The following is a 118,192-nucleotide window of genomic DNA, read 5'->3' as shown; positions in this document are numbered from 1 at the left end:
CTCAGGGTTGTGTAAAAATTGTTCTCTGTTATCTCTGATTGGTTTATAAAGGAACTGGTCAGCCTATAGCTTGGTGAGAGAGGACAGGAGGAGGAACTTTCATTCCCAGTGGAGGGCTGTAAGGTAGAGACTTGAAGAAGAAGGTAAGAGAGACAGAGGTCACCCGCCATGAGGACAAAGATGGAGCAGAAACAGCCAAGGTAAGACTAAGATGGCAAGTAACATGGGGCACGTGGCTGAGAAGTAGCCAGGCTAGTATAGATGGGTTAGAATAGAAACAATATCTGCCCAGCTGTAGTGCTTTCAAGCTTATTAATAAATCTAACAGCTCTCTGTGTCATTATTTGGAAGCTAAAATGGGTAATAAAAAACACTACTTTTACACACACTGAAAACCTACCATTGTGATAAGTGGACAATTGATAGCAGGAAGACACTCACACCTGTATGTTTTTCAAAGCCTGTTCTCAAGCTATCAAGATATAAAGACCCATTGGGGAAGTGAAGAGTTCAGTTTACAGAACAGCTTACAGAACACACTGTTTTTCCAAAGGATCTGAGTTTGAATGTCAGTTATGAATGTCAGGCAGCCCACCATTACATATAACACGAGCTTCAGAACATCTGGCACCTTCTGGCCTCCATAGGTACTGCAGTCACACACCCCTATCCACACAGAGATAAACACATACACACTTAAAAATAAATAAATAAATAAATAAATAAATAAATAAATAAATAAATAAATAAAAGTAAAAAACCTTGTGCTAAGGAGGCCCCTCGCACACGGACAGGGCCTTAGCATGACTTTGGCTACCTGAGAATAGTGACTTGCTTGGCGTGGAGGATCCCAGCCTACCTTCATTCAGCAGATCCAGACACCCCATAATAAGCTGAGTTGCACACACACCTGGCCAACACTCCCCCAAGGAGACAGTTGAGGGCAAAGAACACTATCCAGAGAAGATGAAGAACTGGAAGATCTGTAGTAGCATTGCTGAATTAGGAGGACCATGGCTGTGAAACTTTGAAAAGGAAGTCATAGGATCACAAAGGAGGAAGGGACACAAGGAAACTGAAGCTCTGTGGATCAATTCAAGTATGCATTCAATTGACAGAAACCTCAGAGAAAGAAAAAGGAACAAAGAGGCAGGACACAATTGAAGACATTTCTCTAGACTAAAGAGTTATGTATTTTTCTTTTTTTATTTGTTTTTTTGAGACAGGGTTTTTCTGTGTAGCTGTGGCTGTCCTGGACTCACTTCGTAGACCAGGCTGGCCTCAAACTCACAGAGATCCACCTGCTTCTGCTTGTGTCTGCCTCCCAGGGTGCTGGGATTACAGGCATGCGTTTTACTTATATTCTTGGTTAAAAGCCTAGCCTTTAATGGCTGTGTGATCTCTCCAGCCCTATGTATGTATTTCTAATAGACTAAATACATATATCTACAAATGGAATGCACCTTCAAGTACCGAACAGCCAGTGGAGAAGGTTCAAGCTGAGGGACTCTATGTAAGGATAGATTCTAAAGGTTCCTTGCAGTGAAGGGCACCCTGTTGCCTCCACCAGCCGCTGGACACGGAGGTGCACACCAATGATCCTAGCACATGGGGTGGAGGCAGGAAGATCATGAGTTTGGAGGCCAGCCTGCACTTTAAAGTCCTTATCTAAAACTAAATATTTTTAATTTTTTTCTTAAAGATACCAGGTAGCCACCAACAAGGAGACTTTCTCTGAGAGAAGAGAACTCAAGAAAGAGAGGGTGCCACCTTGACTTCCTCCCAGTGATGGACCTGGAACTGAGAACCAAATGAACCCTTCCTTGCTTCCTTCCTCCTTCCTTTCTTCCTTCCTCCCTGTAGCTTTCATCAGGGTTATTTTGCCACAGCAGCATGAAAGGAACCTAGGACAAGCCTGAAAGAACAAGAGCTACAGCTTAGGAGAGAGGCTGGGTAACTAGCTGTGTGCTCAGCCTTCGCAGTCCCAAGACCAGCCCAGGCAGTCCAGTTGCAATCTGAGCAAAGCTGTCTGTCCTGCTTCCCACCTGCGACCTAAAGCAGAAAGATGTGGACAGAAACAGTGTAGAGGTGCTACGCAAGGACTCCACCTAGCTGATGCGTTCTCATTCACAGTGTCCAGAACTAGAGTTTACAAAGAAAACCCTCTCGCCCGGTCCAGGAAACAGATCCATGAGAAATAAACCCATAGGAGAGGGCGTAGACTTAACTAGACAGACTGGAAAGTAGCCATGATTAATATGTCCAGGAAATGGATTTGGAGACAGAACTTTTGCACAGAGAAGTGGAACGTATTTCAGCATTCAATTGAAAATTCAAAACAGAAATTAACTAAATTTGAATTCACTAGATGATCTCAAAAACAGATTTGATCCAGTGAAAGAGATGATTAGTGAACTGGAAGATAGGACAGAAGGAAATCTTCAGACAGGAAGTGTGTGGAGCATACAGTGAGACAGGCCTGTGACGTGGACCCATGGCACAGTTCTAACTTTGATAAGTCCCTGGGTGAGAGAAAACAATGTGCAAGAAGTAATATTTGGAAGGCATAATAAAAGAGGATTTTCAAAACTGACACAGAGAAAGCACAGGTTGCAGAGAGAGTATCCATCCAATAGGAAATCCCCCAAATCCGCAGCTCTTTTCAGAAGAGTAAAGCCAAAGATAGTTCAGTTGTCATTTGCTTAGATGTCTGCTGTTCACAAAGCAAGGCTGTTCCCAGAGAAGACGAAGGAGTCCCATCTGAGTTTTCAACACAAGTGATGGAGAGTAACATCTCAGAGTGCTGAGAGGAACTGCCAAGGAGAAGCTTCTACCAATGAAAGGGTTGCATGCAGCAGCAGATGGAGCTGCTTCAGGAAACTGCAAGAAATAAGCATATGCTAAAGGAAATTTGGTGACAGGTTTTCTTCAGCAAAGGAAACCTAGACGTACAGGAAGGAACAAGAATCACAGAGGGTACTTTTGAAGGAAAGTGACAACGACAGACAAGAGTGGACATGTCAGCAGAAGTCCTAAACAAAAGTAGAATTCCATTCAGATTAATATCTACCGGGAAAAGGGACAACCCAGGTTCTGTGGTGTGGAAAGTGGTGAAAGGTAGGTCAGGTAAGTTCCCAGTCATTTGATCCTTGAAACCCATGATGGGAGGAGAGAACTGTCTCCTAAAAGTTGTCTTCTGATGACCATGGCATGTGCACGCCCATGCACACACGCCTGTGTGGGAGCACTCGCAAGCCAACATGCCATTAACAGTTTACTGCCAGAAGCACAAATGGAACTCATGACTGAGAAAATCAGGCAGGACCTGTGTGGTGTTGGCCAGGCTGCATACCGCAACAAAATCTGCAGTCATCTCTTTCCTAGAAGGACAAGTTTTGTGGTGTATTTTCTGACATAAAAAAAAAAAAAATAGCAAGCAACAAAGCCAGTAAAACTTGTTATTTAATGCTTAACATCTGGTGGACACTGTAAAAAAAAAAATGCAATCACTGGGATTGACACCCAGATAATCACATGCAGCAGGCAGAAGAGTAGGGAGTGGGAGAGGTATAGAGAGAGAGCCAAGCCATGGTCCTTGCCTGGCTCAAAATGTAAACATGTATCTAGGTATTAGACAGGTGCTAACAGAATGGTGGGAGTTTAAAAACATAAAAATGTTCAAGTTGTGAATGTGCTTTGCTGTGTTGATATTCCACTTCAATGAACAAAAGTTGGGCAAAGGGAAAAAGAAATAGGATTAGTTCAAGAAACGTGGAAATAACTTCCAAACAACGAGGGATACAGTGGCACAGGCAAACTCAAGCCATGTAACCAGTTTGGAGATGTAAGGGAGTTCTGGAAGTCACAGCATAAGGCGTTTCCTCAGTGCTGACACGAACGTCAGGTCCCCCGCCTTCACTTGTGTTCATGGTGTGAAAGTAGTTACCATCGTGCTGCTTACACACAGGGCCAAGATGATGCAAACACTTGGTGGTCGAGCCCAGACTGTGCAAATTGGGACAGTGCTACTGTCCTTCAAAGAGGAAGAGCTAATGATTTGCAGAGCCAGGGCTGTCAAACCCATCACAGAGCTGGATCAGCAGGGTGGTCAGCCAGCTGGAACCCAGGCAGAGGACAGTGAACCAAAAAACCAGACACATGAAAAGAGGGGTTTTCCATGAAAGCGGGCTAGAAGACTTGAGATAAAGTATTGGCAGATCACTGCTGAAGGGCAGATGTGGACTGGTGTCCACGCGGAGCCCTGGGCCACGTGGTATGGCAACTGAGGTTGCTGTGCAGACACCATCAGTATGTTGCCCTCAGTGGAAGAACAGGGCAGAGCCATGCCAGGGAAGACCATGGCTTGTCGGGATGCCCTTGGAGGCTGGAAGGGTACAGCCCCAATCCACCATGGCTCTCTGGACAAAGGAAGCTCCAACCAGACCTACACTTCAACTATAATGTAGGATAACCCCAGCACCCAAAGCCATGAGCACAGCATAATATCATGTCTGCAGACACACGACTCTTAAAACTTGAGAGCAAATTCAGCAGCTTCATGGCATGCCCACATCCCATTCCGCCTGTCTCCACCCACACCGGGGAGGGCCATTTGCTCTGCTCAGTGCTCTCAACCCAAAGAGGTCTCATCTAGAAAGAGGACTTACCAGATATGTGATGTTCTCTGAGGAAGCTAGGTGTGTGCTGAAGATCCTCCTGATGGTGGGTGGAATGCTGCAGATCCAGAGCCCAAACCATCCTGACCTTAACTTCAGTGCTCTCTGAGTCTGACCCAATACCTTTGTGACAATTACAGAAAACTTACAGAAGTGTTGACTTACCATACTTCTGGCTTCTACCTAAGGCTAAGAATGTCACTGAGAGTATCTGAGAGACTGGGGCTATTCACACAACCACTTGCAAGGTGGAACACGTCCCCCAGGGCAAACTCAATCCAGGTTCCTGGGACATGACCACCCACATCTGGCTCAGAGTAAACTATCCCTTACCCTGCTCGGAGCAAATACCATTTTGCACTGACACGGCTATCTCTTAGCTTGTTGAGGTGCTGTGTAAATATCAACCATGCCAAGCCCCACCTTGCCGCAGGCCGCTCAAGTCACCATCCCTGGGTCAGACATGGGGGTCAGGTTGTAACTTTCTGAGGGGAGTTCAAAGGAAGCAGATGCTGACGCCAGGCATCAGAGGTAGGTCTTCGGGTTGGAGGGTCTCTCAAGGTCACAGCGTGTGGAGTGGGGGGTGGGGGTGCTTATGGGAGGGAAGCAGAGCAGGAAGAAAAGCAAAGAAAGGCTGAAAAAGCCTGGGCTAGCATGTTCAGGGACCCAATGGCTTCTCCTAAGAAAGCCAGGACAGAGCGGGTGGGTCAGACCGGCATGGCTAGTCACTCTGGCTGTGGGCCCTACCCAGGGTGCACTGCTGACCAGCACTGACCAGCCGCCCGTTGTTGAGTCTCTTCCTCTGGCCCCACGGCTCCCCTAGCTCTCCACTTTGATCAAGTACCCCCTGGCTGTGGATGGCACCAGTGTCTGTGGAACCTTTCCCACAACACTGAGGTGGAGCAGGAGACAATGGCAGCCCTGGACGGAGCCTGTCTGAGCCCCAGCTGGGAGCCTACCCTGCCTCCCTTTGCTTGAGCTCCAAAGGCAGGACTAGAACTCAATGCCCAGGCCGCCTGTCCTACAAAGTGGAGGGCTGGATACAGGTGAGGTCTGACCCAGCCAGCTGATAGCACCCATGGCTGCTTTGGGTGAGGCATGGCATTTCATGTTGGGGAGAAAGGGTTGATATACCCACCTCCACCCAAGCATGCCCCCTGACTATAGCCACAGGAAATTGCTTTGTAAACCTTTCCTCAACCCAACTGCACTGTGCTATTTTTCTGCATGAGTGAGTATGAAAGCCCAAGTTGAAGATATCCTTGGATTTCAAGCATTTCCCAGGTAGCTCCCCTGGAACACTGAAAGGTTCAACTCATCCAGTATCTTGCCCCCAGAACTTCCTTCCCTGGGTCTTCCCACACTCACCCAGAATTTCCTAGGCAGTTATCACTTTTGGTGATAATTGCTAACATCCTTTGCCAAGAGTGACTAACCTACGAAGGAAGGCCTGTGGTCCCAGGACAAGGCTGGGTGAGTGGGCTCCCACCTGCTCAGTGGTCTGTCCTCACTTCCTTGGTCTACAGTCTAGGCAGGTGCTGTTTGCAGGAATGACACTTTGGATGTGCCCGTCCCAGGACTTGTGCTTGCTGGAAACAGGCCAGTCCAGGCACATGCCTCAAGAGAGCAGACTTTTATTACAGACAGCCATGAGCAAACAGGCTGCTGACAGCCTCCTTTTTGCTTCGCATTTCAGGAGAATCCCTATGTTCTGGTTCTTGCTTTTGCAGGCCAGTCCCTTACTCTAGTGTTAGCCTGAAAGCAAGGTAGTCAATTTCCATCCCCAGGCCCCTATGTCTCCTTTTCCTCTACTACAATGGACAAGATCAAGCAGCCAGGGTGAACTCCGGGACTGAGGGCTCTGGGAGCCAACAGCTGCCACAGGCAGACTGGCTTGACACCCACACCCCTTATCTACCCTATATGCCCACCAGTCTCTCCAGGGCTTCAGATTCTTCAGACTCCAGGGCTCATGGAGCCAGATGCCAGTGTCAGTTGGCAGCCATGCAGAGCCACTCCCTCGGGCTTCTTTGTGCCAAGACAAAAACAGCATTGAGGATGGTGAGGTGGGATTGAACCCTTCTACACTGAGAGGCAGGGAGCACTCACTAGGACTCACTAGGCCCAGGATGGGCCTAGTCGGTCCCTGTAGGACATGGTACCCAGCTCACAGGGTGAGCACAGGTGCTCAACTCACCTGGGTGGCTCACACCCCCAGTCCACCCTTGGGACAAAACACAGAGAAAGAAATCAAAGCCATATTCAGCGTTTTATTGGAAAGTGGTTAAAAAGTAAGGCACTGGGTGTGATGGTCTCAGGCTTCGTTCTGTGGCTGTTCATGCTGCCCAGAGGAGGTGCCGACCAGTCCGGCGAGCACCTGCTGCATTTCTACACTGGAGAATTAAACATTCTGCATTGGGCAGTGGTCATTCTAACATCAGCTCAGCAACCTAACAGGTATGATTTATATGTGCTACATATTAATACAAAGTTCATCAAGGCCTGTGAGGAAGGCTCCCTTCTAACAGACAATAGAAAGATAACTTTCAATGGCTACTGTAATACTTAATGTATGACGACACTTTAAATTATATCAAATGTCTAACAAGTCAGAAACATGGTAAGACTAGAGATTGTGGTGAGGGTCATTCCCTTAGGTTTTAGAGATGGGAAGAGAGAAATGTTAATCCCTGGACAGGCTGACAAGAGCTGAAAAGGTCACCGAATGCTAGGTGAGGTCTCAGGCAGGGAGCCGGCTAAGCCTACCTCAGCTGCTGGTGGCTGTTCTCCTAGGGGCCGTATCTTTCCTCCTCCTTACCTTGCTATCAGACCAGTGATCTGCTTAACTAGTGACACATCTGGATTTCAGAGAAATGTACACTGTGGAGGGAATCGTGGGGACCCGAGTGTTCCCTGACAAGCTTCTAAGGGCCCATGCTGATGTGTCAGACACTGTGAGCTGAGACATGGCTGGAAGCAGGGTGGGAAGTGAGGTGGGTGTGCATGTCTGCTCAGGCAGTTTTCCTGGTAGAAGTATGGGGTGGGGTCCTCCTAGCTTTCTACACACTCAGCTTCTACAACGGGATGGCTGGTGGACGAGCTCATCTTCCATGATACATACAGAATCAACTGGGAAGCTGCCTGACAGATGGAAGACAAATGTCCAAGACCTGCCCAAAAGCCCTTCTGTAGACAGGTGGTTCCAGGCATCACCACAGGGGAGAGGCCAAAGGCAGACAGTTCAGCCCTCACAAGAGGATCAAACTGACTTCATAACTCAGATTTCTCGTGGGGGAAAAGGCAACTGGAAAATCCCAAGGCCTGGACTTTTCTTGAAAGGTTTTGGTAAGACAGTTTCCTGAGGAAATAAAGACTTCAGGTGACTTTATATGGTCTTGTGCTGCTGGATACAGCTGGGTTAAAAAGCAAATCCATACCAGACTGTGGGAACAGAGCCTTCCAAAAGGTCACCAAAACTAAAGCAATGGCATGTCACAGAGATGGGCTTGTGGACAAAGCACAGCCTTGAGGAATCAACGATGGTGGGTCAACTGTTGCCATGACAAGTAAACTGTTGCAATGTGAGATTTATAGCAAGGTCACTCAGCAGCCAATCAGCACCTCGGGCTGCCAGCTTTGCAATCGGCTTGAAGAGTGTGGGACCAAGCACATTTCCTCCCCTAAAAAAGGACATCTACAAGATTAACGTCTCGGGTGATTACGCACAAAGATAGAGGGAACAAGAGCAGGATTGTCCTCTCAAGGCCACTCTGGCGCCCGTGCTAAGGCTGGAGGGATCACCAGGTCCAGGGTGGCTGTGGTAGTGAGGTCTCTGCAGGCTGTGCTGAAGAGTGTACTCCCAGGAAACTTTGGAACTGCAAGATCTGCAGCAAGTGTGTGCCACCTGCTTTAGAACTTCTCATACGGGTTTTGTTCTTTAAACAGACCTGAGGGAGAAAGGAAAAAAAATTGGCTTACAAATTCACCACTCAACTGGAAACAAACTCACAAAAGCAATGTATAACCTTGAGTGTTCTGGCTTACACCCATAATCCTAGCACCAGGGAAGCTGAGGCAGTGGGACTGTTGTGAGTTTGAGCCCAGCCTCGGTTACAGAGCAAGAAACTATCTCAAAGAAAACAAAACAGTGGCTCTCTGTGAGTTAGAGCCTTGTCTACCAGTGGAGTTCTAGGCCAACCAGAGTTAGAGTAGGACCTCGTCACAAAACAACAAAAAACAAAAACAAACAAACAAAACCCTCCAAACCAAACAAAGAAAGACAAACCAAAACTAAACTACCTACCTCTACCCCTGCATAACACAACACACCTCAGCAAAGATTTAACCATAGTTTGAAGCAGCCTCCCTTCTTGACCTTCGCTGAAGCTGAGCTACAGGTGACTTTTTTTCAAATGTATGAATATCTTCTTTTTATTTATTATGTATACAGTGCTCTGCCTGTAAGTACACCTGCATGCCAGAAGAGGGCATTAGATCGCAATATAGATGGTTATAAGCGACCGCGTGGTTGCTGGGAATTGAGCTCAGGAATTCTGGAAGAACAGCCAATGTTTTTAACCTCTGAGCCATTTCTTCAGCTACAGGTGACTTTAAAACTGGAATAAAATCCCCCAGGAACAAAAATCCCAACAGTTTCTGAAAAACAAGCCACAGCAGAGATCACAAGAAGTCAGGAAAGTTCTCCAAGTGTTTCTTTCCACAAGAATAACACGGAAAAACCAAGCACGTCACTTCACCTTAAACCTAAGAGCTGTGGCTGTGCCTGGAGAATCAAGACTACAAAAAGAACACACACCATCAAGCTGACAATAGTAGGCCTGGAACACCCGTAGATCTGCGGCACCCACCCATTCTTCTCTTTATTTCTACCCTCCTTCATTTGCATCTCTTTCCTTATCTCACACTCCTCTCACTGTCCCAACTGCCACATTCTGGCTTGCTGAGATTGTCTGGGGCCTGTGTAGTGATCTACTACCAGGATTCTGTTAGGGCAGAGATACCAGCATCTCTATGCTCCACCCACTCCAGAACCCATGGGCATATAAAGATGAAACAAAGATAAACAGCAGGACAGAAATCAACAGAAAGGAGACAGGGGCTAGCCAGGGCCAGCGCAGCAGCTGACGTATGAAGTCCAAATCCAAGGCTAGGTCACAGCATGAAGAGCCTGCATCAGGAGCATGGGGAGGAAGACTCCACCAGCTCCAGCTTCCTCAGCTCCCAGTGCATGGTGTGACCAGATGAGAAGAGATCAAGCCCAGTCCTGACACCAGCAGCCATGGGATCGCTACAGCCCCTGGAGGGGAACCAAAGACTTGCATATTTAATATCTGAACAGCTCAAACCTAGAGGAGCTGGCTATGCTAGGGCAACTGGACTTTGCCATAGCATCCCCCCAGATAACAGACATAGATAAAAAGTCATCTTTTATTCAATGAAGCAAATGTTCAGATGTGAGCTCTGTGATAAATGCCCTAAGTTAATCAAGAGATTCATTCACTCATGAATTTTTTTCTATTTGTTTGTTTGTTTGTTTGTTTTGAGACAGGTCTCATGACACAGCTTTGGCTAGCCTGGAATTTACTATGTGGAGCAGGCTGGCCTCACTCTTAGAGATCTACTTGCTTCTGCTTCCAGGGAAGCTGGAAAGTGTGTGCCACCATGCCTGACTTCGATTCATAAGATTCTTAAACTGATGGTAGTATCAGAAGATGGGACCAAGCTGGAGGACACAGGCCCTTAAAGGGTCCACCTTCTTCCAGCTGCTGTCGCCCCAAAACTTGTTCATGACTGACATAAGGTAAGCAGCTTTCCTTCACCATCTTCTGCCTCATCACAGGCGCACAGCAGCAGACTAAACAGGAAACTGGGACACTGAGACAAAACAAATCCTTCCTCTCTAAAGAGGTTTGACTTAGGCATTTTGTCTCAGCAATGAAAAGCTAACACACACAGTGGTATAATCAAGTTCCTAGTGGGTAAGATCCTGACGCATCAACAAACATGCTATCTCCTTATATTAAAAATGACCTCAAAATTGTATTTCTTAGGAGTTGGTGAGATGGGGTTCAGTAGGTAAAATCCTTGCCACCAAGCCTTAAGACCCCAGGACCCACATAACAGAAAAGAACTGGCTCCTAGAAGTCATCCCAACTTCTATATGTGCGTGTGCGCGCGCGCACACACACACACACACACACACACTCTTAAATAAATGAAATAATTTCAATGCTCATTTTTGGAAAAGATTTTAGAATTTTCCTCATCAGATTTCTCCTGTTAAAATAGTGATTTAAGGGCTAGAGAGATGGCTCAGGAGTTAAAAGCACTAGCTCTTCTTCTAAAAGGTCTTGAGTTCAATCCCCAGCAACCACATGGTGGCTCACAAACATCTATAATGAGATCTGGTGCCCTTTTCTGATGTGCAGGCAAAACAGTGTATACATAATAAATAAATCTTAAAAAAGGGGGGGGGGGCTGGAGAGATGGCTCAGAGGTTAAGAGCAATGACTGCTCTTCCAGAGGTCCTGAGTTCAATTTCCAGCAACGACATGGTGGCTCACAACCATCTATAATGATATCTGGTGCTCTCTTGCAGATAGAACATTGTATGCATAATAAATAAATCTTTAAAAAAGAGAGAGAGAGAGAGAGAGAGTTCTTTAAGGCCAAAAAAAGTGGGTTCACAACTGGAGCCTTCCAGTAGCCCCATGGCCCTATATCTAGGTGGGTCAGGGGTCAGCTTCAGTAGCAGCCATAAAGTACAGGCAGAAAGCTTTAGTGCCATTTCTGAGCTTTAAAATCAGCTCAGAACCAGTTGAGAGCATCAGACAGAAAGCAGGAGCAGAAGAGAGTCGTGTGTAACCTCACAGACAGGATTCTCCGCTGTGCTGGGTTTCTCACTTGCTCCAACTGAACAAAACCGGCTTACACTTGGCACCCATGATCAGGCTTGTTCCTTCAGTCACTTCCCAGTTTCTCCAAACAAGATAATGCGGCCAGAAAGTAGTGAGGGAGGGAGGGCATGCCTTAGTCTCAGCTAATTCTCTGATAAAGAAAGATGGTCTGACCCCACTAGAAGACAGGAAGAAGAGACACACAAGGGAAGGGCTGCAGAGACAGCCAAGAAACTCACAGACACAGGCACATGCTACTTAAAGGCAAATAGACAAGCAGCTATGAACAAACCTCCTGAAGTGTTATTCTTCATAAGTACCAAGGAAAAGTGTGGCTGAGACTGAAGGTACCTTCCTCTCTTGAGGCACTCAGTGTAGTCAGTCTCTGGGGGTGCCCTGGTTAACTACACAGCTGCTGTCTTCAGTGAAGGACAATTCTCTGGAAAAGCAGCAGCTGCTCAGATCCCAACCAGTCAAGAGAAACACAGCTCATTCTTACCATATTTTTTCCTGATTTCATCATGTCTTGACTTCATCTCTGCTCTCCTAAAAAAAAACAAAACAAAATAGAAATACCAGGTCACATCTAATTATGACCGAGAAGCAAAGTCATCTCAAACTCCCAGCCCTTCCACTTCCTTGAGCAGAGGCTGTGGGCTCCTTCAGCACTTTCCTTGAGCTTCTCCCAAAAGTAGGGATGACTGTGGCTACCAGGCCACACCTACCACTTGACCAGCAGGGTGACTGCACAGCCAGCTTGCTGGGGCTGCTCTGATCGCCATTCTATTCTTTTCCAATTCTGACTGGACATTGTGGTAACAACCTGGTATCCCAGTACTCAAGAGACAGGCAGAAAGATACAGAGTTTAAAGACAGGCTGGACTATGGAATGAGATCCCCACTCAAAGAAGACACAACAACAAAATGAATTCAACTGTCTAATACCATGATTGTTTAAAAAGTTCTCATAAAGAAAATGCAGATGGGTCAAAGCTTTGCATCAGGTGACCAGAAAAAGGTAAAGTTAACATCTACTTAGTGGTACCTGCTTCAGAGCTGCAAGAATGATAAACATCTGCCTTCAAGGCTGCACGAGGCCCCGGCACACATTAGGAGAATTCCCTGCTCTGGGAGCTAGTAGGCACAAGCCAGTGTCTACAAGAGTAGTCTGGTTCCTTCATCATTAGGGGCTAGAGCTGGGGGCTGGGGCTGGCACAGCAGTACTCAAGGCCAGGCCATGACCAGTGCAAGAGCACTGAGCACAGGCTCTGCGAGCCTCCTCTACCAGTGGAAGAGGTAGGTCAAGCAGCCTGAGGTTTGACACAGCCAGTGATCCCTATGAGACTCCTGCCAGCTTCTCTTTTCACCACAGCCCAGAAAATGTTGGACAACGAACACTCACTACATTTTTAGAAATGGAGAAATCATGTGAATAATCCTTGTTTCCCATGGTCTCCCTGTTGTAATTTCAGAGGAAAGCTCCCAAGTAAGGAACCCAGCCTCACCTCTCTTCCTGCCGCACTCTCCTCTCCTCCTGCTCTCTGATGGCCCGCTCATCGCTCTTGTCTGGCTTCCGGCTCTTCTTCTGGCGGCAGCAGCAGCAGCAGCACACAGTGATGCCCAGGAGCACAGTGCCCCCAAGCACAGACATGGTGATGATCAAGGCCTCAAAGTTCACTGCAAGTCCAGGCAAAAAGTTGAAACCTCAGCAGGTATGGCCTGCCTCTATCCGCAAGGGTACCACCTTTTGTCACAAGAGCAGTCCTAAACATAGGGCCTGGACATATGGCTCCTTTCAGCCAATGTCTACAATTTAAGATCTAGATTAACCACATCAAACTAATGAGATGAGACAGACTTTTTCACCATTTAAGACCAAAAGAAGGAAAGACGTCAACTGTGTCTGTTCCCAAGACCTGACTCCTTAGTGCTGACTATGGATAGATAAGTGCCCTAACCACCACCACATGCACATCCGAGCTTTACAGATGTCCTGGTATCTGTAAACCAGTGTCACTCAAAGATGTGATGTGCTAGTAGCGCCAAACTTAGCAACTGATACAAACTGAAAATAAATTTTAAGCTTCTTCTAAGTTTCTCTTAAAGGTCTTTAAATTAAAACCAGCTGGGTGGTGGTGGTACACGCCTTTAATCCCAGCACTCCAGGAGGCAGAAGCAGGCAGAGCTCAAACAAGCCCCAGGACAGCCATGGCTACACAGAGAAACTTTGTTTCCAAAAACAAAAACAAAAACAAAGGGGCCCATCCTGTTAGTGCATGCCTTTAATTGTAGCACTCAAGGCAGAGGCAGGCATATCACTAAATTCTAGGCCTGGTCTACAGAGGGTGTTCCGGGCCAGCCAGGACTACACAGAAAAACCTCCTCTCAAAAACCCCAAAACTAAAAATAAACTCACTCAAGGCTTTTCTACTACTCTGCTCAAACCAGAGCCAGTTCAAGAGCCCTGTACTGCTTTTGCCAATAGTCACCCAGCTCAACTCCTCACATGCAAACTCCCCAGCTGCGGGGCTGCTGGCCCAGGGAGGCACCTGAACAGCTGGACAATAGGAGGAGGGAGGCTGAAGGCTAACTTCGGGGCTCCCTCAGCCAGCCTCAGCACAGTGGTCCATGCTCATCTATTAACTGCTTTCTGCTGGTAAGCATGATAAAACCAGAAACAGGCCATACAACTGCTCTGGTGCCTTGGAGCTCCAAGCCCTGTGCTCTGTCTACAGTGCCTAGCTCAAAAGTGTAGAGATGCAAAAAGTAGCAACTTGTGTGGTTAGAAAATTGGAAGGCACCAGTAGGTGGTAGTTTTTGACTACAGAACTCTGTAGCACTAGACCTAAAAATGAGAACAGTAAGGCAGCTGGATCTAACTAAAATCAATCTACTCCCACAGCTTCTCTGACAAGCAGCTCAAGACAGAGCCTGTCATGATGGGAAAGCAGTCTGTGGGCTCCTCCATTAGCCATACTGGGAAACTTGTGAACGTCTACCCACAAGGTGGCCTGACAGGAACGACTGATACCTTGCTCAGCGCAAAAGGTCAACGTGAAAAGACTTCATTTTTCTTCAAATGAACATAACACTTTGAGTCATTACAATTAAAACCCTGGGGTTACAGTTTTCCTAGAGGAGGAAAAAAAATGACTCTAAAGTTTTTCTAAGAACTGACTGTCCATGGTGGAGACCTACAATCAGCATAAACCACCCAGACCTATGGTGAAACCAGGAAGCCCAACCTCAAGTGTCCTACTCTGCTCATGGGAGTATGAACCCTGGCCAACACCCCCCCCCACACACACACACACACAAGGCCAGGCTCAACCGACTGCATTCACAGGCAGTGGGTGTCAGTTCCTCAAAACCCTCAGGAGTTCCCAGCTCACTGGGAAACAGATGCAGACCTGCTGTCCTGCTAGAACAAGGCTGCCTCCCACAGGCGCCAGCCTACTCTGCTGGCAGCGTGGAGTGACTGCACAGGCTGATAACAAGCTACCCACAACTTCGTCTGTGCTGTGCTGGGAGTGCAGCTTAGCCGTCCCGTAATCTGGGTGGGGCCTGCATTGCACAGGACAATTATCAAGAGCACCCACCATCTGACACAGCTCAACACCTTCAGTCATCAGTCAGACCAACAGCTCACCATTCTCCACACACCGCCCAATGAGTCAAAGGTGAAACAAGTGACCGCCCTCTATGTCATTGCTTGGGGGTGGGGTACAAACAGGTGAGGTGACACTGCTATATGCAGGGCAGAACAGTCCACAGAGGTGGAAAAAGCGGCACAAAGCAGGTCTTTGTGAAGGCCACCTCAGGACCTGGGGGGAGGGCACTTCCAGAAGCTCTAGAATTGTCTTCCTTGTTCCTCCGAGTGGTGATAACCCAGACCATAAGGGAATCTAGAATTCAAACATTGATGGGAGATGCCTGAGAGGCAATCAGTGCTCCAAGCCAACACTCCCAGTCCAGGAAGAAGCACTACAGGACAGGACAGTGGTGGGCAGTGCTGAGACCTGACGCTTTTCTGTGCCAAGGCTAGAGGAGGCCTGTGCAGCCCCAACCCTAACACCACCAAAGGAAAGCAGCTCACTACAGGATAATGAGTTCCAGGCAGCAATACACAGCACAAAGGTACTTAACAGGCAAAGGGAATCCACAGGGCTAAAGTCTTTCATGGGAGAAAAATGGCTACCACAGACACAAACACACAGACAGGCACCTGGGCTGACAGGGTCCTTAGTTGGGAATCACTGGCCCATGGGAATCCACACAGGCTCCCCAGGCAGCACAGCATTCACAGGAACATTTATGCTCCCACGATGTGGTTTGTGTGGTGCTGTGGCTACTGCTGCACTAGGAGCCCCTTTTCCCCCCTCCAGGTCCCTGGCTGCTTGCCAAACAACAGACACTCACAGGACTGCTTGCTTCCTTCCCTTGGGAGTCACAGTCCAGCAGCATTCCTAGTAACTTCCTAGTGACTTATGCTGATTGAGCACAAGCCCCAGGATTATCAGAAGCCACTGATTTTGCAAGAAGTAAATAGGAACAACTTACCCCAGCATACGCCCCAGCGAGCAGAACTCAATTTACAAAGAGAAGCAGGGGGCAAGATTTTTCTCACTGGGTAGTCCAAGCAAGCCTTGTTCTCGTTGCACCATAGACACTGAAAGAGACCAGCGTCAGCAGACCCTTCAACAGACCACAGCAAGATCACCTTCCCGTCTCTAATGCTCCCTGTACCACCATCTCTCAAGGATGGAGGGATCTAAGGCATTCATCTCCCAAATACCCCTACTCATCCTTGTTGCTCTTTGGTCAATGTCCAACACAGTGACTGTTCACTGTCCATCCTACAGAGCCATGGTCCTGAAAGCTGTCCTGCTCCCGGGGCCTTTGCAGCCCACTTATTTTCTCTAGAGCCCTCTTCCTCAAGCTTGAATATGGTTTCCTCACATCCTCAAGGAGGCTTGCCCTGCCACCAACCACCCTTCTTCCCAGGCCCCCATTCCCTGACCAACAACACTGCCTGCTTCCTCCCACAGCATGCCTCCCTACACTATCCAGTGCATTTTCCACACTGTGCAGGAAGTCAGATAACTGTGGCCTTCACTGAGACAAGGGACTGGGGAATCTGAGCATCCAGGAGATACTCTTTTGTTGAATAGTTGGTGGGGCACAGAGGGGGGCCACTACTTTAGGAGGTCCTGTGCCTCAATCTTTACACTGCACCAAGTGTCCAGTTTGAAGGATGATGCAGCCGTTGATCAGAGTAGGAGAAAACCTCTTGTCTGAGTCCCTCAAGTGTTGGGGTGGGAATGGAGCAGTGAAGAGACTGTCACACCAATACATCAGAACTCAGAGCAGAGCACCCACCACATAGCAGCCAGCATACAGCACAGCTGACCTAGGTATGTATCCTTGGGTAGACTACACACATCAAAGGGCAAAACATTTCTGCTTTCCAGAGCACTACCAGAGCCAAGACGACATCTTTCTGTCACCACACATCGGCAGAGTAAGCATGTCACTAGATCTTCAACAAGATTATAAACCAGGTTTGGGTCTCAGTTTGGAATATCATCTACTACAAGGATATTAAAACATGTGCTGGACTACTGTACAATGTCCACTGTGGTTCCTGGCGCTACATGGAAAAGAGCAGCAGAGTCCTGAAGATCCTGCTGCCAAGAACAACTTCCATCCCAGTAGTTCCGTCCTGTGTTATTTTGGTTACTCTTCCACTTTAAAGTCTAATCTTCCATTTTTATATAACCAGGAGCTCCAATGAGAACACAGCACTCTCAAAGGCTATTGTTCTGTTCTTTTTTAACTAAAATAAGAGGCCCCTAAACAATAACTCAGCAGCAGCAAGAAATGCCATAGCCTCTTTCTAACCCACTGGTCCTTAGGAGGCCTACAGGGGTTCATCTCTTCCCAGCACCTTGTCTCTAGGCACCCTTGCCTTCACCTTGCCTTCCTGTTAGCAGTGTCAGGCCTCAGGCTCTACCCGACTAGACTAACCCATTGTGATCTGGGCAGATCCCTCTCTGGACTTTGCCCTCAGAAGAAAAACTAGAACCTAGAAAGAGTCAAGAAAACCCTAATACATGGGGTAGCAGGCTCAGCACTACCAATGCCAGTACTGAGGCAGGGCCAGCTGCTAATTTTCAGTCAGCAGATCCTGCTGCCCACTGGAGCCTCAGGAAGTAACAAGACGTGTCTCAGACCTGCACTGTCACTTTAAAAATCTACAGCTGCCTTTTCAGATGCTCCCATGTCCTCTGGTAGAAGCCAAGAGGAAACACTGCCCTGACCTGTGCTGTAGTTGGCCCGTCAGCCCTAGGATGCCACAAAGCCTCCTGGGAGTCTCCAGGGGAAATTCCTCTGAAGACTGTTTCTGGTCATCTGCTGCTCCACTTCTGTTCCTCCCTGGGAGTTCCCAGTGCAAGATGTACGGCAAGCACTGGGCTAAACAAGCCCAAGCAGAACTCCCCAGCCTCCAGGACCATCACAGAAGCCTCCCAGACTGGCCAGAGAGCAGGCCATGGCATCTAAGGACCCCAGCTGCGGAGCTATTTCCCCACTGCTGGTCTGTTTCTCCCAGAAGGGCAGATGAATGTCTGTCCCATCAAAACCCAAGATGACCTGTCAGAAGGTACCCTCATGAGTCCTTCCACTTCACAGAGGGGACTCTGCTCCAGAACAGTAGCTACCTTCTGACTCCAGGGCACACATGAAATTAAAGGAACAAAAAGTAAACATGGTGGCTGAGTCTGCCCAGTCGACCACGTGGCCTGGAGCGCTCCCACAGGCCTGTAGCTGCCTTGCCCCTGGTTCTTTTCCCCAGTCCTCTGTGGGAGTTGAGAGCAGTCCCCACGAGCCCTGGCAGCTTCAGGAAGTACGGGCACTGGGGCACAACCATGGTCGTCTCCGGTTCAGACAGTCGTTTCTCTCGACAAGGGTCCTGCTGGAGAAGCCGACCTGTAGCACTGCACCCGTGAAGAAGAGTGCGGTCTTGAGTGTGCATTCAAGGCCCCTAGTTGTCTGTTAAGTACTTGTCTTTGCGTAAGTGGTTAGTTATGTCAGCCTCCAGCATGTCTTGAAGGCTGGATGACCCTCTAGAGAAGTCAAAGGCAAGCAGTCCTAGTCTTCTAATGCCAACACACCTGCCATGTCCCCAGGCACTCCAGGATGGGTGTATCCCCACACTGCCTAACTAGGTCACGAATACTGACTGTGTTAGATGGAGCCTGAACCTTTCAGGGGAAGGCTTCAGGTACCTGAGAGAAGCTGGGATAATATTTAACAACCACCTAACAATTCCCCAATGACAGAACCTTTCAGACACACACGCCTCCTCGGACTTGAGGGCATGGGTCTGAGCGCACTACTTACCGAGACATTCCTGAGGCACTCTTCACAGGATCTGTTTGTGTACTTGGCACAACCTGCCAGGAGAGACAAAGGTATCACCGAAGCGGCACAGAAGACAAGGGTGCTGTGAACCTTGGCAGGGAATGATCCACAACTCTGCTGGTGCTGGCCTGCAACTTATTCCTGCTGCAAGCAAGGCACCAGGAGAGCTACTCCTGCAAGGAATCTCCTGGGAAGAAAGACTCCAAACACAACACAGCCATGTTTTACAGCTCTCTTTATAAGTGAATCATGAAACTGGGCAACCACTAACCTGCTGAGACCTACTACTACTGGCATGCTCTGGTGAGCCGGAGGCCATGGCTATCTGGTGACATGCCTAAGGCAAAGCCAAGCTTGCAGACTTACCTTCAGAGCTCAAGCTTCCCCAGAGAGGGCTATGCTCCCCAGACCCAAGAAGCCAGGTGGTGTCAGCCTGCTCCAGTCATGCAGAGCACCTGGGACACTGCCAGCACCCACAGCAATATTTTTAGGAGAGGTTCAAAGTCTATGCAGCTATCAGCCTCGGAACTCAAGCAAATCAAATGTATAGAAGTAGCATATAAATCAAGACTTTCTCATGCTATCCAATTAGCCACTACTTTTCCCCACCATGTCTTAAAACAAGCACACTTTGATTTGCCTGGCGCACACCTGTGACCCCAGCACTCTGGGAGGCAGAAGTAGGCCGGATCGTTGTGAGTTTGAGGCCAGCCTAGTCTACAAAGCCAGTTTAGGATAGCCAAGGCTACACAGTGAAACCCTGTCTCAAAAAAGCCAAAACAACAACAAACAAACAAACAAAAAACAAGCACACTTTGAAAAGAGCACTGCACTCAAGTCATTGGTTGCCAGGGAAATGCAAACTAAAAACATCAAGAAGATGCATGCATAAGAAAGGCTAAACTTAAAAGAGACAACCAGGGATACACAGTAACAATTTGGAGTTGGCTCAGCCATTTTTAGAAATGGCCTCTCCTATGGCTAGCAAGCTCACTAGAAGTATCTTATTCAAGACATCAGAACACATACCAAGAGAAAGCCCTGTGCAGGCATGCTCCCCGCATCTCTATCCACAATGACCCAACTGGAAACGGCCCAGATGTTCACTTCCAGAAGGATGGACAGATAAACCGGAACATCTACACAGTGGAGCAACTTCAATCCACAAAGAGAAGGGAAATGAATGATACTGACCAACGCCACGCAGGCCGAAAGAAGCACTGTCTCAAAGACCATGTTTCAAGCCCAACAGTTCTACACAGTGTAAACTCATCCACCTAGGGCGAGAACAGGCGCTTCTGGGGCCACACGGGAGGGAAGACAGTTGGCTCACGGGTTGCTGGATAGAGTCTGGCATCTAGAGTAGCTGGGAGAAAAATCTAAAAAAAAAAAAAAAAAAGTGGTTTGGAGCATACCTTTGTAAGCCCAGCACTTGAAGGTTGAGGTCTGGAGATACAGAGTTCCAGGTCAGCCTGAGTTACACAGAGATCCTGACTCAAAAAAGAAAAAAAATAAAAAAATAAAAAGGACAGCAGAAAACCAAGACGACATTGGGCTCTGGTGGTCTGCCACCAATCCAGAGGAACCCAGGCTGCTCCTGGACAACAGCACAGGCCTATCAGCAAAACACAGCGATAAAAACTCAGTGGTGGGGACATAAACATACACCTCCTAATAGGTGGCTCCTATTCTGCTCCTTGCCTCCCCCTTGGGGCAACCTGAGACAGTGGGTGCATACTGTTCTGTTTATTTACAAGGTCGAGAAAAAGCAAGACCAGGAGGGGCATGATGGCAAATGCCTTTAATCCCAGCACTCAGGAGGGAGAGGCAGGTGGATTTCTGTGAGTTCGAGGCCTGCCTAGTTTACACAGTGAGTTCCAGGGCAGCCACAGCTACATAGTGAGGCTATGTCTTGGAGTGAAAGAAAGAAAGAGAGAGGAAGAGAGGGAGGGAGGGAAGGAGGAAAGGATGTTAAGATGAAGGAAGGAAGGAAGACAGGCAGGCAACACCAGACTGGGAATCTCTACAAACAGGCTTTCTGAAGACAAAGATGGACTTGAGGGGCTTAGAAATGTAAAAGCTGGGGCTAGAGAGATGGTTCAGAGGTTAAGAGCACTGGCTGCTCTTCCAAAGTCCTGAGTTCAATTCCCAGCAACCACATGGTAGCTCATGACCATCTATAATGAGATCTGGTGCCTTCTTCTGGCCTGAAGGCATACATGCAGGCAGAATGCCGATAAATAAATAAATCTTAAAAAAATAATGTAAAAGTTGAAGCAACTTAAAATGGCCCAAGGCTTCAGAGGCTGAGAACAGAGAATGACCCCACTGGGGAACTTGGTGAATCTGTGTAGAGTATATGGTAAATCAAGTGTCTGTGAATGTAAAAAGTTCCATGTTTTTTTGGGGGTGGGGTGGGTTTTGGAGGTAGAGTTTCTGTGTGTTGCCTTGGCTGTCCTGGACCCACTTTGCAGACCAGGATGGCCTTGAACTCAGATCCATCCACCTACCTCTGCCTCAAGTCCTGAGATTACAAGCATGTACCACTTCAACCAGCTCTGAGTTCCACTTTAACACCCCACCTTTGGCAACTATGTTCTAGAGGAGCAGAGACTATCCTCATATTAGGAGAAATTATACCTGAAGAATTCAAGGGTACAAACCACCACAATAACTTACTCCCATGATTTGGTCAAATTAGTAACAAGCTCTAAGATTATAATTTCTCAATTTGCAATAAAAAATTTTAAATTAGCAGATGGCTTATGGTAAGCTAAGAAAGACCCTAGCAAGCACAGGGAGGGCAGGAAGTGGTAGAGCAAGCATGCAGTCACTCAGGATAGCTGTACATCCATGAGCTCACCATTCCGCCCCTCAGCTCTCCTACACCCTGCACTGGGATCTCAGAATGGTGACAGCTGAGGGTGTACCGAACACACCCACTCTCCAAAGTCATCCACAAGAAAGGATGGTCTTGCTTGCTATCAGCAGACACAGCGGCCCCGGTAATCATGAGGTCCGGATATGTTGCGGGATATTTTGTAAACTGCGCTTTTGAGAAGTGAAAGAACTGAGTTCCAAGAAACACATCCTGAGCTCTGACCACCCTGGGCCTGTCCATTACTCGGCAGTCTGAATTCCCAAGCGCCAGCCCTCCTCCTCCGCAGGCCAACTTTAGGGTGGATCTTGTGTACCAAAAAACATGAATGGCAGGCATCTAGCTGAAGTAACTCCCAGACTCACGTGGCAAGGAAGGAAATACTGACAATTTGCTGCCCCACAGCTCACATTTCTGGAAGGCCACACACAGTATCTCCTAGCCAATCACGGGACACAGGCAACCGCACGCTGGTGATAAGAACAATGTCTCTGCAGTTCCTCGGTGCTGACTGTGAAAGGCCTGACTTTGAGGCATTATGACTTAAGAGTTCAGTTTAGATGCTATTTACTCATTTTTAAAGCACTTTCAAACTCATTCCCTTTAATAATTAAACGGGAAGACGATAAATAGTGACTCATTTCTGAGTGGGTCCCTGCCGTTTCAGGTGAGTCAACTACGGCACTCAGGACAAAAGGACACACCTACATGCGGGAAGGGGATGATTTTGGAAACTAAGGAAACAAACATTTATCATAAACCAATGATACAGAAGGCCTCATTCTGCCATCTTCTGTGCCCCAAACTTGGAAGGGCTCAGTACCCATTCTGGGGACAGAACTCAGGGAGAACCTCTACTGTCCTGTCAGGGGAGGAGAGCACACCTGCTTAGACAAAGTAGTTCTGGCCACCTCCCTGAGGAAGATGAGGAGGAGCAAGGCACCCCAAAAGGCATGTATGGAGTATCGTCCAGTACAGTTCTCCTCAGGGAGATAGGGAGGGGAACTGCAGGTCCCTCTGCAGACTAAGTTGCTCAGTAAGGACTCACGCCTGGTGACCTGCACCAGCCACCCCATAGGCATTCCTCTGGAGGGCGACAGCTGCGGTCTTTTAGGGGCTCTTTTCGCCAAGGTGAAGATCTGAAATAGTGACTCCACGCACCACTATGGAGGAACAAAGTGCCCTCCACTTCATGAATCTCGCTCTAAGGAGCTATATAATCCATGACAGATTCGGCGAAGCACACAAAAATATTAAAAAGATAAGAGTTTTGCCAGACACAGTGGTGCACACCTTTATTCCCAGCACTTGGGAGGCACTGGAAGGCAGACACCTGCGAGTTCAAAGCCAGCCTGATCCATATAGTGAAACCGTGTCTCGAACAACAAACAAAAAAGTGAGTTTGGGAATACTGTAATGTATTCTTTAAATTTATGTGGGATCCTTGCACACACGAATGTTTTTAAGCATAAATCATCCTTCTATAGAATATCTCACATCCTGCACATGTCCTGTGGCAAAGATATGGATGCTGGTGCCCTCCTCACTAGAGCAGTCTAGCAATGCAGCAGACAGCGACACCCCTGAGCCACTGGGAAAGGGGTCCTGTGTCTCCACAGGCTCTCCAGCATTCTGCCCGCTGTAAAATCCTCTCTGGGGAATCTAGCCCCAAGTCTCCCGGGTCGCGAGGGTCAGACACTTTAGCCACAGTAGCAGCAGCGCAGCAGTCGGAGACCTTAGGCACACCTGGGAGCCGATAAGAAACTTAAACACCGAGCTGCGTCAGCACGGAAAAGGTCACAAAGAGAAAACACACAGTGCCAGGCTAGAGCGTAAAGACACCTTGAGAGAACCTGAGAAAAATACTCTCCCTCTAGCTGGGTCCCATCAACCCGTGCTGCAATGGTCAGGAAGCGGACCAGGCCGATTCTCTCAGCTTCAGACCTGCACATAACCTGCCAGCTCCACCGATTCCCCCCGCAAAAAACAAACAATGCTAGCGTCAAGCACTTTGTAAGAGTTCCGATCCTCAAAGTGGCGGGCCCCGGCACCTGCTACAAGCAGGAGTGGACCCCGAACCAGCCAGATACCAAGCAGGTGCCAAGGCATCGGGTTCCGACTGGGCCTACTTTTCGTGCCTTAGGGCTCGACGTAACTCCCAGTAAATGCCTGCCGCGCCCGCAGCTCCAAGGGAGGGCATGGGCGCAGAGGACGCAGGGCCCGCGGGCCGGGCTCCGCCCTGGATCCGACCCAGCCGGCCCTCCTCCCCGGTTCCCCGGCCTTACCTATCCCCGGAGGTTCCTGCGCGGAGGCCATAGGCAGAAGCAGCAGCAGCAGCGCCGCGCCGAGGAGCATCACCCATCGCGGCGTCAGCCCGAAGGCAGCAGACGCCATGGTGCGTCGGAGGCGTCGGCGGCCAGCACCTCAGACTGACTACTCAGACGCTGAGCTGGGCTGTTTCCACAACTAGCGCTGAGGGAACCCGGGGGGCGGGGCCTGCTAGTGCGCAGCCGCAGGCTCCGGCTCGCCCCGCCCCTTCGCCTTATGCCCGCCTCCGGGCCGCGGCAGAGGCTTAGTGGGCCTGCGCACTGTTGGAACTGCCGCGAGGTAGGTATAACGGGAGCGTCAGACCAGTGCGCCTGCGCAGTAGACTTCTAGGCAGGGCCGTGCACTGTGCTGCGCTTTGCCAGCTAGAGCGGGTGCGCAGGAGTGGAGATGCTGGACTCTTTCACGGGTTCTGTCTGAGGTTCGGCTGCTCTGCCCAACACAGGTCCAATGGTAAGTCCGCCGAGGGCCTCTGAGGATGACCCCAAAGCGGCCTGGACTGGGAAGGTGGCTTCAATTGCAGCCAAGATCCCTTTGATTAGGGCCGCTAGCAGCAGCGATGGTGGGTTGCACCTGCTCTGTAGCCACTTAGCCGAGGCAACCGGGCAGTTGCCTTTGCCAGTCCTGTGGATTCTCTCCCAGAGCTTCTTGGGTGTCCATAGGGCAGGTTTTGAGGGTTCGTTTACCTGTGTAAGTTATAATAGCATCCAGGCTGTCGCGAACTTGTTACTGAAAGGAGGTTAAAGGATGTAGCTTAGATGGTGGAATGGCTTGCCTAGCAACCGCCGCACAAGGCCTCCCTCCCCCCACACCTCCAGTTCCATCCTGAGAACCTCACAAACCAGTCCTGATGGCGCACACCTGTCACCCCAGCACTTGGGAGGTGGAGTCGAGAACCTCAAAAGTTCAAAGTCTTCCTCAGCCAATGAGAGTGGGCTCCCTAAGAGTGGGTTGTTGGAGGCAGGACTACATTTTCTTTTTTTTTTTTTCTTATTTATTTTTTATATTAATCACAGGTTATTTACTTTGTATCCCAGGCGTAGCCCCCTCCCTCATTCCTTCCCAATCCCACCCACCCTCCCTCACCTTCTCCCTGCCCCTTTCCAAGTCCACTAATGGGGGAGGTCCTCCTCCACCTCCATCTGACCCTAGCTTATCAAGTCTCTTCAGGACTGGCTGCAGTGTCCTCTTCTGTGGCCTAGCAAGGCTGCTCCTCCCTCGTGGGAGGGAGTGGAAGAGCTCGCCGTTGAGTTTACGTCAGAAATAGTCCCTGTTCCCCTTATTAGAGAATCCATTTGGACACTGAGCTACCACGGGCTATATCCGAGCAGGGGTTCTAGGTTATATCCATACATGGTCCTTGGTTGGAGAAATAAAACAGTCTCATGAGAGACCCCTGTGCCCTGATATATTTGGGACTACATTTTCTTAATTAGTGATTGATGGAGGAGAGCCCGTTTCTTATGGAGGTACCACTCCTGGGCCGGTGCCCCTTGGGTTCTGTAATAAAGCAGGCTAATTAGTAAGCCAAGACAAAGCCAGTAAGCAACCCTCCTCCATGACCCTTCCTTAGCTTCTGCTTCCAGGTTCCTGCATGAGTTCCTGCTTTCGATGATGAACTGTTCTATGGAACTGTGAGTGAAATAAACCCTTTCCTCCCCAAGTTGCTACTGTTGCTGTGTTTCATCACAGCCATAGAACAGTTAACTAAGAAAAGGTTTATTAAGAGACAACAGGAGAGAAGTTCCTGAGAGTAGGAGGGGCTCCCAAGAAATAAAAAGCAACAGCACTTGTAAGACAGATGTCCGTCCCCTTCCCCCCCCCCATTCCCTAAGAAGCAGCCATTATCTCCAGCTTGCCCCCTCAAGCAATCAGGGCTTCTTAGAAATCACCTTGAAGGACCAGAACTGAGACAGTGAGCAACAAGACCACAGTGTGGCCAGGATTGTTTCATTACGAAACTCTCTTGCCCTGATCCATTCCCCCCACCCCAGTAAATCAAAGCTAATGTCAGTGCCCTGAAGATGGACATGGGGGTCATGAGTCATGAGCCTCTTTATGCTTGGCACCTTTCTTTTGCCAGCTTTGGTCCCATCAACTGGAGTAATGGGATGAACACGCTCATCTACTGAGCCATCTCTGCAGCCCTGTACAGCATGCCTTACAGCCATAGTCTGAAGTTCTTAAAAACGAAGTAGGCTGCTTGCCCATATTGTGACAGGGCAGTTCCAGGAGGAGTTGGTGACTGGAGCTTCTCCCAGGTCCTCCTGGCTCGATGTGGATGATGTAATGAGAATGTATGTGTTTGTATGCTCCATTTTCTTTTTCTTTTTTTTTTTTTTAATAATTTATTTAATTTTATGTACACTGGTGTGAGGGTGTCAGACACTTGGAACTGGAGTTACAGACAGTTGTGAGCTGTCATGTGGGTGCTGGGAATTGAACCCGGGACCTTTGGAAGAGCAGACAGTGCTCTTAACCACTGAGCCATTTCTCCAGCCCTGTATGCTCCATTTTCAAGGCGGTGTGGCATGTCACCTGCACTGAGATTGTTTAGGCCAGGAGTTAGACATGGGGTAAGACAAGTTTTTGTCAGTCTGACACAAGCTAGAGTCATCTAGGAGGAGGGATGTCAAGTAAGGAGTTACCTCCATCAGTCTGGTCTGTAGACATATCCGTAGCCCATTTTATGGAGGGATGATCGATGTGGGAGGGCCACTCTGGGGCAGGTGGCCTTGGGTTATATAAGAAAGCAAGCATGAGCCAGCGATGCTGAGCAAGCCTGCAAACTGTGTTCTCTGAGATTCTGCCTCAGTTCCCGCCTTGAGCTCCTCCCCTGGCTTCTCTAAATTGTGATGTAGAAGTATCAGCCAAGTAGTTTTTTGTTGTTGTTCCCCCCACTTCCCTAGTTGGTTTGGTCAGTGTTTTATCATAGCAACAGAGAAGCTAACTGAGACATCAGGGCAGCTGCAGCAGTCTTTAAATACCCCGTTATAGTTAAGCACTGTTCTTTCTGCTGTATCAGAAACTCGGGTTCTAGTTGGGGTCATGTTAGTCATCTGCCCTGTGAAGGTGGGTCCTCAAGAGATCCAGCTTGGTTGCAGTGGCACTGTAGTTTTGACCACCTTTCCCCACTTTGTGGATCATGGGGGGAATACTCTAAAAGGATGATCTGATCTGTCTTGAGGAAAAAAAAAAAAAAAAGCATCATCTACCTGAAGAATATGCCACCCCTCGTGAATATACATAAACCTCATGCAAAACAACAAACCCAAGTTCCTTTGCTGCTGTCATTTCTCAGGTTAGCCGGCTCCTGCCATCTTTGAAGTATAGTATGCGTCGATTTTGCTAAATAAATCTCACTTTCTATGGTCCCCATCTGCATCTATGGATGAATTCTTTCTTCATTGGACCACGGACCTGCCAGACCCCTGGGTAGGTAATAACTTTATCAGACCCAAGAGGTACGGATTGCCCATGATCATAAGTCTGGAAGGGCTCACAGGGGACCGGTGTGAACTAAAATTTCTCCAAAGGAAATATACCTATGCATACGATTCTTCAAGGCCACTTGATTGATAAGAACTCATAATCTTGGAGAATTGGCTGCAGTTCCAGAGCCGAATTATCTTGGCCGATCCTTTGGTTTCCCTAATGGCCAATCATTGCCCACCTCTGACCTAATGTCTTTTTTACTGTCGGGTACAACCTCAGGAATGCATTCTTAGCAGACTACTACCATCCGCCAAACCCAAATCTCAGAATGCCCTCAGATAATATCTGAGACCTATAGCAGAGACGTGCCTGCTTCCTTGCAACCTCCTCTAATACACTTGAAAAATGCCTTGATCTATGACTGTTTCGTTCTGTAACTGTAAGCACTTTCCTGAACTGTTGGCACAATCTGAGCATGTTATTCAGAACAACCTGAATCCATGTTCCTAAACTATGCTCATTTATATTGGGCTCAACAGTAAACCGTTTCGTTTCCTTTGAGGTCTGTATTTTGAGTCATCAGGAAACCATGAGGAAGGAGTTCAAGTCCCAGCTCCTCCTGGCCCCACCACTGCGACCTCTACCATAGTTTCAAAGCCCCAGTGAACTTCCGTGGCCACAGCAAACAAACACCAGAACAGGATCAGGCGCCGAGGCACAGATTAGAGCCCAGGATCATTGTCTGCAACCTGAACTAACTCAGTGCCTGGTACAACATTCACAGGAAGTCTAGGCTTGACACCCATGCACAAGGACAAGGTCATTGGTGTGTTGGTATGTTAGGGGACATTTTAACAAGCAGGTCTCACTGCCCTCTAATGCAGCAGAAAGCTCCTTCTGTGTGTAGCTGCTGAGTAGGGAGTAAATGTTTTACATATTCCCAGGCAAGCAGCCCTCATGGAATTGTCTATTATACAAACAAAGTCTTGAAAACCCACTTGTAGGAACAGTAGTCATGAGCCTGGTGTAGAATGCTTAGAGCAAGGATGCTCTTGTCCTAGCATCAAAGCACACAGTGCTAAATCAGCATTTTGTTTTAATTTGAATCGTGTGTGTGTGTGTGTGACATCACAGTACATATGGAAGTCAGAGGACAACTTTCAGAAGTTGGTTTTCTCCTTCCACTGTGAGATCAAATGCAAGTCATCAGGCTTGCTTGGCAAGTGCTTCTATGCACTGAGCCATTCCACTGGCCCCACAGTAATAATTTAATGAGGGTGGGGGACACTGATGCACATTAGCCTATATTCAAGAAATGTAAAAAACAAACAAAACAAAAAACAAACAAACAAACAAAAAAAAAAAACACAGAAAAGCCCTAATGTGACGCTTTTAGAAAGAAATGCTGCTGGTAGCAGCATTATAAAGTACAACTGAGTCTTGGGAAGATTTAGCAATGCAAAAGCTGGAGAGATGGTTCCCTGCCCCCACATGGCAGTGCCGGTGACATTGTCCTAAACCACAGGACTCTGGCTAGGTAAACAAGAAGGATCTCCTTATCAGGTAAACAAACCTACAGGTTTCTGTTTACTAGAATAGCAGAAACCACCCTTAATCTTCCAGCAACCTCCAAAGTTCCCCCAAAGGTCAGCTCCCTCTAGCAACTTCCTGAAGATCCAGGTTCAATTCCCAATATCCACATGGCTTCCCTAACTCCAGTTCCAGATCTAATGTCTTCTTCTGGCTTCCACAAGCAGATGCATAGCACACATACATACAGGCACACATACATACCCACACACAGTATGTGAAGGTGAGGGGCGGGTGTGGGGAGGAGTGTGGAGCACTTGGTTTAGAGACAGTTTCCCAACGTAGCTCTGGCTGCCCTGAACTCACTCTGAAGATCAGGCTGGCCTCAAGCTCAGAGATCTGCCTCCTGAGTGCTGGGATTAAAGGTATGTACCACCATAATGTATTTAACTAAAATACATTAAAAAAAATAAAAAAGCTTAGCCTAAGGGCTGGGGAGATGGCTGAATGGGGGAGAATGTTTGCTATGCAAGCATGAAGGCCTATGTTCAAATCCCCCAACCCATGCACACCAAGCCAACTGTGCAAAGTGGTAGTAGCACTTTGGGGGTCAGACACACCAAACACACACACAAAGTACAGTCCACATCCCTGCTTCAGCCACATGACAGTGAAGAAGAAGGAGGAGGGAGAGCTTCTGATACAACCACACATCTGACTTTGACAGGTACCTCTTCAGTCATCCATAAGCTTCCACCCCAGGAATGATTGACATCGCATGTGGTCCGGAGACCACAAGCAGCAAGGATGGTGGAGAGAAACAGTGATACCTCGAGTCAAAGGGTGTTTGCTTTTCCGTGGAGATGGTTAAAGAATTCAACAGACACAGAATGGCATCGGCCTGCTTTGCATCCAAGAGCCACAGAAAAGCTGCTTACAGCCCAGACCAGCCACGGGATGATATGATGCCACGGCCCAGCAGCCATAGGAATTCTAGGGCCACAGGTCAGAATTTCTGACACCTGAATCACCTGCTGGGGATTTTCAGTTTTATTTGGTAGTGTCTGTGTGACTGGTCTTTCTTCAATGCAAGGACATTCCTTAGTTAGCCACAGAACTCCACATATGGAAACATCCTCCCAGGTCATAGTACATTTTGTCTGCAGGTGCTTCATCAGGGCATGCTTCTGAATGGAGCTTGGGGGGGGGGGGACTTTGAACTTCTGGAGGGGAGCTGCCAAGGAAGGGGCTGTGCCTGGGGACAAAGCCCAATTTTCTATGGTTGGATTAAGCCAGAAGAACCTGTTTCTCTGGAATGTGGGATGGCCTTGATGGGCGGCTGTGAGAAGTTGTTTGCCCCACTGGTTTGGGACTGGTTTTTTTATTGTCCTTGTTTTTTGTTTGTTTTGTTTTGTTTTTTAATCTGGGGCCTTTCCGGCTCAGGAATTTAGAAAACTAGTTCCTCATCCCTGATGAGCAGCCAGCCAGTCTCTCCCAATCCTCCCTGAGAGCCTGTCAGCGACTCCTTCGCCTATGTATTTTTACTTTATCATTTATACTTTATGTGTGTGCTTTGTGAATGTATACAAAGAATGTGGAGGTGATGGCAGGGGTCAGAAGAGGGAGACAGGTTCCTTCCCCCAAGTCAGCTTGGAGTTGTCAGCCTCCTGGTGTGGACACTGGGCCTCTGGAAGAGTAGCAGGTACTTTTAGCCACTGAGCCATCTCTGTGGACAAGATGGAAGATGTCACTTGCTCAAGGTGACATAGTAAAGACTCAGTACTGGACATGGACCGACGCTTGGAATTTTGATTCTGTTAGGTCCAAAGTGTGCTCCCCTTTCCCCCCTGCCCCCCCCCCACAGTGGCAGTGCTTTTGACAGTGTCCTTGTTGGGGTAATCTTTTTGTATACTGTGTAAAGGTTGTCTTTATATTGTTCAAATGTTGATTTCTGAACCAACAGAGAGCTGAGTACTGTCCAGACTTTGGTTATTGGTCATTTTTATGGATCATCGCCTGCCTCAGAACTTTGTAGACCTCCATTACCTTCTCATTAGTTTAATAAAGTAGCTGAAGCAGGAGAGGAAAGGGGGAAGAATCAGGCAAGAAGCTTTGCCAGAGCGACACAGGTAGACTTAACAGGTGCGGGGTCTGGGTGAAAGGTAATGGCAGACGTGGACTGAAATAGCTGGGTTACTTTAAGTTCAATAAGCTAGCTGGTAAGTAGCCAGGTAAGGCCTAAGCTATGATAAATAGTAATAAGTTTGTGTGTCATTATTTGAGAGCTGGCAGGTCCAAGACAGTTCAGCAGTAGTCCTAAACAGAAGGATTTTGCCTGGGTAAAACATAAGCCTAAATGTGGGTTTCTGTTAACCAGCAGCCTTCCTTAATCCAACCCCAAAGATTAACTAGCCTGGGCAAGGTAGTTCCACACACTTCCTTGTGTCTGATTCCACCCTGAGATTTTGGTCCTTCTGCTTCTTAAAAGCCCCACTCCCAACCACTATCGCACTTTGGGATAAGTTCCAGCAGGTGAAGGAGGGAGAGACATCAGCATTCATACAGCACCGTAGGGTGAGTCTCAGACAAGAAGCCATGCTGTGGTAGTCAGAGGTGGCCAGAGTGGTGAAGACCTCCAGGGAGAATGGGGGAGGCAAAGACGGGCCTCCCGCCCAGCCTCACTCACAACATGAAGGGAAAAGGAGGATTGTTGCCTTGGTTGAGATAGAACTCCACACGGAGGAGTGGGTGTTATCCAGGAGATGGTCAAGGCCTCTGGGGGCCAGGGCAGCTCTCATGGGACTGGCAAGGAACTTCCTTGGGCCATGGCAGGAACAGTGAACCAGCAGCCAAGAGCTGCCAGCAGGTGGCACTAGACACGGGACCCTGCAGCTGTGCTTTGATCCTGGCTCTAAATAAACTACCATGCCGGCTTCCCAGCAGGCTGAGTTCTGAGGACCTCCTGGAGGTCAGAGGTGATCCACTGCATTATCCACTGTACCTGAAAAGCATCATTTGTTTTTTGACTGAATGGAATGTTCCACCAACAAGTTTTTCTGGACTTTGAACAATTGTATTCTAAAGAAGGAGGAGGAGAAGAAGAAGAAAAGAGAAGGACAAAATATCATTTGAAAATACATTTCACACAGGGAAGGCACTCCAATATACACCTGGCGCTCAGTCCTGCCCACTTCACAAATGTGTGTAAGGAGATTTGAACAAGAGTGAGTACCTCTGCCTGGAGGTGAGAACCCTTGAGGGGTTCTCTGGCCACACCTAGCCCTTCCTACTCGAAGGCTTGGGGACACAAGCTGGGTGGCCATTTACATGGCTTCATAGTACAGTTCAGATTGGAAGTGCCTTTCTACAAAAACTCCTGTATTCGGGGCCTTGGTGCTTAGCTAGTGGCACTATTTTGGGCGGTTCTGGGAAGTTTAGGAGGTAGAGCTTAGTTGGAAGACATAGGTCCTTGGGGTCAGTCCTTCAGGTGGCTTGTCACTGGCCTCTTTCTGTCTGTCTGTCTGTCTCTCTGCTTCCTGGCTGACATGAAGTCAGCAGTTTGGAGAGCATACTCCCACTGTCAGGATGCTCTGCTAAGTATGTGGAGCTAAGCAACTGAATCACCAAAGACCATAAGGCAAAGCAAATATTTCCAGGAAATGTACCTAGTATGTTGGATCATCACTCTCAGAGACCCAGGAACACCATAATCACTGAACACAACTTGGGCTCATTTACTCATTCAGAACTTGAGTCAGCAGTGGTTTCCTGGTCACCCCTTCCCCCCAAATTCTTACCCAACTCCTGGCCTGTGTTCTGGCCACCACCCTATCCTCCTGTGCTGAACCCAACAGATGATGGGAGCTGAAGATGGTGGGAGGTGACATTTCTGTCACCTGACACCTTTGTTGGCAGCCACACAAGATTTAGCACTGGGTCTGGAAAGGCCTCATACATACAGACCCATGGGCAGGGAAGAAGAAAACTAAATCTCACACTCCATGGCCCAGAGCCCACCTGAATCCTCAGGATGTGAATAAATAATCAGACAACTGGCAAATGGGTTAAGCACTCTGGAGCTCAGGCCACCCTGTCCCAGGGGACCCCACAAAGCCTGCCTCCTGTGGACAGCATGGATAGAAGCTTTATTATTTTTACACATTACAATAGAATATGTGGGATATAGTTCCATGTGCATAGATAATATAATGGATGAGATGTTAACAATATAATAAATGAGATATACCCTGTCAAGTTTAAATATAAATAAGTTGGTGCCACCTTTACGGAGACTACTGTCTTCCTTTATGCAAGAGAACGTGTGTGGAACCCCTTAAGACTTGGGACATTCTTCTCTAAGACTCTGTGGCAAGATTGTACAGGTCGGAAGATGAGTCCCTAGAAAACCTGGCAGCCTTGACTTCAAGGGAGAAAGAGAGAGTGGGCCTTTGGATCCTTGGCAGCACTGTGGTGAGCCGTAAGCCACATGGTGGTTCAGAAGGAAGGAGGCGTGGTCTGAGGGTCTCGTCTGCCTGATCCTGGTACCTTGTGCCCTAGCTTTCAGCAAACCTGGGGTTCATGACCGTTGTGGTAGCACTCTTGAAGAGGGGGTTGTCCTAAAAAAGGAACCAAGCATGTTGTCAGTGCAGGGAGGGTGTCAAGACTCTTAGAAGCCACCAGCTCAATAGAGGTGACAGTGAGGAGCCAACCAGGACAGGAAGCCGCCTCAGGGCTAAGCCTTCACACCATAGCCTAGTTTGGGAGGCTGGAGGCTAAGCTGGGGTGAAGCATGTGCCATCTCTCCAGGACAGCCAAGGTCCCACTGTGAAAAGTACAGAGTTGGGGAAGTCACCCTATGTGGGTCTCCCAAGCATGGGCAGGAGAGAGCGTGTACCAATAGCTCCCTGTGAGAGGTCAGAGAAGAATTCGAGTTCGTGTGCTATAGGGTCCCCCAAGAGAGGCCACTCACATTGTTCCACTGGGACTTGAGCTTCTCCTTCTCAAAGCGTCTGTACTCCCTGAGGTCAGTCAGGTGGGTCAGGGCCTTCCAGATGACCAGGAGGAGGACACCGATCAATACGACACCTACCACAGTTCCCCCTACGATAGCAGCCACGTTGGGGCCTTTCACACACACTGAAGAAGAAGAAGAAGAACACAACCACAAGTGTCAGCCCCTCCCTACAGGATCCAGGCCTATTCCTGCCACACTGGGATCACCCTCTGCCACATCTCATGAGGAGAGGAGAGAATCTCGCCCCGCCCTCTACCAGAAATAAGACCAGGCCCCATGCTTCCAAACGAAGCATAAAGACTGTTTGGCCAAATCATTGGCCAACCTGAGGAAAGCTTGGATGAAATGGCAGGCATCCCTGGGTCAACACCACCACTAGGGTTGTGCTTGAGGTACCCCTGGCCATCTCATTGTGCAGTATGGGCATTGGTACTGATGTCTGAGTTGGTACGTCCATTGGTGACCAATGCCAGGTCTATGTGTAGACAGCTGAGGTAGCCATGTGATGAGCAGGACAATATCCCAAAGTCCGGTGCTGAGCTGGCCTCTCTTGGGTGTGGACCCTGAGATGCAGTAGGCTACACAGCAGACCCTGACTGGGTGACAGAGGTACTAACCATCAGTGCAGACCTCTCCTTGCTGGGTCCCTGATGACATTGTCATAGAATCTTTCCTATCATCATGGCCTTTTCAGGAAGGGCCACCTGCTGTCTTCACAGAGGTTAAATAATTTGGCCAAGGTTGCACAAAACCAGACATTATTTCCAATGTATCCATCAGAATAGCCTGGAGGAGACCTCACAATGGCAGGATGGAGCCCACAGCCCCCAAGCCCGAGGGCAGACCCTGAGCTCCAGGTACGTCAACAGAGGCTATATCCTATCTGCCTTCTTATGGGTTCCTGACTTGAAGAGGGGCTTGGGCTCAGGAGCCTCCAGGCCTCAGTTGTGTAGCAGCCTGGTTTGCTGCTGGCCTGAGCTCCTGATGGTCACCTGAGTGGCCTCCTTGTCAGTTCCCTTAGCTGTCGGGGTCTGAATGCAGTGCATAGCTGAAATTCCAAGGCTGCTTGCTTAAATCTATAAGGCACCCTGTCATATCTTTTTGCCTAAATCCATCATGCCTGCCTTCTTTGGTTATTGTTATTCAACAATACTTCCCAGCTATTCAACCTCCGACCTGACCTTCTGTTTCATCTGTCGGGGACCCAGGACCCATCATCACCTGTTTCTCTCAGAGCTGCTCTTCTGGGTATCAATACACACACACACACACACACACACACACACACACACACCTACAGCCCATCCTGCCCACTCATCTCCTCTCTGTTAAGTCCTAGGCCAAGCAGCAGTTTTACCTGCCCCTTCTGCAGCCCTGACATGATCCATCCACTTGCTCAGTGACAGGGCAGCAGCCAACTTAGACAATCACAAGATCATAACTGCCTCATCCCCTGCTGAAACTATGTTTATCTGGCTCCTGACATGATCATGCTCCCTGACTCCTAAAGGGACAGTGCTTATCTGGTCCCTCACAAGACCTTCTCCACCTCGTTCCCTGACAGGACTGTGTCCACTCAGTTCCTGACAATATCGTGTCCACACTATCCTCCAGGAGGGCAATACCCACTGAATACCCTGGCAAGTGAGCTGCTGGTGGCACTTTTAAAAAACACAACATGGGGGCCAGTGAAAATGGATCAGCCAGGAAAGGTGTTTGCTGTGCAAACATGGCCATCTGAGTTCCATCCCACCATGAGAAAAAGATGAACCAACTCCTGAAGCTTGTCCTCCGATGTGTGCACACCCACGCACACACTAATAATAATAAAGAACCAGCAATTACAGAAAAAAAAAAACTTTAAATAAGAATAGCTGAGCATGGCTACTTTCTTTCTGGAAATTTCTAATGGTTTTTCTGGAATGTACAGGAATAGGCCTGGACCCTTCCAGGACTCCTGGGGGCATCGTGTGTGTAAATGGCTGGCCCATGGGGAGTGGCACTATGAGGAGGCATGGCTTTGTTGGAGTAGGTGTGGCTTTGTTGGAGTAGTTGTGGCTTTGTTGGAGAAAGTGTGTCATCGTTGGGGGGGGGGCTTTGAGATCTCCTATGCTCATGCTCCGCCCAGTGTGGAACCAGCCCCCTTCTGCTACCTTTAGAGGTAGAACTCTTGTGCTCTTCCAGCACATCTGCCTGCACGCTGCCATGCTTCCCCCCATGATAATAATGGACTAAACCCCTGAAATTGTAAGCCAGCCCCAAGGAGATGTTTTCCTTTATAAGAGTTGTCATGGTCATGGTGTCTGTCCAGAGCAGTAGAACCCAAACCGGGACAATATCCATTGTGTATTGTATTGCCACCATGAAATGTCATTTGCTGTTCATCTCACCATGCAGAGCCAGGTAAGGAGAGTAAAGAGAGAGGGCCATGGGACAGGGAAATTGGATGGCTGCCAGCTGCCCTGCCCAGGTCCTGGCCAGTTCCTCTCCTGCTGTTGAGCTTGCCTCGCCCCACAGAAGAGAGCTGTTTCCCTCCACAGCCCTCTCACTGTCTGCGAAGGCCTTGGGGTCAGAGTTCTTGTCACCATGTCCCAACTACACCAGTCCTCGTCATCACGTCCCAGGTCCCACCCAGCCTCACCTCGGATGTCCTCCACGTGGATGTCGTAACGGTCCCACCCGTCCTTCTGCTGCATGGTGTAGTTCATCCAGCAGCCCTCTGAGTCCCTCTCCGTGCAAACGGTTACATCTACCGGGTCGGACTTCAGCGTCAAATTGGCACACGCCAAGCTGCAGTTCTTCTCAAAAGGGCCTTTATCGAACTTCAGGCACTCGGCACAATTGCTGCGGAGGAGTGGGGTGGAGTAGGTTTTGAGGGGGTGTGAGGGCAGGAAGTTTCAAATGGCATATTTGATGTACGACTCGTAGGTGTGTCAGGGCGCACAGGTATGCAGAGCTGCATGGTTGTGGAAGGGTCGAAGGAGCGTGTCATGGTCTGTGAATACAAAGACACACGAGCGTGCCAGGTGGTCTGGCTGTGTGTGAGTACACTAGTATATGAAGATGTATGGATGGACCAGGCTTCAGAGCTGCGCCAGGTGGCATGGATGATTCGGGAAACACACGAGCGTCTGGCGCATGGTCTAAAAGGAATATGGGCTTCTGCATACCAGATGATCCCAGGTAGAGGGCCTGGGAGCTCTCAGGACTCAGTGCCATGATGTGAGTGACAGCGGATATGGAATCGTGTTCATAAGAGGGTCTGGAAGGCAGCGCCAGTGTTAAAGGAAACCTGGCTCAAGGGCTGAAGGGACATAGGCCTAGCTCCCCTGTGAAGCCAGGAGTCCTGTGGGCGTGCAAGGAGGTAGATGGTAGGGACACTGGACCTGCTGAATCCTGCTGAGAACCGTCAAGGAATGGTACCCCTGGGGGCTCCCGGTTTGCCCAGCAGGGAGGCCAGCGTGGGCGATGGAGACACTCACATGTGATTGCTCTCTTTGCAGGGCAAGGAGCTGGGATTGGGCTTACACAACGGTGGCTGGTAGCTTCCCTCACACACGCATACGTTGCAGCTGCACCGGCCACGGCCAGAGCACTCCACCAGCCGCTCATTCAGGCAGCCCTCCGTGGACCTCTTGCACTGGCAGGCTGAGCCCTCGTAGCCATCAAGGCAATTGCATTTACCACAGAAGCAGGTGCCCCTTTCTGGAAAAGAGCCGAGGTCACCGTCACTCACTGATGGAGGCCAGGGAAAGGGAGTCATCCTCCTGCCACTAGGCTCCCTAGCCTGGTAGTGCCAGGAGGACAGCCTCCTCTGCTTCCTGTTTCTACCTATGCCTCTTCACATGGCCCCGGAGTACCATGGAAGGATAGCTGGGCAAAACCACATAGACCAAGGATGCCTTCCTGCCCTGAATCTCCAGCAACACAGACACCGCTCAGCTAGATGGGACCTCCACATTGTATCTGAAAAGCTCTTGGATCAGGACAAGACTGTCACCTCCATTGCCTTCCCAGGACAATGCTGGCCCTCACAGACAAAGAAATAGGTCGGGCAGGGAAGGCTTCCTGGACTGTCTATCTGTCTGTTCCCAATGCCCCACTTAACATCTCCCAGGACAAATGGACGAGGAAGTCCCTCCCCATGGCACCCTGACACTCACGTGGGCCGCCGCAGACCTGGGCATTGTATCGCTCGCAGTTGACATTGTCACACTCGCAGTACTGCCCAAAGATCATTTTGTTGGAGCCCTCAATGTTGTGGCACACACACTGCCCACAGATGCAGTCCCCCAGCCCTGAGCACACGATGGAGCTGTTGTCCCTCCTGCAGCTTCCTTCCAGCTCCTGGCTCGTCCGGCCCTGTGTCTGGCATTCGCAGTTTTTCCCAATGTAGCCAGACTCACACCTGGTGTGATGAGGGACGGGGTGCACTTAGGTCCTCCCTTGGGATGGGGACACCGGTCCTTCCCGGCCCAGCACTCACCCAAACACCTGTAGCGTATGGCATGCCACACCTGCTCTCCAAAGGTCTCCTGAGCATGTGCCATAGACCAGGCAAGGATGTCCCTGGGATCATACAGGTGACTGTCCTATGAGCAGGACACCCCTGGCAGGCTCACCTGGGAGCTGCCTGAGAGTTGAGTTAATAGATTGTCCTAAGAAGCCAGTATCTGTCCCTGACCTAGACCCGGAAGGGGGTCTGGTGAGCATCTGGGATCACTGCCTTATTACGGATGAGTGTGGGAACACAGTACCTAGCTCAGTAAGACGTGAACGGCAGGTCCGAACCCTGTCACATCCTGTAGGGTCCTCCTGCAGAAGGAAACTGCGGAATTCACTGACCAGTGGCCCAGTCCTTCAGGCAAGTTAGCTCAGCCTTATAGAGAGGCTGGGCATTCAGGACCAGGGCAAGGTGCTACCGGCCAGGGGGCAGCCACCGAGATCATAGAGTATCCGGGAGGAGGCACACAGTCAGTACAGGCCTGACAGATGGGATAGTCAGTGCACCCCAAATATCAGAAATTGGAGAAGCAGTCGGGAGTGGGAGAGCATGGCTGGCACCCAGACCAGCACTTACAGCTTCTCTGCTGGGCATACGGCACCCTTCCTCCTCCTTGAGGCAGAGCATCCTGAACCGAGGCCAGTGTACACATGCTCACCAGGCAGCTTTAGGGCTCAGGCTCCCAGGAGTGGCTGCCTGTCTCAAAGGTATTCTAACTACATGCTGCCAATCTGCTCCGAGTCCCTGAGGTCAGAGAGCCAGGAGTACCTGCAGGCCATCGACTTCCTGGGTGAGCCGGCCGTCCCCACTTCACCTGAAGACACCTGCCTCATGGGTAGGCATGCCGTGGGCCGCTCATGCCCACCTCACCATGCTGGGGGCTGGCTGTGCCCACCTCATCTGCAGACAGTTTTTCCGTGAACTGGTGAGCCGTGGGCCACAGGCACCTCCTCACCTGCAGATGCCACACTCCATGGTACCCTTGCCTCCACAGAGCTTTTGCTCCCGACTCTGGTCCCGGCACTGGCACTCGCACAGGGGAAGGACCTCTACGGTCACTGTGTCGGTGAAGCCCAGTGCCTTGATGACAAAGGACTGCTTCTGGATGCACTCCGAAGCCGTGACTTTTACCTGGAAGGTGACCTACAGGAGAATTGTGGGGGGGGGGGCTGAGCAGCAGAATGGCCCTACTTCTGCATCTTTGCCCAGCCTCTTGGGTACCCCAACCAGATACTTGTCCAGTTGCGCATGTCCAGCAGTTGCACCCAGAGGACCTGTCATCCCATGCCCATCAGCCTACCCTGGCCACTGTAGACATCTGCAGGTATTTGTGTGTCAATAGGCATGAACCTGCATCTGAGACCGTGTCTGACACCCTCCCTGCGCCCTTTCCCGAATCTGGCCTCACAGGTGTTTAAAGGGCGAAGAAGCTGGGTGCTGGCCACTAGTGGCTTCCTCCCTCACTTATGCCTGTGATCTTTCCCTCCTAGCCATTCTTGGGAGTGGGTCACCAAGATCTCCACTCGGGACTCTCTCACAGGCTGGTGTAGGAACCCCAGGCCCATCGGGGAGCCAGGCTCACCGGGACGTTGATCTGCACACCGTCACAGTCTCCTCGGGATTTGCCTAGACTTGGTGCTCCGTTACTGCAGAAGGAGTCATAGGTGACTTTCAGGGTGTCCGGGAGGTTGATGTGGTCCAGGAAGACTCTGGAGGAAAGTTTCTATGGGAAGGGAGCAGCTATGCTCAGGAGTGACTGGTCTGGCTGTCCCTGCCACCCAGGCCATCTCACTTTTCATATCCCTCCTGTTTGCATTAATGACACAAACACCCACTGAGAGCTCAGTGATTGTGTCCAGATGAGACAGTCAGCTGATGGTTTGCTCTCTGAGACAAAAACTAGGGACAGGTGACCAGCCTAGACACAGGCCATGAGCCCTGTGAGGACTGTCCCCTCACTGTTGAACCCCAGGGTTAGCAGAGGAGGAACGATAGACTGTTGAAGTGATGAGAGAGGTGAGACACAGATGGAAGGGGAAAGAGAAAAGGTGGCATCCAGTGAGGAGGCAATGATGACATCACCAGCATCATCCCTGTAAAGATAGAGCTAGAAATGACTGGACAGTGGCCAGGCACAGGAGCCAGCTTGGGGCACCTGGGCTTGCAAGGCTAGAGAAGGAAACAAGATTCCCCACCCTGGCCCCAGGCTTGCACCCCAGTCAGCAACAGAGATATTGAACACAGTATGTGCTTCTAGCCTTCAAAATGTTCAGCAGCAGATATGCAGGCAAGATCGTTGGGGGCACCTGTCACTAGGAGTAAATTTCTGGTTTTGGTTGTGTCCTCGATGGTGTCTGAGCCCCGAGCAGTGTTTGGTGCACACTGGTGTCCACCAGGACACTGGGCCTCTGAGGCAAGCAAATCTGAGTGCATTTGGACAGATTGCCCATCCACGAAGAGGAGGAGGAGAGTGGAGGAGGAGAATGGACAAGGGGTCTAGGAGGGTTCGCCCAGAATAAGGTCGGGGGCTGTCATGCAAGACACACCCTACTGCAAGGAAGTCTTCACGAGGTCCAAGGTCACTGTGATGAATGATGGGATCTCCCTACCCTGAGAGGCATCATTTTGCCCTCTCCAGCCACCCACTCCCCGCTGTTCCATGGTGGCTGGCAGGGAAGAGCCTCAATAAAGCAGGGACTGCCCTTATCGTACCAAACCCTGGGTAGGGTCTGGTCTAGGCCAGCCATGCCACCAAAGGACCCAAAGCTGTGGGAAGTGGCTGGCACGTATCCCCTTAACCTTCCTTCTTTCTCCCTGCCATGGCTATCCAGAAGCATGAGGATCCTAGCAGGAGCCCAAATCTGTCCTCTTCTGCCTGATCATGGGGTCCTTGCCAGCCCTCTGAGCTTTGCTGGAGACTCACGTAATAGGCGTTCTTGATGAGCTGCACCACGTTGCTGGAGTCATCAGACAGTTCCCCCACTGCTGACTTGGGGATGATCTCTGTGAGTTTCTGTTGGTGAGAAGATCAAGCTGGCACTCAGTGCTACCGGCCCCTCCACAGCCACGAGGCTAAGGATGAATGCCCAGGGCCTCCCTTCCTCACAATGGCTCATATGAATGCAGATAACAGGTCCTTGGAGCAAAACCTGAGGAGCCAAGCCTGGTGTCACAGTCTCTCTCCCCAGCTGAAGAACATCAAGCCCTTAGGAGCTTGACCTAGAAAGCCGCAGGCCTGGAGAGGCTGGGTCTAGTGTCCCAGTCCTCTCATCCCGGATATTTGGGAGGCTGAGGCAGGGGATCACAAGTTCAGGGCCTGCCTGGGTGACTCAGCCAGAAAGCCACAGAAGAAAAAGTGAAAAGAGGGCTGAGGGTGTGAGCCAGTGGCAGAGCACTTGCCTGACACAGATTCAATCCCCAGTTCTGACTGAAAAAGGGAGGAAGGCCGGGCAAGGTGGTGCAGGCCTGTAATCCCAGAACTCAGGAAGGCAGAGGCAGGAGAATCTCTGTGAGACCAGTCTGGTCTACATAACGAGTTCCAGGACATCCAAGGCTACACAGAGAATCCTTGTCCCAGAAAATGGGGGTGGGGGGAAGAGGAAGGGAGATAAGGAAGGAGAGAGGAAGGAGGGAGGAAAGACCAGCTCCAAAACCCTAAATGGAGGTTATACTCCGGGGTGTGGCTGTCCCCAGTGGACATTTCAATCTGATGGCCTCTTTGAATTGGAAGCACATGTCTGGCTCACTGCGGGACGATATTCCTACTATCTCAGCATGATACGCAGATAACAGTAAAACGTGGTAAAATCACATGACCATTTAAATTTTTTTTTATTTATTCATTATTTATACAGTGTTCTGCCTGCATGTGTGCCTGCACGCCAGAAGAGGGCACCAGATCTCATTATAGATGGTTATGAGCCACCATGTTATTGCTGGGACTGGACCTTTGGAAGAACAGCCAGTGCTCTTAGCCTCTGAGCCATCTCTCCAGTCCCTCCACTTGACCATTTTTAAAGGGTTTCTAATTTAATAGCAACTGTTACATAGCCCTGTGACAAGCTGCTGTAGCAGGACAGGTCTGCTGCCCAGAGGAGGTGGGCCACACCCTTGATTGAGAGGCATTCTGTACTTTCTTCATACCTTTCCTAGTGCTATTCATGGACATGCCACACTTCATGAACAGGGATTGATCACCCCACACACACACACACACACACCTCCACATAACTGATGACCAGGTCACTCGGGCCCAGCACCCTTCCTTGAGTCTCTGGAATGAAGTCTGTCCCTCCCGTGAATCCATCGCAGCCTAGCCACCAACCACCTCTGGGCTCTGCCACCCACTTCCTTTGCCCTGGCACAGGACCAGCCCTGGCCAGGAAAGCTGGGCTCCTCTATGTCCAGTCTGAAGATCCTACTCTACATGGTCTGGAAGTGCGTGTCCAATCGGGTCTGGTGTATACAGTCCTCATACGTGCGTCTTTGACCATCTCCTAGGGAACAGAGGATCAGGAAGGCCTGTGACCCCTGCTGTGGTTGTCCTTGTCAACTTGATTAAATCGGGAGCCAACTAAGACATGCCTCTGGGCAAGTCTGTGAGAGTGTATCCAGGAAGGACCTGCTGAAGGATGAAGTGGGCACTCCCCTGCCCCCGCCTCCCGGCAGCACCGTGTCATCTGTCTGTCTTCGCTTTTTGCTAGTGAGTGCATCAGTCCCTTCGCACGGCTGCTGTCCTTCGCCGATATCACAACTCAGTATGTTCTTCCACTATGGACGGAAGAGCTGCAACTTTGCAGGAAGCCTTCAGTCCTTCAGTACCAGCTTCGGTGGAAGAGGCCTCCAGTTTTGATGACTGGGCAACTACCAAGCTCTTGGCCTTTTAAGAAAGCAGCCAGCTTTGAAGAAAGCTCTCCAGCTGCTCTTGGTTGCAAGGCATTCTCATGGATCACCTCTGACGGGATAGATTCAGTCAGTTCAGTCCCTCCAGAAAGCTCTGCCCAGTTCAACCATCCAAGTGCTTGGGTGGCAAGTGGTGGGTTTGGGACTCAAGTCTCCTGTCGGGCAGATTTCTCCCTCATCGCCATGCTGTATTCTGCAATACAACTGATGCCACCAATGGGGAAGAGTTGGGACCGTCTACGAACCCTGTGAGGGGGAAGACAATCCATAGCCCAGTTGCAGACAAGGGCATGGTGTGTGTGTGCTGTAAATGTTTTGACCATGGAGTGGTCTTCTGCTTCCAGTGGTCACTCTGGCTGGCCATCATTCCTGATTATGAGTTAAACTACTGGCCTCCATGGCCACTTCCATCACCCACTCAGAGGAGCCCTAGCTTGTCCCTCCTTCTTCCTGATGTCTCTCCAGGGTACTGTGCACTGTCTGGAGCCTGGGAACCCGACAGTAGGAGCATCACTGGGCATGACTCGTCTAAGACCCACTCTGTGACACCATCCTCGGTTTTCATTCAGCAGTGCACATTCCACAGAAGTCAACTTCCCAGGTACTGTGTACCCCATCTCCACATTCCTGCTCACATCCCAACCCTGTACCCTGCCAGGTTTTTTTTCAGGTTTTTTTTTTTTTCTTTTAAGCAGCGTGGCAGTACAGAGTTGTCACACAAGGAGGGTCAGCCTGGGTTCACACTTGTTGGTATCTATGAGGACAGAGTGGTGGCAGGGACTGCTGAGGAGCTGTGGCCACTCTCAGATGAGAGGTCAGGTGCTCTGTGGAGTCACTGGGTAACTGAGCTCAGAGTCCCCACTGTGGCCTTCCCAGCTGAGCATTGTTCCGTCTCTCTGAGGAGGAAGCTGCTCCCCTTCTTTAGACACGTCTGGAGTGGTTGAGATCTGAGGTTCTCTGACCCTGAAGACTGAGCCATCAGACGTTTACAGATCGACTACAGCCAGCATCTTTCGTGCCGTAGATCACATGATAGGCACATGCATCTCATTCTGTCCCTGGGTCCTATGCTGAGCAGCTGCTGGGAGCAGAGATTCTTCCAGCGGGAGAGGAGTGGCGCTTTTGCTTTGAGTGGATCCCTGATGCCCACTGTCCAGGAGAGGTCAGTCCAGAGGCTGGGCTGCCTACACTGTGCACATTTCAAAGGACAGGAGCCGCCAGAGGGGCAGTAGCTTCTGGCACGTGGGTGTGTGTAGGTGTGTGTGGTGGAGGGAGGGCTGTCTTCAGGCCATGAAGGATCCACTCATTCTCGGGTGGGGCTGGAGGTCCTGCTCAGCCATGAGGTCAGCCCTGAGAGGGGCAGGGCCTCTGAAGTTCCAGCCCCATCTCTCTCCTAGAGTTTGCCTTTTGCCTTTCTCATCTCTGATGACTTCACACTGTGGCAGACTGACTGGGAGCCTCGAGGCTTTGCTTAATTCTGTAGGCCTGCCCAGCAAATCACTAAGCCGGGGAGAAAAGGCTTGGGAGCCTGGCAACTCAAGGCAGGACACACACATGACATGACAGCAGCTGCCGCAGAAACACAGGATGAGCCTAAAGTAGCATTTTGAAGGGGCCACAGGGAGTCACCCCGACCATTAGAAAACACTGTCTATCTCTGCAGCCACTTCTTGCTCTGTGACACCTTTGCATCCAATTACTGCTGTCACAAGAGAGGAATGGGTGCCAGTGGCATTCCTGTTGCATAAGATGAAGGGTCCAAGGGTCTCCTGACTACGAGAGTGGCACTTTGCCTTCCTCTGGTGGCCACCATACAGGTAAGCCCTCTGGATGCAGAGCCTTGGCATCCTCAGGCTTGACTCCACTTTACAAGGAGCAAGGGTGGCTGCTTCCTCCCCAGGAGGTTAAACAACTGTTTCAAAGCCAATACCGAATCCAAGATCCAGTTTGGTTTGGGCTTCTGTTTGTTGAGGTGCTTTGGGAAGACTTGTCCCTAACCAACACAGGAAGGTATCCCCGTGGATCTCCTGATGCAGTAACAACACATGAGTTTGGCTTCATCTGAATGCTGGTTATTCAAAGGGGCTTCTCTTGAGAGAGAGAGAGAGAGAGAGAGAGAGAGAGAGAGAGAGAGGGAGACAGAGAGCACTCCAGAAGAAACAAAAAGAACGAGCAGCACTGTGGAATTTCAAGATGTGGACACTTCAGGGCCTAACTGCAGCCTCAGCTTCCTCCATCAGGATGTTCACACATAGAAAACTGTGGCCCAATGGCCAACCCCCACCCAACCCACCCACAGGCCAGCATGGAAAGTAGAACTGAGGCAACCCTGGGCATGGCCTAGCTTGTCACTCCCAACTGAGACAGCCTGTCGCCCACATTGCACAAGGCTCCTCTTACCTCATAGGTTTTCACCATCTTCTTCGTCACCGCAAATATGGGCTGGATGTTGCTCTCAGCAAGTTTGTGGGCCAGCTGGCCCACTGAGGGGTAGTCCTGGAGAGAAGGGACATTCTGCTAGACAAGCTTCCAGGAAGCAAGTGTCCATGTGGGCAGAGTATTGATGAAGCTTGCTCAGGGCGGGCCTCACTTGGTATAGATCTACAAGCATGTGACAAGATTGGCAGGAAACCAACCGCTTTGAAATACATGAAGAGAACACTGGCAATTGCGATGGATCTCTTGGTTAATGCCAAGTAAAGAAAGCTACTGTGAGCCACCACTCCAGGTGCTAGATTTTAAACTCCACCCCTCACCAACATGATGTACAATGGACAGACATAACATTCAAGTTTAGGGGACCAAATGGACATAAGATATCGCTGCTCCTGTCCAATGTTAGGACCCCAGATTCTATTTGCCAACAACTCCAAATCAGTGGGTTCCAGGTGGTCCCTGCAAAAAAAAAATCTTTTGTGGTACCTTTGGGTAGGTAAGGAGTGTCCAGGCATGACCTAAGGCTCTGCCAGGGTCACTAGAGGCAGAGCAGGCATGCATAGAGGCAGTGTGATGGATGGGGAAGGCTGTGTCAGGACCTCTGCCATGAGGACCATGGTCAGGACTGTCTTGCAGGCTAGTGTGGGTCCTAGGAGCCTCGTGTTATCACGGGGGCTCTCTGTAATGCCTCTGTGATTTGTTATTTGTGTTAGGAGGAGTCTGGGTTCTGTTGGTATGACCTAGACATGTGACCCTGCTCTCATCCTGTCCTGTTCTCACTCCTGAATGGCCTTTAACCAGTGTTGATACGGGGGTGTGACAAGGCAGGCAGAGCACTCACGAACTCATTGCTCCTCTTGTACAAGTTATCTTCCAGGTGGCAGTGGCCATCATTGGGGGTCAGGATGGCACCAAGCTTTCCATCACCAGCAAAGTGGAAGCCATCATCTGTGGCAAACACCAGTAGCCTCGTGACATTGCGCCAGCCAATTTCCTCCTGGGAAGAAGACAGCCAGGGATTACCTGCCTTGGTTTCCCTGCAGGGCCCTCAGGAGACTGAGACAGAGACAGAGAAACAGAGACAGAGGGAGAGAAAGTCCTCACCCAGTACCCAGGAATTACCTAAACCAACAGCTCCCAGCATGCCCTGCAGGAGTGTGAGGTGAGAAATGAAAAGTATCTCAATCTAAAGAGATAAACTTCATAACCCTCTTGGGACCTGGAACTAGATTCCAATGGCACAATTATAAAAGGAGAACAGTATTCAGTAGTGCCCATTAAAATGCAAATCACCTAGCCAGGAATGGTGGCACATTGCCTTTAATCCCAGCACTCAGGGAGGCAGAGGCAAGAGGATCACTGTGTGATCCAGGCCAGCCTGGTGTACAAAATGAGTCCGGGACAGACAAGGCTACACAGAGAAACAAAAAACAAAACAAAACGAAAAAAAGTAAACACCTCCCAACCACAAAAGAGGGGACCAGGGGGTGTCTGTAGGGGAGCTGTGTGCCTGCAACACTCAGGAGCGTACATTTGAAGGAGCGTGCATTTGCAGCACCCACATTATGTACCATGGTCCAACACACAGGGAGAATGTGCGTACCCACAGGGTGAGCTCCCCGTAAAGCTGGAGAACTGAGAGCCAGGCTGCAGGGGGGTTGGCTTGCTGCAATGATGATGACGCTATAAACACAGTCTAGGACTGACAGGCAGGGGTGCGGATGAGGATGGGAGCGAAGGACAGGCCTCACCCTCTATTTTTTTTTCTTTTTCTTTTTTTCCAGACAAGGTTTCTCTGTGTAGCCTTGGCTGTCCTGGACTCACTTTATAGACCAGGTTGGCCTTGACCTCACAGAGATCTGCCTGCCTCTGCCTCCCAGAGTGCTGGGATTACAGGCATGCATCACCATGCCCTAACAGTCCTTGCACTCTTGACCTGAAAGGGAAAAAGCTTTAGGAACCAGAAGACCTTCTGCTGGGCAGCCTGGCTTGCAGGAGAGCTGTGAGGGCTGTGAGTGAGCACCGAAATGTGCGGGTGCTTTTCAAGGCTAGGTTGTCCTTCTTTTTTTCCTTATGACATGGGCCATGAAGGCTGCCCTTCTAAGATTCGGGAAGACAGTGAAACCAGATTGGGGTGAGTTCCTGAAGAGGCCTACCAGCTAGAGTGAGGAGCCCCACAGCACGGGTGGAGCCCCTGAGTTTGAGGAAATTGGAGGATCTGAACAGGGACAGTAGCCTCACCGGGCACGCAGCAACTTGCATTATGGCATCCAGGCCACCCTCAGGGGCGTCCAGGTTTCCGGAAATCAGTTGCTTGCCGACCTCTGTCTGAAACTGGTTGGAGTTGTCTGTTAACTTGAGCACATGCCGGAAGGCAAACGGGGGCTGGCAGGCCTTCTCCTTGTTGGGACACGGGTTCCTCAGCTTCTCAGGGTGTGTGTTGACAAAGGGCAGCACTGTCTTGTCCACGAAGGACCCAAAGCCTGAGGAGTACATGGCATGAGGCGGGGGGGGGGGGGGGGGGGGGGGGGGGAAAGAGGGAGGGGGGCGGGGGGGGGGGGGGGGGGGGGGGGGGGGGGGGACAGAAACAGCAGGCAGGACTCCAGGCAGGATAGGGAGGATCTGAAGCCCGAAGAATATCCATAATGAGGCAGCAGGCTCTAGGCAGGACAGTGAGCCTCCCAGTGGGGTAACAACTTTCCAAACAAGGGAGGAAGCAAGATGACGGTTGTGGGAACATGTGTGGATGAGCATGTGGCCCAAGCATGTGTGTAGCCGTGTGAAGGTTGAGCATATGTGAGGTCATGTACAAACACGTGTGTGACAGAGCGTGTACATGTATGCAGTCGTGTACCTGTGAGACCATGAGGGTTTGCATTTGAGTACACGTACACACATGTAGTCTTGTGTATGCAGGCATAGAGGCACACAAGTGTGACTGGGCATGTGCACAGGCATGCAAATGTGATTGTGTATGGGACCCTGGACATGTGCGAGCATGAGTGTACATGAGTGTATGTGCACATGTGAGTCTATGAGCTTGCATCCTGTGTTCAAGCATGCTTGCGGGAACCCTCCAGCGCAGACAATGAGACACAGTGCTGTTCCGGAGTGGGTAGGGGTGGCCTGTTGGCCTGTCCCAAGTGCTTGGTGAGCACGCCGGTGCCGGTCAGTGCTATGACCCTCACCCTGTGCCCTTTGCCCTCTGACCCTCACCCCGAGACCCTCACCCCGAGACTCGCCCTGCAGTCTGCTTCCACTGCCCTGTTAGTGCTGTGGTTACTGTGACATAGATCTACTTTTTAGTAATCAGCGCTACAGGACTTTTGTCTCTTAAACATCAAAATAGAAACTAAGGAAGAGAAAGAGAAAGGGTTAGGAGGAGTTCACAGGTCTTAGCAGCCTGAGACCAGGTGTGTCCGCTGGTAGAGATTCAGGGTTGACTCTGGCCCCCACAGACACTACATAAGCAGTTTCCCCAGCTTCTGCTCCTGCAGATCTGTGTTGGTGGGGATCTGCGGTGTCAGGGAGTTCCCGAGATTGAAATGTGTGTGTGTACTGTGAGCTCACCGATGCGGCCAGACTCAGTGATCTCGTTGAGGGCCCGAAGCAGGTCACCACCCAGCTTCTTGACATTGTTGAGGTCGTCTAGCATGGAGTAGGAGAGGTCCATGAGGTAGTACAGATCAATGGGGTAGCCCTTGGCCCGCTGGAAAGTCACATTGAAGGCGGCCGCCTGCCCTGTCGGGGGAGAGCAAGGGACAGGCTGAGCCCGGCTGCAAGTCTGTCAGACCTCACCAGGTCCCCAAATTCCTATTGCCTCGAATTTACTATGACCTGGAAGGGGCTGTGGCCAGGACACAGGACAGGCAGATTTGAATTCAGAGAAGTGCACTCACTAAAGCACAAGAAGGCCTGCGTGGTGCAGTGTGTGTGTGTGTGTGTGTGTGTGTGTGTGTGTGTGTGTGTGTGTGTGTTGTGCAGATTCACTAGGTAGAAGCCTGAAAACCCAAACTGTGGCTCTAGAAGCACTTAGGCTAGAAGGGTGGAATGCAACCAAGGAGGGGGCTTTCAATGTTTACAGAGAAGGCCCAGAGAACTACCCTTCTCTCCCCACTAGGAGGGGCTGCGCCTCTGCCTCGGCTTTCTCACTCAGAACTGCTCTCCAGGGGTCAGCAGGGCCAGGCCCTAGAATCAGGGATCAGGGACAGAGGTCTTGGTGCAGAGGTCTTGTGTCTGCTCCTAGGACATCAAAGAGACAAGCTCTCTCCTCCACAGTCACTAAGACAACCTCCCAGACCCCCCCCCTCCTCATCCTTTTTTGTGCTTTCTTCTGCCCTTCGCTGTCCCTGACAACCTGCCCCTTAGATACTGACTAGGTCCTTGTGCTAGTCAGCTTGGGCACAATCCAGCATCACCTGGGAAGAGTCCCACTTCGAGATTGTCTTAATGAGGTCGGCACAATTAAGATGTGTGCCTGTGGACACATCTGCCCATGCTACACCACCATAATTTATGTCAGCCCCCTGAAAGTGGGTGGCAAAATTCCCTCCCTGGCTCGGGGGTCCTGATCCGGGTAAGAGTAGAGGAAGTAAGCCGAACGCTAAGCATGCAGTCATTTCTCTCTGCTCTTGCTTGCGTCTGGGCTATGAGCAGCTGCTACAAGTTCGTGCCGCCTTGACTTCCCTGAAATGGTAAACTGTGACCTAAAACTGTAAGCTAAAATGAACCTTCCACTCTGCCTCAGAGTTGCTTTTCGTCGGGTGTTTTATCATAGACACAGAAATGAAACTACGATCTTCCACTCTCTTGTTCTGTGCCCCTCCCTAGAGAGCCCCGCCCCGTCCTTCACACCCAGCTCCTTGCAGGGTCATCTGCTGATGCCCCTTGTCACTGTGGCTACAGCTACGATGAGCCTGCCCACTGCCGGTGTCCCACCCAGGCTTACTTCACTGCATCTGACCCAGTAGAGCATGTCTGGGCCAAGCCTGGTACAAACTGATATGCACTTCCTCGGGTACTTGCCAGTGCTCTTACTTTGCCAAGACTGCCTGAGTCCTCTGAGAGTGGAACTCAATGGTGACTTCTAAATGGCTTGGCTCTCCCCTTTTAAACAAGGCACAGAGCACACTGCTCAGAGAGGGTCCAAGCCGGCCAGTGGTGGTACCTGCCTTTAGTCCCAGCGCTTCGGAGACAGAAGCAGGCAGAGATCTCTGAGTTTGAGGCCAGCCTGATCTACAGAGTGAGCTCCAGGACAGCCAGGGCTACACAGAGAAATCCTGTCTCAAGAAAACCAAAGGGAGGAAGGGAGAGAGAGAGAGAGAGACAGAGAGACCAGAGACCAGTGCAGACAGTGGGGTTGAAAGACCCCACCTAGGACACAGCTCAGACTTTGAAGCAGCTTTTTGAAAATTATAGTTGTTTGTTTGTGGGAAGGGGGGAGCTTGTGTGCACACCACATGGAGGTCAGATAACTACTCTCTTCAGTCTTTGGGTCCTAGGGAATTGAACTCAGGTCTCCAGCTTGGTGGCAAGCACTTTCACTGGCTGAGCCTTTCCATAGTCCCAGAGCTCCAACTTCAGTGATGAGAGGTTCATCAGCCAGCCCAGCTCACCATCCAACACAGAGACATCGATCAGCCCAGGCAGGCAGGGGCAGGCTGAGCTTCCAGATATACCGTTCACCTGGCCCATCCCAACCAGATCCCAAACCTACCTGGTCGTAAGTAAAGCGTCACTTTTTGTGGAGATAGCTGCTTCTGTCCCCCCCGTCGATCATCCTGGGATTCAGCAAGGCTCCTGGGATCCATTATGTCATCGGCTGGACAACCCTTCGCCAGCAGCTGTGCCCGTGTGTCGCAGCGCAGGGAGTCAGGCTCCCCTGGCCCGGTAAAGTTCTAGAGGAGGGGTCTTGGGTCAGGCAGAGAGCATAGCGCTGCAACAGCAGAACCCTGCCCCGGTTCCTCCGCACTTGCCCTGGAAACTTCAGTTAGCTATTTCTGTGGAATGCCGCAATCACCTAGGGAAGACCAGACTCCCAGACAGCCTCGGTCCCCCCGACAGCTCTAGGCTCTCCCTGAGAGCGCTAGGTCACTAGAAGCATAGACAACAGACCTTTCTCTATCTTTTGGGCACTGACTCCATCAACCTCCAGCCAAAAAGCTGATCAGCAGCCACGAGCTCAAGTGTTAGCCAAAACCCGCTAGCACCTTTCTGCAACAGGACCCTTTGTCCCAGGGAGCTCCCGCCTCCCAAAAGGACAGAGGTGAGCTCCTTGAGCCAATGGGACAGCCCTTGCTAAGACCCAGAGCAGAGCTTGGGGTCAAGTCTCTCTCAGTTGGTAGGGAAAAGAGTTGATGAGAGGAGGGGAGAGCCCAGGACACCTTCTTCTTGACCACTGTGTCCCTTCCGAAAGGCCCCTGGGTCTGACGCGGAAGTATCTGGTCCTGAACCGGAGCCTCTTTCATCCAGAGCAGGTCTGGCTCAACTGCAAAGTACTGAAAAGCACTGGCACTGCCTGTTTGCTCTCCGAGAACAGCAACCACCCAGAAGTGCAATAGAGGCCGCCCCTCCAGCGCCTCCACTCTGTGCTGGCTTTCAGGGCCATATCTTCAATCCTCAAGAAACACAAGCTGTTGGCACGGTGGCGATGCCTGTAACCCCAGCACTCAGAGAGGCAGGGGCAGGCAGATCTCTGTGAGTTGGAGGCCAGCCTGGTCTACAAAGCAAGTGCAGGACAGCCAAGGCTACACAGAGAAACCCTGTCTCGAAAAACAAAAAACAAAACAAAACAAAAAAAGAAACAGAAGCCATCAGCGGGAATAGAGAGAAGTTAATATGTAATCGTATAGAACAAGCGGTTCTTTTCAGATGAGTAAAATGGCTCAAGAGGAAGAGAGAAATGGTTCATCCAGGCCTTGGACCACAGCCCTCAGCCACAGGATAGAGGTTACAACATCAGGCCTCTTGCTCTGGAGTTTTGCCTATGGCGTGGGTGGTTCCTGGAGACAGAAGCCAAAAGCCTGTGGGATGGAGAAGAGGAGGAGACTTGGCACAGAATGCTGGAAGCCCACTTCTCAGGAAGGCCTAGGAGTCTTCTGTAACTCTAAATCTTGGGTCAGGGGAGAAGGCCAGAGTAGAGTTAGCACAGCTGGTCAGTCCAGAGTAAGAAAGTTCTCAGCACAAAACAAAAGTCATAAGAGTGACGCCCACGGCAGCTTTGAGGGGCCCAGTGACCAGACATGGACAGGTTGAAAATCAAATTAGAAAAATAATGGTCAGACACTAGCAGGGTGGTGGTAGCACACACCTTTAATACCGGCACTTGGGAGGCAGAGGCAGGTGGATCTCTATGAGTTCGAGGCCAGCCTCGTTTACAAAATGAGTCCAGGACAGTCAAAGCTACACCCTGTCTCAATATCCCCCAAAAAAAGAGTCATAAACTATTGACCAGAAGAGAGAGAGAGAGAGAGAGAGAGAGAACCATTTTGCTGCCACTGCAGTGGTACTGGAGCCTGCCTGAGTCACCAGTGAACAGACTTCAAGGTCACAGATGCAGTTCGGTGGAGAAAGAATCCTAGTGCTCTGAAGAACCTCACAGATGAGCCTGTCACTCGCTGTGGGGGGACACAGGAAGTGAGGAGAAATCTGGAAGGTGCCACCTTCTGAAGCATCGTTAGCACCAGGCACGGAGGGGCCACGTGTGCCTCATGCAGTGCGCAGAGGTTAGAACCACTGCCTAGCGTCCCCAGCGTAACAATGGAGTTGAACCAGAGGACGTGCTGGGCTGGAAGTGTCAAGGGACTTTGAGTGACAAGGCTGGGAAAATTTGGAAAGCTGGGAATGTTCTGAATGTAAGGAGTTTAAAGTGATATCCTGTGTGAGTGACCTCAGACTACAACAGTGAGGGAGAAAAAAAACATGAAAATCTGGCAAGATTTGCCTATGGTTTGCCCACTGGGTTGATATGATATGTTCTGGGTTTGAAAACAGGATCAAATATGAGCATGCCTGGGTGGTGGTAGTCAGTGCTGATTATCAACCGGACAGAGTCTGAAATCACCTGGCCTCCAGGCACACTGGTGAGGAATTGTGTCGATTAGGTTCACTGAAGTGGGAAGAGCTGCCCAGTGTGGGTGGCACTATCCCGTGTGGACTGAAGAGAAATGCGACAGGAAGTCCAACATGTACATTCATCACTGGCTTCCTGTCTGTGGATGAGATGTGACCACCTGCCCGCCCCCCCAACCCCCGCAGCTCTTACCAGTTTCTGGCACCACGAGCAGCCAGGCCCCGACTGGATACAGTCCTGGCAGTTGCTGGCTCTGTACTTGGTGCACTCCTGGGACATGGCTGGGGAGATAGACAGGCTGGATGAGGGCCCTGCATCCACCCTGGCTGCCCTCAAGGGTGAGTCGGGGGCAAAGGTAGACGAGGCTCTGGGGAAGAAGGTCCAAGGGAAGGGCTCTGAGTCACCCCAACAGGATTCAAAGCAGAACTCTAGAGAAAGTCACACTCCATCTCCTGCTACATAAGGACAAATGCATTCACGCCTGAGATTTACTCTCAGGGGCTGGTCCTTCCTCAGCCACGTGGGAACTTAGACCCAAGGGGTCATGGGATGGGCCTGCTGTAAGGGAATATCATATGTAGGGACAACTCCACAGAACTCACCAGTTCCCAGAGAGAGCAGGCCAGCTACAACAAGCAGCGGTGAGTGTGGGCCCAGCATGTCCTGTGGAGAGAAGGGCCAGGTGACTCCAGGTTGATCCCCTGAGGAGTTTTTTCTTGTTGGCCTACTGCCCTTCTGCCATGGGGTATGAGAACCAGACAGGGCCAGCACAGATATCAAAGTCCACGAGGAAGAGGCCACTTAGGCACCACAGGGAGGGATGTGGGAGCTGAATATTGGCTCAGGTGGCCAGATACCTAGAAGAACAGGCATACACACATGCTCTCGTATACACACACAGAGCATGGGGGGAGGGAGAAAGGGAGAGAGAGAGGAAGAGGAAGGGGAGGGAGAGAGACAGAGAGAAGGAAGGAGAGAGGGGGAAGGAAGAGAGAATGAGAAAGGAAGAGAGAAAGGGAGGAAGGTAGAGAGAGGAGGAGGAAAAGAGAAAAAGAGAGAGGAGGGACGTAGAAAGGGAAGAAATGAAAGAGGGGGAGGGAGGGAGAGAGGAGGAGGAAGGAGTGAAGGAGGGAGAGAAAGAAGGAGGAAGAGGGAAGAAAGATGGAAGGAGGAAGGGACGGAGGGAAGGAAGGAGAAAGATACGGAGGAGGAGGGAAGGAGGGCGGGAAATATACGCATACCACACAGGCAAGCCCATCTCCATTCCACAAGTGCAGTGGCTCATGCTGCCCAGGACCATGGCACCTGTGCACCCCAAGTCCATAGTGAGCTTGGACCACAGACCTGGTTGGCTCAGATAGCAGAACCGAGCCCAGGCAGAGCCATGAACTTGGAGTATTTGTGGGACAGGACTGAGCTGGCTTACTGCCTGTCTCTGGTTGTCTCAGACACATTTTGGGGCCTTGATTCTATTCTTTCCCTGGAGGAACTAGAGCTGGGGATCCTATTAAAGTCGCTGTCCTGGGAAGGGGAGAATATGTTTTGCAGAGCTCACCCACAGCCTGGACTACCCTGCTTCAGGCCACCTGCTGTTCCCTGAACCACAGCACATTATCCTGCTTACAGCCAGTGGAACCAATGGCCTTGAAATAATGGGGAGCTAGCCGGGGCTGGGTATGCAGAGAGGCCTGGCTTGTGACTTCTGTACAGCTGGGCACTGGCAAGTAAGGCGGCTCCCAGATCCTCATCCTGGAAGTAGCTAGAGGGGCCAGGACTCAGCCCAAGAGAGGCCTAGAATGTTCTGGGTGGGGTGGCCCTCTGGTCTGACTTCCTAAGACAGGAGAACTTGTGTCAGGCAGGCAGGAAGAGATACCTGCACCAAGGTCCATGTTGTCAGAGACAAAATCAACATGCCTTTCAAGCCATGACCAGCAGTGGTCCCTGACATCTATCTTTGCTTCCTGAAGCCCAGTGTCCACACTGAGGCTCTCTGGGAGGTATGACACCATCTAGGGCCACCCCACTTGGGGGTCCTATGGGTATAGGCCCCATGTAGCCCTACTTCTGACCTTTCTAAAAGTGGCCTGTGACCACAGAAAGTTCACCTCCAGGGGAGATGTTAAATGAGGCCTGCTCCTCCCCACTGAAGGAGAAGCAGGACTTCCTCCCCGGGTTCCTGAGTTTAGCAAGGCAGGGAGATTGTTTTTGTGTTTCCCTGTCCCAGGGCACCCAGCTGAAGCTGAGGCAGGTGTATTTGGTCCCACTTCTCCTGCATCCTCACTGATGGCGGTGACACAGGTGTCCACCAATAACCCTCTTGGCTGGTCTGGGAGTTGGCACATGTCTCCGAGATCTTCAAGCTGGCACTGCAAATCCAGTCAGCCTCAGGACAGCCCTCTCTCTGAGGCCATGGCTGCTGTGGGTGGAGAGTGTGGATAGTCCTTTCAGGGCACGGGCAGGTGCTTCGGGGAGCAGCCTCTACAGATACCCCCCCCAACAGCTATGATAATCGGAATTCAAACTCAGTTTTCCAAAACGGGGAAACTGAAGGCTCCAAGCAGCAGCAGGGTATAGATCTGGATGTCACGTTATACTTATATATACACGCATGCTCACATGCACACACACACACACACACACACACACACACACACACACAGAGGGAGGGGATTGTTCACCAAGACCAACCCACAGACCACACTGCTCTGACCTTGACCACAGGAAACCTTGACCAGGGTAGCCACCTCCTGCTCCTTGTTCTGGGTGTAGAGCCCTCAGAACTAAGGGCTGTTGGGAGGAGCCAGCTCCACCTGCTCCGTATGCCCCACAGACGACCCCAGACAATGACAGTGGCTTGAGCTTGCCAGGTAGATGGATAAAGGCCAAGCTCCCGGGAGGTTGCAGAGCCTGGGACGGAGCACCTTCCCAGCAGCCAGCTCCTGCCTCTGTGTGGCTAGTTCCGGGGCCTTGAGTGAAACCAGCATCACAGAAGCCTGAAAGAGCAAAGACTATCTAGTTATTTCTGCCTCCATTTTCTCTATATAACAGGAGCAGCCCATGGGTGTTGAGGACTAGGCCCATCTAGGCTTTCCCTGAGGCCCTGATACATGGAGAAAGAAAATAGTTTCTTGTCTAAAACCTGTAATATGCTTATCAAGGCTAGCAATGGCCTGGAGCCAGGGCCTCGGAGAGCTGTGGCTTCATCCAAGAACTCAACTCTTCCCACCCTAAGGGGCTATGGTTACCAGTCCCAAGGCTACCTGTGTGTTCAGGCTCTGATGTCCTTGAGATATCCCATGTTCCCCTTGTGCAATATTGCTTGGTTAGCTTCTCAGGACTCAGTCTCATTATATGATAGCATGTTTGAGACCGTCTCACGTCTCCTCTAAAAACTGTATATAAGATGCTCTTCTCCTCCTGTTTCTCCTTCCCCTCCTTCTTTTTTCCTTTTTTTTTTTTTTTTTTGGAGACAGGGGTTCTCTGTGTAGCCTGGCTGTCCTGGAACTCACTCTGTACACTAGGCTGGCCTCGAACTCAGAGCTCTGCCTGCTTCTTTCTTCCTTCTGAGTGCTGGGATTAAAGGTGTGTGCCACACCCGAGGCCCCCAGCTTGCTGTACTTCATAACAAACTTGCTTGGCATAAGTCATCAGCTTGTGTATGACCTCTTGACCCCAGATTTCCTGTCTTCTTTATCTTCTCACCTCCTAGCCCTCCCTCTTAGGACCCTATCACTGAAGAATGGTCCGCTGGCCCAGGTCTCATGTGTAGCCTGCGTCTGAATGTTGCATTTCTGTGTGTCATACTTTTATAGCTGGACATAGCTGGTCCCTCCACTCCATCTGAAAGCCAGCAAATGAGGAGGCCTCTGGTCACTGTAGCTCCCAACTCCCAACTGTGTCACCAGTCTAGGCAGGAGGACAAGGGTGAGTAAGGGTGTCTGGGAAGTGGAAGACCTCCTCATGGTTACCTAACAGTCCTGCCGAGGTCTCCTCAAGCTCCTGGGCTTCACTGGGGCTTCTCGGTTCTTTGGGCAGGTACCCTCACCAAAGCATGAAGTGCAACGTTATGCAGAGGCCTCCTGAGCAGTTCTAACCCTGGCAGCTATCAAAACTCAGCATCAGAGCCACCCTTGATCTACACCCTCTGCTAGACAAGAGCTGTGTTGCAACCCAGGAAGTGGTGAGAGCAGCAGGCCCCTAACCCTGTGAGGCCTAGGTTTTCCTTCCCTGAAGATTCCCTTGGGGACTATGGCATCTAATGAAGGAGTGAATAAAGACCTCACTTCGTGATGAATAAAGCACTTGTGATGGAAAAGTATCTACATTATACATGTCCCCATGAGAAGTGACATGGCAAAAGGAGAAACAAGAAACAAAAGGCAATTTAGGCAGCCTATGTGGTAACACAGATGTAATCCTAGCACTTGGGAGGTGAAGACCCGAAGACTAGGAGTTCAAAGCCAACCTCAGCTACATAGTGAATTCAAGACCAACTGGAGGTGCATGAAACTCTGTGCCCCAAAAGGGGGGAGGTGGTAATGTAAGAAAGCCAGCAGAGATAGGGTGAGTCTACAAGAGGCAGGTGGTGGGTGGCTTCCTGTCTCAAGTCACAGCACATGGGACTCCTGGCTGACAGCCAAACAGGCAAAGACTGGCAGAGCCCCAGGGTGGTTTGGAGGGAGAGTAGATGGAGTTTTAGGGCCACCCCTGTCTCAGGCAAACAAAGATAAAGGATGTGGTAATCTCAGGTGCTCACAGCCCCGCTTTGAACTTTTTCACCAAAGCCCAGTGTCAAGATGGAGTCACTTCTGCCTTTACACATTCACAAAAGAACCAGGGGCAGATGGGCTCCAGGGTGCTGGAACATTGTTCCAAGATCAAGGAGCTCTGGGCAAAGGAATAGGGGCCAACAGAAACAGAGCGAGCAGCTGGCTTCAGAACACTGGATCTAGGATTCAGAGCTCTGTGCAGACACAGGGATGAGGGATGCCCTAATTCCTTTTTGTTGCTGTGATAAAAATACTTTGACCACAAGCAAGATAGGGAAGGAAAGGGTTTATTTCAGCTTACAGGTTACAGTCATTTTTGAGGGAAGAGAGGGCAGGAGCTTGTAGAAAAGATGGAGGAACCCTCACTCTCCCACAGGCTTATGCTTGGCTAGTTTTCTATACAGCCCATGACCACCTGTCCAGAGAATGGCGCTGAGCACAGTGGCATGGGCCCTCCTACACTGATTAATCATCAAGATATTTCCCCATAAACACACCCACAGGATAGTCTGGTCCAGGAAGTTCCTCAGTTGACTTAATGCTGAGTAAAACTGACAAAGTTAATTAGGACAAATGGCCCACAGGAATAGATGGAGGAGCTGGGTTCCAAAATACTACATTTGGGATCCTAGAGCTCCAGACCGGTGAGAAACCCTGTTTTAAAGGAGGTGGGTTGTAGGATGACAGCTGAGGTCTTCTGACCTCTGCTCAAACACCCAAAGGAACACACACACACACACACACACACACACACACACACACACACACACACAGAATGAAGAGGAACGTATTCAACTCAGTTTTAGAAAATAAAGGAGAGATGGGGGCATGAGGGTCAGAAGTTCAAGGCCATTCTTGAATGAATTTCAAGCCAACCTGGGCTACATTAAAAACCTGTCTCCAGGGCTGGAGAGATGGCTCAGAGGTACATGCAGGCAGAACATTGTATACATAATAAATCTTTTTTTTTTTTTTTAATTAAAACAAAGGAAGAAGGCTGGAGAGATGGCTCAGAGGTTAAGAGCTCTGGCTGCTCTTCCACTGAGTTCAATTCCCAGCAACCACATGGTGGCCCACAACCATCTAGAATAAGATCTGGTGCCCTCTTCTGGCAGGCAGAACACTGGATACATAATAAATAAATAATTTTTAAAAAGGAAAGAAATTACTTCTCAAGGTCCCAAAAATTATTAGTGTTTCTGTCTCCATTTCCAACATTCCTGAGGAGAGTTCCATCATGACAGTGAGAAGAGTGAACATGACCTCACACTGGTATGGGAACCTGTTCACCAGTCCTTCACTTGCTAGCTGCTTCACTCTCTCAGTTATTCAGTCATTCACCCAACAAGTGCTTGCTGGCCTCTTTTGGCTACTACAGACATAGCTGCTCTTTTTATTATGTCTAGAATGTTCTGCCTGCATGTGTGCCTGCATTAAGGCCCAGTTTTCAGGGAGCTGCTGTGGTGATGCTGTAAAATAGCACTGTGAGGCTGATCTATGGCTTCCTCCTTGGCCTATTCCTGAAGCAGTCAAGGCACTTTAGTGCCTTTATCTTCCCCAGCAGTGCCAAGCGGTAGTGGGTTCCAACCTTCTTAGATCCCACACAGACCATCTCTGGACTGGCTGCACGGGTAGGTCAGTGTTCACTGGGATCCTGGGGAAACCCAGCAGGAGAAGGCCCGTCAGCTCCTTATTCCAGTGTTGGCTGCCTTGATGCCAGGAGGGTGAGTAGCCCAGAAGCTCTGTTTCCCAAGGAGGGCACATACCCAGCACGATCCAGGGCCTGATCTGAGCTCTGTACATCACCCCGTATGGGCCAACTCTTTACCCAGAAATCACTTGTTGGATGATGACGGGGGACCTGACCCCAGCTTTATGATAAGGACCCTGGCTATGCCACCAGCCTGCTCTTCCCTGAAAAAGGACTAGAAGACTGCCTGCTTGGAGCTCAGAGTGACCTTGGCCTTCACTTGCTGCCCCCCCCCCAAGGCTTCAAGCAAATCCTGTCACACCAACTATGTGCAGTATCCTCATACAGAGGGAAGGCCTGGACCCCAGGCAGCAGAGATAGGGGCTTCACGGAGAGTGCAGGAGTCAGCAGCCACCTGGCTCCAGCCACTCGGCACACCTGGGCTACCTGTCTCAGCCTGGCTTTACCCCTCACTGTAGGAGTGTCACAGAGACCCGCTCCACGGGGCCTGGGATTCACTCAGCCATGTGGGGCCTGGGAGGGATCTAGTACTCCCATTTGAGGTCCCATTTATGCAAAATACAATGGAGACCAGACACAGCCAGCACTGGGTTGGCTGCCCAAGGGTTATCTCCTGAACATCTCCCAAGGTCTCCCAGTATCCAGGCGGAGGGCACCTTCAGTTGTTTTATTTTGTTTTATTCAGGGGCTTGAACTGTAAGCTCTGGGTGACTGAGTGCATTTGGGAACCTCAGCTGAAACAGCTTCAGACAGGCCCAAAGGGCAGGGATGTGAATGGAGGGGCTGATTCAGGACCTGCTCCTCCCCACAGAGCCATCCCACCAGGGTCCTATGCAGTGACCACGCCCCATTCACCCCTCTCTACAACCCTACCATCTGCAGAGGGCCACCTGTGCCTGAGTGACAAAGCTAGAGTTGGCGGGAACTGGGAAGTGAGTTTTGAATCATTGTTGACTACACACACTTGGAGTTAGTGGAGCTGGCCAGCCCACCCTCTCGTTTCAGAGTCCAGTGGCCTACCCAGCTCACACCCTTTCTGCTCAGAGAGCAGAACAATTTCTCTCAGGCCCTGTATTGAAGAGAGCCCCTGTGCAGAACTTCCTGCAAAGGAAGATTGTATGGTTCCTCCACCCCTACAATCGACTATAATTTGCCCCAGCACAACGCATGCCTTTGGCAAGACTGTGTCCACCTATGTCAATAGAAAAACAGAACTATTGGAGAAAGATAGAGATAGGCAACTTGGGCCTCTCCAAAGCCATCTAACTTCTAGGGTTTGTTCATTTCACTCCTGCTTTGGCAGAGGTCCCTGGGCCTAACTCATGTATGTGGCAGATATCAACAATTACTAATCTGCTCACTCACTCTGGAAATGGAAAGGGTGTCTGCCACCTGAGACCTGACCTCAGGGAAATCACCTCACAGGATCAGCCAGCCCCTCAGCAGCTATAGCCCCAGGAGGCCAATCTCATAGGACTGGGTGCCTCCATTCCCCTCTGTCTGGAATGTGGCTCAGCGGTTGCCGGCCCCAGGCCTGGCCACCACTGTGTGTGGGATTGTTGGGCAGGGGACTTCCTCATTGGTTGGTATGCTGTGGGCTAGGCTAAGTGGTTTGTAGCCCAGGTCCCAGAGACTTACAGGTTAGACTGAGAAGTCCCTTCCTAAAACACAAAGATCTCAAGTCCCTCCATTATAACGCAGATGGTGGTAACGGACATTTCAGTAGCTCTTCCTCCTGCTCCACCTCATGACCACAGCTATCTACTTCCATTCATGGTAGGTGGGTGACAGCACACAGCGCCACAGCTTGTTCCGGTCATTCCCACTGAGCTGCCATAGCTGCTCTTCCTCAGCCCCACTCGTCCAGGCACCACCACAGAGAGGGGGATCAACACAGTCCTCTGCCTGCTGACCCACATTCAGTTACAGAAGTTCCCAGATCTCCTGGGACCCTCTGCCCTAGGGTGGCACCACGCCTGCCTTCAGCGGACATCAGTCAGGAGGGGCTGACTAACCAGAAGCCACATATAAAAGATCTCAAGACCTTTTCCTGCCACATAGGCTGGGTGAGGGATGTGGAAAGGCTACCAGGGCCCATTCTGGGGCTGGGGTCATGAAGGGAAATTCCATAAGAAAAGCATTTTCTGTAAGAGCTACCTGAACACAGGAGCCCTGCACTCACCCCTCTCAGTCCCAGGAAGCCTCCACTCTGTGAGTCTGGGTGACTGGCTATGTCTTTGCTTGCTTCTTTCCAGCTGGCTCTGTGGTTATGTCTACAGAGCACAGCGGCTGAGGCCCCAGCCTGATGCTTCCTGTTCTAAGTCAGCACCCAGGCGGAAGTTGAGTGACATAGGGCTGGTTGGCCCACATGTGGGTCTCACCCCAGCCCCTTTACACGTGGGATGTTAGAGAAGAGACACTGACAGAGGGTGGGACCTGTAGGTGCTGACAAGCTTTTGCCGCAAGAGAGGAGGGGCTGCTGTTGGATGTAGCGGTCGCTGAAGGCATCAAGGGGCTCTCTAGCATGTCAAGAAGACGTAGGGACGCAGGGAACAGAAAACAGGCTGATTTTGTGGGCTCTCAGTGTGGGAGAGGGACCCAGCTTACAAGGGAACGGGTGGAGGCGGTAGCCCACTGAAGGAAGCAGGTGAGTGGGAGGAAGGAGGTTGGGGGAAGGTTCCTGGGCAGAAAATATGGGGCACAGAGTGATGAGCTAAGTCACATTGTAGGTACTCAATCACAGTCTCCACATGACAACTTGTAAGACCAGAGGGAGCAGAAAGAGAGATGAGGAGTGGGAACCTTTTAGTCCAAGATTGGAGATGCTCAGCTATGTTGAGAAACCGTTGTCAATTTTTTCAGTGATGACGTTTCATGGTCACACCTCACTACCCCCTATCTTTAGAATTTTACGGGCTGAAATGTTTGCAAATGGTACGATACAATATTTCAGATTTTCTTCATTGTGATCAGGATGGGGGTTGGCGTTGGGTGTGGCTACAAGAATGGCCATGAGTTGACCACCGTGAAAGTGTGATGGTTGGAGACCTGGGCGTCTCCATATGCTACTATTCCTATACATTATATATTTCATAGAATTTTTAAAGAAATATTTACATGAAGATAAAGCTGTTGAGTGGGGATAGTTTCAGTTTTGCAGGATGTTCTGGTGATGGTGGTTATGGGGGCTGCAAGAAGGTGAAGTTAACACCCTTGAACACAGTTCAGTATTTTTCTCACAGTTGAAAAAAAAAGTGCAAAAGAGACCATCAGATGAACCAATAAAAGAACAGTGTTAGAAAGCAGGCGAAATGGTTCATACTTGTATTACCAGCATTTAGGAGGCTGAGGCAGGAGGATTACTGTGAATTGAAGATCAGCCAGGCAATACTGCAAGATCCTATATCAAAAAAGATCAGAGACTAAGATTAAGGAAGGAAAGATCTATGCATATATGTAGAAAATACTAACAAATACCACCCAGGAATACCACAATTCAGAGGCCAGAGAGATGGCTGGGGGGTGGGGGGCAGTGCTTGCTGCATGTACTTGAGGACCCGAGTTTAGATCCCCAGAAGCCACTTCTAAGGCTGGGTGTGGCTGTGTTCATCTGTAAGTCCAGAGCTGGGGATCTGGAGGCAGTAGGATCTTTGAGGCTCACTGGTCAGCCAGCCTAGCTAATTGGTGAGCTCCAAGTTGTTCAATAAAGAGATTCTGTCTCAAAAAATGAGGTGGAGGGGGAAGACACCTGATGTTGACCTCTGGTGTGCTCTCTCACAAGCATACAAACACGGACAGACGCCACACTGCACAGAGAGACACCACAATCTATATTGCTTTTCAAACTTCACAAACTATAAACTGATACAGGAGCAAAACGATGGAGCCACAGACCTGCAGTAGGCTTTAGCATGGGGTCAGTGGTCATTCCCATCATTGAAACCAAACACCTGACAAGGAGAAATTTAAGGGGCGGGGGATTCATTCTGACTCACAGGGGATATGGGCCATCGTGGCAAGGAAGCCTTGGTGACAGGACAGGCTGCCTGTGGTGTGTGTTGGGGATGGGAGATTTAGAAAAATAACCCCTAAAAAGATTTGTTTATTTATTTTATGTCTATGAGTGCACACCAGAAGAAGGAATCAGATTCCATGACAGATAGTTGTGAGTCATCATGTGGTTGCTGGGAATTGAACTCAGGACCTTGGGAAGAGCAGCCAGTAAGTACTCTTAACTGCTGAGCCATCTCTCCAGTAATCCTTTTTTTTTTTTTTTTTTTTTTTAGCACAAAGGTGAGATTCTTTTCAAACAAGTTTTATAGCAAAAAAGAGAAATAAACCCACTTTAATTTTATGCAAATGATCTGATCATCTGTTTCTTGAAAGGAAATGTACAGATAGCCAACATATATGAAAATATGCTAAGCATCCCTATATCACAGGGGAAATACAAATCAAAGCCACAGGGCATGGAGAAGTCCCCTTGCCCCATCGGAGTGGCTATTACAGGGCAAAGAATGGCAGATGCAGTGAGGGTTTGGAGAAGGGGGGACCCTATGAAGTTCTGGTAGGGATGCCAGTTAGCATGTCTAATATGGAGAAACAGAACTTCCTCAAAAACCCACAAAATGGAACTAGCATACCCGCTGATGTTCACTGGGCAAATATCAGTGATAGGAAATTAGTGTGCTCTATGCACAACAGCAAAACAAAACAAAACAAAAGAAAACAGAACCAAATGTGGAGTGTGTTGATGGATGAATGGGTAAAAAAAAATATGGCCCATACACATGATGAAATATTACTCAGCCACACACACACACACGGAAAGTAGGTTCGTGAAATTATAAATCATTATAGTAAGTGAAATAAATCAGACAACACACACACACACAGAGAACCTCTTGTTTCTTGATTATGTGGGGAAGCTAGAAGTTGATCTCGAGGCTGGGCATGGTGGCACACGCCTTCAGTACCAGCACTCAGGAGGGCAGAGGCAGGTGAATCTCTGACAGTTTAAAAACAGCCTGGTATACAAAGCAAATCCAGGACAGCCAGGGCTATGCAGAGAAATCCTGTCTTGAAAAGCCAAAAAAAAAAAAAAAAAAAAATTATCTCAAAGGAGAGAGCAAAGCAGGGCATAAGGACTTACACCTATGATACTATCACTTGAGAGGCTAAGGTTGGAGGATTGCTAGCAGGCTACGCAGTGAGTTCCAGGCCAGCATGAACTATAGCATGAGACCCTGTCTCAAACAAACAAAACAAAAGAAAAAAGTAAACAAAGGGTAGAAGAGTGGTTAGCAGAGGCTGGGATGTGGGAGAGGAGGATTGTTACAGAGATGGATGGGCCGGTTCTCAGCATCATGGATCTATCTCATCTCAAGTTGTAAAATACTCCTGTTAAGTGTTTAGTGTATGGATTGTAATCCCCTGTAGCAGCCATTGAAGCTTACTGTGTTAGGCCCCATGTCCAGGAAACGTAAAAATTAATTAATTAAAATAAAACCACTTTTACTGTATTCATTGTGAATCTCATTACTCTGATAAAATGCCTACAAATGGCTGCTTAGAAGAGGAAGGGTTTATTTTGGCTTACGGGATTTGTTTCCTTTGTTTGTTGGTTGGTTTTGGGTTTTTGAGACAGGGTTTCTCTGAGTAGTCCTGGAACTGTCCAGGAATTCTCTCTGGTCTCAGACTCAGAGATCTGCCTGCCTCTAGCTCTCAAGTGCTGGCTTGCTTTACAGTTTAAGAAGGGACACGGTCCATCATGACGAGGAAGCTTGGCAGGAGTGTGAGGTCCCTGGTCCTTTTGCATCCATAGTCAGGAAGCAGAAATGAATGCCTGTGCTCAGCTCATTGCTTCCTTTCTATTCAGTCCAGGACTCCAGCTCATGGGATGGTGCCTCCGATATTCAGGTTGGGTATTTCCCCCTCATTTAACTTAGTCTAGAAAGTCACTCACAGACACACTGTGGTGATTTGAATGAAATTGCACACACACACCCCGCTCCCCGGCTCTCCCCTCAGCTCCTAGTCCCCCTACTCACCCCCCATCTCTACCTCACCCCCATCACTCACAGGCTCACTTATGTGAATAGCTGATCCCTGGTTGGTGGCAGTGTTTTGGAAGGTTATGGAATGTTTAGGACGTGGGGCCCTGCTGGAGGAAGTGAGTCACTGGGGGAGGATTTGAGGGCTTCATAGCCTTGCCCCATTTCCTGTTTGCTTTCTGTGCTCTGTGTTTGCAGTTGAGATGTGATCTCTTGGCTTCCTGCTCCGGCCCCATGCTCCCACGCCACCCCAGCATTATGGACTCCCTCTCTAGAACTGTAAGCCCAAATAAATGTTTCCTTCTACAAATAGCCTAGGTCATAGCGGTTTTTTCACAGCAACAGAATTAACTCATACACCCAGAAGTCTGTCTCCAAGGTGACTCTAAGACCTGTCATTTGACAATAAGCACTCACTGTCGCATCTATATAACAATCATCGAGAGACAGTTCCTGGATAGAAATGTAGCAGTATAAATATTCACACTGAAAAAGGTGAAAATGGAAAAAAAGAAAGGGAAAAATGGAAAAACAGGAGAGATCAACAAAAAACAGAATTCTAAGCCACGGAGTTCAGCCCAGCCACCTCGACAATCATCACACAAAGTGCCAATGGCTCATGGCACCAGTTTCAAGACAGATATGGGCAGATGGGATTTCAAAACCTGAGTCTTTACTTCCAGAATGAAGCCAGCCCCAAATGTGGCAATGCAGGTAGATTAAGAAAGTGCAGGAAGGGTTCACTTCTGAACCCAGGGGAGATGAGACTGGCATGCTGAACTGCTCAGAGTTGACAAGGCAAGGACGGTTGGAAGTTGTGGGAGACTGGAAGGAGCCAAAATAATCCAACCTCTTGACAGCTGATGAGGGCTTGAAAAACAGGAAAGCGTGCAGTGGGAGACAGGGCAGGGGCAAAGCTGAGCACTCAACCTGACTTTGAGAACCTGGAATGGATGGCTGAGCAGGACTGCAGGATTTTTAGGCGTGAGCGGAGCACAGCCGTAATGACACAGCAGGGGAGACACCACCCCCTGCCTAGAGGCTCAGTTGTATTGGTGTGTGTGAGTGTGTGTGTGTGTGTGTGTGTGTGTGTGTGCGTGTGCGTGTGTGTGTGTGCGTGTGTGTGCAGGTTCGAGCTTGCCTCCTTTCACCACCTTCCTTCTCTCACGCTCCCTTCTGATTTCCCACAGGGCTTCCACACAGGGATACTCTAGGGCAGGCAGGCCAGCACCTGGAGACACCGCCTCATCTGGCTTACCTTTCATAGACCCTGCACAACACCCATCTGTATATCTGATGCTCTGCGTGTCCCCAAAGCTGGAAATCAAAGCCCATTCACAGGTTTTTTTTTTTTTTTATGTGAAATCCTGGCATGCACAGGAAGCAGTCCATCTTTAACACAAGGCGTGCCCATACCTAGAGGAAAACCATGGTGTTGGAGGAGCAGGGAGCTACCGGCCTCTCACTTCACACTACGAAAGTAGAGGGCCAGAGATGGCCAGCTGGGCACAAGGCTAAAGCAGCTAGTGGGCAAGCTACTGGTGTTTTGGTTGTATTTGGTCCAAGTTGAGAGGGTGGTGTGGTCCCAGAGAGTAGGACCATGCATGGATCCCACAGAAGTGCTGAGATGCAGCCCTGTGCCTTTACTGTTCCTGAACTGCTCCAAGCAGGAGCCAGGCTGGAGGGGGGGGAGGACTGGAGTCGGATTCTGGGAGTCGGCTTCCACTTTTGTAGGCCCAGCAGTTTGATCTGTGCCCCTTTCACCCACGCCTGTAGGAGACCAAACCCACCAAGGGTGGGTGAGGGCTCTCGCTGGTACAGAAGGCGAGCCATTGGCCCTATAGAACACTGAGTTGTGTTAAAGAGGCAAGGAGGTCAGCAGCAGGCCTGGCGGGCAAGAGTTAGAAGGAAGCAGGACAGAGAGAAGAGTTACAGGTTAGTGGTCAGAGACCTTGGTCAGCATCCACGAAGCCTTGGGTTCAGTCAGTCCCTAGCATTGCCCCAGGGGTGGTACATGCCTATAATCCCAGTACTTGGAAGATGAAGGCAGGAGGGTCAGAAGTTCAATACCATCTTTGGCTTTGTCAGATTCTAACTAAAAAAAAAAAAAAAAAAAAAAAAGACAGAAAGAAAGTAGAAGATGGGGAGTCTCAGAGGAGCAGGTGTGTGCATGTATGTGTGTGTGTGTGGGTGTGTGTGTGGGTGTGGGTGTCTGTCTGTGTGGGTGTGCCCGCATCATTCTTTTCTCTTCCCATCCAATCACTTCCATGTGCCTCCTAGCCCCACTTCAATCAGTTACCACTATGATAAGTAGGATTCTGGGAAGAGGTGATACACTTGACGCTGAGGGGATGCCAGAGGGTCATTGAGAAAGAACAGTGTGGGATAGAACTGCAGGTCGGTACCAGCAAGCCTGCCCATGATGGCGGGGTGGGGGAGGGGGGAGCAGTGCCCGCAGACAGAGCAGGAGGGAAGAACTGAGGCAGGACACGCTTTGTCCTTTCAGTACACTCAGAAGATCACAGAATGCTCACAGACTGCTCTCCCTCACCACCCTAAATCCCCTCCTCCCATTCCTGACCCGTTCAAGTTTCCCTCTGGCCCAACTCTGGTATTTTCATGCCCTGCACCCATTTTTGCTTCTTCCTTTTTGACTCCTTCCCCTGAGAGACTTCCTTTTGCAGCATAGATTTAGTGCTGGCCCCCTCTGTGGTGAGCCAGGGGCGGGAGGCGGAGCTGGCAGAGGAGGAGGAGGTGAAAGGAGAAGACAGTCAAGAGCTGTTTTGGGAGAGATATGTTGAGATGCGGCCCAGGAAACCTGTGGCCAGAGTGCAGTATGCTCTGGGCTCTTTCTTCCTTGGTCCTTTTGAAACACACAAACAGACAGAAGGGGATCCCAGCCCAGACAGGTATGAGTACAGGAAGGACAGGAGAAGCAGTGCTGTTCCCATGCCCTCACAGTCCTGACCACAATGGCTTCTCACCCAACCGCTTTCCCCAAGACAGTCTCTTTCGCCTTTGTCTTCCTCTTTGTGGGAAGGAGCTGAAGAAGCCAAATTCTTGCTTCCTTGATTTACCAAAAGATGTCACCGTGTTCAAGAGCATCAGGACTTTGGCCCTCGCAGGACTGCTAAACCCAAATTCCTAGCTTTCCTTAGAGATGGACAGGCTAGGCTATGCGGACATTATTCTGAGAATCATTTTACAGACATGCCTGAAGGAGGGGAACCATGGCTCTTAGACAGAAGAGGTTGAGCAAGGCAGAAAAAAAAAATTAAGCAATTATCAACTCTGTAGGAGAAATAGAAAGTTTTACACAGAAATATAATTACAGTTTAGCTCAGCACTGAATAACAAAGGGGTTAAGGACAGATTAAAGCCAGGCAGTATTGGCCTTTAGTCCTAGCACTTGGGAAGCAGAGGCAGGTAGACCAACCTCGTATACAAAGCAAGTTCCAGGACATCCAGGCAGGGCTACACAGAGAAACTGTGTCTAAATAGATATATATATTTAGAATTGATTAAAAATTAAAAACCAAACTGCAACATAGGAGCATGGGGGTTGGAGAAAAACAGAGGAACTAACGTTTTCATTACTGAAACATGAAGGTCAAAATGCCTTCCCACTAGTCCAATCTGCTCCCCTCCAAGGGCCATGCTGATCTGTGGGATTATCAGAGATTCCTAAATCAGATGGGAGGCCCCTAACCCCAACCCAGGCCCCACCTAGGTTAGACCTCTGCTTGCCCTCGGCCTGTGTCACTTCTCTTTCCAATTCTTACTAAACCACTGTTTCCTGCTCAGTGTGCGGTTTCCACTAATGTAGGAAGGGAGCTAGCTGACATCCTCCGGTGAGTGCCAAGTTGAAGGTCCTGACTCTATTCATCAAAGCAAAGGCATTCCTCACCCTGATTTCTGCAATCATGTTTCTCTGGGTCCTCTCTCTGTTCCTCTGTCTGCTTGGGGGTCACAGCTGTTGAGGGAGCAACAGGGCATGGCATGGCCTACAAGCATGTGGGTCAGACCCTGAGGATACTCCAAGCCTTTTTCTTCTCTACGCTTCAGTTTCCCTTAACTGCCAGCATTTGAGGACAACTGGGGCCACGTGACAGGCTCCTGCAACAGGCCTGGCTCACAGCAGATGCTCAGAACATGTGAAGATGTCACTAATCCAAAATGGGGCACTGGGGTACAGCTCAGGGGTAGAGATTATGTTTAGTGCTTCGTGAGGCCTTGGGTTCCATCCCTCACACTGTGTGTGTGTGTTTCACAGGGGAGATATGGATGAGATTCAGCCCAAGTGATCAGAGATTATGGAGTATGGTGAAATTACTTTTGATTTTTTTTTGTTTGTGGAGTGGAAAGTGTTCATTTGAGCTTAAAAAAATCCAATTTTTAATGTAACATATTTTAAGTTAAAATATAATTACATCATTTTCCCCCTCCAATTTCTGCCATGCCATCTCCCATCTTCCCTCTCAATTTTCATTTTGTTTTGTTTTTCAAGACAGCATTTCACTGTGTAGCCCTGGCTGTTCTAGAAGGTCTTGAACCCACAGAGATACACCTGCCTCTGTCTCCCGAGTGCTGGGATTAAAGGTGTGCACCACCATCTGGCCCCCCTCTCATATATATGTATATGTATATGTATACACACACACACACACACACACACACACACACACACACATACATATATAGAGGCAAAGAAGATTCTTTGATGAAGGTAGAGAGCTACACTTATTTGTGGGTATAAGGACAGAATGTAGGAAGGAATTAGGTTGGTCTAGTAGGTCTTTTGTAGTCCATGACCTCACTAGCCCTGGGTAGCTCACTAAGTTTCATCTGAACTTACACAGATATTTCTTCCTGATTTTTCTGGATCTGTGTGAGCCTCTTTAATGGGAGGAATCAAGTTAGTCTACCTGTTAAAAGTCCCTGCCTGCTGCAGGGCATGGCTGCCTTACCCTGCTGGGACTTCTCTCCCAGAGGCCCTTCCACTATAGAATCCAGACCCATTTCCGTTATTTATTTCCCCTTTCCCCCCTTCTTACCTCTCCCCCCCAGCATGCACCCTCCTTCCCCCTCCCTCTGCTGCTCCCAATAAATCTGTATTAATATAATATAGCTTCGTCTCGCCACTAGCTCATTCTGTTTTATTTAATCCATCACTACCCTCATCTTCGGGATGTGGAGTGGTCAGATCTCGGCCTTCCCCAAGAAAAGAGGGCAAGAGGGCAAGAGGGCAAGAGGGCAAGAGGGCAAGGCGAGGGCAACATGGAGTCTAGAGGCCTTGATAAGGGAAGCAGCTCCCCTCGCTGCCCCCAAAGAAGGATTAGCTTGAGAGTCTGAGCAATGAGAACCACAGAGAGACTGTTTCTCACACCATCCCTGCACTGGATACCAGGAAGGCCTACCCATACTCACATTACGCCCGGCTCTGGGCTTCTCTCAAATCTAGTCATCTCTCATATCTTTGAACACACTGGTATCATTCCTGAACCCATCCCCTGCCCAACTCACACTTTTTAGTTCTGAAAGTTTCAATACAAATGCCACCGCCACTTTCTTGCATTTCCCTAGTGTTAGGTAGGAGGCTAGCTCCGAGAGGGACTGACCAATAGCCACCCCCCCAAATGGAGTATAAAGAATAATAATACGTGACCTGGGTGTGGCACATGCCTTCCTCCCCATCCCCAGACAAGGTTTCTCTGTGTAGCCTTGGCTGTCCTAGAATTCTCTTTGTAGATGAGGCTGGCTTCAAACTCACAGAGATCGGCCTGCCTCCTAAATGCTGGAATTAAAGGCGTGTACCACCACACCCGGCTTGATGCATGCCTTTAATATCAGTACTCAGGAGGCAGAGACAGATGGATCTCTGAGTTCAAGGCCATCCTGGCCCATATAGCAAGTTTTAGGGCTACAAGGAGAGACTGTTTCAAAAAACAAAACAACAAGTAAACAAACTGGTGGTAGCTGGACCAGCTTGGGGCTCAGAAACAGAATGTAAACACAATGGCCTTGTTGACCTGGGGTAAAGATCTAAAGATAGATAATAGCAGTGTTTGTAGTCAGCTCTGGATCTGGCACCCAGACCCTGGACGAGCCAGCCAGGGTTGCCACACTGTAGCTCTGGGCAATGGAATCCAAGAGGTGTCAACTTTTAGCTGACTCTTGGTATTTTTCAATTTTTTAAAAATAATTATGTATCCATTTTATAAGTAAGGAGGTTATTATAAATCAACTTCACAGAAGCCCTCAGGCCCTGGAAACCAGGCCTACCTACCCCAGCAGGCTGACTCAATGGGAAAAGAGTCAGAGCTGAAAGGATGGGGCCCGTCCGGTAATTGACCCTTGAGGACAAGGCCATCAGGGCTGCCAGGTCTCCAGTCCCTTCAGTGCTGGGCACTTTGTTGAAATTGTGACATGGGTCTTTCCCTTGCTCATTTCCTCTGAACCGCCCTGGGTGTCACCGCATCATTTTCTGAAGAACAGGCAGGAACACACACCCTTGACCAGTTGCCGGCCCTTCCTCCCCTAGAGTGTAAAGAGAATGGGGCTGCCTCAGTCTCGGGAGCCAAGTTGGAGGGGAGGTCACCCTAGGCAGCAGGAAAATCTCAGCTATGGAGGGAATCTAACCACAAGCATCACTGAACACACCCAAATACAGCTTTAAATCCAGCCATCAACAACAAAGCCAGAAGTCAAAGGTCACTAGGGCAGAGGTAACAACTACTCAGAGGTTCTCTCTCTGTCTATGGCACCAGGCCCCTTCCTGATTAGACTCTGCCCAGAGACTCAGTGGCAGCCGTACTCCAGCCGGACTGGGAGGTCACAGCACAAGGATATTTACTCAGGCCTGCCCTATCTCAGCTCTTTTCTGATTACCAGACTTTGAGGAACTGCAGGGAAATATGCGTCCTTTGCAGGTGGACCGGGTTAAGGTAAGATTTAGGCCTCCCTTCCCCAGGAACGTGTGAAGGAGAGAAGGCCGCTTCCCTGACGATTTGCCTAGAGCAGCTGGCCAAGCATGCAAGATCGGAGCCAGACTTAGGACTCTGCTCTTGAGGTTCTGTCACCAGAAGGTCCTGGAACCTCAGAGGTGCCGCTGGGTGTTGCGCTGCGGGTCCTGTGGTTTGGTGCCTGCCCTTTAGATGGCAACACCCTCTTGGGCCTCTTCCCTGCCCAGCCCTGGGAACCTAGGACCTCCAGATGCCAGCAGGCACTTCCTCCCTCTCCTTTTACTCGCAGTCCTCAAGCAGCCCATTCGACCCCGTCCACCTCATTATAGAAATAGGGAAACTGAGGCTTGGGAAGCTCAGGCCTTGACCAAGTCACCCGAGGCAAGGCAGACTTGGGCTCTTACGCAGCCAACTTGGCCACCTCTCTGGGAAGCTCAAGAGGGCCCTTCTCCCCAAAAAAAGCCAGGCAGAGGAGGCAGTAGGACTGGGGATGAATCGGGGGGAGTGGGGGTGGTGGTTCACATCTACACTCAGCCACTCGTCTTGAGGCTGTCGGGTGGACCAGGAGCGAGGGCCTGTTCTAGGGCCAGAGGGGCGGGGCCAGCCCGGAGACAATAGTGCAGTGCTCTCTACTGGCAGGAAGGAGCCAGGGGAGGGCGGGACGCGAGCGCCCTCAAGCGACAGAAAAAAAAGTAGAGGAGTCCAAGGAATTAACTAACTCCTGCATTCCTTGGCTCTGGAACTGGCCTTAAACAGCTCATCTCCTAGAGGTCAGCCCAGAACACAGGACCCGAACACTGCTGAGGCGTGGGAAGGAGAAAGAAGTTACGAAGAGGGCCTGCCCTAGGTAAAAGCCAGGCTAGCTTTCAGGGTGGCTCTGGCTCCCAGGTCCTCAGGGGAGACAAGCCAGGTTGTGAAGAGTTCAGTGAACATTATTCCCAGGTCATCTCCAAGCAGGCTTGTAGTCAGGCTCCTCAAAGAGTATATGAAGACCGAAGAGGCCACTCACCCCTTCCAAGATAATTTATTAATGCCCAGGTAGCACTCTGACCCCAGTCCTCGAGCGGAAACGGAGCCATGAGGACATCCTAGTGGCCTGCAGCGGCTCCCTCACTGTTCTAGTTTGCTCTCTGTTGCTGTGAAAAGTATCGAGGCCAACTTGAGGAAGGTGTTCATTATATCTTACAGGCTTATCACCAGGGCAGGAGCTCAAGCAGGCACCTGGAGGCAGAAGCTGAAGAGAAACCAGAGAGGAAAAACGCTTACTGTCTCCTTTCCTCTGGCTTGCTCACCTACTTCAGATACTGAGCGTGTGGGTGTGTTTCTGGGAGGGCCACCTGGCTCTCCCTATAAAGCTGTGGGCTTTGTAGCTCACTGTGGCTCCTAAGCAGAGATGTCCTGGCATCCAGGACGCCCTCTACTGTAAGTAGAAAAGGAGAGGAAGGCCACTACCCTGGCTGTGCCTGGGTCGAGCTTTCCGTTCCGGGCCCCAACCATAGACCACTTTGTTTTGCATTTTATTTTACAGGTGTCATTTTAACGAACAGTTGGAATCACCTCTCATCCTTGCCCTGCTTTTCCAAAGCAATACGGTACTGGGTGTGAAAGAATCAGACTAACTTTGTAACCTATGTTTCTTTTAATTGTCTTATAACTTATATTTGCAAGTTTTAGGCCCATGTTAATTAAAGCCTTTTAGTGCTTCTCCAGAGAACCGAGGAATGTAAAAGTTCCTGACATTAGCCATCTGTGAGGGCAGAGATAAGAAAGAGAACAAGCAGAGATCTCTACTAAATGGAAAAAAAAAATCGCCGGTGAGATGGGCTTTGTTTGGAAACTGGGCCAAATGGCCCCAATCCTTCTCCTGACCTTTGATCCAAAGCCTGTAACCCCCACTCCTCAGAACAGACATGGGATGAGTTAATCACCCTCCCACATTTAACTGTGGATGGCAGGAAATTCCAAACTGACTTGAAGATCAGATATTTACGACAGGGCTGACTGGACCTAAGGGTGACCAGAACTAACCAATTATTTTAAAAGTTAAACATTTCATCCAATCCTAAATTGCCAAGAAGTCAACCCCAGGAGATTCCCGCCTTGTGTCTTAAAAACCTAAGGTTTTTGTCTCCCGGTGCCACTCCTAGCTGACCAGCAGGGGTGACCCCATTGTACAATGGTCAAGAAGAGTCTCTTGCGTTTTTGCATCGATGGATGATTAGTTTCCTGAGTTCTCTTCATACCTTCTTATATTTAGGCTCTTGCTGGGCCTAACAGGTGCACAGGGGCTGTTGGGCACGGAGCCGACTGTGCAAGAAGGAAGATGTTGGCCTCTAAGTCATTCGCCATCTGGTTCACATTTAAGTGGACGACTCGGTCCAACTCCCAGGACCTGTTTTGAGGAAGAGATGCAACACTGCACAAATAAGAGACCCGCATGAGTAAAACAGGCCACTTGGCCAAGGCCCCCCGCAAGAACTTGTCTCCCTAGTCTGCCCAAGACTTGCCCCATAGAAACATGGCGTTTCTCGTAACATGCACCCGAGGCTTCTGTTGTTTTTATGTCCCTGGCTCTTTACAAGAGTAAGCATCCTGTAGCAAAAACATTGGCGCACTTCAAAGTATTTGAACACTACAGGGGAAGCACTCGCCGTAAGCACCGCACCCGCGCACGCGCTACGGGAGGTACTTCCGGGGATTGGCTGAACGCAATCCACGAAGCCTTGGCTTCTATTTCCGCCCTGCGTGGAGCACTTCCGGAAGGCGGTTCCTCTAGTGTGGCAGCTCTGCTATCCCGCGGAAACCTCCTGCGAAGATGGGGAAAGTGAGGGCGCTGCGTGCTCGTGTTCACCGGGCAGCCGTGAGGCCCGACGGGGAGGCTGCACCCGGCTCTGTGCCCCGCGCTTTGGAGCCGGCCCTCCCACAAGCCTCGGCGGCCGTAGCAGGGGCAAAGGTGAGGTGCTGGGCGCCGGTCCAGCCAAGGTCGGGTCTCTGCTGGGCGGGATTTCCGTAGAGCACGGACCCTGCCGGGCTGGGTTCTCCTCATAGCTGAAGTGTCCGCCGAGCCGGGGTCCTGAATGGCTGGGGTCCCCACAGAGCCGGGGTCCTGCAGGGCCGGAGTGCCGCCTCCTCTATGTGGGTTCTAGCCACTCTAGTTAGAGTCCTGACCCGGCCCACCTTTAGCCGTTGTGCCTTCTCGGTTTAAGTGTAGGGCTCCAGAAGCGCTCCATCGCTGAAGGAGAGCATTCCACTATACTCTGGACTGATGGCCTTCCATCAGTAGTGCTAAAACGTGTTTTTCAAGCATTTGCTGTGTGCCGTGTATTACACGCCTGTAAAGCTGACACAATTTCGTTTTACAGATGAGATTTTTTTTTAAAAAATCTTTTATGCGTGTGTTTTGAGTGCACGTGTGCATGCACCACATGTGTTCCTGGTACTGTTAGTGGCCAGAGAGGATGTGGATCCCCTGGAGTTAGGGATAGTTGTGAGCCACCATGTCTGTTCTGGGAACCAAACATAGGTTCTTTGAAAGTACAGCAAGTGTTTAACTCTACCATCTCCTTTTTGAGATCCTGCTTCCCTTCTTCCTTTCTTCCTTCTCTCCCTTCTTTCATCTCTCCCTCTCTCTGTCCTTCCTTTCTGCTGTGTTCCTGAGATGAGGTCTATCTATGTAGCCCTGGTTGTCCTGGTACTCACTGTGTAGACCAGGCTGGCCTCAAACTCAGAAGAGATCAACCTGCCTCTGCCTCCCAAGAGCTGGGGTTAAAGGCATGCCCCACATGGCCAACTAGATGAGATTTCTTAGGAGTTAAATATATCCTGGAGGGCGCCCAGCTACTTAATGGTATTTTTGGTATTTGCCAAAATCTGGCTAGCTTTAACTCTTGATTTTGTTCCATTGATCTTTATGTCAGCACCACACAGCCTGGATTAGAGTAGTTTTGTATATTTTAACCCTAGAGATACAGATCCTCAAACTCTTTCTTTTATAGAATCTTATATGACACTTCTGGGTCTCTAGCTGGGTCTCTTGTCAGTTTTTGCAAAAAAAAAAAAAGTTTTGTGGAGTTTTTTGTTTTATAATTTTTATATATGTTTACTGTGTCTACATGAGGACAGAGGATAAGTCAGTTCTCTCCTATTATGTGGTTTCCAGGGATGGAATTTGATGGCCATTATCTTTACCTACTGAGCTCTCTTGCCAGATAAAGGATAGAGTTTTATCTAGTATTTAGAGCAATTTAGGAGATGTTGCCCTCTTAAGAATATTTGATTTTTCAGTTCATAAAAACAAGATCATTTATTCCTTTAAATGTACTTTGCAGCTTTAAGGATTCAGTTCTTGTACTAACTTGGTTGTTTATTAAGTATTCCATATTTTACTTTTATTTTGTGCGCATCAGTCTGGACACAGGAATGCCATGGTGTAGGACTCCTACCATGTGGGTCCTGGGATTAAACTTAGGTCATCAACCTTGATGGAGAACCTTTACCCACTGAGCCATTTTAAAGGCATGCACCACCAGGCCTGGCTCCCAGGCATGTTTGTTTGTTGATCTCGATAAACTGTGCATTCTTTCCATCCCTTCCTACGTCCTCCCATCGCTGTGTAGCCTCTGATGTCTTATTTTCCTCATTTGCTATCTTGGCTGAAGCTTAAGCCATGTGTTGACAGAGGTTATTCTTAAGGCCCCTTGGCCAGCTGTGTCTTTGCCTCTCTGCTGAAAGGCTACGTGGTTGGTATCCCTGGTTTTGGTCCTCACAGGTGGCCAAGGACCCGCGCTTAGAGGACTCCCTCTGCTCTTTCCTTGAGGGTCTCCTTCTGCTCATCCCTGGGAGGGCTTACTCATGCAGTTGAAAACAGCAGTGCTGCCCTTTCTCAGCTACTCCTGGATCTGCATAGGCTTGCAAGGAGGCAGGGCTCAGTGCCTGTGTCAGTGAGGCTCCCCTCTGCTTTATGGTAGACCCGGCTGCTCTGATTTTTTTTTCCCAAGTAGATTGGGCAGAAGGGAGCAGCCTAGGTACAGGCCTGATCTGGGAACAGGGACACAGGGGCCCCCCAGGCTGAGAAACTCTCCCAGGGCCTCCTTGGCTGAGAAGTCAAGGATTTTTGCTTTGGCATCTTCTCACTGTGTGACTCTGAAACCGAAGGTCAGCTTGATGTTGTCTCTTGTTGGAACTGCAGGACTGGACATTGGTTCAAAATGACATCTTTGCCAGGACACAGATAGACCCCAGCGCCTTGGTGCAGAGCCTGGAGCTGGACCAGAGGAGTGTGATATCCCTAAAGAGAGGTGAGATCCTGCCTCTGGAGAGGTGAGAGTACAGAGGGTAGCCTGACTGTTGCCTGTGGGTTAGCCTGTGCTTTTAAAAAGATAATAGGCCAGATGTTCTGGTGCGCACCTTTAATCCGAGCACTTGGGAGGCAGAGACAGGCAGATTTGCATTCAAAGTTAGCCTGGACTACATACATACTGAGTTCCAGGACAGACAAGGCTAGCTGGGTAGTGATGTCACACACCTTTAATCCTAGCTCTTTCGAGACAGAGATAGGTGGACCTCTGAGTTTGAGGCCAGACTGGTCTATAAAGTGAGTTGCAGAACAGCTGGGGTTACACAGAGAAATCCTGTCGTGAAAAACCAAACCAAACCGAACAGAAAACTGGAAAGACCCTGTCATCTCAAAGCAGGACAGACTAAAGTGTTACTTTTCCAGAAAAAAAATTAAAATACACTGAAGTAGAAAGAATAGTGTTGAGAAGTTCCATGTGCCATTGCCTGCCCTTGGTACTCATGCCTAAGTACTTTTGAAGCAAGTTTCAAACTGCTTGGCATTTTATTGATAAATCCCTCAGCATGCATCCCTAAGCACTCTTACAATAGATAAAACTTATGTGCAAAATTGACACTATGCCTATGTATTGACAAGGAGGCAGAAAACAAGTAGGGTTTGTGGCTGCCAAGTATTGTGACTGTAGGCATTCTTTTCTTTTTTTTTTTTTTTTTCTTTTTTTTAAAGATAAGGTTTCTCTGTGTAGGTTTCTGGCAGTCCCGGAACTTGCTCTGTAGACCAGGCTGGCCTCGAACTCCCAGAGATCTACTTGTTTCTGCCTCTCCAGTGCTGGTATCAAAGGCATGTGCTACCATACCTGGCCCTACCATTGACATCTTAACTGTTGGTCCTGGTGTATATAAAATGGTGACAAGACCTACCTCATAGAGACTAAGGTTACCATATCTAGAAAGGTCCAGGCATTCGGGAAACACTGGTTCCTTGCTCCTTACTCCTGAGCCAGGCCCAGCAAGGTGACCAGGCTAGATAGCTCCAGTGGAGTTGGTATGCCTTTCTTAGGGACAGTGAGATGTTCTTAGGTTTCAGCTGAGCTAAGGCCACCCGTACTGCTAACTGGACCCTGAAGAACTTGGTTGACCACCAGGCCTTACCATGGTGTTGCCCCTTTCAACTCTCTCTTATCTTTTTCCTGTTAGCATCTCTGTTAAGCCCTGTTGTTTGGATGGCCCTGGAGCCACCGGTAACCCTTTCACCTGCCCCAACTTGATAGTACTTTCTCAAGAGGGTTAACTTAACAGTTAATCGTACCTGATTGAACCCTTCAGATAAGGATGTTTTAAAAATTTGCATACCCATATATGTACATAAAACCTCAAATAAGGGATGAATCACATCTGAGTTCTCACAACTTTTCTAGAGTGGCCTTCGGCCCCTTTAGTTGTTTGTATTTCCCATGTCCTGCCTCTTTGAGAGGGTCATGGACTGGAGTTTTAGTGTGAGGCAGAGATGGGTTTGGGGAATGTGGGAGGGCCCCTTAGCTTGGACCATGTATCTATAGCTCTGGCCAAAGAGTAGCCCTGTTTCTCCGTGCCCATGAGTCTTGCCTCATTGCATGTGTTTGGGGCACAGGATGTCCCAGAAGAACGTGCTCCTGAATGCAGGACTCATCTAGTCTACAGCCAACCTTGGTCCCTTGAGCCTTCAGGTACTCTCCTTTATAGTTTTCCTGGTGTATGTATTGTATCACCTGTCCGGTAGTCAGCCCCCGCCTCCTTGGGGACCCCTCTGACTGGTTGTGTCTCCAGTTGTTACTCTAGCCTTGGGTCCCGCATTAACTCAGTTAACTCTAGGCAAGACGTAGGTGAATGTTACACCTCATGAAGTAGATAGACCTGGCTCTTCCTCTGCCCAGTAGCACAGCAACAGCGGGACACAGCAAGGCCTGCAGTTCTTTCCGAGTCAGCCTCATGTGGAGAGGGACCTGCAGTTGGAAAACCTAGCCCTTTAGCTTGTTCCCTCCTAGCTAAAATGCTCAAAGCCCACTTCTCCCAGTGTCCCAGGGCTACATCTCAGACCCCCCCCCCCCCCATATGTTTTTTTCCACTCGCTGGTGCCTTCTGTGTTCTTGGTGCAGGCCGCTTCTGTTCCTGGCCAGCTTAGTCCCTGAACCAGGCAGGTGGAGGGGGCCCTGACTTGTGTCAAAGTGGGCATAGGACATGTCCATGACTCAGTCTCTTGCTGCATCCTGCATGACTTTGTCCTGAAAACCTGACTGGGACAATGCAGGAATGAAGAAAGGACAGACACATGTGCATGAAAGCTGGAGTCAATAGCCTCTGGTGGGCTGTGCTTGCTCTGATGGAGGACACCTAGGTAATCTGGGAACTTGGGTGGCTTAGGGTTTTTCTTGCTGTGATGAAACACCATGACCAAATAGCATGGGGAAGAAAGGGTCTGTTTAGCTTACATATTGTAGTTCATTGAGGGAAACCAAGCAGGAACTCAAACAGGGCAGAAACCTTAGAAGCAAGAGCCGATACAGAGGCCAGGGAGGGGTGCTGCTTACTGGCTTGCTCTTCCCCATGGTTTGCTCAGCCTGCTTTCTTAAAGAACCCAGGACCACCAGCTGAGGGATGGTATCACCCACAATGGGCTGGGCCCTCCCCCATCAATCACTAATTAAGAAAATGCCACACAGGCTTGTCTGCAGCCCACTCTTAGGGAGGCATTTTCTCATTTGAGGCTCCCTCTTCTGACAACTCTAGCTTGTGTCATGCATCAATCTAGCTAGCATAAGGGGGTCTCTGTAGAGGAGCAGTCTCACGTTGCAGTCACCTGGGAGGCGAAAGCTGTAGCTGGTAGGTTTTGCACACACTGGTCAACAGTAAACACTGTACTTGGACCAGAGGCAGACTTTGCCATTTCTGTGGCTCTGAGGCCTTGGGGTCCTTGATATGGCTGAGCCCATGTCAACAATACACGCTCACTCAGGACTTGATCTGCCCCCACAGTCTGCTCAGTGACCTGCTGGTTTCAGAGGCACAAGCAATGCCTGCAGGTACTTTTCTGTATGTGTCATTGTAACACCTCTTCCCTGTGTCTCACCCTCACCCAGGACTGAGTCAGAAATAACTCCATACTTCCCGCCCAGGGTGAGGTGGCTATAATAACTGGTATGGCCCTGAGGAGAATAGATATCTGCCATGACTACCATGCGCACGCAGAGGCTGCCCTATCTTTGTACAGGCTTGTGTCCCTGTGAGTGCTCTGAGGGGGCATTTTATCTTTCTGTGTGTACCTTGGAAACCAGCTTTCCTCCTGTTCCCCTGAGCTCGCCTTCCTGTGGCAGACAAGATTGCTGCCTTCTAGGAGGGGTTGGCCTCTGCAGCTATGCTGTGGGGCTCCTGACCTATGTGCCTTCACCTCTTGCTCCCCAACCCCAGCCAATAAACTCAACTTAGTCCTATGGGCTAAAGGATCTTCCCTGTGGGATCCTTAACCCCCATGCGAAATGGTTTACGACTTCGCTGCCTGCTCTTTTGGCAGGGGTTGAAGGTGTTGTGGCAGATGCCAGTGATCACTCTTTTTTCCACTCCATTCGGCACACTGTGTGCTACCTGGTGTGTAGTCGGCTTGAGCTGGTGCGGTGAGCCTGGGCATGACACTGCCTAGCAGATGGTCACAGCATGCCGTCTGTCATCTGCCTGTGCTTGCCTTGGACATGAAGCTAAAACCTGACAGTGTGCTGTAAAGAGAAAGTCCACAAGCACATTTTCACATTTTATTTCCACCTTGCTGTCTCTGCACACTGGGAGATTGCAGAAAATACGCCCAATCCACTTCCAGACTATCATGTGGACTCTAGCGCTGCGATGTGGGCAAGGCCTGCAGCAGAGAAGGGCAGGGGCTTCTAGAATGAAGGCCGTGAGAAATGTGGGGCCAACACTATTGGTCACCATTGGTCAGCATGCTGCTGGGTGCAAAGGCCTCCAGGAGTTGGGGTGGGAAACCAGTCATTAGGAGCCCTAGGCTGGGTGATTTGGCTGCAGAGCTCCAGCGCAGGAAACCCAGAATGCACACACAAGGTCTTCTCAGGCATCTTGACAGGCTTCTGAGCCCAATGGCTGTATCTCTTTAGACCCCTGGCCTCCCCTATGCTGACCAGAGTGAGTGAGTGATGTGACTTTGCAGGGTCCCTCCTCTTTGAGTGCCAGTCTTCTGTGCACTCACACTCTGGCCAGCAGGGGGCAGCAAAGCCTCATTTCCTTCTTAGGTCAGGCGTGGGGCAGAGGGCTTGCTGGAAGCTACTGTGTATAGAACCCTAGGAGGATGAGAGTTCTCTAGGAATTTGGTTAAAGGGCGGCTGTGGAGTCAGGGCTATGGCAGAGCTATAGGACACACTCCTCACTGTTCCCCTCAACTCCTAGGCGTAGCATGTGCACACTAGCATTATGGGGAGGAGCTCTAGAAGCAAGTCACAGCATGAGTTGGCCTTGGCTGCAGTGCTGTGTGTGTGCTGGCTGCTGGGCTGCGGGAGAGCAGGGGGGAAAGGTACTTGCTTCTGAAAGCGCTCCCTGTGGGCTGCTAGGCTGACACACTGGTGCATAAATCTCAAGGCAACAAACAAATCTCAAGGCACCAAATCACAGTTGGCAGACACAGTCCAGTGACTGTTTCTGTGTGTCCCTTCCAGTGACATTTCTCGGGTCCTCTGTTACCTTGTCGTGGAGTGTGCTCTGGAAGTGTTTGTATTCGGCAGCAGGGGGCCAGCTGGGGCCAGGTTCTGTCCTACCTATTGTCCCTTCCTTCCTGCGGCTTTAGTTCATAAGGTGCCGGGACTGATCAGATTATCCTTGCAGACCTTGAGCATAGAAGTTGGCCTAATTGGTAACAGAGCAAGGCTGTCCCTGTGATAGTGACTGTAACATGTTCCAAATAGCACCACAGGCCACACTTTCATCAGACAGGTGCCTGTTGGGTTTAAGGCCTTAGAAACAGTTCAAACACTCGGTAGCAGAATGCGTAGTATTTATGGCTGTGGCCTCACCAGCCAGCCTCGCTGCCTGTGTGCTTCCTGTTCTCTGGTGGACTGTGTTGAGTGCCCACTTCTGCCCAGTAGGGATTGCCCATCTGTGGTAGAGTTGAAGCCCAGCTGTTGTGGGATTTGTATCCCAAGGCTGTAGGAAACAGGATCTGGTGTGTACAGCTCTTGGGGCCCTGGCATGCTCATTCTTGAGGAGGGTAGTTAGACATAGCCCCTGTCCTGCCAGAGGCCTGGCTCTTAAGCGTGGAGCCAGCCCTGTGGACTGTAGCAGAAATGTGACCATTAGGGTCCAGCCTCTGCCTGGAGTTATCTGAAAAATAACTCATAACTGAGAGGTATCAACAGAAACACCTGCTGAGCCTGGTCCTGTGTGGGTCCATAGGTGATGTCATGTCAGTAGCCCACCTGTGTTCAACAGGGGATCTGCTGCATGCTGCCAGTCTGTTCAGAGCCACAGCCCATTTGCCTTCAGGACCCTTTAGCCTGTGGGTGTCATCAGTGTGCTCTGTCCCAGGCCGTCTCACCTGACGTGAGGCATCTTCAGTGAGGCATCACTTCTTCCCAGTGCTAGCGAGATGGCCACTTATTCCGGACTAGAAGACTCAGGAGCTCTTCTGTTCTTAGAGATTGTCCCCAGCTGTTTTAAAACCCTCCAAGGGAGGAGAACCGTGTGCCTACTACCAGTCTTATGCCAGGGTGCAGAATACTAAGGGCTGGTTGGCTCTCTAGGGGCATCTGTCCCCTGTTTGGGGTGCTTTCTTTTGAACGCTTATTTGCCTGGGGAGGACAGGCAGGAGAGATGTCGTCTGAGCATGTGGGGTGCTGTTTCTAAGCCTAGGACTGTGGACCAAGCGGCTGGGGCTATTTTGGGTTCTCAGCACATTTCTGCTGTTGGAGGAGCTTTACTGCCAGCGTCCTGCTGAGGCTGTCAGCTCCTCATGTCCTCCATCAGCAGCTAGGCTAGCGGGCAGCTGTAGGTTTTGAGATAAAATTTTGGGAGGTGGACAAGAACTTGAAAGGCTTTCTTGTGTCGCCGTGTGGTTAGCAGCTCCTGGCCTATGACTGGGCTCCACCCTTGCTCTGGCCGCCTCCCTTTGGATACCCTTGCCCTGTGTATTTCCCAAACTCCACACAGAGATGCATCTTTTTAGGGCCTTGGCAACCCCAGTTGCCAAGACTCTGTAGGGTTTTTCCATTGCTATCCAGGTGGCTTCTTGGGCCACTGGCTCTGTTCACAGTCAGAAAGCAGAGAGAGATGAACACTTAGGCTCAACTCACTTTCTCCTCTTGTGTAGTCTGGGCCTCTAGGCCATGGAATGAATGGTGCTACCTATATTTAGGGTAGTTCATTTAACATTTAAATGAAACCTTGTAGATAGCCATCATACGCAGCCCTTCCTCCTTTTTAAAATTTAGTTTTATTTATTATTATTAGTCTGTGTGTACAGTGTGTGTATGTATTTGTGCACAAGCTCAGGCACATGAGCCACCTCGTCTGTTTGGAGGTCATAGGACAGCTTGAGGGAATGGTAGTTGCTGTCTGCTGTAGGGCCTGGGGTTTGAACTCAGATCTTCAGGCTTGCCTAGCAAGCAGTTTTACTGACTGCTCTCCAGCCCACTTTCTTTTTAAAAAATTGCTCTTTTCTTCTGAAGTTTCTAAAGTTTCGCTCTAGTCCACACTGACCTTGAACTCATGACAGTCTTCCTGCCTCAGCCTCTCCGGTGCCGCTTATCTCGGCTCTTTTGTCACAGTACTAAAAAGCTGATCGATACAGGCCACTTGCCCCTCTCCCTGGTGCTGTGGGTGCTGAGCAGCCCAGAAGAACCTGGTGGCAGCGTCTCTGTCTCTTAGGCTGGGAAATACTGGTACTGGACTGAGGCTACTTTTTCTCTTGCCCTTCCTGTCTCTCCAGTCCTCTCGTTTTCAGCCTGGTTGGTGTCTGTCGGTTTAGATCCCAATTTTGTTGCATGTTTTATTTTAAACATTTGTTCATCCTTGAGGGTAAGCTGTAGATAGGGTCGGTGGTTCCACAGTAGGGCCTAGTGTGCTCCGGACCCAGTAATCATGGTACCTGTTCCAAGTCCCAGTTCTCTGGTAAAGAAGCTGGGGCTGAGATGTCTTGCCCCAGTATAGCTATTGCTCCTGTCACTCCTCAGAAATGCTTGCTGGGCCCTGTCTCCTTCCTTCACAGGGTGAGGGCTGCAGCCGATGCTGTGACAACTGGTAGTCTGGGAGAAGCCCGGCAGCAGCCACTGTCAGAGCTCTGCTGTAACCCGCCACAGCTGGGGCTGAGCTGCTGTTCCTGTCACAGCGGATCCTGTGATGCTCCCTCTGTTCAGGCAGCAGCCACAGCTCATTCCGTGTTCCTACTCTAACCAGCACAGGCCTGCTGACATCACAGACACCCCCTTGTCCTCACCATGGAGGCTGCACGTGTCTGCCTGGTTGCTGCCTGTTTCTGGGCCTGTCTCTCTGCCTACAGGGAGTAACCATCAGCCTTGCAGAGTCCAGTGAAGCGAGGGTAACCGTCAGCGCCAAGTGCAGCGGGACCCCTAGGGCTGTGTCAGGGCTTCAGCTTCTGCATGACCTCAGCATTCCAAACCCTTTGCATCTGCAAGAACAGCCTGTTCGGTTCTGCTTCTCTGGAGCCACGGAGGGCTAAGAAGGTCACATTCTAGCTCGCATTCTCGGTAGCTGGCTCCAACATCCTTCGTTCTGTGTGCTGCTAGGCGTGTTACTGCCTGGGCCAGTTTCCACTGACCTCGCTGTTATTTTTACTTTGGAGTAATTGCAGAATTACTGAAAATTGAAAGAATCATGTAGGGAGAATTACTTCCTGCCCCCTGGGGTGTCTTAACCTTGGGTACTTCTGTGTTTGGCTCTTGCCCCCTTCCCTATCCCCACTTGGTGTTGTCTTGGCTGGGCCAGGCCCATTTTTCTTACAAGCTTCCCTGTACCCCCAGAAAGTCCCCAAGTCCCACCCCAGCCTGACATCCCACATTTAGGCCTTGTTGTCACCTCACCTGTGGTTTGACATTGCCCCTAGTCATGTGACACCTGTCCAGGTACGGTGCTAGGGCACACTGGAGCGCAGTGTAGGGCATTGGATGCTCCTTCTGTCGGGCCAGCTGGAGGAGAAGCTGCTGAGCCCTGGGCCCTCTTAGCCCCATCTCAGACCCAGTCCTTTCCTCTAGTGGAAAACGAGTAATTAGGGATGGCGAGCAGAAAGACAGGTCAGCTCTAGGCTGCAATCATGGGCACAAGACTCCAGCACTGTGGCCCTAACTGTGGGAAGGAACTGAGTCACCAGCTGCCGAGGCTTTGTGCCTGTTCCCTCAGTGAAGGCTGAAGTGGCCTACCAGGGTCTCCAGCTTCTCCTGCTTCTGCCTTGTTTATCCTTTTCTCTGTTGTACGATTCAGGGAATCTACGTGCATAGGATGTCAGAAGACCATGTTTTCTACACATGTTCTTGGGGGCCAAAACCATGTTCTCTGTAGCTAAAATCACGTCAGCCCTGGGAAAGGCAGTTAAGGTCAAGGGCATGGGCTATCCTTATGTGGTTCTAGGGCAGGCTAGCAGCAGAAATACCAGTAACCTGTCCCACCCCTTCCCCAAGTCCTGCTGTTTCCATCCTCCCCAAGTCCCAGGTTTATTTTATAGACTTACACATCCCACCAAGAGGCCATGCCACCCAGTTGCCTGAGAATGTAGGGGCTCTAGAGGCCCAGTAACCAGCAAGGAGCCCTCTTTTCTCTCATTGTACCTCAGTTCCGCGTTTAGTCCTACTTACTCACTATAGACAGGAGTGGTACTCTGGCTGGGCGGTGTCTGTAGCTGTCTCCAGCTGTCGTAAGACAGGGCTGTGACCATCCTTAGAGAAGAGGAAGTCCAGCTGCTGTTGTCCAGCCCCTCAGGGCCAGCCCCTCGGTGTTCTCAGTGCTTTGTGCACACACAACCCAGTGGTCTGTGTCCCACAGTCAGTCAGCTTCTGGTTAAATGGGACAGGTCTACCTGATGTTACCACAGAGCATGCAGTGGTGAGCCTTGGTTTTCTTCTTTGAAAAACGGGGCCTTGTTATCTGGTTCCTGGTGGAGATACATCTTCTGTGTTCTTAATGTCCCCAGACAAGTGAACACTCAGGCCCTCTGTCTGCAGACTGGAGACTTATGCAAGGCCTCTCCTGGATGGTTGCTCGTCATCATTTCTGAAGAGATGGACTTGTTTATCAATACTACAGACCCAGTGACTTAAATGCATATTGTCTCGGTGGTTTTGGAGAACTGTGAGTCTATTTGTGACAGGGAGGGCTTGGTTCTCCTGGTCCTTGTTGGCTGCCAGATGTCTTCGCTCTGTGTGGTCTTCCCTCTGAGTGAACCTGGCTCATGGTCCTCATCTAAGAAAAAGTCAGTAAAATTGGGGCCCCCTTGATGACCTCATTTTATTTAAACCATCTTTGTATGTGGGCCCTGTGCCTTTAAAATTATTTTGTTTATTTTCATTTTATTTGTATTGGTGGTATTACACCAGGTGTGTGTGGTGCCTGTGGGGGTCAGAAGAAGGTGCTGGATTCCCTAGAACTGGAGTTACAAATAGTTGTGAACTGCAGTTTATGGGGAACTGAAGATGGGTTCTCTGAAAGAACAGCAAATACTCTTAACCACTGAGCCAACTTTTCAGCCTCAAAACTTGTGTCTTAGTTTTGTTTCCTGTTGCTGTGATAAAAATAACCTGGCAAAAGCAGCGTAAGGGAGAAAGGGCTTAATTCCAGGTTCTATAGTCCCATCAGTTTGGGGACATAAGAGCAACAGGAATGTGAAGCAGCTGGTCACATTATATCCACAGTCAGGAGCAGAGAGCGATGAAGAAACACAAGCATGCTAGTGCTGAGCTCACCCTTTGCTTTTTATCGAGTCCAGAGCTTAGCCCAGTCATGGTGCCGCTCAGATTCACGGTGGATCTTCCCACCTTAACCCAATTAAGGAAATCCCTTACAGGCCAACATAATCTGGACAGTTTTTCACTGAGACTCCCTTCCCACTGTGTCAAGTCGACAACCAGAACTAACCATCGCACCCTGTCTCCCAAGATAGTCTTATTACTTTTCCTTTTGAAAAAAAAAAGTTTTGAGACAAGGTCTTAACTTTGTAGTTGAAACTCACTGTGTAGCCCAAGCTGGCCTCAAACTTAAGGCAATTCAGCAATTTTCCTCCTGCAGCCTTCTGAGTGCTAGAATTATAATGGGTATGAGCTTCCATGCCTGGCTGCTTGCCATTCCATTCTAAAGAACCAAGAGTTAGCACTACAGCACATGGATTTGGAACACAGTTCAGCCGTTACAGTAGGGATGTGCCAGCACACCATAGTGGGTTATTTAAGGCCAGGAGCACAGGCAAGAGAACACAAAACCAGGTAGTTGAAGCTACCGCCAATAAAGATAGAGAGGCAGAGATGAGAGGCTTGTTTTCCGGTGATGGAGGTACCCTGGGGACCGGAGGAGTCATGGGTTCCTTGTTTTCATGCTTTGTGTCCTAATGCTGGCAAGCGAAGTAGAGGTTTATCATGTCCAGGACCTGGTGGTGGTGCTGTAGCATCCTCACCTTTCCCAAATACACTGGGGTCCCAGCTGGGCTTGGAGAGCCTTACGGTGCTGTACCAAATAGGGTCCCACTGCTGCGTGGAGCCTTGAGACCGAGGGTTTAGGACCTGGATGCACAGTCTGCCTTTTCATTGACCATAGCCTCTGCAGGGATGGAGAGAGCCTGGGCTGAACAGACACAGTTCACTCATGCTCACTGCTCACTCATGTGTTCTCTCTCCTCAGGTACAGAGCCAAAGGCCATTTTGCCTAAGAAGGAAAAGCTGAGGCTTCGCCGTGAGCGATGGCTGCAGAGTAAGTTCATGTCTGTATCTTGTGAGTTAGCCACACCTGCCTGGTTCTCATTCAGACACCTGTGCCACATGGCTAGCTATGTGTCATGTTCTTGTCCTCACAGACCCTGGTGGAATCCAGGGGGAGCTCACCAGCAAGCATTAGAGGCAGCACTCAGTGGCTCGCTTCACTTGGGCCACATAGAGGGAGTCGGCAACAGGGCAGCATGAGGTGGTATAGACCCATGGGTGAGCCTCCTGCAACCTCCTTGCTTCCTTCTCTGGAAATCATCTTGAAAGTCGTTCCTGTCCTTGAAAGTCAGGTAAAGTGGTCTGTTTGGGGCTCCGTGATGAGAGCTTTACCTACAGAAATAACATCACCTGCACGTTTGTGGGTCAGAGCCCTTGCACACAGCGGAGGCCTGTGTGCAGCTCTTTCCAGGTCTGCCTGAGGTTGGGTATTTTATAGTAGAGTTCCTATGGCCTAGGCCAGCTCACCTCTGTGGGCAGCCAGGCTTGACCCGAGCTCCCGATCTCTGAGGCTCTGTCGCGCAGCTGCAGGAGTAGGGGCTAGGCTGGCGTGGCTGAGGTGCACTTGGTCTTGCTCTCTCAGGCATCTGGAGCAGATGGAGCGGCTCTTCCCTCACCCCCTGCCTGTACTAGGTAGTCATTCTCCGTAATGCTGATTACGTGCGACTTTTCCCAAGCATTTTCTCTGTGTACTTGAAAATTACAAAGATTGCTTTGTAGTTTTTTTCTCAGCTGTTATCTTTTTAGTGCGATTCTGCCAACTTTGGGAGTTAATTTAGAACATTTCATCTTCCATGTTTAAATATGGTTTATTTTTTCTTGAAAATAAGAATTTTTCTTGAAATTTTTTTCTTGAAAACTTTACATAAAAGGGTATTTTTTGGAAGAAGTATTTATAGAAATTGATCAGTTTTCTCTCTGATTACTAGTTTTACATTTTGTTACTTTTTGGGTGGTTTTTAAAGAAATAGGCTGCCCTCCACTTCCTCACAATTCCTAGCAAAACACTGTGTGGCGTGCTCTCTTCGGAGCAGGTCATGCAGAGGGCTCAGCGTAGGACCTGGCCACGTCCGCAGTGTGCTTCTTTGATGTGGAAGTTTTTGTTCCTGGTGGTTGGTTGATTTGAGTCAATTTTTATTGCTCATGGTTTCTTCTAAAATAGTCCAATTTCCTCAGATCTCAGGCTCTGTCAGCAAAAGGCTCCGTATTGTTTCTTCCCTCTCTTTGTCCCCTGTCTCCACGCTCTTCCGGTACTGGGGACTGAACCTACGATTGGCTAGCGTTTAGTTTGTCTATGAACCCCTCTCTCTGGTCTCTGTGAAGAGCGTGTTTACGTGGCATCAGCAATAACTACGGACAGCTGTGTATGCTCCCTGACTACCCAGTATGAGGTGCCATGTCCAGCGTGTCTGTGGTTGGGTTTGCAGTCCGGGAATGACTCACACAGGCAGTGCTCTGCCTTCCTGCCAGGCTGCCCTGCACGTAGCAGTGGCCGGCCCTGAGGCTGACAGGCAGCACCCTGTTCATGGCCATCAGTGCCGCCCTTCCGTTGATGGATATCTGCTCTTCCGTCTCGCCTGTGCTGAGGGAGGTGGTGTGCGCATTTGTCCTAGTGTTTCTGTGGACATGTTCTTCTTCCTCTTCTGTAAATACTTAGGAATGGAGTCTTGGGTCAGAGGGCAGGTGTATGTTTAGTTTTATAAGCACTGCCAGACATTCTTCTGAAGCAGTCATTCATGTGCTCCCCACAGCAGCATGAGAGTTGTGGTGGCCCGACAGCCATATGGACCGGCGTTGTCATATCTTTAGTCGAGTGTCTGGTGACATTGGCTGAGGTCTCATGGACTGCTGGTCTTTGTTCTGTGAAAGAGCATTGTCATGTGCTTGCATCTCGTTTACATTTCATCTTCACTGAGCTTCATTTTTCTTGAGGTGCTCGGTTTTTATTACTGAGCTTGAGGTCTCTGTGTGTGCCTGGGACCCACTGGCCCTGGCCCTGGCCCTGTGTGCGCACTGTATTTCTTGCAGACTTTCTTGCCTGTTCATCTGTTCATTTTCTTAACTTTTTTTTTTTTTTTTTAACTACAGGAGTTTAATTTTTAAAAACCGTAAACCCATATTTCATTTTCCATGTGGCCATAGTGTGCCTTGTTTAAGAGAGCGCTGCCTGGCTTGATATCTTGTGAGTCCAAGAACTCATTCTACACAGTGAGTTCTAGGACAACCAGGGCTATATAAGAGACTCTTTTGCAAACAAACAGCACCTAATCCCAAGTCATGAAGATATTTTCCTGTGTTCCTTCTGGAAGTGTCATAGCCTTGCTTGCCCTTAAGCTGTGGTCCATTCTGAACTGGCACAGTCTGCTGTGAGTTGGTGGGTGGTCCTGCCAGCCTGACGCATTTTGCCCTCCTCTTTGGATTGTCCTTTTGAAAGTCACATGGCTTTTCTCCATTCCGTGCTTGTGCTGTGGCCCAGGGTTACTGTAGCTTCAGCGGGTGGAACTGGCACACCAGGCCTCCTCTGCACCCTTGTCCTAGGTTGCTCTGGCTATCAGTGTTTGTCAGCATTTCCACTTACCTCACTTATTTGTTTACTTGTTTATTTATTTTCCTTAAGAGAATAACAAAAACTGAGAGGGATGATGTTTGGGGCTGCACTGAGTCTGTAGATCAACTTCAGGAGGGTTTGCCACCGACACTTAATCAAGTCAAGCCAAGGAACATGGTGTGCCTCAGCATAAGTTTCCTTAACGAACATTATCTGTGCTGTAGGTGATCCCCACCGTGTGTGTGCGTGTGTGTGTGTGTGTGTGTGTGTGTGTGTGTGTGTGTGGTGTTTTGGACAAATACTTTTGAAAGTACAAAGTGTTTTAGTAACGACCTGTGTGTTGTGATCGTGCGCAGGCTGTGTCTTGGGTCTGGTGGCTGTCTATACTGGATTCTCAGGACCGGCAGTACGTCTCTTCTGTGGCTGTGGAGCCTGCTGGTCCCTGACGCATTCTCACTGCTGTCACTGTGAGGAACTGTCCCAAGCTTTACCTTTGTCCTGTCCCTCTCTCCATTTGCTCCACTTTGCTTGAAGACTTTACCTCCCCAGTGCCAGATCCCTCAGGAAGTGCTCTCCCTCCCTGGAGTGTTATGTTCTGAGCATGGCGGCTTCAGGTGTCCTAGGACTGCGCTTCACAGCAGGCACAGCCAGCTGCTAAGTGCTGTTGTGACACCTGAGGTGCCCGCCTGGTCCAAGGCAGCTCAGAAGCTCTGTTTCATGGCAGTGATTTCCTTTCCTGGATCCCAGTGATACTGTGCGGTGTTACTGTGTGTTACTTTTGGTGGTTCTCTACTTATTGAGAGTGTCCAGCTCAAGTAATTCATCCTGGGGTGCAGGGAGGGAGGGCAGCCCCATGTGCGGCCACCTCTCTTTGTCTGGTGCTCTCCTCTGGGCTTCATTCTTGTGTATTTTGAGGGTAGACCTGCTCTCTTGTTAATTCTGTTTAAATAATGTTTTGTTCACATTGAGGTTTTTGTTGTTGTTGTTTTTGAGACAGGGTCTTGAGTATTCTAGACTGTCCTGGATGACCTTGATCTTCTTAACCCCCTGTCTCTAATAGCTGAAGGTTTTGTTTTTGTCTGTTTAAGAATAGGATTTAGTTTCCCAACTTGGTTAAAAGTCCTGTTGCATTGTGGGTTAGAGATTGAGGCTGGACACATGTATGACCCTCACTGCTCCCTGCTGTCTCCTGCCCCTGTCTCTGCCTCACTGGTGGCAGTGAACTGCCAGATGGTAGTGCCAGGATGTGATTGGCCCTGTCTTGTTGAGTTCAGTAGACATGAGATATTTACGATCTTGGGTCTGTTCATGGTTTCATCATAATTTTCTCATGAGTAGACAGTGTGTTTTATCACATCTCTTCTGGCACATCTAGTGACCAGGTTCTCCCCCCACCCCTTTAGCTGGCATTGCTGTGGGTCATGGTGGGTTAATCAACTTCAGACACCAAACTATCCTTGCATACCTGGACCGCCCTGATTGCGCATCTCTGGCTTGGATTTGCTTCCCTGTGTTTGGGCTGCATGTCTTCCTCAGCCTCCATCTCTTTTTGCTGGGTCTGCATGTATGAGGGAGTGGCCCCTTGCCTTTCTTTCTGCCAGGGAAATCCAACCCCCATGATTTGGCTCAGGGAAGAGCTGCTGGTTTTGATGAGGTGCTAAGTGAATTGTTTGCTCTGTTCCACCTAGACTGAAAAAAAAAAAAAAACAAAAAACAAATTGTCCCTTTATAAATCCACAAAATCTCTTAGGGTACACTGGGCAGAGGGCTTGGTGGGCTCTTTTTGTCTCAGGGTAAAGTGATAGACCCTGGCATATTGGCCCTGCCTGGCTGGGATGCTCAGGTTGGCCTTGCTGAGGGGGAAGCTGCTGGTTGCCTCACCCCTTCTGCTAGGGTCACCGCATGATTGAAGTGTCTGAGTAAAGGTCCTTGTGTGTGACCCAGAGAAAGTGGGGCTTTATCCCAGTCCTGCATACACCTCTCAGCCACATGCAGGCAAATTACTTTAAGTACTTGTTACATCAGCAACTTGGAATTAAATTCATCCTTTGAAGAAAATCAAGGTTATGCTCCGCAATGAACTTTCTCTTACATTAGTGCTGTGCATACAACCTGGCCACCCCCCTGCTCCCTGTGCCTCCCTATGGCTTTCAGTTCCTCCCCATGAGGCCACTCTCTTCGTCCTGCGTCCTGCGGTCTCAAGGAGGTGCCACATGGTTCTAGATAGCCCAGGGTAAAGGACATTGTGGCTCCTCAGTAAGAGTCCTTGGGAAATGGAGCCAGGGCCTGCATCTGCCCACTCTCCCTATGCCACAGGGCTGCCCTGTTTCTGTGTGCCCAGACCCTACACTGCATCCGGCCCCCTGTGTCTGTGTGCCTGGCCCCACACTGCATCCGGCCCCCTGTGCCTGTGTGCCCGGCCCCGCACTGCGCCCCTTACAGAGGAGGGAGCCCTTTGTTCTGCAGCTCCAAGCTGACATAGTCAGCCCTGTAATTAAAGTGTGCCTCTGTGATTAAGGAGAAAAAAATAACTCAGAGCTGGTCCTCCTCCCAAGTCTTTAGGGGTTCAGAGCTGGTGACAGTGGGGGAAACAAAGACACTTCTGCTCTTTGAGAGCAAACAGGCCCCAGGGTGCACACAGCTTAGTGGGTGCCTTGGCATTGGTGGCCTCTGAGGGGGCGGGCTGGGGAATGGGGTTTAACTGGCATATACTCCTGTGTCTCCCCTCAGAAATTGAAGCCATAAAGCTGGCGGAGCAGAAGCTCAGGGAGGAACAAAAGCGCAAGGCCATGGTGGTGGTAGGTGATCTGCACCCCTTGAGGGATGCTCTACCTGAACTGCAGGAACTGGAGGCCAGTCGCCAGCAGCAGCAAACCAGACGGTGAGTGTCTGGCACCGGCCATCTCTTTACAGAGCTGTGGTCAGCAGCCTTGGATCACCACAGAGGTGAGGAGAGGGATTGATAGCATCTATGAGGGCTCCTGTCTGCCAGGTGAGTAAGTCAACACTCAAGCCACGTGTGGCTCAGAGAGCCTCGCCCTTGACTTGAGCCCTTGAGTATAGTAGTGACTATTAGGAAAGAAGGACCTGGATTTAGCCCTAGTGGGAGCCTCGCTGGCCTGCCAGTGTGTGCTCCCTCATGCCTTCTTTCCTCTGTCCTCAGTTTCCATCCTGGGCACGTGGTCAGGCACAGGGCCTGCCATCCCTCTCTCAGTGAACCTTTACCTGACCCCAGCCTGTGTGCCTCCCTTCCCCAGCCCACACAAGGACGAGCCTCTGTTCTTGGGCACTCTTTGTATGGCATGGAACCCACACAGCCCTGAATTTACCTATCCTCCTGCAGTGAAAGGATGAGGAGTGGACACAGGGCAGGGGGCTTCCAGAACTGCAGAGCTGTACTTTTGGGCAGATGGAGGAGCTTCAGGGCTCTCTGCTCTCAAGAGTTGCTGGCTTTCAGTGTTAATTGACATTACTGTTTGTGGGGTTTTTTGTTTTTGTTCTTTGGAGGGTGGTGGTAGTGAGGGTTGAGACAAGGTCTCACTATCCTGGCTGTCCTGTTCATTGTGTAACTCAGACTGACCTTGAACTTAATGCAGTCCTTTTAAGCCTTCCAAGTGCTGGGATTACAGGTGTGAGCCACCACACAAGGCTTGTTACTTCTTATTTTGCCTATATAAAAAAATAATCTTTTCTCCTGCTGAATTTTCATCTGAGGATAAAGCAAAGGTTATGTACGCTGGTCTGTGAGCCCTCACCCTTGTCATGTGGCAGGTTGGTGACATGCTGTAGAGCCAGATGGCCAAGGGCTGGGTTCCCAAGATGGAACACCCATTCTGCTCAGGCCAGACACGGCACTGACACAGGGTTGAGACTCAGCAGCTGAACAGAGCCAGCCATGCAGATTCCATTCCTGGTTCTTAAGCAAAAAATGTGACCCTGGTCAAGGGTCCCTTCCCTCTTTATAGTTTCTCATCTGAAAAATGTGCTTGGGGCTCCCAGAAGGGGGAGGGCTGCAGAAACAGTTTGCTCTACCAGCCCAGAGAGGAATGCACTGGAGCCATGTGCCTCCCCAGGGTTGCTTCAGCTGTTGTGGGAGAAGGTTCCCATCTTGCCCCAGCCCTGAGTGCTTGCTCGCAGGAGCCCCAGCACTCACCCTGTGGCAGCCAGTTGACTCTGCTGTGTTCCAGAACAGCTTCAGAGTCCCAGCACTTGAGTAGTTGAGGCAGGAAGATTGCTGTGAACTTGAGGCCAGACTGGTAGACATCATGAGACCCTGTTTCAAAATAACAAGAAAAAAACAAGTAGTTTAGGTTTACAGAAAAATGGCCAAGATAGTTACCTGTTAACATCGGAAAACATGGGGCACATGCTGGAAGTTTGTCACAGTGGACCAGGATTGAACCGCGTATAATAATGAGTGGAAAGCAGTAGTCTGTGGAGTGAGGAGACAGACAGCTCAGTCTGTAAGGTGCCTGCTGTGCACTTCACCTGACCTGAGTTTGCATTCCAGCACTCACGTAAAAATCTGGACGTGGCGTCTATGACCCCAGCGCCATGTGGGTGGAGATAGCAAAATTTCTGGAGCCCGTTGGCCAGCCAAGCCTAGCCAAATTGATGAGCTCCGAGTTAAATAAGGTAGAGTGATTGAGGAGGACACCTGAGGCTGACTTCTGGCCTTCATAGGTACATGAGCACACTGCACACATGTACATACCTATACAAACACACCCGCTTGAACAAACACCACCCGGTGAAATTGTAATTAACAGGAGGAACGCTGATGTGCCTTCCTTCCATTTCCTCAGGCTCCTCCTGGCTGCGAGCTTCTCAGACTGAGGCAGGCACTTTTGGGCGGCGGTGGGAGCTAGTTTTTGAGACAGAGTTTCTTTGTGGTTGTCTTGGATTTGCTTTTTAGATCAGACCGGCCTCAAACTGAAAGATCCACCTGCCTCTGCCTCTGCCTCTTAAGTGCTGTGATTAAAGGTGTGAGCTACCAGTGCCCATCGAGTCAGGCATTCTTTTTATTTTTTTTAACCATCCCTCCATTGAAGTGTGCCACATGTTTTCTTGAGGTTAGAGAAAACCTAAGTTGCCAGGAAGAAGCTAATGCAGGCTGGGCCATCTTTATGACACATAAGTAAAAATAAAAACAAATCTTTTTAAAAAATAAATCCTGGCTGTTCATTTGCTAACTAAGGATGTAGAGTATCTTTAGTATTTTCCAGAGTTGATCAGCATTTTTATTTTATAATCATAAATGCTAAGAATGATGTCTCACATAGTAAACAGAATAAAGAACAAAAAGTATATATCCAGCATTCTAAAAATACAGTGCAAAGATACCCAGATTTGATCCTGGCATGAAGAACCATAAGAACCCCTTCCAAGTATTTATTTCCACAGTTACACCACTGTGCTTCTCTGAGAGCCAGAAACTTGGTTCAGGAAGAACACTGCCGCTCCTGCCATGTAACAGCCTCGTGTCTGAGTCAGGAGTCAGGCAGTGCTGGTTGGCAGTGCCTGCTGTGTTTTACACTCCAGGACCAAGACTGCAGCAAAGGTGCATGAGGTAACTCGGGCAAGTTCTGCCGAAAACATCCTGGATTCATTCTGCATTTGGTTCTGAATTTATTTTTGGCTGTTGTATGTTTGGAAATCTACTGTTTTTAAATTTTTCAATTATGGAACACCATATGAGGCTGTGCTCTAGGAAGTCCACCATCCGCATGTGGAGGCACTTCACAGGGTCAGGCTGTGTTCTTGCTTCTAGGCCTGAGTTCAGGATCTCTCTGCGCCCATAACAGAGTCCTGTAAGACCTGGGCTGCCCCCTCCATACTCAGAGCAGCTCTGGACTGCATTGAGGGAGACTTTCCCCATCACACAGCCAGTGGGACTGAGGTGACAAGCTAGGTCCCCTGGGGCAGTGTTCCTTTGCACACTGTCCTCCAGGCACCGGCCACCGCTGCTTAGGTGCTGCTTCTCATACCGAGGGATTCTGAGGTGTCTGGAGAAGCTGATCAAACAGGCAGGAGGTTTCCATCCTCACAGACTGGGGCAGGGAAAGAGGGTTGCACGCAGCCTAACAGTCCTTTCCCAGGGAGACCAGAGGCCTGGGTGTGAGAAAGAGACGAGAAGACACAAAAGTGTCGTTCATGCATATTTGAAAAGGAACATGAATAGATGAGTCCTCCTGCTCAGGAGTCTAAATTAGGTACTGGCCCAGGGCATGGTGCTTTCCGCCTTTCCTCTGGCTGCCTCCTTTTCTGGGTTTCATTCTTTTAGCATCTTGTCAGATGCTAGGCTCTGGGTTTTTCCTTTCTGCCCAGGTCCCTTGCTGCTGGGTGGGGCTGCTTCTCTCTTTTAAATATTGAATCATGTTCCTGGGCATGTTGTAGGAATGCTCCTGCCATGACCTGGAAGTAATAGAATTGACCTTAGGAGATGTGCTGCCTGGCACTGAGCCCCAGACCCTCAAACTAACCCCCTAAGTTAGACCCAGTGCAGTGGCTTGGAAGGCCCTGAGAGTCTTCTCATGGTACCCTAGTCTGGTGGTCGGTCAGCAGGCAAAACTCTCTTGCCCCAAAAGGCTTCTCGGTTCACTTTGTCATCTATAGGGTAGATGTGGGGTTTGCCTGCCTCCTACCGTCACAGTAGAGTGGCAGTTGCCACATACCTCTAGTAGCATAGCCCTCTCTACTCATCAAAAGTGAGAGGATAGATGTCAGGTGCCATGTCATGTCAGGAAGTGCCGTGTGTTTTCAGAGTTCAGTCCTGCCCTGGCTGTGCAGTGAAGGCTCCAGGGCTGCCTGCCACTTAGGTGGCTTGTCCTCCACTCAGGTTGGGCAGGTAGCAGACTCGAGGTACAAACGTGATGTGTTTTCAGGGGTGATAGTCCCTTCCGTATCACACTAGAACCTTGGGGAGTGAGACAAGAAGACCCTGGACACTGTGGTTGTCAACCCCAGATATGGCAGCCAGGTGACACGGGTGACACAGCTCATCTAGAGCCAGTCTTCACAGCCAGTGTGCAGTGTGGAACTCAGGAACTCCTCGGGGCGCCACAGAGCAAATTTTCTGGGGAAATGTGGTGTCAGACTGACTTGGACTCTCTGTGTCCACAGCAGGGTGACCAGCAAGCCCAGGCCAGTGGAGCTTAGCCGGATGAGCACAGCCCAGAGACAGCAGCTCCTGTGAGTACAACCATGCCCAACAGGGCCTTCTTCCTCATCTCCTGATCTGCAGCCCCAGTCCCACCCTCTCCCCTGCTCTAGCTCCTAGCCTCTTCTCTGACCAGGTTTGACCTTTTTTTTTTTTTTTTTTTTTTTTTTTCTTTCTTTTTTAAAGATTTATTTATTATGTATACTGTGTTCTGCCTGCAGGCCAGAAGAGGGCACCAGATCTCATTGTAGCTGGTTGTGAGCCACCATTTGGTTGCTGGGAATTGAACTCAGGACCTCTGGAAGAGTAGCCAGTGCTCTTAACCTCTGAGCCATCTCTCCAGTCCCTCGGTTTTGGCTTTTGACTCTGGGTGGGAGACATTTTTGAGGCCTTACTTTGCTGTCCTGTAGTTAGGTCTTGGGCGCCTATCTGGAGTGCTTCCAGGGAGAGGTGATGGCATCTAGTGTAGGACTTACCCTTCCCCAGCCTCTGGGGTGGTGGCTGGGACATGTGTTTACCGTGGCTCATACACACAGAGCCCCACACCTTGTTCTTTAGCAGCATTGTCCTGCTGGCTGACTGAATTGTTCTCAGATGTGAGCTTGGCCATGAGATCTGCATATCAGCCCCTGGAGACTTAGCTCCAGTGCTGTGCAAGCTTTGGGGGAACCTGAGGCAGCCTGGATCTCACACCCATGCAGGATGTTTTTCTTTGTCTGCATAGAACCTGTTATTTGTTAGTATTGAGTGTTGTGTCAATTTTTCCTGCAGTCCTTCATGTCCTTTCAATGTGTGGGTTAGGAAAGGTCTTTTTAATGATTACTTTTGGTTTTAGAAATTTGTATTGAGCCTCAACTCTCTTCCAAGTGCTGGGAATTGTACCTAGAGCCTCAAACATTCAGATATCTACCGATGAGATACATCCTGTCTTGTGTGTGTGTGTGTGTGTGTGTGTGTGTGTGTAACCCTGGCTGTCCTCAAACTAGCTCTGTAGACCAGGCTGGCCTCATCTCTCTTCCACACCTCACCTCTTAATTCATCTTCACTTGATTCCTTTCAGGCTTGTGTGTTTCTTAATTGTTTCCTCTCTCCTGTGAACATACTTCTTTCTCTGTAACTTTGTCTGAAGGCAACCGGTATAGACAGCTCCTGCTGGGTCAGCATCCCCCTGACCTGTCCTCTGGCAGTCACCCGAGCTTCCACTATAGCCCAGCCTGGACCAGGGCAGCTCCCTCTGCACTGTGGCAGGAACGAGCAGTTGCTCCACCTGCCGGGATATGTCTCGTCCCCACAGCTGCTTCTGCTGCTGCACCTGCAGCATCCTCGCCGTCCGTCCTAATCACTTTTCTATTGATGTGGAGACACACCACAACCATGACCACTCTTACAAAAGGAAACAATTAGGACTGCCTTACAGCTTTTCAGAGGGTTAGTTCATTATTGTCAAGGTAGGAAGCAGGGAGGCATGGTGCTGGGGCAGGCAGCAGGTAGAGAAGAAGAGGGAATGGGCCTGGTGTGGATTTTTGAAACTTCAAAGTCTACCCCCAGTGACACATCTCCTCCAACAAGGCCACACCTCCTGATCCTTCCCAAATAGTTCCACTGGCTGAGGACCAAAAGTTCAAACATATGAATGAGCCACTGGGCCATTTGCCTTCTCTTTTGACTGACATTGTATGTGGCAGCAACACAGTCCTGTGTCTCCAGGCACGACTGAAGGCGGCCATGCTGAGCTAGGGGAAGGGATGAGAGGAACTGACAGCCAAGGCTCTTGTGTATCTGAGAGGTCAGGGTCACTGAAGAACCTAGGCCCCCGGAGCTGCCTGTGTCCTAGCTGTGAGCTGCCCCATTGCTCAAAGCTCTCCAGCGCACATCTATTTTGGGCTCATTTGGGAGGTAGGCACCTCTTATATAAGGCTGTCTTGGGGGCATGTGAACTGCCACTACTCCCTGTTGTCAGCTTCTGCCTTGGCAGCAGCCCTTCGCAAATCCCTCTTCGACCTACTGGTAGAGGGACCCCACCCGTGGTTGGTGTGTGCTCAGCAGCCTGTGTGCTCTTGCTCCTGCCAGAAGTCCTGATGCCCTGGCACTATCCCTCATGGTTACTCTGCTGTCTGCTCCAGCTTTAGTTGTGTGGGCCCTGGGGGTTCTTGTTCTCCCCATGCTGACCTCTGCTTTCCATTCTTTTAGTGACGAAGAAAGGACTCGGTTTCGGGAGCTGCTGGCCAGCCCAGCCTACAGAGCCAGTCCCCTGCTGGCCATCGGACAGCAGCTAGCACACCAGATGCAGCTGGAAGGTGGCGAACAGCTCTGACCAGGACAGTATATGCTGTGAGAGCCCAGGGACTCATGTGGGTGGAGGTGCCAGAAGCTCTTGAATACTGTCCTGGACCTGCATGGCCACCTCCCCAGACTTGAGACCTAGGGAAGGGGAAGGAAGAGCTGCTGGTGAGGACAAATAAAGTGGTTTGTGGACTGTGGCTTCCATGGCCTGGAGCCCATCTGTGGCTTCACTTCCCGTGATGAGCCAGCCACTCCTGCATCTCTGAGGCTGAGCTGACTCTAGGAAAGCTGTCCTGGTTCCCTGCTGAGCAAGCCCAGGGTCCCCAGCCAGCAGGGCAGAGTTGGGATGGCTGCTCATGTGGGGATCGGCAGGGTCTTCAGTAGTGTGAAGCTGGAGGCCTGTCAAGTAGCTCTACCCCTGAGACTCAGCATGACGTCCCAGCTCTGTTTGGGATCCTGGTCACAGCAGGGCACCCCGGCTGGCCACCTTGCCTCTCACACTATTTCCCTTTGGCCAGGCCATATCTTGTGGCTTTGACCTCTCTCAGCCCAAGCTCCTCACTGCCTTGTACTACTATGAGCAGGGAAGCAAATGGTCCTGCCTAGAGGCAGAGCAGGCCCAGCCTACCAGTCTGTTAGATGGGTGGCAAGATGGCCTTATGTTAGGCATTAGTGTGTTTTCAGGATGTGAAAGGTGAGGGCAGCACCCACAAGTCTCACAACTCAGGCTGACCCATGTTCCCCTCACATCTGGGAGCTGCTGCCGTGATTACTAACACACACATACACCCTCACCCCAAGGGTCTTTAGCCTTTTACAAGGGGACTCACATGCTCATAGCTCCCCAGCCCCCATGAATGGGGACTGGCAACACTGGGGCCTCGGCCCTTTGCCTGGGAGAGGGCCCCAGTCCTGGTGTGGACACCATTGGGCTTCTGGTGAATGAAAGTGGATAAGAGTAAATAGGCCTAAGCTGGGTGTGACAAAGCAGGCAGATTTCTGAGCTCAAGGTCAGCCTGGTCTACAAAGCGAGTTCTAGGACGGCCAGGACTACTCAGAAATATTACTTCAACAAGCCTAATTAATTAATTAATTAATTAAAAGAGTGAACAGGTCTTGACACAGAGTTAAGTTCCCTTTATTAGAGGCCATTCCAGCCATCTACTGATGGCACTGGGGCTGCCTTGCTGCGGGGCAGTAGGTTCTCATTGGGAGAAGCCACGTGTGCCTAAACCCACCTGTGATGCAGGCGCTGTCCAACGTGGCAGGGTTTTCGGGGTTTCCGTCTGTGTGTTCTCTGTACTGAGGTTTCTATCATGTGGCTTCAAGGGACTCTAGTCTGGCCGTGGCTACCACCTCTTCATGATGCCTCTGCTGGGTAAGACAAGGCCACCCTTCAGGGTCCTTCTTGGGAGAGCATTCCACAAGGCCAGCTTCACGTTCAGGTCAGTTACAGCATGTCAGGGCCCCCGGCAGAGGACACTTTAGTGGACTGAGCAGAAGAGTCAAGCAGACATCACTGGGACTGCCTCGGAATCGATGCAAATAGTGGTCAGAGATGACCACCGGCTGACCACTGGCGCTCAGCTGGCCAGAGGCTAGAACTGTGGGCAGGCAGAGGGCTACAGGCTGTGGGTACCCTGTTTCCCTTCAGACAAAGCACGTGGACGGACACAGGAAGCAGATCCCAAGAAAGCAGCGGATGAAGGGAATTTGCTGGGTTTGTGTGTGTTCTAATCTTTATAGAATAAACGTAGATTACGTGGCAGTGCGTTTCTGTGAAAGCGTGCGGTTCCCTGGTTTTCGTGCTGACTTGAAGATTACATAGCAGATGAAATGACTGTGGGGCACAGCAGTACCTTGGTTCCTCCATCCTTAGGTGAGGCCTGGCTTCTCTGGCCTCTGCTCTGCACTGGGCTGCCACCAAGGAAGGGACCCCAGTCAGGTTAGATCTCTGGGAGTGTGCTCTTGTAGAGAACATTGGGATCCTCTGATTTTTTAGTCACATGAACTGACTGTTGCCTCATGGCGTGATGTCATCACCATTGGGCCAAGCCACCAGGGACAGACCTTTCCTCCTAAACTCATTCCCAGGTACTTTGTCAACAAAACATGCCCAGCACAAGAAGAGCAGTCGGTGGCCCCAGAGTTAGGGACTCCTAGCTGAGCGGTGTCCCTCTCAAACCCAGACCCTGACCACAGAGAGTTTTTTCTGTCCTAAGCAGGACTGGGCTTGCCCGCCCCATCCTCACGTGTGTGGTGGTTGGAAGGAAAGCCGTCCCGAGTCCTGGTGTTTGGGACACTGAGGGAACTCATCTCAGCAGACAGACAGGAGCCATGCTGCAGTGTGGCCTGGGACATGTTCCGCAGTCGTGTGTCCTCAATCTCTTCTACATTTCTGCTCTGGTGTTCCTAACTGCTAGTCTGCTAAAGCAGGACCCCCGAGCCTGGACAGACCACACAGCTTTTTTGCTCGCTGGGGTCAGTTAGAGCTGGCCTTTGATTCAGATGAAAATACCGTAAGTCAGAATGCATGGAAGGCCCCCTAAACTGTTGAGCACCCCACCCTGGTTTCCTCTACTCCAGCAGGTTTGTGCACTTGGATGACGAGGAGTTTCACAAGGCTTGGTACTGCTGTGAGAGTGGCCTACCAGTGGGATGGTGGGAGCCTTTTTCCTGCTGGGTGGCATAATGAAACAGTCTGGAGGCCGAATGTTCAGAGCCCCGCCCCATACTGCTCCTCTGTCTGCTCTGGTCTCAGGATTGGGGGACAGGGAGTCGAGAGGAAGCCCAAGTGTGTATGCTGGTGTGTGCATGCACTCAGAGTAGTCACACTGAATTTAGGGACCCCTACTCTGAGCATATTTTTGTTGTTGCAACAGGGTCTTACTGTGTAGCCCAGGCTGGCCTCAAACTTGTGGCAAACCTCCTGCCACAGGCTACCAACTTTTGGGCTCATACGTGTGTCCCACCTGACTCCATGTACTCAGCTACGTCTACAGTGACTCCATTTGCAAATCTGCTCACACCCCTGACTCTTCTGGGAGTATGAAGTTTCTCAGAACGGGAAATTAGTCTTGGCATCTGGAGTTCTAGCAGTTTTCTCTCTGAGATGGGCAGTCTGTGGAACCCCGCTGGGTTGGGAGGAGAGGTCGTGGGTGAGGTGACAGTGGTGCTGGGGAGCCAGGGGCCTTGGGGAGGGACACGGCAGTCTAAGGTGCAGCTGTGTGCAGCTGCATGTGGCACATATACCTGTGCGGTGTGCCCCTTCTATACCAGCTATTTCCCTGGGGCCTGGAAGCTGTGGACAGTGGGTAGAGGGCTCTCTGTGCCCTGTCATTGGATGAATGCTGCAATAAATGGGTGTGTGGGGTGCTTCACCTGTCAGCCCGCCCACAGTCTCCCTCTGCTCAGAAACCCACCTTTTCCTGCTGCCTGGGCCATGAGCACCCTAGGCTACCTTTGGAGGAGATTGAGGTTTTTGTTTTGTTTTGTTTTGTTTTCCAGAAAGAGGGGCTGACTGCACATGAGCTGGGAAGGAGAGGAGCAGGCTGTGGGCATCACACTGAAACTGGCATTCCTCGGGTTGCCGACTGCGGTATACTCTAGCTACTCCACCCACCACAGGCTGGAGTTTTAAACTACCGGCCGCCCTCAGCAGACAGCCGAAAGGGCCCTCAGGCCAAGCACTGCAGCCCAGGACATTGGGTTGTGTTAAGTGAAGAACAAGACTCCGGCAGGCTTGCTCTGAATGGAGGGTGCTGGGATGTGTGATACGCAGGCTTATACACAGCTCCCAGGCTGTACAGCACAACACCCCATAGGCTTCTGTGCTGCTTAGAAGCCAAGTGTTGAATAAACACCAGGCGCGTTTCTTCTGGAATGTTCCTCAAACAGTGATAACATCATGAGACACTGGGAGGTGCTGGCTCCTGCCCAGGCCTTGTCTGCATGTGGCTCCTGAATATGGTCTGGCAGCTGTGGGCGTTGGGGTGTGGGGGGCAGCCTCTGGTTTTCAGCCACCCCCGTGGCCTGTTTCCAGGGAGCACTATCAGCGTGTGCTACCAGGATGTCTCGGAGCCAGCTGGCCTCTGTGATAGCAGGCAGGCCTCCACGTTCTCTTTGAAGTCACTCTTGGACTTGCACAAATACGCCTGCGTGTGTATTTGTGCATCACAAGTGTGCTTGGTTCCTGTGGAGTTCAGAAGAGGCTGTCAGATCCCCTGGAACTAGAGTTGTGAGCCGCCGTGTAGGTGCTGGGAATTGAACCCAGGTCCTCCGCCAGAACAGCCAGTGCGCTTCACCACTGAGCCATCTCTCCAGCCCCACACATAACCTTATTTTCGAGCTCCAGTTCAAGTGCATTTTTCTTCCAAATCTGTCAAGATAATGCAGGCTAGAACAGTTACAGGACCATCATGGTGTGGATTCAGCGTGCTACAACCCTGAAAGGGTTAACCATTTCTAGTAAGGTTTTCTTTTTTTAATCGACAGTTATATCTCAGTTCCAATGTTTCTTCCTAGTCCCACAGACCCTGAGGCCACGCAGTGTCTGTCATTGGCTCTGGAGGACAAGTGACCCCTGTGTCTGTGTAGTTCAGACCATCTGGAAGAAAAGGCCACTGCAGGCAGGGGAAACAGGCCTGTGGGGAGAGCCTCGCTCCTGTCCACCCAGCCTGAGTGCTGAGCTCCCTCCTCTCTGCCAGGGACTCTCTCACCTTCATCTCTCCACCCCCTTTCTCAGCCTGATGCCCAACATTCAGGTGTGTGAGAGGCACAAGTAGGAAAGCCCTTGGTGCCACAGACGCGGCACTGGCCCTCAGGCCGACAGGGTAACCTGTCCTCTGTAGCAGTTCAGCCCAGGGCAGGGTCGGGTTGGACAGCTCCAGCACACACCGGGCACACCCGTACAGGCTCACACCATACACAGGGTGCACGCAGGCACCATGCGTGCACTGGTTCGTTCAGGCTGCCAGAAACGTCTTGTGTCGCTCTCGGAGGCAGTCCTTGTGACCTTGTTCTAGTCTAGTGGGGAGGAGGTCGCTAACCATCTTCCTCTTCAAAGATGGTGATGGATGAGTGTGCTTTGGAAATTGGTTAATGAACCAGGAGTGCCGGGTCCCTGCTCTTCTCTCTTCTGAATCTGCAGACAGGCTACTGCCTGAAGGTGGTGTGGTCCCTGTCCCCAGTCGGTGCTAGCTGGGGACTGGATGAGTAATAAATGTCTAGGCTCCTCCAAGTTCTCCCTTCATTGTTTTCTTGAAGCAGTACTCAGCCTTGAGGCCTTGGGGTGAGTAATTGGGTTCACATGCTACACATGTGTCATCCGGCAGGAGTTGCATGCTGGGACCTCGAGGCCTCTCGTCCTTCCCCCGTGTAGTGTCGATATGCTGTGTGATGGCAGGGGAACTTGAAGGAGGTTCTTGAAACCTCTGGGGAGGGGTTCCTGGGTGAGTCTTCCGGCTAGCAGAGCTCCCCCCCTCCACACACACACACCTGAGAGTCCTTGCTGCTCCTCCTGGCTTCTGGTTTCCCATCATAGCTTCTGCCCTGTGTTCTCTGGCATTGGTTCTCCTGCCTGGGGGCTGGCTCCCGGAATCCCACAAAGTCAGGAGAGCCAGGAGATGAGAAGCGTGCCTGGAGTGGCCAGTGAGCACCATACAGGGATCTCACACCCCGGGAACCCGCTGATGGCTTAATTCAACTTTAATTACAAGAACTGGTTATATGCCCCTTGGGGAGCCGGTGGGTGGCTCCAAGAATGGGTGTACATAATTGGTTAGACTAGGCGCTTCAAGGATGCTTCATTTGCATTATACAGCACGCTCCTATCATATGAATGGAAACACAGCGCCTAATTATTATCTAGGCTAATTATCATCCAGGAGAGGAGAGCTAGCAGGGAGCTGTGTCAGAGGCCATATATTAAACGTGGTTAGGGGTGTCTGTGTCTAAAGACACTCTCCAGATGAAGTCAGGTGGAGAGCAAAGAGCGAGCAAAGAGCGCCGCTGGGGCAGAGGGAGCCCTGCCTTTAACAGTACTCAGAATGGCCATCCGGCCTAGGTGGGAACTGCAACCACAACCGGCAGGGTGCCTCCAACACAGGCACGGGTTCCACCTTCCCTTCGGAGGGGCTGTGCACGTGGCCTGTCCTCAGGGCCTGCCCCTCCCTTCTTAGTCACCTCTAACTGCCCATTCATTCCACCATCTGCCTGGCTCATTTGTAGACAGCCCTTCCCACGTTTTCTGAGCGAGAACAAAGCCCAGTTTCAGGGTTAGGAAGAACGCAGGGCAACCTGGGAGACTCAGAGGAAAGTTTGGTGGTGATGGGTTCTGAGCAACTGCACTGAGAGCCCAGTCAGAAGGGCAGGTGGCTGACAGAGCCTGGGCCCTGTATTCTTCTGTCAGAGACAGGCTCCTAGGGGCAGGACACTGACCCATGGTATTCACATTGCAAGCAGGCTGAGATATAGCCCGTCCTGGAGTTCCAAGGAAGCAAGAGATTCCACTGGTTGTGTCCAAGCTGCTTGAAACCCACACAGGAATCTGGTACCCAAAATGCAGTTTGGTCTCCTGTCAGTGAGAGACTTGGAGCTGCCCTCTGTCGCCTGCAGTGTGGATGCCAGTCCTGTTCTTACAATGCTTAAAGCAGTTGCCAAAGCCCCCCAGCTGTCATAGTCACATTCTGTCTAGGCAGGAAGAAGCTGGGCAGAGGGAAAAGGCTCAGAGAGAACAGGAAATGTTAAGATGTTCCCTTGTTGTGGCCTTCTCAGAGATCCTCCAGCAGTGTCCACCTGTACCTCACTGGCCAAGGCTATGTCACCCATACAGAAGGAAGTCCTATCTATAGAGACCACCTTGTCCTCTACTCTGGGGAGAAGGTACCCAGCCTACCATATGACTTGTCCTTGGCCTCAGAAAACTGTGGGCCTGGACCTGCTGGCTCTCAAAGGATTCTAATCATCATCCCGGCAGTAAGTCCCATCCTAGATCCCAGGAAGGGACTGTTTGCTTGAGCCAAGGCAACTGATTGTCACTACCCCAAAGCCCAGAAGATAGATGAAGAGGTGCTGGACAGGTCCATGCTTCCCCCCCCCCCCCAACAGGAGCCCAATTTCCCTGACTTGTGGCTTGTAAAGAGCCTTCAGGGACACCCCGCCTCACTCCTGTGCTTGCTGACATCATGGGAAAGGAGGGGGTGGGATGGAAAGATGCCTCAGGTGTGGTGTGGTAGAGTCAGTGTGGTGTGGTAGAGTCAGGTGGAAGAAGAAACCACAGCTGGGAAGCAACGGGGAGCTCAGAGGATTCCAAATAGGGGGTGGAGTTAGGGGCCCAGGGTACCAGGCCTTGACTAGCCAGGCCTGCATCCTGTGCGTCCCAACCCACCTGGTGATCACGAGGTCCAAGGAAGGGGTACCTTGTGGGGACCACAGCCCCAAATCTCCCATGGTGGCCACAACCCAGCTAAATGTGGGGTCTCCGCAGGAGCTGTCCACACCCGCTGTCCTTCAACTATGCTGACTGCAGGCCCCAATCTCTGGTTTGACTGATCACTGTGAGGGAGCTGGGCCCTGGCAAGACTTTATTTTGCATCTGCTGAGCTTAATGACTGGCTGGGCAAGGGGACAGGAAATGTCCAGCAGGAACAGTGGTCGTTGCAAAGCTGAGGGAAAAATGCCACTCTATGAAACTATGTCCCCTCGTGGCCCAGACTGAAGGACAAAAGTCCAGAGGCAAGTTGCTCTAGTGACAGGAGAGACAAGGGCCACAGAGCAGAGGCTAGCTCCCAGGCAACCCAGCAAGTCCAGGGGGTGAACAGGCAGCTGCTCTAACCCTGCTGAGCCCCGAGGCCTGGTGCTGTGGGACTCTGGTCCCTCGGATTGGGGTGTCTTAGTGGTTGTCCCAAAGCAGCCCCCCCCCCCCCCAAGAGATGTCTGCCAGTCTGGAAGAACAAGGGGCCCATCAAGGGGACCCAAGGATGGCCTCTGGACACAGAGGTACAACTTGGCAAAGCTGACCCAGGCCTGACTTATGGAACCCTTGGCAGAGGCCTTTGCCTTCTCATGTCATCTCCTTTCTCAGGTGCTCTAAGACTGCCAGGTGGCTCCGAGATTCCTGTACACCTGAAGTGGAAAGCAAGAAGCCTTGCTCCTGACCCTTGTCCTAGGTAGGTCCAGCTTCTCTCCCTTCTTGGGCTTCTGGCCCAATGTGGAACCTGGAGCCCAGGGCTGGCCTGGGCACAGCTAGCCAGGGTTGCTGGATTGGGGCAAGCTGGGCTGGCAGAAATGCCATGGGCACCAAGGGCTAATTCAAGCCATACCAGGCTCCCTGAGACTCCAGTGTCTCCTTTACCTGCTAAGTCCTGGCTGGTTCAGTTTAGATGCACTAGCCTCCAGCAAGGACCCAGCTGCTTGCTGGCTCTGCTGTCCAGCCACAGATCGCTGGACTTATTTTTACTCCAAAGGTGAAGTGCAGATGCCATCTTAGGGCTGCAAGAGGAGGCATTTATGTGAGGGGCCCTGGAAGACCAGGCCCTTCCATCAATCACTGCTGCTGGTCTGCACCAGTTACTCTGAGGCCTGGGGTGGCTCCAGGGTCCAGATGTTTACCTCTGTGAGGCACCAGAATCACCAGCATCTTGTCGGGGGCGATCCCTCAGCTCTCTAGGCCCCAGACACACCAGCCATTGTTCTGCTCACAGAGTTATGGGAGCAGCAAAGAACCCAGTGAGCAAATATCTTCAGGGGTCTAGCCGGAATTAGGATAGTGAGTGTGACCAGCAGTTGGAGGTGACTTTGTTGGGAGCTCTCTGCTCTCAGCCCTGAGGCCTTCAGCTCAGCTCAGACAAGCCAATGTCCGCCCAGGCTCTCTCCTGAGGGGCCCGGCAGGGATGGGCCTGCACTGAGGCAGCCTGGACGTAGGCCTCTCCTCAGCAATGTTCAGGTGGCCTGCCAATTCTCAAAGGCCTGCAGTCTGGCCAGGTCTCTTCCAACTCCAGGCCTTCTTGCTGAGGTGTGTCCTCGTGAGAGCATATCAGGCCATCCCTTTGACTACAGGAACACTATCTGGCTTCCTTAGTCTTCTGAAGTCCTCCAAGGAGGACACATCCAAGGAGTCTTTCCTGATGCCTAGTGGCAGATCTGTGCATCCCTTCCTGGCTATATGGGTCCCTTGTTTTCCCTCATTAAGAGTGTCCCTGAACCGCAGAGGACAGAGACACTCCAAGACCTGTGCCTCTACCCCCTTTCCTGTATTTCTATGTGGACAAGGGCTCCGTATGTGGCTAAATGTCTTTTTGCAGTAGGTTTGGGCCGTGGTCCCTGGGCTGTGACCATCTGGGCATGAAGTATAGGCAGATCACCTTCGAGGCATATGCTACCCGTGGACAGACAGGTGGAATGGAGTCTCCAGGATGTTAAGCGATCTTGTCGTCCGTCATATCCCCGAGTCAACGTTCATTTGTGACTACAGCTAACAGTGTCACTGTATCTAGAGTTGGCTGTGAGAAAACGGCCTGCCAGTATTCTTCACGGAGGCCAAGACAAGGCACTGCCGGTTGCTCGCACAAAGGTCATGTGCGCTGACTGAGGTTTCTTGACCCAAGCCAGACAGGCTTGCTTGACTGCCCTTCCACTTTTCTCCCTCAGACATTCCTGCCTCATCAGCATGTTGGACCATAAACAGCATGAAGTCTTGAGGCTTTCTGGAACCCTTAGAGTGATACCTGTCAAAAAAGAAGCCACCTAAATGAGGGTGTGTGTGTGTGTGTGTGTGTGTGTGTGTGTGTGTGTGTGTGTAGTTCACCATCCTCAGGACAGAGCCATGTGGTGTGTGCAGCATTTGAATATGAGTGTGTGTGTTCTTAGGGCAAAGCCGCACATACTCTCAGGTACCCTGTAGGCGTTTGCTTTTAAACACATTCTCCATCCAGGGAGTGATGAAACCTGTTATTCTTAATTGCATAGCATTTTTATCACACGGAGATGTGGACTTTCATTGAATTCTGCTCTGGGGCCTGTTGAGAAAATCATGTGTTCCGTTATTATTTTTCCTGTTGGCAGGGTGAGTGGGTTAGTAATGTTTCTCCTGCTGCAGGGCCTTGTGTTCCCAGAGTCCTCAGCTGAGCACAGGGAATTCCCTTCCACCTCCATCTCTTGCTGGCGCCCTTCTGGATCTTCCCGGCACATGTGTGACCTGACCTGCGGCCTTTCGTTCCTGATGGACATTCCTTGGGTGCAGAGACTTCTCTGGGGCTTCTTCTGGTCAGGGCTGAGCAGAGACATGACGCATATGAACACATAGCTTCTTGCTGCTGGGAAAGGCCTACCATGTTCCAGCCTCTGTCTAGCCCCAGGCCTGGGGGCTCCCTGAGGCTGGAGCCTGCCTTAGCCTGCCTTACCACCAGGACAGGGGAGGAGCCCTGCCCTGCGCTAATTGATCACATCCCGACCCCACCCAGCCCCACATCTCACCCCAGGCTCCCTGGGTTCTGCAGAGCCCAGCTCCTCACTCATCATCGGCCACTCTAACCTAATAGAACAGCACCAGCCAGACCCTCACATGTCTCGTCTTATTGGGCCATCATACCGAGCCACCATGCTGGTCCTGACTTCAATCAAAGCTATTTTAAGTTTCTGCAGCCTTGAAGCTACCACCATGATGTACCGCAACGTGTAAACGTGAGCCAAAGTGAACCCATTCTGCCTTAGGTTGGTCTCATCAGATTGTTTTAGCACAGCACTAAGAGTGGAAACAGAGATGAGTACCATGCTGGTTTTATTACTATGGGGCTGCTGTAGAGTTTGAGATCAGTTACTGTGATACCTTCAGCATTTCTCTTTTCTAAGGTTTGCTTCACCATTGTAGAGCCTCTTCTGCTTCCATCTGAAATGAAATGGGGGATTTTTCTAGTTTTTCTAGTCCTGGGATGATTGTGATTGAGGGGGTTGTTCTGACTTGATCTTTATTGTTTCTTCCTGTCAGCAGCTTTTGTGTTTGGACTGTTCTTGTTTTTCTAGGATCTTGAAGCGCATCATTGAGTTATTTGTTTGAGATCATTATGATTTAAAACTTATTTGTTTTTGAGACAGGGTTTCTCTGTGTAGCCTTGGTTGTCCTGGACTCACTTTGTAGACCAGGCTGGCCTCGAACTCACAGAGATCCTCCTGCTTCTGCCTCCCAGGGATTACAGGTGTGTACCATCATGCCAGCCAGATATATATATGTGTTTGTGTGTGTGTGTATATATATATATATATATATATATATATGTGTGTGTGTGTGTGTGTGTGTGTGTGTGTGTGTGTGTGTATGAATATGTATATAAACACGTATATGTATAATATATATAATTCTTTAAGTCACAGCTACAAACTTCCTTTTAGAAGATCCTCAATGTATTGCAGAAGTTCTGGTCAATTGTGCTTTTGTTTCCATGTGAGTCTAGGAACTTTTAACTTCCCCCCCCTGTTTTCTTTAATGACCCAGTAATTGCTCACTGTGTTGTTCAGTCTCCGTGTACTTGTGTCATCTCTGCTTTTTTTTCTTACTCTGTTGATTTCTGTTTTTACTGCAGTGTGAGCTGATAAAACACAAGTGATTATCTAACTTCTTCTGTACTTGGTAAGAATCACTCTGTGGCCTGGAATGTGGTCTGCTTTAGCGAAAGCTTTATGGACTGCTGACAAGGATGCGCACTGTTTCTGTTGGGTAGGGATGCAGGTAGACCTCTGTTAAGGCCATTTCATCTGGGATGTAGTTTAACTCTGAGGGTCCTTTGTTGATTTTCAGCTTGGAGAACCTATCTAGAGATGACAGTGGGATATTGTATTTGAACCAGTTTGATCTTTTAAGTTCATTAGTGTTTGTTTTAGGATATAAGGAGCTCCAGCATTCGGTATATATATATATTTACAATTGTTATATCTTTGATGAATTGTTTCCTTTTATTAATACATGGTGGCCTTCTTTGTCTCTTCTTACTAATTTTGGCTTGGAAACTACATTACCAAATATCAGAAGAGCTAAGCCAGCTTGTCTTCAGTTTCTGTTCACTTGGTAGATTGTTTTCCATTCTTTGACTTCAGCCTGTGGTTATCTTTTGTTTCTTGGAGACAACAGAAAGTTGGCTCAACATCCTTTCATGATAAAAGCCCTGAAGGAACTAGGACTAGAAATAGCACTCGTCAATATGATAAAAACTATATAGTCTGGAGAGATGGCTCAGGGTTAAGAGCATATAGTGCTCTTGCAGAGGACCTGAGTTCAGTTACAAGCATCCACATTGGGCAACTCACAACTGCCTGTAACTGCAGCTCTAAGGGATCTGATGCCTTCTTCCGGAGTCCACGAACACCTGTACTCACACGTATGCACAGACTTCCTGACACACATATACAGATGATCAATTTTTAAAAATAGTTTTAAAAACCTATGAAAACAAAGGAGCGAAAGATGTTAGTAATTAAAACTATTAAACATGGGACAGAAAACTTGATAAAAGAAGATGAAAGATCTCCCATGCTCATAGATTGGCAGAGTTACTGTTGTAAAAATTGCTATATTACACAAATCAATCTGTAGGTTTATTGCAACCCTTTCGAAATAACATTCTTCACAAAAGACCCCAGATAGGATTGCCAAAGCAATCCTGAGCAAAAAAGAGTAATACGAGGGGCTGGAGAGATGGCTCAGTAGTTAAGAGCACTGGCTGCTCTACCAGAAGACCTAGGTTCAATTCCCAGCTCTCAAATGGCAACTCACAACTGTGTGTAACTCCAGTTCCAAGAGATTTGATGCCCTCATTTGATCTCCAAGGGCACCAGGCACAAATATGGTACAGAAACAGACACGCAGGCAAAACAGCCATACATACAAAGTAAAATCAATTAAAAAATACAGAATGTTACTTCGATTTTGGGCTGGAGAGATGGCTCAGTGGTTAAGGGCACTTGCTACTCCTCCAGAGGACCCAGCTTCAATTCCCAGCACCCACATAGCAGCTCACTCCAGTTCCAGGGGGTCTGACACCCTCACACAGGCATACATGCAGGCAGAGCACCAATACACATGAAATAAATCAAAGCAAATAAATCCAAGTTCCAAGTTATACTGCAGAGTCATCATGCAGAAACAGCATGGTGCTGATATATAAACCAATGACCTGAAGCCCAACAGCTACAGCCACCTAATTCTCTACAAAAGTCCAAAAACATGCTGGAGAGGAGACAGCCTCTTCAGCAGACAGCATCAAGAAAGCTGGGTATCCAGCAAGTAGAAGGCAGAAACTAGGTCCCCACTTCACACCGTGACCACAGACGGTGATTCCAAACAGTGAAACTGCTGAAGGAAATGCAGAGAAAACATTTCAAGGTAGAGGCACAGGGAACAGTTCTCAGAGGAGGATGCCGCTAGCCCAGGAATGGCAGTGAGAGCCGACAGATGGGAGCGCATGGCAAAGGAGGTAGTCACCAGAGTGAAGTCATGGCCCGTGGGAAGGGAGGAGATGTCTTCATCCTTCAGAGGGTTCAGACCCAGAATACGGAACGGAAAGCATCAGAGAGCAAAGAGCGATGCAACCAACGAACGGGAAATGAACTGAAGAGGGTCCTCGGAAGGAGCGGTACAGGTGACAGATGAACACAAGAAGTGCGTTTCTCATCCTTAGTGGGCAGGCCTCTATCAGCACGTGGAGGAGACGCCCAGCAGAATGTGCTGGCTAGTTTTATGTTAGCTTGACACACGCTGCAGTCACCTGAGATGAGGGAGCTTCAGTTGAGAAAAGTCTCTTCATATGATTGGCCTGTGGGCAAGCCTGTGGTACATGTTCTTGATTAATGACATATGTGTTATATATAACACATATAAGGCCCTCTATATATATGATAGTTGTGTAGCTTGGTCTTCTTGTAGGCAGGAACAGGGGCTGTCCCTGACTCTTTTGTCTGGTTTTGGGACCCTTTCACTCATGCTGGGTTGCCTCGTCCAGCCTTAATACAAGGGGAGGTGCCTAATCTTACTGCAACTGATTCGCCATATTCCATTGATATCCCTGGGAGGCTACCTTTTTCTGAAGGGAAATGGAGGAGGAGTGGATGGGGCTGGGAGGAGAGGAGAGAGGGAAACCGAGATAGGGATGTGATATATGAGAGAAGAATAAATAAAGTAAAAATAAATAAATAAACTGGGTGTGGATTTGTAATCTCCATTGAGGGGAGGCAGAGACAAACAGATCTGTGGGGTTCACTGGCCACATGGCCTAGCTTAATTGGTGAGCCTTGGGTCTCAGGGAAAGACGCTGTCTCATCAGATAAGACAGACAGCTCCTGAGGAACAAACTGAGGCCAACAGTAGGTGCCAGGACGGCCACTGGTTCCAGCTGTTGGCAGAATGCATGGGCCGGGGAGGCTTGTGAGTCACACGGAGTGTGAGTGTAACAGGGGTTTGTCCTCGTTGCTGAGAACAGTGCAGTAGCATTCACTGGGTATAATGTACCAGCCTTCGCCGTCTCTTGAGCACCGCGCACTCACTGGCCAAGTCTCCGCAAAGACTCCACCGGCCCTCCCCACCTTCCTCTTCGCTTTCTCTGAGTCCTGTGACATTCTGGTGTTCCTACCGTTGCAACGAGTGCTTCTCTCCAGGCGGGACGGGGGGGGGGGGGGGGGGGCAAGAGCTTGGGAAAACGGCTCAAAGTTGTTTGAGGATCTGTGTTTCTGTTAGCACCTGTCAGTCACAGGGATCTGTGAGCTCGGGGCCCACACACAGATGGCTGCCGCTTCTCGTCTCTTTCTAGGCTGAGTTCCTGGGAGGGCGACAGTGCTGTGTGGCACTTCAGTTGCTGTGCCCAGAGCAGCTTCTCCTGGCCGGGGCATTGCCCTTTGATGCAGTGGGACCTGTGGATAGAAGTCACTTCACTGCTGCAGGTGTTCAGGGAGGTGTGGGCCGGGCCTGTGCTCTGGAGTTCCTGCTTCTTGATGTAGCCAAGAGGGAACCGTATCCATCAAGGGCAGCCTTGGGCTCTACTGCAGCCTTGGACACATGGAGACCCTAAGCCTGGCAGACCCAACCTGGATTTTTTTTCTACCCAGCCATGCAAGGGGGAAGCAGAGCTTGGGGGTCCTGGCCAGTTAGGGTGAACTGTTTTTGAGGGGATTCTGTCTTCTGATGCCAGCCAAGCAGATTATCCTTGGAGCCCCAGGGGATAGTGGGCAGGAAGCTGGCAGTGTCTAGGAGCGCAGGGAAAGCTGTTTAGACAAATTCAAACAAGTACCGCCATAGATCATTGCTGCTGTAAAACAAACTTAGCCTTGTGCTAATATTTTGGTTTTGTTTCCACTATACACACCTAGAAAAATGTGCGCGTCATCTTGGCTCATGACAGCAGCATGCCTCTTTGTCCTGTGCCAGCACTGAGCCTCCAGATGAAAGGGAGGAAGTCCACGGTGGGCTGTGCGGTTGACACCAACAAGGCCAGTGCCGAGAGGTCACTGCAGGCACCAGGCCAGCACCCTGGTGGCTAGGCTGACCTCATACTCTTCCCCAGTACCACTGCTTTGAAAAATGGGGAAACTGAGGTACAAAAAGGGTTACACTTCCTACCTGCCCAGAGCCATAGGGTCACATATGCCCAGCTGGCATTCAGCTAGCTACTCCACCCCCCCTCTGCCCCTGTGTACCCCATCCTGCTAGAGGCCAACAAGGCTTTTGTCAAGATTCCTCCTCACTGAGTGGCTCTGCTATGAGGATACAAGTGTTTTTATCCATCCCTCTTTCCTGAGGGATGTCATAGTGTTTCCTCAAGCCCCATTCCTGAGGATCGTGGTCTGAGTGGCTGAGAAAGGAGGCCAAGGCTTCATTCTTTGGTCTATTGGAACAAAACCCTAGGACCCCAGGGGTGGCCAAGGCTGGTTGTAGCTGTCCTCCAGGATAGCTCCTCATACCACTGGCACCTGCCCCCAAGTTCACACTGAAGTGGGGTTCTCATTTGCCAAGTATGTGTGGCAGGCACAAGCAACTGCCGCCTTCAAGACAAGGTTGTGAAACCCCAGGCTGGAGTCTCCGGCAGTACTTGGGGCAGATGGTGGGGTGAGGCCTCCTGCCAGACTTGGGAGGGAGCCATCTTGCATACAGCCTGCCAACCCATTGGGCTTTCTCGGCTGATATTACCTGGGCACTTGGCAAGACACCCGAGCTGAACACGCTGGCCTTAGAACCTGTGGAGAAGTCCGCTCACTGTTTTGATGGATATCTGTTTGGGACCGTATATGGTGAAGTGTCATGGTTCTAGTTGGTGCCAGGCAGCAGGGAGTGAGCGAAGTCCTGAATGAGTGTTGTTTTGACAGGAGAAAGGCCATGTC

The 118,192-nt window shown here is 50.3% G+C and overlaps 3 protein-coding genes and 2 long non-coding RNA genes across 7 annotated transcripts; 3 read left to right on the top strand and 2 right to left on the bottom strand.

Moving 5' to 3' along the window:
- Positions 1–6,926: 6,926 nt before the first annotated feature.
- Positions 6,927–24,378, bottom strand: Pttg1ip (PTTG1 interacting protein). The gene is made up of 6 exons (XM_055607043.1): positions 24,179–24,378; positions 18,995–19,047; positions 16,154–16,262; positions 13,099–13,270; positions 12,093–12,139; positions 6,927–8,623 (listed from the first exon to the last, which is right to left on the bottom strand). Exons 1-6 carry the CDS (start codon positions 24,285–24,287, stop codon positions 8,586–8,588), a joined length of 528 nt encoding a protein of 175 aa, XP_055463018.1. The 5' UTR covers positions 24,288–24,378; the 3' UTR covers positions 6,927–8,585.
- A 172-nt stretch (positions 24,379–24,550) lies between these two features.
- On the top strand, positions 24,551–31,164 carry LOC129676622 (uncharacterized). The gene is made up of 3 exons (XR_008720095.1): positions 24,551–24,671; positions 27,520–27,653; positions 29,911–31,164. It is a non-coding gene; the product is annotated as an uncharacterized LOC129676622 (long non-coding RNA).
- A 2,143-nt stretch (positions 31,165–33,307) lies between these two features.
- On the bottom strand, positions 33,308–62,876 carry Itgb2 (integrin subunit beta 2). The gene is made up of 16 exons (XM_055607060.1): positions 62,773–62,876; positions 54,713–54,773; positions 54,303–54,391; positions 51,756–51,936; positions 49,610–49,780; positions 48,281–48,522; positions 46,881–47,036; positions 46,004–46,099; positions 41,625–41,714; positions 40,284–40,424; positions 39,657–39,844; positions 38,361–38,605; positions 37,680–37,902; positions 36,839–37,041; positions 34,153–34,319; positions 33,308–33,799 (listed from the first exon to the last, which is right to left on the bottom strand). Exons 2-16 carry the CDS (start codon positions 54,768–54,770, stop codon positions 33,737–33,739), a joined length of 2,313 nt encoding a protein of 770 aa, XP_055463035.1. The 5' UTR covers positions 54,771–54,773; positions 62,773–62,876; the 3' UTR covers positions 33,308–33,736.
- On the top strand, positions 54,577–58,348 carry LOC129676623 (uncharacterized). The gene is made up of 3 exons (XR_008720096.1): positions 54,577–54,751; positions 57,923–58,034; positions 58,146–58,348. It is a non-coding gene; the product is annotated as an uncharacterized LOC129676623 (long non-coding RNA).
- Positions 62,877–73,403: 10,527 nt separating the features above from the next.
- On the top strand, positions 73,404–105,787 carry Slx9 (SLX9 ribosome biogenesis factor). Of its 3 annotated transcripts, XM_055607106.1 has the most exons (9): positions 73,406–73,587; positions 74,794–75,027; positions 75,134–76,558; positions 78,794–78,902; positions 89,770–89,838; positions 95,125–95,275; positions 99,517–99,585; positions 101,744–101,884; positions 105,344–105,787. In XM_055607106.1, the coding sequence occupies exons 3-8, from the start codon at positions 76,421–76,423 to the stop codon at positions 101,865–101,867; spliced, it is 660 nt and encodes a 219-aa protein (XP_055463081.1). In that variant the 5' UTR covers positions 73,406–73,587; positions 74,794–75,027; positions 75,134–76,420; the 3' UTR covers positions 101,868–101,884; positions 105,344–105,787. The 3 variants fall into 3 exon arrangements, with proteins under 3 accessions (XP_055463082.1, XP_055463081.1, XP_055463080.1); XM_055607107.1 differs by lacking the exon at positions 105,344–105,787 and having other exon boundaries at positions 73,404–73,587; positions 99,520–99,585; positions 101,744–103,604; XM_055607105.1 differs by lacking the exon at positions 105,344–105,787 and having other exon boundaries at positions 73,407–73,587; positions 101,744–103,604.
- Positions 105,788–118,192: the final 12,405 nt, after the last annotated feature.

The sequence above is a fragment of the Psammomys obesus genome, unplaced genomic scaffold, assembly GCF_907164565.1.
Source record: "Psammomys obesus unplaced genomic scaffold, mPsaObe1.curated_primary_1811, whole genome shotgun sequence".
Lineage (NCBI taxonomy): Eukaryota > Metazoa > Chordata > Mammalia > Rodentia > Muridae > Psammomys > Psammomys obesus.
The sequence above is the reverse complement of the archived record's forward strand: the minus strand, read 5'-3'. Positions and strand labels throughout refer to the sequence as shown.

Coding starts and splice junctions, on each gene's coding strand:
- Pttg1ip (XM_055607043.1), bottom strand. CDS start 24,287: ATGGCGTCTGCTGCCTTCGGGCTGACGCCGCGATGGGTGATGCTCCTC. Junction 19,048..24,178: donor GCAGGAACCTCCGGGGATAG/GTAAGGCCGGGG, acceptor CTCTCCTGGCAG/GTTGTGCCAAGTACACAAAC. Junction 12,140..13,098: donor AGAGTGCGGCAGGAAGAGAG/GTGAGGCTGGGT, acceptor GTTTTTTTTTAG/GAGAGCAGAGATGAAGTCAA.
- Itgb2 (XM_055607060.1), bottom strand. CDS start 54,770: ATGCTGGGCCCACACTCACCGCTGCTTGTTGTAGCTGGCCTGCTCTCT. Junction 54,392..54,712: donor CCTGCTCTCTCTGGGAACTG/GTGAGTTCTGTG, acceptor CTATCTCCCCAG/CCATGTCCCAGGAGTGCACC. Junction 41,715..46,003: donor AGATGGTGAAAACCTATGAG/GTAAGAGGAGCC, acceptor TCTCACCAACAG/AAACTCACAGAGATCATCCC.
- Slx9 (XM_055607106.1), top strand. CDS start 76,421: ATGGGGAAAGTGAGGGCGCTGCGTGCTCGTGTTCACCGGGCAGCCGTG. Junction 78,903..89,769: donor TGTGATATCCCTAAAGAGAG/GTGAGATCCTGC, acceptor CTCTCTCCTCAG/GTACAGAGCCAAAGGCCATT. Junction 99,586..101,743: donor GCCCAGAGACAGCAGCTCCT/GTGAGTACAACC, acceptor CCATTCTTTTAG/TGACGAAGAAAGGACTCGGT.